The sequence below is a fragment of the Strix uralensis genome, chromosome 1 (genome assembly GCF_047716275.1).
Source record: "Strix uralensis isolate ZFMK-TIS-50842 chromosome 1, bStrUra1, whole genome shotgun sequence".
NCBI classification, from domain to species: Eukaryota; Metazoa; Chordata; class Aves; order Strigiformes; family Strigidae; genus Strix; species Strix uralensis.
Window position 1 is genome coordinate 72,302,180 of NC_133972.1, and position 144,179 is coordinate 72,446,358.

The 144,179-nt window shown below is 40.4% G+C and overlaps 2 protein-coding genes across 4 annotated transcripts; one reads left to right on the top strand and one right to left on the bottom strand.

Annotated features, from left to right (window-relative positions):
- The first annotated feature begins 1,802 nt into the window (after window positions 1-1,802).
- Window positions 1,803-72,756, top strand: DCDC2 (doublecortin domain containing 2). Of its 2 annotated transcripts, XM_074870747.1 has the most exons (11): window positions 1,803-2,192; window positions 6,830-6,881; window positions 20,192-20,206; window positions 26,257-26,333; window positions 26,459-26,590; window positions 31,152-31,298; window positions 32,370-32,424; window positions 35,028-35,229; window positions 55,374-55,474; window positions 68,185-68,547; window positions 69,680-72,756. In XM_074870747.1, exons 1-11 carry the CDS (start codon window positions 1,900-1,902, stop codon window positions 69,785-69,787), a joined length of 1,545 nt encoding a protein of 514 aa, XP_074726848.1. In that variant the 5' UTR covers window positions 1,803-1,899; the 3' UTR covers window positions 69,788-72,756. The 2 variants fall into 2 exon arrangements, with proteins under 2 accessions (XP_074726848.1, XP_074726853.1); XM_074870752.1 differs by lacking the exon at window positions 20,192-20,206.
- Window positions 72,757-83,352: 10,596 nt separating this feature from the next.
- Window positions 83,353-91,479, bottom strand: NRSN1 (neurensin 1). 2 transcript variants are annotated; one of them, XM_074870764.1, is made up of 3 exons: window positions 91,192-91,479; window positions 85,950-86,147; window positions 83,353-84,926 (listed from the first exon to the last, which is right to left on the bottom strand). In XM_074870764.1, exons 2-3 carry the CDS (start codon window positions 86,136-86,138, stop codon window positions 84,528-84,530), a joined length of 588 nt encoding a protein of 195 aa, XP_074726865.1. In that variant the 5' UTR covers window positions 86,139-86,147; window positions 91,192-91,479; the 3' UTR covers window positions 83,353-84,527. The 2 variants fall into 2 exon arrangements, with proteins under 2 accessions (XP_074726865.1, XP_074726875.1); XM_074870774.1 differs by lacking the exon at window positions 91,192-91,479 and adding an exon at window positions 90,416-90,713.
- Window positions 91,480-144,179: the final 52,700 nt, after the last annotated feature.

The following is a 144,179-nucleotide window of genomic DNA, read 5'->3' on the forward strand; positions in this document are numbered from 1 at the left end:
CAGGAATGCAAATAACTAAATAAACTTACCCAAATACTGGGAGACTGCAGTTTAGTTTTGTGTTACTAGCAAGTTTTGCCCATTCAGATGGTAGGATGGAGGAAAAGTACCCAAACAGTGTCCCTAACATTTACATATTATCTCAAAAAGACATTAAGAGGGCATCATGTTAGTAGGCACAGTGAAAATAATTTAAAAAAAAAATCAATATATGCAATTAATTTGTGTAGTCCAAGAGCCTCATTTCAACCCTACTGATAATTTTTTTCCTTGCAATATCACAGTCCAGCTTTGTTTCTGAATTGCAGCAAACGTAAACAGCAAATGGAATCGGCAACCTGGAGCAAAGCTTTCAGGTACGATTTTTAATAACTGACAAGACGGAAGGTAAGCAAAGAATAAATAATGGTAGGTATGATTTTTCAGTGGTTCATTTGCTTCATAGATGGACCATCCTGCACATACAAGTGGTAATCGTTAGATGTTAATAATGAACCAAAGGCAGAATCAGGCACCAAGTAACTAAATCTGCAGTGGAGAAAGCATGTATCAGAATCAGCAAAGGAATACCGAAAAGAAGCCAGGGCAGAGCCTGAAGCACTCATGTAGAAATTGCCTTTCGGTGGCGGCTGTGGCTTGCCCTTGCCTCCACGCTGGGCCAGCTGCCCAGCGTTTTCGTGACCTTCATCTGGAAGGTCTAGTAGAAGTCTGGTTTATTCTTGAAAGGGAGAAACCCGACCCCTTTAGGAAGAAATCCCGAGAAGAGCTGGCCAGATGTGCTTGAAATAGGTGTGTTCCAGCCACCCTTCTCCTCCGCCCGCCGCGGGCAGGCCCCACGCCGCGGCCCGCCACCGCCGCAAACTCCGGCCCTTCGCGGCGGGGCCAGAGCCCTCGGGGCACGGACTGGCGGGCGGTTAATCCCGTACTCACCGACACCCGCGTGAAGGGCGGCCCCTCCGCGGGGGACCGTCACCGGCGAGAAACGCCCGCCGCCCGCCTGGCCCGAGGCGGCCATGTCACGGCAGCTCCGCCTCCCCCTGCCCTCCCCCGGTCCGGCCCGGCACGGCACGGCCCGGCCGCCCCTGCTCGCTGTGGGAGCGCTGCGCCGGCCCAACGTTTCGCGCCCGCCCGCCCCTCGGGGCAGCTCGGCCGGCCGGCCCTTGCCCTGTGGCGGGGAGCCTCGGAAGAGGAGGCAGAGCGGGGACATCGCTGCCTCGCTCGGGTGCGGGGCCCTCAGCCCGGTTCCCTCTGCCCCCGCGTCCCCCTCCCTGCCTCCGGGCACGACGCCTCCTCGTCCTCCTTCCCCCGGCCGTCGCCTGGGGAACAATCCGGCCGGGTTTTGTGCCGGTCCCTGCCCCTGGCGTGGCCGGTGACTCTGGGCCTGGCCTGCCCGGGCAGGGGGGAGCCCGAGCACACGCGGGATGAAGTTTCCCGAGGAAACCGGGCCGGCAGCGGCAAAAGCCGCCTTCCGCAGTGGCAAAGCCGGAGGATAGAGACCGCGGGAGGCCACGGGTCTCCCGCAGTCCCTCTGCCTGCCCTGTCGGCTCTACTTCCACGTAGTGCGGGTCTTTCCCTGGGTTAGCGTCAACCGCGTCAACCTCCCCCGGCGCCGGGCAGCAGCAAGAGCCGGTTGCCTGGGAGGAGCCGCTCTTGAAAGGCCGAGCAGAGCTGTGCCGCAAGCCCCGGGGGGGGCTGTAATCCCTCCCCGCCGCGCCGGGCTCCCTCCCCCGCCACCCTCCGCGGAGGTGGGCCCTGGCGCCTGGGCCCCGGCGCGGGTGTGGGCGCTTCACCCCCGCCAGCGAGTTGTCAGGGCGGAGGTGAGAGGGGTGCTGAGGCGGGATCCCTCTCCTGAGGGAACAGGTGCCGGCACCGCGTCGGGCTGGTCCGAAGCCACCCAGCATGACTAGTCCTGGCACGAAGGGGTCGTGGCTCTCGCAGCCGGCGGTGAAGAGCGTGCTGGTGTATCGCAACGGGGACCCTTTCTTCCCGGGGCGCCGTATTGTCGTCAATGAGAAGAAAGTGTCCAACTTCGAGGTGTTCCTGAAAGAGGTGACAGGCAGGGTGAAGGCACCCTTTGGAGCCGTTCGTAACATCTATACCCCCCGGGGTGGGCATCGTGTCCGGCAGCTGGAGGAGCTTCAGAGTGGAGAGCAGTATGTGGCTGGTGGCAGGGAAGCCTTCAAGAAACTCAAGTGAGTGGCTAAAAAGTAACACAAGATTTATATGGAACTTGACTATCAGCATTTGGCGTTTGGCACTGTGGCAATACTTCAGAGCCCCCCCCCCCCCCCCCCCCCTTTTATTAGGCATTGCAGAAAGAGGACTTAAAGGCCGTAACCCAAGGCAAAAAGAAGCTTTAGAGGTGAGCCACAGAAAGGCTGCTGTTACCATCAGTCACCTAGTGCCATCTCCTCAACATGATGGTAGAAAAGGAGAAACAGCCCTTTAAGCCAAAGGACACGCGGGGCGAGCGTCAGTATTCATGCTAGTGGTAACAGGGAGAAAGCTGTAGAAAGGTGGGAGTGTTGACAGTCCTGCTGTGAAGTTGATGAGCCTTGGAATTTAATTCCCAACACTTCCTTTCTTGCTTAATTTTAAAAAGTCTAAAATACTCTACCCAGCTGTCCACCTCTCCATCACTTCTGTTCATTTTGGGTAGGTGTACAGCCTTTTTATTACCAGAATAGCTGAGTCTCTCCTGTTGTTTAAATGATGCTGACTGCTTTCTTTTCCCTGCCTGGACACCAATAATTAAGCTGACAGTTTCTCTGTTTTCTAGTGAGTGACTGGGAGAATATCTTGGAGGAGATCTGGGCTTTTAGGTGTGTCTCCTTAGTGGCTCTGCATGTGCCACTCCAAGTAATGGTTCTTAATTCTGGCAGTGAATTCCATCTCAATTGTCTGATTATATGTTTTGTTCAGTCTTTGTGGGCATTTCCCCTTACAGTTGAATTAAAAAAAAAATCTCAAAATTAACAGTTCCTTTCTGGAGGTGGTTGGGAATTTAGATGCCAAACTACCAGCTTTACAGGACCTTGCTCATCTTGGTTTTGTAGAGTTGAGGACACTATGTTTTTCAGGAGAGTTCATTATGTTTCAGGACAAAACTCTCTGTGTAATGAACGGGATCTGTATGAGCACTCACTGTTTTTGTCACTGGCTGCTTCTGAATGTTTATTGAAGCTTCTTGTGCTTCAGTGCAAAGCTAGAGAGAAAGATGAATGATGGGCTAAATATAAGCCCCTTTCCCTGTGTACTCTTTTCCATGTCAAATGCAGTGCTCAAGTCTCAAGAAAGATCTACTGTGTCTTTTTGGCATTAAATCCTGTGATTCTGTGGATGGCTTAAAGTTGTTTGTTGTCAGCCCATCATGTTTCACCTCCCTAAATGTGTTTTATGTTCGACAGACAGGCTAAAACTAAGTGAAGTGTTTGGCATTAGCATGCACTGTGTGGAGAACTGGGCACTCTGGATTTATTTTGGGTCAGAAAAAGCATTTCTTTTTGTCGTTTTATGGTCAGAGTTTTATGGTGAGAGCTTTTCAGACTTCTATAGTTGCAACAAGTATTTAAGATCAGTGAAGAGAATAAGAAAAGCTAACCTAAAGGACTTGGTACAAGCAGACTGTTTTATATATCCCTTGATGTATGCCATAGTCCTGTGCGGTGGGGAGGATAAAGGGAATGACTTGAGATCTTTTCCATTTCTGTGTTCAAAGTTGAAGTCCTTCACTATTAGTATTTATGTATATAGTGTTGTAAATGTTAGCAGTGCTTTTACAAGCATTATTTAAGACAGGCTGCAGGGCTTAATGGTGATCCTGTTCTTAACTGGATTGTAGACAGAATGATAATTAGGGAGACATCTTAGCCAGAAAAGTCAAAGGAGAGGAGGGGTCAGTTGAAAGGGACAGTTTTCTGAAAGAAATTGAAGGAATTAAAGAAAAGAGCATATGTTTGTGTGTGTGTCACAGGCAAACATAAAGCAGTTGCAGCTGTGGGAGACCAAAGCATCTGCCCTAAAGGATCCGAGTCTGATCTGATCTGATAGCAGCAAGAAGTTTGTACATTTTTAAAGATTTTTTTGCAGTGATGCTTGTTGAACGCATTCATTGCTGTGATAAACTATGCAGGGCTGAACTGTGAAATGGAGGCTTGTGGCACTGATGTGTGGGAGCATAACGGAAAGGAGAATATCCAAGGAGAAGCAGAAGCTGAAAGTGTCATTGCTCCACTTCAAGCAGGGCATTTGTTTCTTCTCAGGTGCCTTGTACTGAGAACTGAATCTTTTCCTTTCTTGTCTGCAGTGACTAGTAGACTAAATTGCACTCACCTTTAGCATGTGATCCTCTGTCCTTCCAAGCCCTGAATCTTAACATCTTGAGATAGATACCTCTGAGGGTGTATAGTTAATATAAACTGCTTGTATGTTTATTTTTTTAAATAATCAGCATTTAAAAATTCTGCTTTTAGAAAAATATGTAGAAATTTTCTTCAAAGGAAGAATTATTAGCCAATATTGGGAATTTTAAAAATATATGACAAGTTTCCCAGCTTGTTCAGTCATTTACAGGTGTGCTAAGTGAATACATGCTTTTTTTAGTGTATATGCAGTGAGGTGTGTTGGTATATTGTAGTTGTTGCAGTGGTGAGTGAGAATGCGTGCTCAAGCCTGCACACCTGTGGAGTTCTTACCTGACTCTCAGCTTCCTGAAAGAAAATTGTCTATGCTGGAGCTGGTTTTGATTTTTAGGTTTTTTTCAGCGTGCTACTCTACCCTCCTCCTTCCTTTGACCAATTGCTTGCATCTGTGTTCATTAATTAACGGTAAATTGTCCTCTCTCCAGAGGTGTCTCTTTAAACAACACTAGTTTCATCACTGGCTTGGACAGTCATTGAGTGGAAGTATTTCTGCTTTCTTAGCAAGTGGGAATACTTTTGTAAAAGTTTTAGTCTGGAATCTTTTTGAGTTCCATTATTGCACTTTGGGATAGCCTTTGGCCCTATATAGACCTTTTCAGATTTGTAGATCCCTGAAATTTGACATATGAATGCCCAGACCTCTGCATAGTGAATTTAAGCCTTTGACTATATATTCGCTTTTCTTTGTCGCTTTTCTTAGTTCTCCTCGAAGTAATTCACAGATGCACAGAAAACAAGAACCACAGTCAGCAGCTGTTGTTATAGGCTGTTGGAACTATTTTGTCTGAGGCATTTATTTCTTTTCAGTCTTGTAGGCTTTAAGACTTCTTTTTTTTTTTGGTCCCAAGAGAACTCTTTCCTTTTTACATGGAGAAACTTGCAACAGCTGTTTTTGTTTGTTTTTAAACATGAGGCTTGGACACTTTGTTTCTAAACATTGTCCTACATTGCTACCTTTACCTTTTCCAAAGCACTGGAGTGCACTTTCAAGCATAGCCTGGAAGCCTTGTTGTGTCTTACTGTCCCCGCACACTGAAGCCTTGAAATCCTTGTGACCCTTCTGTGGTACCTTGATAAACAATTGCCATTCCTTCAAAGAATGAACAATGCTTTTTCTTTCTCTTTTTTCCTCCTGTCTGGCTTCTACACCTTCATTCAGGTGCCATGAATTCTCAACTTTGGCCAGGCAGGAAAGTTTCCTCTGGCAACAGATCTTATCCCAGTCATTAACTCCAGAGCACAACATTACTGGAGGCCTGTAGATGCACTGTGAGTTCTGAGGTCTTTGGTGAGCCTGCATGGATGCTTGCCATCAAATATACCTGATGTTCTCAGGTAGGGTCTTCTAGTCTTAAAAGCCTGGTAAAGTGCCTGTGGTTTCCCACTGTAAGTGAGGATAGGGAGAACCTGTAACAAACGTCCATCACCTGATGTTGGGTTAGATGCTCCTGGTGTAGAATAGATGCCCCAGCCATTTTTGTTCTCATGTTTAGCTGTTGGCAGAACGTGCTGAAAGGTGCTGCTGTACTGAGTTATAACTGCCCATGAAGGTGTCTCTTCCTATAGCGCTGAGAACTAGAAACATCTTGCAGTGCTGGCAGCTACTGAGAGCTGCATTCATGAGAAGAGCTGCTCTCATGGCTCTCAGAGTGCTGGCAAGGGAAAGGAGTTAGCGAAGTCTGGGTACCTGGATGGTTGCCTGTTTGCTAGTCTATGGGTTACTCATGCTTGAAGGCTTATTTAATTCACTTTCTTTGGAAAGGCAACAAACAGCTAATCCATCACCGTGTGTTTTAACTGACACTTTTGTGTTAATGCAGTATTTTTGTGGGAATATGTACTCTGATGGAGAGCAGTATTGTTCAAATAGATGTATTTTGTTTTCTTGTCCAGCTGAGGCTTGCATTTTGTTTATTCAGAAAATAATTGTGACGATGCTATTGGTTCATCACAACCACGAGAAACCAGGTTATACAGTGATCAGGTGTGTCCACGTCCTGTTGAAACAAGTGGTGTAGATTGTTTAGCTGATGCCCTGGGTTAAACTTGGGTATGGAGGAACACTTTAAATCTATCAGAAACTTACTGTGAGAAATTAAGAGTCAAGATGATGTTGAAAACTCTGATAAGTTTATGTTCTGCTGAGATTTATTGATCCACCTCACAGTAGTATGTGAGCTTCTTTCTGACTTGAAGGTAGATGGTTGGTTCTCCCTTGTCTTTTGTATTAGCTCCCAGGGCTAGCTTGCAGATTTATATTAACACTCCTTCATTAAAATCTTGAATTAGTTACTTTTTAATGTTATTCTGAAGCATGATAAATTTTAAAAGCTTCACATGTGAAAAAAGTGTAGAAATATTTGTATAAGGTGCTTCTGTAAATAATCAAAACTGTTTTCCTTCCACAGCTATTTGGACATCGGAGAAACAAAGAAAAAACCTGCTGAAGTCAATAATGAGGTAGGGTGTCTGAAATATTTCAGCAAACCTGCAGTTAATGTTAGTGCCATGCCCACATTTATGCCTGATTTTTTTATATATGTTTGTCACGTTTAATAATAGTACAATTATCTACCATTGTGAACATATTATTCTAGTGATTATTACTCTTATTGCTCTGAGCATGATGCACTGATTGCCTTCTACTCAGCTTTCTGAATTGCCACATCCAGTTAAAAACTTTCAGTAAAGAAAATCTCCTGCTGTCTTCATTGGATCTGATCATAAACCTAAGGGATACTTTTTCATGCAGAAAAAGATGGTGGTAATGAGAATTTTGGGAGTTTTGGACCAGCAACTTTCCTTCAAAACTTCGTATTTTCTCTGGAGAAGGGACATTTTTGTTTGAAAAAATCACACTTAGTTGAAATGCTTTTCCCAGTCACTGCCAGTGTCAGTTGTAAACTTCTAACTAGTTCTAGTCCATAATTCTCCAAGCTCACCTGTTTCTCTTAAACAGTGCTACACTATAGCCTGAGGAGATAACTGCAGGCTTCAAAAAAACCACTGTATGTGGATTTTGTGAGATGCATGACTCCGCATTATTTTTACTGTTCTATCGTGTATGGAGATAGCAATGATTCCTGACAACCATTTGAATTCCAGCTTCTGCCTGACAAGAAGCATCAGTTCACTTGTTTTTCAATTTCTTTTGCTTTGTGCTCTCATGCCACGTTTCCAGCAATTTAATGGCTTGTGTAGCAGGTGTCTTCAGGCAGTAGGACACCTTGTACTAAAAGACCCTCAAAATTGAGGCTTTAGTGTCCTAATGACATTTACTGTGATACTCGGATACTTCTTATTCAGCGTCTATGAAATATGACACCTGCATTTTATAATTGATCCTAACTGTGTAACCCATATTTTTTTCTTTGAAATGGGCACAATCAACAGGAAGATCAAATTCAAGTCAGAGATCTGGTATACTACAAGTTGGATTTTTTCCTGGTTTGTTTATTTATGCAATTGACCAGAACATTGTGGAGATAGTTTTGTTGTTTTTGTGTAGCCATTCATGTCTCCCTGATGTTTGGGTCTTTTTTACAAAGGAAAGAGAACAATTTTTAAAAATAGGAAAAGTTAATTAAACACTGATGAGGCAGCAGGTTTGTACTCTGTTGCTGACGTGTGTATTGAACTGAGCAACACACCTTCACATATGCACCATCTAAGCTTTCCCATTATTCATAAATTCCACTTTTGACCTCCAGCATTTTCTTATTCCAGTCGCAAGTCTCCTCTGGTTAAGTTCTGTGAATCTTGCTGAAACTAGTTACTTGCAGGGTGCACAGGCAGAGAATCAAGTAATTCATCTCACTTTTAATTGTGATCTAAGTAAGAGGTTATAACTGGGGGTGGGGGGGGGGGTGTGTGGGGTGTAAAATGTTTGTACAGTAGCAGTATTGCACTTACCTGAACCTTCAACACATAAAACATAGTTCTGAACCAAAAAACCCACCTTTGAATGTATGACCAGTCTTTACTATTTTTTCTGAGTATCTGAATGTGTGGATAGCACCATATTTTATGCTAAAACAGTATCTGGGTGAAAAATAAAATTATTCTTACATATCCAGGACAAGAAAAAGAACTTGAGGAAATTGCTTTTACTTATCTCAGAAAATGTGGTGGTTTGCGTTCACTATTATGTGTGACTCCCATTAATAGTGTGCGGAGTGACTAATTCCATGTGTCCTTTGCTGAGAAGGTAGTTGTCTTCATGGAAGACTCTTAACCAAATCTCCTGATACTGCCAGTTATCAGGACAACCACAGGCTTGCTACTTTAAGGCTAGTTTTAAGGCTTATTACTTTGCTGCAGATCCTTAGAATCACAGAAACACAGAATCATCAAGGTTGGAAAAGACCTTGAAGATCATCTAGTCCAACCATTAACCTAACACTGACAATTCTCAACTACATCATGTCCCTAAGCGCTATGTCAACCAAAGAAGATTCTTGATATAATAGAAATTCTGTGCAGTTGGAGAAGTAGTTGTAGGAGTTGCGTTTTTTTTACTTACAGTTGCACGTTTGGTAAGAGAGGCTTCTATTATTTCTTCTGGAATCAGTGCTTATTGTATATTATCTTAACTCTTTCAGCCATCTCTCAGGGCTTTGAAGTAAACCAGTGTAAACCATCCATTATCTCAGCTTTCTTTCTTCCTATTTGACTTATGTTTGCAATCTCCACAGTCTCTGTGGAGAGCTTAACTCCCCATGTTGAGTTTAACTTTATGTGATTGATTTATGTGGGGAAAGGAGTCATAAAAATGAGATGAAACCCAGTAATAGTCTACAGATTTTTATCTGGGCTTATGAATAACACAATTGTTTTCATGTCCTAGTCATTTAATCCTAGGAATGAACTTTCAGGGGGCTAGTAACGTAAGTTTTAGTGCCTGAATATATTTACGTTAAAACCATGTGAGGAAGCAAGTTTTCACTTTTTTTCATGCATTCACTTAGAGATCAAAAATCTAGATGTGTTTTAGGACCAGAAGGGGCAGCAGTACTCTCTTTGATTCTGCATCAGCAAACAAAATAATCATGTTTTTCCATGGAACCTTGTAGCAGTCTTTGATGCTAGCCCATAGAGGTATTTTGCTTTCATAAGGCATTATTTTAATTGAATTTCAGAAATTCAGTTCTCCCTGTTTGTTTCATTAGAAGAAGAAGAAAAAAAATCAGTGTATGTGTGAATGACCAACATTGCTAAAGAAAGAAATTTATGGCTCAGTCCTGCAAGCACATCAAGGTGTAATTTGTGAACCATCTCAATGACGTCAGTAGGAAGGTTACCATGGAGTTATGCATGTACAGAGAAATTTGTGGGTCAGGTCTGAGTTTCTAGTGTTCTGGTAGGCTGGAGGGGGGCAGGAGAAAAGAAATGAATAAAATTATTTGGTTGATTATTTGGCTCAGTGCAGCTTTGTGGGCTCCTTGCAGATCCAGAACCAGTGTGCTAGGTGTTGAATAAAAAGCTCACTGATGGCCTCATAGGCAACTCCAGGCTAACATTAGGATGTGTTTTCAGACTGATCTTTGTCAGGACAATTCCTACTCTCTTTGTGCTGGTGCTGAAGTATTAAGCTGCTCTTCTTCATTAGCTCCACTTCCTTGCTTCCGTCCCTCCTTGCTTCCGTCCCTCCTTGCTTCCGTCCCTCCTTGCTTCCGTCCCTCCTTGCTTCCGTCCCTCCTTGCTTCCGTCCCTCCTTGCTTCCGTCCCTCCTTGCTTCCGTCCCTCCTTGCTTCCCTCCCTCCTTGCTTCCCTCCTTGCTTCCCTCCTTGCTTCCCTCCTTGCTTCCCTTGCTTCCCTTCCTTCTTCTCGCCCCCAAATCCCCAAATGTTTTTAGAACACAGTATAATTTGTCAGGGCTCCCACATTAATGCTCTGGACACCAGCGCGTTCTCATGACCTCAGCAGTGCTGCTGTTAGCCGGAGCCTGGAGACAGCAAAGACTGTTCTTCAAGTGTGCTCCTGGGGATTGCCTCCCACCTTTCTCACCTGGCAGCTGGTCTTGCTCCTACCATGACCTTGAGGGTGGGCAATCACAGCAATAAATGGCCTTGTGCCACAGTACTCCTGAGTGCTGGTGATGTGTTCAGAATTGGTGCAGGATTTTTTTGTTGCCCATGGAAGGAGATAGTCTTGGAGTTATTAGAGCTGGCTTGCCCTAGCCCAGATTTTGGAAGCACAATGGTGCTGGTCTGGTGGCAATGACAGTTTTTCTGTGCCTGCATAGTGCCAGATATCAAAGATCTGAAAGCTAAAAAGGTAACACAGAAACAGTGTTTGAGAAATTCGTGTTCAGTGATTAAGGATGATATCATCATGCTTAGGTACAAGGGTATCAATTCTGGTTGTATGAAGAACATTTAATTTGGCGTTTCCTACCTGATGCGTGTTTCCCGGTGCAGGTTTTTCTCCAGTAAAACAATTACAAATGTCTATTTCCAATTCTGGTTAGTGAGGAAGGAGGCAAAAGGAAGAAAACTTTATGCAGCAGCTGCATATTGTATATTTGTATGCAGCTGTAGGTTTTCTTTTGTGTTAGTTAAACTGCCAAATGTTTGACATCTGGTTTTGGGAGTACTTTAATGCTGTTCTTTGAAGGCAGCATCTCAATTAGTTTAAATTTACATATAACTAGAAAATGTGTGTCAAAGTAGAAAGAAACAAGAAAAAATTCATGTTCAAGATATGGTGTAAATATGGTGACCTACATTCAGACAGAAGAATAGATGGGAACTATAAAGCATTAATTTCTTACTAAAATCTCTTCATACTTTTCTCATGGAGTGACAAGATAAAATAAGTAGCCCATCAGAAATAGGTTTATCTTCTAATCTGTGAATCTGATTTTGTAAGGAAGGTGTTCTGGGACAGGGAGGACAGGGAGGGGAAAAAAAAAAAAAAATTATGGGAAGTTCTCCATCTCATGGATTCTGAGAACTCACCTAATGAAATAGTTTAGTGTCCATTCTTGTAAGGCGCTGCGATTTAACATTTAGGAATGGGTTCTGTCCCTGACAAGAGCAGTATTAATTCTCTCTGTTATGCCCTAGTTCAGTTTTAGCTGGAGCTTCTCAAATACCATGGTCCTGTTGTCCTGTAAGGTGCACCTTGCCTTGCCTGACACGTTTGGACCTAACAAGGGTTTACAGCTAGTAAACGCCTGTGTTCTCTGTGTGTCCTCCACAACTGACAACAGGAGCTCTGGGGAAGCTTTGATCAAGGAGATCTTAATGTAGATGTGTTGTTACAACACAGCAATGACCCAACTCTGTAATGTGTAATTCATTAAGCACTATCCATCTATTTAATGTGACAAGTGGAACATGCAAATAGATGTGATGGTCTGTAAGATGGGTCAGTGTTGAAATAGTTAGTGAGGAAACATTTTTTTCTATCTAAACAGATAGATTTATAGATGAGGGTCTATACCACCAAATACCTTATAATATCAGTAGCTGATTTCACCGTAGGCTGTCTTTGGTGAAAGATGGATGAGATGGAAAGAGTGTATTACATGTCCCCCATCAGTAGTGTCAGCATCCAAAAACATGTAAGCAGAGCAACACAAGAAAGCTTATATTTCTACATTTGTCAAATGTACCAACTGCACATAGGAGTTTAATTTTGAGGGCTTTTCTTTTAAAAATAAGCACTGTTTTAAAAATAGTTGAAGTATGGCAGTAATAATAATGCTCTTAAAATCTTGCAAGATAACTGTAGTCTGGGTCTGTGAGGCCTAACCGTCAATCGGAGTTGGGTCTTTTAAAAAGCCCTTAGTTGTTCTATTACTGATTACAAATCAGGTTTCAAGGTGGTCTTCAATTAAATAATCTCATTATCTGTTAATATTTCTGAGATCAATGATATATTTCTTTAATCCAGTGTCTGGTTTCTTAACATCTAGCTGTTTACCTGCCTAAGGCCTTCAAACAACTGAAATAAAAGGGGCAAATGTTCATCTGTTGGAAAACAGCTATATTTTTTCACCAATCTACCCCAGAAGTGGACTTGAATTTATAGCCCTGTTCTTCTGGGTGAAGTATTGTGCATAGACCAGTGTCAGTATATGATGATGAATGAGGAAGGGCCACTCTGATATCTTATTGCAGGATGATATAATTTATGACAGAAGTGCATGAAAATGATACTGAACATTTATTAAATGTTTCTAAGCAGCAGGAGTTCATTAGTGTCATGTGTGATGTCTGCAGTTCAGTGATCATTGACTTCGGTAGACTCCGAGCCATGCCCATGGCAGGGAAGAAGGGATGCTGTTGGTTATGCAAAAATACCAGTGGTAATTGTGGTACTTTAACAGCCCCTGGATTTCAAGGATAGTTAGATGCCTTGATACCATTTTTGCTTTTGGAAATCTTCCTCAGGCTGTTGTACTTATGCATGTGATGAAGTTCAAGAGAAAACTGCTAACTGCAGAAGAAAGGAAGGAGTTTATAATGCGAAAGGTCTGCAAGATCCTTTTCACTTCCGAACATCAGTCTGCAATTTGTTTATTTTCACATTAACATCCAGTTTCAGTTCCCTGGTTTCTGAGATAATCTTGATGTGGTAACATTTGAGCAATTATCAAGCACATCCTCACAAGTTATCCCCTGCTGAGTGCTGCTAGAGCAATGGGATTTTAAAGCCACATCTCTGTCTCTTTTCACTTCACCTGCTGTTGTTTGTACTGGGCACTTCCTTGCCTGTTTGTACTTTGCTCTCCTTTAGTCATAGCAGCAGCGCAGCAGTTTAGGAAAAGCCCCTTAGTTCTCATGTTGCTGTAACACCAGATCGGTGTGTCACTCAGCTGATTTTCACAGTGCCGCAAATTCACTTGACTAGGAGTGTGCGTGATGATCGAAAGGGTGAGCTATGGGGCATGAAGAGGGAGAAAGAAAAGACCAAATCAGAGCTAAAGGCAGTGAGCAGCAGTGGTGAAGAGAGAGAGACTACCTGCATGAGCAAATTTGTATCTGACTCAAGCATTTTACTGACATGGCAATACTCTTTCCTTTCTGTTTTGCTGTTTATCCCAGCAGATGAGTGATGACGTATCTCTTGCACTGTAGCATTGTGGTAGTTGTTCTGCATGGAAGGCTGGAGCAAGTTTTGTAAGGAAAAACCTGATTTTTCAATTCTTGTTTGATGGGCTCTGCTACAAGCTAATCCCCTAGAATTGTCACACCCCATTTTAGTTTAGACTTTTTGGCGAGAGAGCAGGGGTGGAGAGTAAGTTCAGATTTCTGCCTTCTCCCTCTTTCAGCCAGGGACAGCAGCAAGGCACTTGTCCCAGAAGCATGGGAAAATTGTGTGTCAGTCTCAGCAGATCACAGCCAGGCTCTTGGCTGTTTTAAATCCTCTAGCAGAGCCCTCATGCTGTAATAATATATCTCAAACTTTTTACAGTTATGTTACCGGTAGGGAAAGTAGTAAAAAGATTTCATCCTGACCCAAGCTAAAGCTTTGATACAAGCTGTTCCTTAGGTATGTTTCCATCCACCACTTCTTCTGGCAAGTGAGCTTCTTGTTTTGCAAGAGAGATCCCTTTTGTGCTGAAGGTAATCTGCAAGTAATTACAAATACATTTTAAATTATGTGCTTGAGGAATCTAACAATTAATCTCTTGAGGAAATATGGACCAACAGAGTTGCCATTTGTTTATTATAAGCTTTGTTGTTTGTAAAAGGAACTGAATGTTATTGTCCAACTATAATGTGTAAAGTATGGACATCTAGGCACTATCTCTGATCTAGGTCGTCTCCTCCTGTGCACTCAAAATGATGCATTTTACTTGTTTTTGGGGCTGAGTAAGCTGCTGACAAATTAACTGAACTTTTGTATTTGCACATCCTGTAGGCAACAATCTTTTTAAAATTCTCTTTGTTCCACAAAGATGTGTTCAGCTGAAACTTCCTTTCTTCTTCAACTTCTTATGACCAACCATTTTTTGAACACACTGAAGTAAACTGACTTTGCAATGTGTTGTTGTAAAAGCAAAGAACTGCAGGCACCTAAGAAAAGCAGATGTATTTTGGTATTGAAGAACCAGTCTCTTGCAACCAAAATAAAAAAGGAAGCTTATAGTGTCTGTATGAAACAGCATCTATTATCAAAAGTTTATAGTAAGCCTGCATTAAGCTGCTGTACTGACCATATAGATTTACCCTTGGTTGATAGCAGACAGATTTTCTTAGGTAGTAAAAACATTGAGGTTTTTTTGTCTGCACTTCACTTTTTCTCCTGGGCTTCTAGGCCAAGGTGATTGTGTGGCGAGCTCTAACACAAGTATTTTTTCTGCTGCTCAAGATTCATTGTAATTTGCATTCCGCTTGGATTTTCATACTGACTTGTATTCTAGAAAAGCATTTATAAAGTTAATTAAGAAAACTCTACTTATATGTCTTACTCTACATAAGGCACATCAAGAGTTAGTTCTATACTATAGAGAGATAAGGATGATGTAGACTCCTTTCCTTAGGTTCACCACTGTTTTCTATGATGTTTAAGCAATGAAAATTTCCTGGTCCACAATTTTATAACAATTGTCTACTTACGGTGTGTTTATAACATTATTACCCATTGACTGGGAACTAATGTAGGGCAGTCAGTATGAAAACAGAGATTGTAAGAGCTGGTTGGTTGTAGGCCAAGTGTGTGGCTGGTTGAGGAAGGGTAACTTTACCCAATTCATTGAGTGGTGGGTTCATTCTGGAGTGCTGTCATTTAGCATTGCAACTGACTGAGTACGGCTCTTGGACTGTCAGATTCTGTGATGCATGTCGGGGTCCTGGTGTGAGGGATGCACTAGGGACTCTCTGCCCACCACCCACCAGCTCTTGTCCTACCTTTCCAGTGCCAGGTTCTTCCCATGTTCAGTCTGGGTACCCTTATGCAGTTCTGTTGCCTCACATGTAGTAGTTGTGCCCTGGTCACATTTTTCCAGTGATCCATCGCTTTTTTTCACTGTTTTACATAAACATATTTTATTGTTCCATAGCTCTATTTCAATTGTAGCTGCTTCTTTTATCAGATGGTTTAGGTGTGGTCATATTTGGAGGAGTATTTGTAGAATGGAATAATCAATATTTTTACTAATGATTCTTCAGAGGATTAGTAAAGATTCCTCAAAGCTTTCCTACATGTATGACCTGAATATTTGTATCTGCATGCAACCCCAGAACATCTCTCTTTAGTGAAAACACTTGATAATTACAAGGATTTGAATGAGTGTTTGAACATTTTGAAACTTTTAAATTTCTTTTCCGATCCAGTGCCTGTCAGTCTTCACATTGGGCACACACTGGATGACACAGACATGTGCTAGGACATGGAGCAGAGAGCATTTGCTTGCTAGGGAACTTCACAGAGCGTGTCTGTTCCTGTGATGAAGCGTGACTACAGAATGAAACTGTGACTGGCAGAAGGTACCTTCTACTGGTGATCTCCAGCTGCAGCACATCAGTTTAGCACCACTCCTGCTGCAGGGTCCTGTGGGCCAGACATAGTTAATGGGCAGATCACAGTCTAGGTCAGTTGGCCACTGCATCTTGGTGAGATCCTGGGCCAGGAAAGGTTCCCTACTTGTCCAGTGCTGACAGAAGAGGAGGGCACCATGACAGCGGGATGTGAGGTGGAAAATACGATGTTTGAAACTTAGTAGATCTGAACTCACCATCAGAATTTTCAAAAAAAGCATCTGAGATGTTGCTATAAAAGTATTTTGAGGAGCTGCCATTTCTCTGTTTTCCTCTGTTCCTCCATATTTTAAAATTCAATTCTTTTAGTATCATTTATGGCAATTGTTCTTCTACATCCTTTAAGTACATCTTTGTTGCTAGACAGTGGAATCACCACTCATCTGTTGCCAGTGGTATGATTGGATTAGTTTGTAAAAATTGAATTGTGGAAGTTTATAATGTTGTCTTGAGTTTACAAATTATGTTGGAATATTTATGCTGGATATACCTTGTCCCTAACATACTTGCATATTTTTCCAAGTACATCCTCATGAAAAATCCCAGTATTTATAATTATTGTTTATTTCAAACCTAGCATTTATCAGATATGACAAATAATGTTCATGTCTAATCATAAGAAAGAACTTGTCATTTTTCAGTGAGTGGACTCTTGATTCATTTTAACTTCGAACTGTCAATTAGCAATGGTTCATTGATATTTTCTCTGTTCAGGAGATAGTTTTGTAAGGGTAAGAGAGGGCCTGAACAGATATTAGAAATGATCCCAGCATGTGCAAATTACAGCTATTTGATGTCAAAACAACCTATCTTCACAGGATATTTTTTCCTAATTCTTTCCTAGGAATTAGAAAGAAACAAACATGATTTGTGCTACCGAATTACTATACACAAAATACTTGTATATCTGGAAATGAATTATGTATAAAGGTCCACTTCATACTCCTGTGCCAATATGCAAAACTAAACCCTCTTGCTACTCCATATGTGAGCAGTTTGATTTCTTCTGCTGGTGTCACAGACTAAGGAACTAATTAGGAATTCTACTGTAGGTGTAGATTAGAGAATAAGACTATCAAAATACAAAGATTAAAAAAGGGTGATACACATCTTTAATCCCCTGAGCAACATCTTGAAGAGTTAAATTTTAAATGTCATTGTTTGGTATTTAGTATCCTGGTAACATAATTAGCACAACAAGACATACTAAACAGAACTCTACGTGTTCATAATCTAATGCCAGGAGGAATCAGAGAAGAGCTGACCAGACATCCAGTTAAAACATAAGCTGTGTCCTTTTTTCTAATTGGCCTATGAATTAATAAAATTTCTCTTTATATAGTTCTGTATACCTGGATTGTGCAGTTCTGAGTATTTTGATTAACAGCTTGCTTACAGATGGATTTTGTAAATTTTGGAGCTGCAGAAAGACTTGTAGACACTTTGGTTCGTGCCACTGGAGAATTTCATGGTCTGTATTGAAACTTGTAAGTCAGTCTCTTCCTTGATTAACATATCTGCCTTGTTCTGTAGGGGAACTGCTCTTTCTAGTCTGTGAGGAGGCTGGGAGGAAGGGAAGAGGTGCCAGTACTGAAGCTTTTAATGAGGCATGTTAGTCTCATTAAAAACTTGTTGCTACATACTAAATTGACTTACTGGAAACATTAACAACTTTTACCTTTGATTAAAAATGATGAAAAAAAAAAAATTTTTGGTGGTTGCTTTTTGATCTTCAGCTGTCACAGGTTCAGGTCCTACTGATCAACCATGAAGGTCAGAGACTTCCTTTTGGTTTAAATGAGTCTAAGGAATTTGGGGAAAATAGACAAATCATGAGAGGCAAAAATGGTCAAAACTGACAGTATTATGTCAGTGACAGAAATGTGTATCAGGATCTATTTTGCTTGAATAAAATTTGCATTATTGATGCCATTATTGTGTGTGTTGTAAGCAGTGTAGGGCATAGCATCATGCAACTTGGAGAAGAAATAGGAGCTATTTTGGGGATCCAGAAGCAACATGAGTGTGATCTATTTCACAGCACTTCACAGGCTAAGTGCCTGGACAGTTAAGGCCATGCCATTGTCTGATTTATCCCAGCTGAAGATCTCGCCCTAGTCCAATGGCCCAAAACTCTGACAGATCCTGAGTGAAACATTCTTCTTTCCAGGGCTTATCTAGATGTGGTGAGACTTACCCCCAAATGCACAGGGGATATGAACTCCATTTCACTTACCATAGATGAAAAGGAGGGTGATTTGCCTTGGAGGTGAACAGAGTGGCTTTAAATAGTTTGTGAATTTTGTAGGAGCTTTGTGGTCTAGAAGGCTCCCTGAATCAGTACATGACTGTTCGTTCTGGCATAGTTCATTTCCGATTCATCTATGATTCATGTGGGATGAGAAGTTTGCGTACTGCTGTGGTGTTGTGACCTATTTAGGTAAGCTTGGAAATTCAGTTAACAGCAGTTTGAGTGGTGCTTTGTATCCACACCAGTAGAAGGGCTAGTAGTCTCTTGCTCAAAGCTGTTTGTACTACCTGCTATACCATCTAACAATGCAAAGTAGCCAGGGAAATGTAGATTATCCAGGTTAATTACTGTGTAGGATAATTGAAATGGTTTTGTACTGACCAAATACCTCAGTGAGTTTGACTCTCCATCTTTCATCAAAGCATATAAAAATGCACATTTTAAAAAAAGTTGTGTTTCTATGAAGTAGATAAGATGTTTCCTGTGCTGTAATAGCTTTAGAAAACTTATCGTTCTGATTTGCTTTTGATCACTGAACCTTGAACATTCCTTGCTTTCACATCACAGGGGGTGGTGATGATGTGTATAAATGGGGTTTTGGTTCTTTTGACCCCAGTTCTACCCTAGGGGAATGCAAATATTTGTTCTCAATTTTCCTGGGCACACTGATTAACAAATAGGCCATTGTAACAAACTGGCAAAGCCATGGCTCATTGCATTAGCTGATAAATTTGGAATGTGACATTGTGTTGAAATATTTAAACACAAATATTGTGTTGAAATATTAAAACTTCAAAAGCTTAGTTATAAAGAGATGTGAGTAATGAGTGTGATGTTCATAGCACGCAAGACCATATTAATACAGCAGTAAGAAAGACCAGCTCTTAAACCTGTATAAATCAAACCAGCACAGAGCATCTGGTTCAGGGAGGTTACGTTTTTTGACTGTTGTTTTGCTGCTGTCCAGTATGGCTTTATAAATACGTGTAAACCTGTAAATCTTGCAGTTGTTCAGTTGCCCCCTTTCATGGGGGACGCTTCTGGTAAGAAAAGGAAATAAATCAGATAGTCAGACCATTTCTTAGCTATAGATAACTAGCCTGTGTCTTCATGGCAGCCTGTGAAAGTGCTGCCAGACCTCTGTATTTAGCATGTCTCTATTTAATATACATTGGAGGGAAAACAAAAGCTAAGAATGGCATGTTTTCATTTGAAACTATTCTCAAGTGCTTAGAAGTCACCTTTTTAGAAACAAAATATGCAGCATGGTATGTTCAGAGGGCAATTAAAGTGCTATTTAATGAACTGTATTATTTTCTGATATACAAGGATTGATTCTCCGAAGTGTCATGTGCCTCTTGCAAGTCTGAAGTAGCCAACAGAGGTTGGGTAGTTTTCTGCGTTTGTCTCACTTTCCAGTCCATGTTTGAATAATAAGTGTGAAAAGTATAATGTAGCATTCACAGAAGCAAAAATTTTATGCATGAGGATCAGCAAATAGGTTCACACCGATACGCATCATTTTGCTACATTTTCATTGTAGGGATTATGTCTTTTACCGTTCACTGGTTAACACATTTCTGAAGAAAGAATTGAAAACCATTCTTTTTTATTTGTGTATTTCAAACCAACATGTGGGTTGCTCAGAGTCCTTGTGTGAATAGCCATTCTTGATGAGGGTTTCCCTGTAATGCCGTATCTGTAATGTTCTCTTCCCACTCTAACACTTCCTTGAATTAGAAGCATTGCATGTCCAAGCCCATCTGTAGTGTTCTAAAAAGGAGCAACATGTTTTCAGTTGATCTTCGGCCTTTCGTGTGGTCAGCTGAACATAAACATAATAGGAATTTTTGTATGAAAATTATATTAAATTGTCGTATATATATGCACACACACATGTATACACATGTGGATATGTACACACTAATTCAAAATGGTTTTCTTACAAAAACTATGTACATGTAATAGTATACCTGAGATAATGGTTTGGCTGCTGATCATTTTGTTTTGTTTTCTTTTGCCAACAGTCTACAGTGGAAGATGTAAGTACCTAAGGTAGATTATGCAATGTGTTTTATGTGTTTGCCAAGTGTTTTGTCTGTGTTTTGTTAGATTTTATGAACATTTAGTATCTTTTTTAGTATAAGGGAAAAATATATAAAATGTTGTTATAAAGCAGCTGTGAGGGTGTGGATTTTTTTACCTGGTTTCAGTTAGATTCTGATCTGCATCTTGGCTTTGTATTTTCAAAGGGATGTTAGGAGGCACTTGGCTGGAGCTAACATTCAGCAACACAAATTGAAGCACAGTGAATTATGACTGAAGATGAAAGCTGGGCTCTGAGACTCTCTGTAGAATGTATTCTGAAATTTGAGTGTTTACAGAGATCTCAAATACTGCAGATTGATCCCAGCTCCCAGAACCTAGGGTGTGTTGAGCTTAGCTGCTTTGTTTTTCCCAGACTCTACAAGGTGCGTTGCAAAGTTATTTCACAGGTGGTAATGCCTCTCTGAAGCAAGAAAGATTCACACTGCTGTTGGTGTAAGAGGCACTGTGGGAAATAACAAATTCTTTGTAGAATAGAAAGGTAAAAATTATGGTGGTTTTGAATGTCTGTGATCCCATGGTGTATTTCCAGCAGTGTTTAGCTCTTGTTGCCTTGCAAATTCTCATCTGATTGATTGCCTTTAGCTTACTTAAAGTTCCCTATGTGTTTCAACTGATATAATGCTTTCTTCTTCCTCCCCTAAATGCTTTGTGTTGCTGCTGTATGTATACCTCAGATGAGTATCTCATCACAAATTATGAAATGTTGACAACATTTGTCAGTAGGATATGGAAGCTGCCCATGAATGGGTCTTTTTAAGCAAACTGAAAATGTACAAAATTTGATGATAAAATCATAATGGGGCCAGACCACCAATTAATGTAAATCTGCTTACAATTGCTGACGTAAATGGGAAAGTGCTGATCTACATCAGCTGAGAATGTGGCTGGTGAAATGAAAAGAAAATAAAGGGTTTAGGGGGCTAGTGATGCTGGTCTCTTAATGTAAGCACAAACTTTCACCCAAGACCACATAGTTGTTAATATGTAACTGCAGTGCCAGAGGGGTCAGGCTATTCAAGACACTGCAACACTGTGGTACCTCCTACAAACAAAATAGGAACAAAACCATGTATTCTTTAATTAAATCCTGGATCGGTCTTCTGCTGGGGTGGTTTGGCATAACTCTATACTTCAGAGGAACTAGATCGATTTACAGTGACTGAGCACTTGGTCTTTTATTAATGTGTACTTCTGTGTACTGAGATGATGTGGCTTGCTTTTCATAACCATAAATAGTTTAACATTGGTCAGACAGAAGTTCTAAACTCTGTGAGGTAGTAACTTGAAGACTGTGCCAAAAAAAAATTAACAGGACAGTCAGGTTAATTAGAAGAATGGTGTATAGGGTGAGGTTTTTTTGTTTGGTTTGTTGTTTTCTTTTTTTTTTTTTTTTTTAAAATCACAGTGCAGTATAGATCTAGCCATACTGTTTTTTAAAAAGGTGGCTTCAGAGCAGTCTAGGGTTGCTCATGTTGAGTTTTTGTGCTGTTTTACTTCGAGAGCTTGATATACTATGCTGTAGCCAGAACATACATTGGGCATCTGTAAGAGTTATCTATTGTGCATTGTGGAATACTTAATTATACTATATTGTAGTTGCTCACATGTCTGCATCCTTGCCAGCTTCAAAATTAAAGGTGTTGTACACAGCTCATTTGCAGCACCCCTGTGCAGGCACTCCCCTCTGTTTGTTTTTCTTTTTAAATTTTCTTATAATTTATATATTTATTTTCTCCTTTCCTCTCTCTCATTTGCAGTGTCAGAGCATCCCTGTGTCCTGGATGAATATAGAGTTTATCTTTCTTTTGGCCCCTGAAGCAGATCAGGTGTAAAATGTGCCTTCAGGAGGCAAGCAGTCCCAAAGACACTAGTTATCCCTCCTCTTTCAGACAAACAACAATAGCCTAAGCATCTGCCTAAGAGCATGTGGATCCCAAGAAAAGATGCAGTGTGCTTGCCCTTGCTGTTCATGTTGGGTGTGGCCAAAGATTATTCAAAGAATTCTGTACCACCATGGTCCAGCACCTGCTTAATTTAGTTTGGGCTACTCTGTTCCAAGCTCCCAGAAACTGAGGTCTTGTCAATGCACTAAATACTTATGAGTGTTTTAATAGTGTCATAGTCATCTTAGTGTTTCCATGCACTGACTTTTGTGGTATTATGTTAGCAAATGTAATATTGCACTAAGGTATTCTTTACACCTTTTAATATAGGAGGTACATTTGATTTAAACACATTTAGCAAAACAACGCAAGATTGTATTTTGTTCTCGTTTAGGCCATGTTTAGGTAGAAAAGACAAATATTAAGTCTCTGCCCAGGCTGGTCGCATCTTACAGTACCCTGCAGTTTGCTTGTTTCAGAACAGGGCTGACTTGTTAGGCCACAGAAGGCTGCCAGAAATGTTAATAACTCTTTGAGAGAGTAATCCAAAAGCCAGACTTGCAAGCTGATGCCACAGTATCTATTATTGGCAGAAATACAATCCTTTGAATAATAAATGAGCTCTTAACATCTGTCAGGTTGCTTGTTTTCTCAGGGGCCCAGTGATTGGGCTGCATGCAATAACATGATGGGCCTTCTGAGGAGCCTACATCAAAATTAATGGTTTCATGAGTTTGCAGGAGCACCTAAATAATTGGGCACACCTGGGACTATCCTAAAGGGCTCCTTTATGCTTAGCAAATGCTTTCTAACTAGTTCCATGTTGTGGTTTAACCCCAGCTGGCAACTAAGAACCATGCAACCACTCGCTCACTCCTCACCTGCACCTGGTGGGATGGGGAGAAGAATGGGAAAAAAAAGTAAACCTTGTGGGTTGAGATAAGAACAGTTTAATAATTGAAATAAAATATAATAATAAAATTAATAATAGTAATAATAATTGTAATGAAAAGGAAGATAAGAAAAACGGAGAGAAATAAAACCCAAGACAGACAATTGATGCACAGTGCAATTGCTCACCACCTGCTGACCGATGCCCAGCCAGTCCCTGAGCAGCGATCAGCACCTGCCAGCCAGCTCCCCCCAGTTTATATCCTGAGCGTGATGCGCTACGGCCTGGAATATTCCTTTGGCTAGTTCGGGTCAGCTGTCCTGGCCATGCTCCCTCCCAGCTTCTTGTGCACCTGCTCACTGGCAGAGCATGGGAAACTGAAAAATCCTTGACTTAGCACAAGCACTACTTAGCAACAACTAAAACATCAGTGTGTTATCAACATTATTATAAATCCAAAATACAGCACTGTGCCAGCTACTAGGAAAAAAAATAACTCTGTCCCAGCTGAAACCAGGACATTCCAGTAAAGTGTGGATCACTGAAACCTGAATGTTGCAGACTGGATCAGAGAACTTAGTTTGATAGACTGTTTGGAGTGTGTGAGAGCTTAAGCATAGGTATCAACAGCGTAAGTGAGCATCGGGAATGGATGAGGAATCAACTTTTAGAAAAAGCAATACAAAGCTTTACTAGTTATATATTGAATACTTTATCGGGGATTAGCCTGGCAACCTAGCAGCTATGCAGAAAGGTGCAAGGGCAGCCAAAGTTAAGTCATTCCTGCTTTGGATGCAACCTGTGTTTAGAGCCTAAATAGTAGGACCTGATGCTTTGGAAGTAACTCAGTATTGCCTCAGCCTTCAGTAGCATACTCTTTAGAAAAGTTACCTTATTTTTTCTGTAATCTGAAGCTCTCTATTAGATTGCTTAGGTTGGGCAAATAGCCCTTAATGGCTGATGGCAGCAATAGAAATATTTTCAGATGTTGCAGTTTAAGGTGTGTTTTCTTTTTCTTCCTAGAGACTCATTAAATTTTCATCTCAAATTCTGGTGACATAAACTACCAGTTATGCTCTGAAAAATGTGCTTTAAATGTTTCTGCAAGAATGGCTGAGCTCCTAAATTATTTGGCAGTCTCCAAAAATTTCTTTGCCTCCCCTAATGAGCTGTTATGATAACAACCCTTTACTCTCTTTCCAAGCCTGTAGTAGTAGGTGTGAATCTTCCACCTGATTCAAGGCAGGCTGGAATTAATAGCAAGTCTGTGAATTGCAATTACCTTAGGCATTAAGGCATAGCTTATATACAGTCTAGTACAAAATTTCTCATTGTATGAAGCCAAGACAAACATGTAACTACAAAATAGATTTTAGGAGTAGATACGTTCCCTAGTAAGTTGCTTGTGTAAAGGGAAGATCTCCAGCCATTCTAGAACCCTGCTTCCTAGTCTGGTCCACAAGCACTGCTGACACAACATGGCAGTAACACCTTTCTTGCTGTGTCTGCTCTTGTAGAAGTCTCTGGCCAAAGTATCCCTTTGCACTGAGCTTCAGATCACCATGCCCCTACTGCTGCTGATTGCTTCTGTTTAGTCACTTTGCTGTGCAAAGGCTAATTCTGCCTTCCACCACCCATGATCAGTGTAGGCTTTCATGTCTTCTGAGTCTCTCTGAAAATGAAAGATTGGGAGGGCTACACTGCTCACTAGCACCTTTGAGAAAGACGAGAAGCTGAAGTGAGTTGAATTCAGAATAGATATGCTTCTTTTTTACCAGCTATTGACAACAGATTTTATTCAACAGATTTACCTGTTGCTGTCTTTCACTTGAAGGCTTGTACATCAAGGAATACCAGTTTTGGTCTTGTTTTCTTGATTGCTTTTTCCCTGAGAGAGCTATCTTAGCTCCAGAATTTATGTACTTGGTGTGGAGTTTGCTGTGTGAGGTTCTTTGAGTTATGTGGGAAGTCAGATTTGATTATTTTAATAATAATTTTTATCCAGTTTGTAATATCTAGAGGTTGAGCACCTCTCTTGCTTTTTTCAATATATACAAGAGAAAGATCTGGAAAGGAGTCCTGCCAGTACTATATGAATTTGTGTGAAAATCCAAGCAAAGACTTAAAGCACTGGACCCCAGACAATTTTCCATAAATTAAATGGGAAGTATTGGTTAAGTTAGCACAGAATGCTATAAAGCTGCAACATGTCACATCATTAGACTGTTTTACATAGTGACTGGAACATTGCCTGTTTCAATAAACTTTGTACATCTATTTGAAAGCATGTCTCTGTGCATGCTGCCTATTTAATCCTTTAAGCTTTTTTGGTCTTTTTTAGAAATGTAGCCAACTTGTTAAGACATGTACTATGTCTTTTGAATGTTTGCTTAGGTTTGACACCTTATTTTGAGGATTAAAAAATTTTTCCTAATAATTTTGAAGTTTGGGTTTATCTCTTTTTTTTTTAATTTTTTTTTTTAATTTTGAAAAAGTGTTTATAAATGCAATAGGGAATCCTAGCTAGGTGTATTGCATAACTTTCTGTTCAGTATAATGGCAGTAACGCTGAGCCACCTGATTGATCTCAATGTCTGTTCAAAAATGTACAGGGAATAATGCTGGGAGTTAAGTAGCCTGTTTTATTCTGAGAGCTAAAAAATCTACAGTTCACCTCACCTGTAAGTCATTGCCCTAAAATGAGCGTAGTATTCAGCAGCCTTTATAAATCACTGATGGATCTGGATGTAAAGACCTCTGTAAGAGCAAAAGTACTTATTACATAATAACAGAGAGACCTAGAGATGGCATTTACTGTTAAAAAGAGAAGATGGTTTAATTGCCTGGGCCATGGTTATGAGCAGCAAAGACTATGAAAGCAAGAACAGCATTTGGGAGTGTTGCTTTGGGTCTCTAGGAGCAACAGCTGAGAAGTCACCAAAGATGTCCATACCATTCTGACCTCTCAGTGGAAACCATATGTTGTGCCACGCTGCGCTGTGGTATACTATGCTGTGGTTGTTATTCAACATGTTTATAAACCTGCAGCAGTAATTATGTATGCTCTGTAGGAGGTGAAGCTGGAATGAAATAAAATGCATGTTTTAAAGAAGAAATTCTTTCTGCAGATACGCTGCCCCCCTTGCTGGTGGTGGTCAGGGCAAATTCTTTCCCAGTGTATAATTTCTAATTCTTTTTGTACTTGTAGATCAAGCCAGTTACTCACAGTAGAATCACTGTGTCAGCACGGTTTCGAAAACCATTCCAGGAGCCCTACACTATTTTGTAAGTAGAATTTTCAGTTAGTGAACTGCCATTTCAGGGCGGGGTGTAGGGTGGTGGTATCTTAACTGCAGATGAGTTTTGCTCAAAATGCTCCTCCAGATTGGTTTTTCTTTGCTTTATTTCAGCCTGATTGCTAATGGAGACCTTATTAGCCCCGTAGTGCGCCTTCTCATTCCCAGGAAAACACTGAATCACTGGGATCATATTCTCGAAATGGTCACAGGAAAAGTTACCCTCAGAAGTGGAGCTGTTCACAGGTATCACGATGCTGAATATTTGCAAGATACATTTGATATGTGTAGATATGTTTTTAAAACTCCATAGGTAGATATAATGGATCATTCCTCCTTCATGGGAAATTGCTCTGTAAGGAAATTAAAATACATCAAAAAGCCACAAAATGGAAATACTTTGACTCCAAGGAACCTTCAGGTTTCATTTCAACTGCTATTTAAAAAAAGAAAAAATCTCAATTTGTTTCAACTGTTAGTTCTTGATTAAATAGTTAGCAGGCATGTAATAATACAGTAATAATGCAATATATTTAGCATTAATAAATAAGTTACATGTCTGAATAAAATAAATGGGCACAGTAAAGTTGGTGAAGACGTTTGGAATGTGCAATGATAGATGTAATCCATGTTACCTTTTAATTTGGATAATTCTTTAAATTCATTGGGGCAAACAATTTCAAGGAAATTATTATAGATTATTTGGTTTTTGAAGACCTGTGCTATGACTAGGATGTGCTTTATACTCAGCCAGCTCTGCCTCCTAGTAAGAGCCAAGGCCAAAGTTGTAGTTGGGGGTTTGCCAATTCCAGTATCTCAGCTGGTCTGAGTTGTGGTATCCCAGGAATAGGAGGTGACCTCTTGGATAGGTAAGTTTCAGTCCCTTTAAGGCTTTTACAACGTAAAATAAGCTCTCTAAAATAGGATTTGGTAGTTGTTGCAAGTTTTAGAGCAAAATGATATATGCAGTTTCCATGAGAAACGTTGCAGTGTAAGTGGGCTGCCAAGGTGTGTATGGGCAAATTACTGACATTCCAGTGTTGCCCCATGCAGAGCACATTACAGAAATCCATTCGTCAGATGGGAAGGGGCCTTTTGTGGAAAATCATTCTTCACAGCTTACGCAATGGCTGAGGCTAAGCTTGCAAAATCTTTCTGAAATCAGTGAAGATAAGGTAGTCTTTCAGTGCTGATTGCTTTCTCAGATCTGATACAGATGATTAAAGATTAAGGTAATGCTATCTGTCGACTATTAGCTCTCATCTAATTTTTTATCTTGGCCCTGCTTTTCTTTGCTCCTATTATCTGGCTACTTAGCACTTTTACTTGCAGAAATGTAAACCCACACACATGTTGCAGCTTTCTGGATCTGATTCTCAGCTAGTGTAACTCAGAAGTGAGCAAAGTGACAGCCGTTTCTGACATACCAATTCTTTCTGCTCTCAGTTTAGCAATTTAAAAACCTTTCACATTTTATTCTCATTACTTGGTGTCACTCCTTGCTGAAACTGAATGACGTACATGAAAGCACAAATTGTTCTGTACATAGCTAGGATTGCTTTTGAGAAGTTCCCTTCAGTGCTCAGTTTTAATCCTTTAAAAAATAAGGTAGTGTACATGACATTTTGAATGATTTAATGTTTTCCTTTTTCTGGTTTTCTATTAACCCAGTTTTCATTTTCTTTTCCTTAAAATGCTAGGAATACATATTAAATATGTTAGTAAAGTGATCATTGTTCTTTAATAAGTTACACATTAATTGCTGGAGTTTACTGAAACTATGTTAGCATTAGGGGAGGTCCTGTAAGACCACTGATGCTGGGAAGATATAATTTCTCTTTAAAGAAGGATAAGTGGAATTACAAGAACCTGCATTATGCATATGGCAGTTATTCTTTTCCATGTTATTAAAAGACATACAAAGCTATCAAGTCTTACGCAGTTTCACATATGGCTTTTAAAAAAAAATTCTTGATGATCCCCATCAGAATAGGGATGTAAGTAAGAAATATGAGAGAGGAGACAATGAAAAAGTAGCTTTTCTGCTTGCCAGATTGTGCAAGGGGATGGGGTACAGCAAGCTGATGGGCAGGTGCCTGGTGCATCGACAACTGGGAATTTGGGGATATTGGTTCCACAGATTCTGTCTTTGCTGTCTCCTTTGTCAGCCTGTATGCTTGCTTTGTTTTGGCTGCTACTTTTTGGCTTGGATTCAGAGGGAAAACGGAGGTCCACTAACATCCCCCAGGACAAGCCCTAGGTCATTCCCCAGTGACCACAAGTGACTCCAAGGACATGTTTGTTGCGTAATACCAGCCAGAGAGAACCCAGCTGGTCTGTGAATGGTTGTGGCCAGGTGGGTGGGTAGAAGGCTTAAGAAATAAGCATCGCAAAACTTGTGTGATGCTTGTTAAGTCAATAGTTATTTTTGTTTGAAGTTCCATTTTTTGAAAATGCATTTCTAATTTCACTTTCACCTTCAGTGACTGGTTATATTTGATTCACTTATTGTGATTATTATTTTCAGGGTGAAAAATACAACTAGAGGTTGCCATATAATCCATAACTTTTTTTAGGAGCTATATTAAGCAACCAACTTTTGTGCATTAAATATAACATTAAAACACAAGCAAAGTGAAAGGTTAGGAACAAAAACCCACAGTCGTTTTTGTATTTACCCCTATATACCTGCAGCACCATCTAAATCTATAAAACAGTTCTTTAACTGTGGTACACTGATCTGCAGCTTTTTCCCCCCGAGTTCCTCAAAGCAAAATGTAATCTAGCAAAACACAGTGAGAATAATTCAGAAATAGACTTCTTGCTGAGTTTTAGATTGCTTGTTTTATTTTCATTGTGTGTAATTGATGCTGTCTACATGGTAGTGAAACATAAATTGCTCTTTGAATTGCTGACATGCCTGTGAAATGTTTGCACTAAAAAGTAAATATGAGTAATACAAAGGGGGTGCTTCAGAGTTAGCATACCTCTTCTCAAAGAAGCAGCTATGTGATCACGATTTTTAATTTTTGTAATTTCACCTTTGAGAACTTTCAGTGTTTGCACATAGAAAACCAAGGTACTTCTATATGGCAGGAGGCACCTAGAAAATCAAGGTACTTTCATGAGAGGAATTATAAGAAAGATGTGGACACATTGGAGCTAGCACAGCAAAGGGCCACAAAGATTAAAGGCTTGAAGATATCTGTCATGTGAAGAGGGCTGGGAGAGCTGGGACTCTGCAGCCTGGGGAAGAGAAAGCTCAGGGGGATCTTGTTAATGTGTATAAATACCTGGTGGGAGCAAGTGAAGTTGGAGCCAGGCTCTTTTCAGTGGTGCCCAGTGACAGGGCAAGAGGCAATGAGCACAGACTGAAATACAGGAAATCCCACTTGAACAGAAGAAAAAAAAAAAAATTTACTGTAAGGGTCATCAAACACTGGAACAGGTTGCTCAGAACAGTTGTGGAGTCTCCATCCTTGCAGTTATTCAAAACACACCTGGACACAGCCCTGAGCAACCTAGTCTAGTTGCTTTTGCTCTGCATGGGGTGGTTGGACTGAGCAGTCTCCAGAAATTGTGTCCAACCTCAGCTATTGTGTGATTTCTGGTTCTATAAGCTACATCTTTTTTTTTCTATGTTTATTCAAGGTTGTGCCCACCATGTAGCTTTTTCTCCATTAAACTGAAAATTTTTGACCTTCATAAGTCAGGGGTGTTCTCAAGGCAGACTCTTGATATTCTTCCTAAAAGGTGTATATATAATTTTATATCTCCTTGCATTGTGTTGAAATTTAGGAATAATGCATATAGCAGCTTCTGCAGAAGGCTTCTAGAAAGACAATTAAGATAGCCATTCAACATTCCTGCATTTAAGATTTAAATGCAAAACTGTCAATGTTGACTTTTTAATGCTGAGTTTTGGTATATGCTTCACAGGAAAAAGCTTATTTATTATTGAATGTTTCCTCCTTCCTCGTTGTTTTGAGCATCTCTAAATAAAATCACAAACTCGACAATGAAGTAATTGAGATAGCGTAGAAGTAATGTGCTAACTGCCACCCTCCTATCCCTGCAGTCCCTAATGCATTTCTTCCTTCTCAGTAAAGCATACAAACAGAAATTACTGTGTTAAAAACCTACCTGGTGTAATAGACATATTAATTATTGGTATTGTGGGTGCCTAAGATACACAGCTTCTTGTTTTTCCTGCTACTCCCAGCCTTACCCCACCAGGTACAGCCATGTGCCAACCTTCCGATCTACATGTTATAACAATACTTCTATTATGATTCTATTATTCTATTAAGATGATAATATGCAATATTATCATGTTGGTCTGTGTTAGGTGGACAGGTACTGGGTTTTCAGTTGTGAGGCCACGAATGCCCTGTTCTCAGGTTACTGCATAGTGCCCAGAGCACAGAGGGGAGGTGTAAATTGGTATAAAGATCAGGAACTCATGGAATAGATCCCCCCCTTCAGGGGAAAGGCATTAAGGACCTTCTAAGTACAAAATAATTTATTTCATATTAGAAATTATGAGAATATTTTATCTGTCATAGCACTTCATACTTGGTTAGTTTTATGTAAGCTGTGATTTAGGTAATTATTTTTGCTCTGTCTTTTCTTGTCTTTTTTTTTTTTTTATGTAGCAACTGATCACTGTATGGCATCCACTGTACTTCATTGGGTTTCATATCTGGAAATTCAACATGATTTAGCAGGTTTAGATTAATGTAGCTTTCAGTGATCTTAATACACCTAATTTAACATTTATTATATTAAGCATTTTCATATTTTTCAGACTTTATACTTTAGATGGAAAACTTGTTCAGAATGGGTCAGACTTGGAGAATGGGCAAATTTATGTTGCAGTGGGTAGAGAAAAGTTTAAAAAGTTGCCATATGGTGATCTGCTGTTTAGCAAATCTACAATGAGAAGGCCACAGGGGTAAGTTCTATAGTTGTGTGATACACTTCTTACGTGCTTGTGTGTGTCAATTTTTTTTCAAAGTACCACCACTAAAGTGCAAAATCATCATTCCAAAAATGGGGGAGGGAGGGAGGGATGGGTTAGTATGGATGCAAAACTTTATTGACAACTTCCGAGGAAGTTGAGATAGCAAAAACAAAAGAGAAAATGGAAATTCAGAAGACTATTTCATCTCACAAACATGCCGTTTATCATCTATGACAAAATTAATGTCAGAGAAAGGGCTATTTTGACTTGGCTTAATTTGTTTTTTGCCTGGAATACAAATGTGTACAGCTGAATGAGATTAGATGAAGCCGCAGCAGTTGAGATCTACCTTGCTTGGTAGTGTTTTGCAGAATATGTATTCCCTTAAGAATGCTTTATGTTTGGGTCTATTTTTTGTAGGCTGGAATTATCACATAATAGATTCCTAAACTGGGTGTCTGTAAGGAGAAAACTGAGCTGTTAGGATCTTTGGAAAACATGGAAATTGGGAGCCATTTCATTGAAATAAATGGAAAGAAATGGAAATTTGTCCAGCAAATTGGGTAATTTAGAGAATTTGTCCCATATTCTGCATATAAACTGGGGTGTAGTTTATTTTTTTTTTTTTTAATGAGCAGGTGTAGAATAACTTGAAAGTATTTTGGGAAACAGCATTTGCAACAAGTGAATTTAAGGGCAGAGAAAAACTATGTTAATCAACTGATGTATGCAGAGTTTTGTTGAAATTGCTGGAAGTTTTCATTCTAATAGTTGTAAGGATCTTTCACTTAGTAATTCACTGAATACTGCTCTGCAAATTTTCGGCATGTAAAGTATGCATTGTGGGGAAATGTAATGCATCTGTTTCAATAAGTTAATGATTATGCATTTAAGTATAGTCCTGTGAACAGAAATGAGTGATTCTTAGTAAAAATGCACAATGAATAAAACAACTAACGCTGTTGCTATAGCTGACTTGGTGTTATCTGACTTGGTTATAGATACATAGTGTCTATGATAATGACAGTGTACACAATTCTAAGATATGGCTTATTTCTGCAGTTCCAAAGCCTCTGTACTACCTCCGATTGTGGGCTCTCGAAAGTCTAAAGGCAGTGTAAGTATCAAATGCCATGACAAAGTTTGTTTCTAATTTTGCTTAATTCCAGCAAATGGAAAGTCCCTGTCCTTTGGGTTTTAATTAAATCTGAACAGAAAAAAATCCACAGCCACCTGGTGGTATGCTTATTAAAGCTTGATGAATCTGTAGCTGTTTGCAGTGTCAATTAGATGAAACCTGAGAAAATATTATTGCAATAATGACTGCTTTATTTTTTATAAAACCTTCCATAGCAAAGGTCAACTGCTGCCTTGAGGTCTTTCCCAGAAACCTTGTCATCTATCTTTGTGTATTTATTTATTTATTCAAATTGTACACCTAAAGGAAAAACACAGAACCTTTTACAAAATGTCTTGCAGAAAATGGTGTTTCTGCATGCTGAGTCTGAATAAGGCCCTAAACCTGTTTCCTATCTGATGTGTCGCTTAGGGATATGGTGTAGTTGGGATCTGTCAGTGCTAGGTTAACAGTTGGACTAGATGATCTTCAAGGTCCTTTCCAACCTAGGTGATTCTGTGTTTTGTCTTAGCTAACCATTAAATACAGACCTTGAGCCTCCACTGCTTCGTATCCTGTATAGCTATTTCTATGTGTACAAAATGATTTAAAAGAGTGCCAAATCAGAATATAAGTATCTGTTTGTACCAATTCTGTACAAGACAGCAGAGAGTCAAACTCAGTCCGTTATAATTGTGGTAGTTGATCATGACCATTCACTGTTTACAAAACAAAAAAACCCTGGAGCCACTAAACAAAAAAAGCAATAAAATACACAAGTGTCTGTTCCATTCTGTCGAAATTTAGTAGAAGATAAAACCTCAGTATAGAACATATTTTCAAGTGGTATTTGTTTTTGCAATTCTAGCATTTGTAAAAATAACTCATTTACAGTTTTAACTTCTCGCCTCTTTTACTACTACTTAAAAACATGTACAGAAAATTATTTGATATTCACTTTTATTCCATTGGGATTGGAACACACACTGATAACAAGTGTCAAAACTTAAGGAGGCAGAAATATGTACTACTGCTCTTAAATATCTAATGCAACACTTTAACTGGTATAAATCATGCAGTTGTTTGCTTCAATTTGATATCTACACTTTTTTACTATTATTGCTTGGCAGTAACAGTCTCCTGTTTGAATTAGAAGAGACTGAAATATTGCTGTGCTCTCATTTATTTTTATAGAGAAAGGATAAGTGGTAGATTTGATGGTATTGGTAAATAAATGGTAGATTAGATGGTAAAAGCTAGATGTATTTAAGTAAGATATCTTAAACAGAACTGATTTCTACTGATTATGTGAAAACTAGAAGAATCAGATAAAAATGTAATAATGTATGCAGAATTTTTTTGAGATATGGGATTTTGTTCAGGACTTATTTTTCTGAAAGATTTTAATTTTATATAGTATTACCTTTTAACTTTAGCAGTGAGGTGAAAAGAATTGTTCATGATCATTGCAGAATGAAAGGCCTTTCTGGTGGGCAAGTTCTAAAATGGCATGAATTGTTCATGCAGCTACACTAAGCAAAACTGTGAAGTAGAGTATATTCATCTTTGGTGATTCAGCTAAGCCTGTGATAAGGTGAACTGTGATAAGTTCCAGATACTGATAAGGTTTTCTGCCCTATCTGCTTGAGTATTTTGTTGTTATATGGAGTGTTTTTACACAGCTGGGTTAGGAAGAAACTACAAGTGCTGTTAGACTGGGTAAAGGAGGGGACTGACAGCCTCTAACAAGCAACAACGATGAAGGTGTTCAGTTGGTAAAGTCTTTACACAGCCTAGAACCATATAAGCAGCACCTTAAAGATCTGCTATGTACAGTTCAGGTTTTTATGATGTTGATTATGAACAGATTTAGACTGAAGAAAAATGTATATAAATAATAAAATCTCTGGCTAGTACACCCAGGATCATACATACATCAGAGCTGTAAAAATAAGGACCAGGTTTCTGGTTCTGTTTCTAAATACACCGTAGAGTGAGCAGAGGAACTGGCTGATGTCCCTGGAGGTGATTCAGAGGTGATGTGTGGGCAGACCACTTTCTTAGTATCCTCCTGGTAGTCAGAGTTACTGCCACATGAAGACTGTCATCCTCTTCTAGCTGCTTTTGACCTTAGATTAATGTCCATATCTCATTTACACAGGCAATAAATTATTCACAAGTTATATATGTTACATCTTATGACTTTCCACACATATGCATAGATGAGATATAGCTATGTATCATATGCGTGCATGTAGAGATTCACCTAGCTATTCTTTTCATCATATAGAGCATTATTTCCTTATAATAAATGTGTTATTTTCTTCTGGGAATTGTTGAGCAGCATTTAATCAGTTGGATTATATAGTAAATTGATGAGATAGTTACAGTTTTCTGGATAGTTTAAGATATCACTTAACTGTACTGATTATAAATTAATATGCTTCTTTAACAGCTGATACCAATCCTTAGTATTAAAAGGCTGAAATAATGAAATAAAAAAAAAACATGTAATTTTTATTATTGATAAACTGTAAAATAATAAAAAAATAAAATGATTTTAAAAACCCTGTAATTTTTATCATTGATCCACTTGTTTTCAGGGAAATGATCGGCAATCTAAATCTACTGTTGGATCCAGTGACACAGGAGAAAACAGTTCCTCACCTCAGCTTCTGAAAAGGAAAGACAAAAAAAGCCAGAATTCAGAGGATTCTGTGTCTAGACGACACTTTTCTAACAACTCTACAAAAGTAAAACAGACAATAAGAGTAACAGCTTCCACAGGAGTCCTTCAAGATAATGGTCAGTACTGAGATAAACACTATTGTAGCATAGTGGCTTTTGATCTTCAGTTAAAAAGTGAAATAGTGAAATAATATGCTTGTGTAGTTCTTGGATTGTCCATTTACTCTGGCTAACTGAATTTACAAAAGTTCTGCCTAGGAAATGTACCTATGCATAACTGCTACATTCCTGGCTTCATTTACATACCACAGGAGGCTGTATATGATTTTTAGTATACCTTGGAAGTTAAACTAATATGGTCCTATTTTATGTTTTTGATAAAAGCATAATAGAAAACATATTTTGAACATTTTCCCACTGTTCTTCCCTGCAAAAAAGTGAAGAAAAGGAGCTGGTCTGCTCAAAGGATACCTTGCTGTCCCTGAGGATCCCTGGTTAGCTGCCTGGTTCTGTATAACAAAATGACTAGACCTTGGGGGAATAACACAAACATAAACTCCAGTTAGCTGATAGCTGCTGAGACTAATCATACAGCAGAGCTGCTGGAGGCACTTTCAGAATTTCTCCCCCACTGTGCTGTGGCAGCAATTTAGAAATTTAGTTGTAAACATCCTCTTTGAGGATGTTTTTCTATCTTATGGTGTGATACTCCCTCTCCCCCCTCATTTTTTTTAATGGCTAGAAGACTGTCCCCTCACTACAGGTATTGCTGCCATGCTGGAATGGCTATTTTTCCTCATTAGTAATAGTTCCAAAAGTCATTAATACAGGTCAATTAATATCTGCCAGGAGAAATAAATTATACTTTTCATAGCATTTGACATTTCTTCTCACTGCTGTTTAAGTGTTAATAATTAAGTGTGCAGTAACAAATTGTGATCTAAAACTTCAGTGTATGTCATCCAACAGCATAGTTTTGTACCTCTGGCTAGAATCATGAGCTGTAAATTTACTTTGAGTCAGCAGCAGGTTTGTAAATTTGTGTTTTAAAAGATCAATGACATATAATCTTTTGTAATATAATTGTCTTTTCAGGACTTAGCTTGTTGAATTTCAGGTTTATTTTAGTGTCGATTCAAATACCATTCTTTCCTTTTTCTGGTAAATGAACATAATTTTAGCCAACTCTCTTTTGGTCAAGTTTTTTTTCTTACTGAAGAACAACGATTATATTATAATGAAAGTGACTGGAAACATTTGTCCTTTATAACACATGAAATGACTGAATATATTCTTCTCCTTGAAATCATCATGGTGCACCCCCACTTTTCACAGACTGAGTGGTGCATGCTAAAAACATGAGGGAGCGACTACCAGAGCTGACCTCTCAGAAGGGCCCTTGCATGCTTGGCTTACCATTTTTGAAGGCTCAGAATGATATAAGATGCAAAGAATGCAGGGAAGGGCTTTTACATTTAGGTGGTTGTCCACCCTGGATATCTTCAATCGTTGATACGTATGGTTTGTTGATTTTGTTTTTGAAACAGATGCATTGAATTCTGTTGGGAAATGCTGGTACAGAATTCTTTATACAGAGCTCAAAATCCACATGTTCTGATTTACTCTCCTGTTCAGAGTACTGAGCTGCTCTGCACCTCTACTTATGACTAGACAGGTCTCAGTCAGACCTTTTACATTAAGAACAGCCAAGCCATGTAACTTTTTCTGATAGGTATAGTGCCATTATACTGATTTTCTATATGCTATTTTTTCTGGCCTGAGAATTTTTGTCAGTAAAGTTTCTACAGATGTTTCCTGGAAGCAAACGGACCCCTCTTGCCAAGGTGAGAGAAATTTGTGCTTTGCTTTTGACGGCCTTGCATTAAGTTATTGGAGGTTTCCGATTGCTTTCTTTCATTTCCCAGTGGAGGGGAGAGTATTAGAAGTAGCAATAGTTTCTTTGTCCTTTCAGCAGGCAGTGACTCAGAGACAAATCTTACTTTGGTAGATAGCAGACAAATATAGGGATATATTTACTTCTCCATATTTAGCATTATTGCTGCTCACCTGCTGACAGAAATGGTTGGAAATCAAGAAGGGATTGCTTGTGTCTAACTTCAGCTTTTCCATGCTTTGTGAGTCTTGAGTAAGTAGGAAAAGCTGTTCAAGGCAGCCAGTTCTGTGGTTTGAGCTAAAGGGTATGTTGGGAGAAGCTCTCTGTTCTTTCTGTGCTCCTCTATTTATCCTCCATGTATGAAGAAGACCTACTAGAAGAAGCGGGAATGGGCGGTTTGATGTGTGTGCTGTTCTGCAAGTCTAGATAGACCTAGCTGGTCATGCAGCCAGTTGCTGAGGGAGATGAAGTCTCTAGGTTAAATTCAGACAACAGTATGGGATGAGAAATCCAGAGCCGTCTAATCCCTGCTCTCAGTGGATCTCTGTTCATAAGGAGACGTATACTAAGCCAGTGAGAACTGTCTTCTTTTGCCAAGCACAAAAAGCAAACCATCTCATGTTCCTATAAGTCTTTAGGCCAACCACAGTGACAAAGGCAGACTTGTGAGCATCTACAGACTTATCTTTCCCCAGTTAAATTCCCTAGTATTTGTTCAGCCAGATCAAGTGAAAAATATTCCAGGAAGAAGCTGCCTTAAGCTTTGCATCACAAGTCTTTAAAGTGATTTTCAGCACTGCTTATATTTTGACAAGAGGTGCATCCTTATTATTACTTTATTCTAGTTCAGCTTAAACATCCATTTTCTTTCCCTTTAGTCATTTTGTCTAGGAATTTGTAAGGAAGTGCTTCACGTCCCTTAAAATCCACAGAGATTTTTTTTTTTTGGTTGTAGATTTTTTTCCCCTCTCTGGAAGAGGTACAGCTGTGCTAGCTGCAATGGTTTTTGTCATAGTAGACAAGCACTATATCTGAACCACGTTCTGAAATAGGTGTGTTTCATTATAAGAGAGGGTAATTCAGCCTCCGTACCTGGTTTATTTTCTGAATTGTGTGAGGTCAAACAGGCTGGTAAAGGTATCCAACTTTTTGACCAGAGTTGATGCTGTTGGCAAAATATCTGAGGTTTCTTTTGACCCACTGAGGCAAGTGCCATGTGTCACCATTTAAAGAGAAGGAGAAATGTCCTTCTGGAAGCATCTGAGGTGCAGTGTTGGAAAGGAGGCGGAGCAGGACTATGAAAGGGTGCTAATAGCTGTTGCTGCTTCTACTGCAGGAAGCAGGCAAGGCATTCATATCAAATGATACGTTTTTTCATAATCACCCTGTTAACCCAGTTTAACCTGAAGACTCCACACTGCTTGCAGTTTCTTTTTGTTTTGTTCTGAAGCATGGTAGATTGGGTAATTTACTCAATATAGTGGCAAAATCCAAAAATTCACAATGTTTAATCCAGTGATGACTGTATACCAGAAATTTTTAATGTGCTATTGTTATGAATGTGGCACAAAATATAGGAAATTATTTCATACTGAAATAATTAATGTTCCAGAAAAAAATTCATGTATTTCATCATTAAAATTAAGTACTAAAATGCACCTATAAGATTGTTAGTGGTACCTCACACCACTCAATTACTTTGAAATTGAGTGCTTCAATGTACTTAGTATACATTTCCCTAGGAGGCAATAATGCCTTTCAGAGAGATAGGAAATGTCTAGATTTATAGCTACAATTGTTTAAATTTACCCTGATCTTTGAGAATCTCTGGAGACGGCATTTAGTTTCTAAAATATTTTTTTTAAGTTATTAGTGTGATGGTAGTTTTACAGCTGGAACTATTCTTGAGCAATATACTAATAGTAGGTTGTGTGTTACTCAGATAATAACTTTGCTAGGTTTTATGCATGTAGACAGATATTTTATTTTATTTGTTTTCTATTGAATCCTACAAATGTAAAAGAGGAGTTAACACACCATGCCATGTTTGGTAACCGAAGCCTGTCACTGTATGTTCCTTTTCTGTTCTTTCCCATGTAAATGAACAGCAGGCTTCTCTCTGGAGACTCAAAAGCACTAAGAAATAAACATCTCCATGTGGGATGTGAAATCTTAAATTGCTCTTGCACTTTTTTGCCCATATTTGTCTGCTTGTGAGAGACTATGGCACTTGCAGGCAAAATCTGGGGAAGGAGGACAACTCTTGAAAAATCAGAGCAAAGGTCTTTTCACTCAGGTGTGACCCAGTGTGGGAGTTCCACTGTAGTCAGAACTTGGGTAGCTTGTAGTGAAGTAGTTCAAAGAAAATATACTATACTGATCCCAAAGGGTCATCTTCTATGCAGTTCTCTCCTGAGCATTTTTTCTGGTCACAGCTCAAGATGGAGTGACCTGAAGCACAGGCCAGGCAGGCTGTAGGAGCTGTGAGCTGTTAGCGTGGAGTGCTGCAACTTCAGTATCCTCCTGCCCAGGCAGCCCTCCGTGTCAAAGACTGCCCTTACAGAAAGCCAGTTGGACTGTAAAAATAGAGGGTTACAGAGGTCAGCATTACACCATATTTCTGTCCTTTATTATTTGAAGGGACTGAACTGCTGTTTGATTTGTGATGAGGTTAAACTTACTGCCAAAGGCATATTATTTTGTGACTTGATAGCCTGTTTTGCTATCAAGTTTGTTTCTTTATTTCTCATTAGCTGAATATTTTTCACCCGTGAGACTATCTGTTGAGTTAAATATAGCACAGGAGCTTGATTAAGTATTTCCACCAAATTATCTATCTGCAGGTGGGAAGTGGAAGTTCTTAGCTGGTTGATGTACATTTTGGAACAGAGGTAGATAGCGGAGTAGTCCCCTTCAAAACCTTTCCCTAGAGACCCTCATCAGTCAAATCAGCTTTATGAGCCCACTGACTACAACTCTTGTTAGTGGGGGATCTGAGAAACAAGTAGATGTGTGAAGTAAGCAAAGCCTGAAACATTCTGCCCTTGTCAGCATTGGCATTGTTTTTATGGTGCATCATAGGAGAGTCACCTGGCTCAGTTTTGACCTGTTCAGCCCCTTCTCTACCAGAAAGAAAGCTCACAGTGAGGAAGTCTCACTACAATGTTTCCTTGCTAATGAAAGAACCAAACTAGTTTGCCTCTTTCAAGCAGACCATGTTGTGGCTGACTTCTCTGCCTGCTTCTTTTGACATACTAAGGTGATCTTTAGCATGCCAATGAAGCAGGAAAGAAAAAATATTAGAAATATGCAAACACTGAAAGTATTGTCATACCCAGATGACCTATTGTATCTATATCCTACAGCTTGTTGTTCATGGCTCAGTAGGCTGCTTGGGTTTAATCTGCCTGTCCATCTCTTGTTCCCAGGGAGTACATCTGAATGTACTTACCACCTTCTTGAAATAAGAACAGGAAATGTGAGGACCATCATTTGCAGTGTTCTTTGGAAAACATGTGTTCTGGGATGTCAGCTGGGGCACCAGATTCACCAGGTGGCCTGTCTGGTGCTATTTCCAACTTTCTGTATGTCAAGCAACAGTGTTGTCATTGTTCTTGTCTAAGTGTTCCCAAACATAGCTGCTACTGAAGTTGGATTTCAGCCTGCTGTTGTAAACTTCATTTCTGCACTTTGCAGAAATCAGTATTCTGAGCGGGTGGGTCTTCAAGCAAATCTGTACTCTAAGCTCACTTCTTGTACCTGTGCCCTGCAGTGGTCATGGTACTGCTGCAGGGAAAGCTTTCTCACCCAAGCCAGAATGTCTTTGACAACCTTTGTTCTGATTAACTCCATGGAGAACTCCTACTAGAGAAGATGTGCTGCAGGAGAAGTTCCCAACTCCGTTTCTACTTGTCCTTTTTTATCCTTAGGGGACATCTTGTAGGGAGTCACTGCTGTCTGCTATGCTTTCCATACTGTTGAGGTGGTGCTGATGCACCAGAGGCAGAGGCTTCCTTCTTGCTGATGACTGAGCCAGTTGACTTTCAGCAGCTTTCTAGTTTGTACTGTAGGCTGCTGTGACACTTTCATACCTGTGTCATTGCTGATTGCTCATCTGTGAAGCTGATGCTGTTAATAGTGTATGTATACACTTTTTAAAAGAAAATTTGTGAATATCTTTTGTGAATAATCTTTTTTGGAGCCTTTCAGATTCTCTTGGTATTGTAGGTTTCATTAAGCATCAGGGGAGCAATAAGCAGAGAGCATCTAACTTCTTTCTAAGGAAATAAACCTGTTTCTGAGGAAATAGTTATTTGTTTTTTCCCATTGCTATAATTGGTTGTAAAGTGCTGAATAAAAGGGTGCTCAGCAAGATTTACTGATGAAGGACGCATTGTATATTCATAGTTTGTAAAAAAAGTCAAAGTTTCTATGTGGAAAGCTAAGTGACCATCTAGATGATGCGATATCAAGTGAATGTTGGTAAAGCAAAAGCAATGCAGAATGGTAGGTAAATGGTGAACTGAAATACTTTACAGGGTGCTACTTTAGTGATAAATATTTGGAAAAACATTGATTAAACCAGTTTTGTGAAAATCTCTTCTGATGCTACAGCAGAGGTCATTAAAGAGTCAGTAAGACGTTGCAATAGGTAAAAGAATAGTGAATATCCCATGGTATATAAAATCAATACTTTGAGCTTATCTGTGATTCTTTGAAGTTGCATCTCAGGAAGGGCATTGTAGACTTAGCAAAACCTCATGGAAAGAAAAAAATGGTTAGGGATATGAAAAAATACACATGAAACAAAAGAACCTGGGATTTTTGTTGCATCAGAAGGGAAGTCTTTTTATTTAAAAATACTAGGTTGGATAAGAATAATACCCAGCATTATGATAGATATTCCTAACAAACTGTGGATGTGATGTAAAAATTCACATATCAAATTCTAAACCAGTTGCTAATTAGAAGGAGTATTTCAAATCAAAGCATAGATTAGCCATTATCCGGCTACTGTTGGGTTTTGTTTTCTTTTTTTTTGTTTGTTGGTTTGTTTTTTTTCTCCCCTAAAGCATCCTGTGCTGACATTGTCAGACATAGGGTACTGATGTGGATGAACCACAGATCTGATCTGGTATAACAGTTTCTATGGTGCTACATTCTGTTTCTTAGAAAATCAGACCTTTCTTTTAAATAGTCGTCAGTGGAGGTTTAAAACTGGCTAAAAACATATAGTGGTTAGAGCATGCATTTTTATTTTTGCATGAACAGTGTTACAGTTTGCACATGGCACAGATGAGAATGAATTGTCTTTTCTTCCTTTCCCCTCCATCCTTCTAGCTCTGTGAAATGAGGCTTTTAGTGTCTGACATATAAAAACTTTCTGTTTCCATATGAATGCAGTGATAGTCTGGTTTCCCACAGAAAGATTTTCTTAATGTCTTTTCAAATCTTTGATGCTGTTTTATCGTTACAGTGGCTGGTAAGTATTCTTATGAAGGATAAAATCATAGGAAACCACTTTAAGGAAATCTGGCAATAAATTAGAATGACTGACATTAAGTGTACCATGCATTTAGTAATGAAGAATGCTGGTAAATCAATAAGCTTTTTAAGGCAGAGTAGAGATGTGAAGTAGAAAATACTGTTTTTCTTACCTCTTGATTTGTTTCAGGTCAATTATTTAAATAGTGTTAGTCTCTATAATTTTTGCTGCTAGAGTCTTAATATGCTGCTGTCTGAATATATTAATGAGTATAGGTTTTATAAATTTTGGTTAATCTGGGCACAAATGTGGATGTATTTATAAGACACATCCTTCTAAATTTCAAAATAATTTGTGTCAATTTCTTCTGCAAGTGTATCTAAAGAGGTGGATGATACTGTGATGTAAGTCAGTGCATCAAGATCTCTATTCCTCTGTTTGTCTCACTTTATTTGACTTGAGTTTTGAATTAATCCTTGAGTCCCACAGCATGGCTTTCTTCTGTTAACTCATGGCTCAGATAAAGGTTTTGTAACTATCGTCAGGTCTGAATTTTGAGATCCTGGTGGTGAAGGGTGCTCTGTATGAAAGCTTCTTGAAGAAGAGGTGTGGAATTCTGCAGAAGATGGCATGGAGTCTGAAGTCGAGATGAACCACTATCAAAATAGCCAAATTTCAGAATGTGCTTAAGTGTGTATTTATCTTTTTTTCACCAAGTCGCACTAACATGCATGCTTAACCTTTTTAAGCATACAGTCTAGATTTTATTTCTTTTACTGAGACTCTGGCACCTGCTTGCTTAAAAGTAAAAATGCATGTTCCTGAAGAGACCCAATCCATCAGTCACATACTCACTTGTGTCTTTGTTAAGCTCACTCATGTACTTAAATTTAAGCATGGACATGTGGATTTGGAAGCTCAAGGCTTTACACATATCTACTGTGAAGAAGGAGCTATTATCCTAAACCTAAATATAAATCACCACACAAATCATTGGGAAAGCATAGGATTTTGTTCATTGCTGTTATTTAATATTTAATGACAGTTTTCACACACATGGTGTTCTAAGTATCATCATTAAACAATGTGGATAAAACAGTTCATATTTCATATGACACAATTTAGTCTCTGTTGGAAGAATAGAGCTAAAAGCTAATGATAAAACCTCAGAGAATTATGTAATTCCTAACTATAGGAATTATTAGTGGCTGATACTTCACAGTGACATATCTGAACCAAAAAAGTGAAGAGGCTGCATTACCTGTATAAGTCATCTCTATAAAGCAACTTCATAGCTTGAAAAGTTTTCTTTAGACTTTATTCAAGTCATAATTCATAGCTTTGTAGCTTTCTTGTGAAGTGTATTATAGCTCCAAGTTATTATGTGAGTGTGAAATAAAACTTTTTTCCTAATACAAAGTTATTCTTTTGAACATATCTATTAAATATATGTCCTGATGCTCTTTAAAAAGTTCTTGTGTGTACTTACTTTTGATGGTTGATTTATGGGCTATGGCTTTTTAAAGCAAAAGTAGTTTGCTATTCAATTCCAGGGTACTTTATATTAAAATAATAGAAGCGTGACAAGAACTCAACAGAGCAAGGAATATTGTATCTTTGCATTTTAAGTATTCATTGCAAGTTAATGTGAATGCTGTGCTACATCTGTGGAACAAGAATCTTTAATTCAGTTAAAAGGAAGGAAAACCAACAGGCAAACTCTGGATAAATTTTGTTAAGAATTAAAGAACCAGTTTAATTTTTAACAAAAAAACTTAATTGAAGTTAATGTTCAAAGATACTGAGCCTCTGGGTTTTAGAATACAGATAAGTGACCATGGCACCCAGACATGCTGTGTGTATATTTGTACTTATCCTGTGCTTATATGCTTTATTTACAAGCGTGCTGAGGACCCATTGTTCTCCCCTTTGGTAGTGAAAGGAGCTTATACTACTGGGACACTGTGTTAGGATCCAGAGGGCCGAGGAGGATACATGCCCTTTTCTAAGGGTACTGTTTTTCTTCACCTCTTGTTTCCAGTACTTCTTCTTATAGTGAAAACCTGCATTAACATCCAGTCCAACTTGAAAGGGCAGAATATAGGCTGTTGTTCTGTGTATTAGTGCAAGCTCTTCCCCTTCTTCTAATGTGTATGCTTTTAGTGCTCTGAAATGTCTCCCTGTCAATAGGATCTCTCCCTTACTCTGTCCTGGTTTGTCACCTTGTGAGATGGACTCCTGCAGCAGTTGTGTGACTAGTGGGACTGAAGTGGATGATGAAAGTGCCTTAAAAGCTGGTAATGGCGGTGGTTTATTTTTTATCAAGGCCATTCTGTTTCACCTGGAGATGACTGTATGAGATCAGTTTCCCTCTTAGGCAGGCAACTGGTACTATACAGTTGATTAGCTTAATATTTCAGCTAGATTCAGTTAGTGGAAAGGAACATTGAAGCTTTCTCCCCAGCTTGCTTGTGCCTTTTGAAGACTGCTTCAAATAGATGTTCGAGGCACAGAAATTGAGAGGGAAATGTGCAATTGGTGCTTTCATTCTCTTCCTACCTTTGCCCACAAATGCCAAGCTGTAAGCTCTGTCCTCGTGGGGTGAAGAGGAAAAGTAAGAGCAGGCAGGAGCACACCAAACTTATCAGCACATCCATTGTCTGTCTGCATTACTGGCTGTTAGCCAAAGTGCTGCTCAGGCTAATAGCATTCAAAGTCTACACAGCAAAAACTAAAAGAGGATTATTTGCAAAGACTCCAACTGTAGTGTACTTGGCCTCACCCTTGCCTTGCCCATTAAGAGGGCATGAACAGAAATTCAGAAAAGGCTGTTTGTTTAGAGACACTGTTTGTTTCAGTCTGTTTCCCCATAGCAACAAGAAAGATGCAGTAAATCCTAAAGGTTTCTTGTCTGTGGTACATTTTCAAATCCCAGCTGCTGCTGGAAACCTGTTGAGGCCAAGATACATCTTGCCTACCTCCCACTGTATGAGGGTTAGAGGATTAATTCAAGCTGGGCTTCTAGGCTCCAACCGCCAAGGAGAGACAAATGTGTCTGGAGATGCCCATTCTCTCCGTTGACAGTGAAATTAGAAATCTAGCTTAGACCAAATGCTGATGTATTGGATGTATCATGTATGTAATTCCTGCCTTGAATTATGACATTTCTTATTTTGAAATGGAGATGTATTTTTGATAGAGAGCTAGAAGACAACTCCAGAAACACAGTGATAATGATTGCTCCCAAGTACTGTTTTAATCAGTATAGCTCTGCTGTCTACTCTGAAGGCTCATTGCAGTTCCTCAGCTGTCTTTGCAGGTTTATTCAAAAAAACTCAATCCAAAGCCTTTGAATTTGAAGGAATAAGGGAAGCACTTATCACCATCTTACAATTTTTATTTTATTTTTTCCTGATGGACGGTGAAAAAGACTCTTGGCATTTTAGTTGGCTGCATTTAGCTGTCACTGATGTGGGATTAATTTATTTTAATCTGAAACCAATAAATTGCACGGTGAGTTTGCACATGCATATTTTGGAGTGTATGGAAATAGATAAAAAGAAAATATTCATAGTAGAAAATGCATCCCATATTCTTTGCTGTCCTTTTCCCTGCCAATTTAGCAGTTATGTGGAATCTTCTCTCTTTTGAGTGCCAGACCATTTGAAAGTGATTGTTTCCTGGGATTTAGCATCTGAAGAATTATGCTCATAGTGTATTTAAAGCTTAACCTAATCTTCCAACAGAGTTTAGTTGGGCTAGCCATGTATTTACTCTGAATGTTTTTTTTTAATACACTGAGAATTTCAGCAGCATGCCATTCATATTACAGCTGATCCATGTCATAATCCTCTCAAATCAAGATGATTAAAGAATTTCTTAGTGTTGAAAGCTCTTTGTGCAAGATTTAAATTCACCACTTCTTAGAGCAAATCCAGTAGACTGTGAGCTGGTGCTTTGGTTTCTGTAACCTACAAGGCATGCTATTAATGTTGTGATTGGACTCTAATTGTACCGGTAGAAATTTAAATAATATTGGATATATTATATGTAACAGTAATTGCAACTGGAAATGTGAGGTTTAAAAAGTAGACCAGTGCAGCTAGTTCAGCAGAATTTGGACTTATGAAAATTACACTGAAGGCACATTTAATTATCAGCATCTTGGTTTAAGATTTTAAAAAACCCAACCCAAACCAAACCTACTTATTTTTTGGTTTGCACCACATTCTATAAAGAGTGTACTGTCAGAAGTTGAACAAGAAAATAGCAAATTCAGAAGCATAGTAGAAAATTCTTGTAAGGGTGCACCCTCACTTTAAAGTCTATTCTATTCGAATACAGTTTAATTGTGGTCGCGTGGCTCGCAAAGTAACTCCCCACCCAAACAATAAAACAAGTTCTAGAGATAATAGAATGCGAAGTTTGATTTCTCACTGTGATTTGGAAAAGCACTATACTGGAGACAGGCTGAGCCACTCCACAGTGTTTCAGATCTAGTTTTGAGTATTATGAGGTCTTAAAAGGTAGCAATCATTTCAATTTCCTGCTTTTGCTCTTTGCTAAAAAAAGGAAGAAAAAGGCCAACCCTTAAATAAAGGGAAACCTGCACAGACACATATGGCAGCCACTCCTGCTATTATGCTCTGAATTTCTTTCAATAAACTTGACAAAGAATATAGACCTGGACTGCTGAATATCAGCTGTGAATTGTGAGCTAAAACTCTTGTTGTCTGTGTTTTTCTGCTGATGGCTTTTAGGATTAAAACTTAAAACATAGACCATATCACCATGTTGTCAGAGCAGGCAGAAACTGTGCTGAAGAAAGAATGATCATCTTGTTTCTTATTTGCAGAGATTTTACAGGACCTGTAGGTTTATTCCTCCCATAATAGGAGATAAAATGACAATCTATATCAAGAAATGAGAACCCTTGTTGCTGTTAGGGTGTATTGTTACAGTGCTGAATCTTTGTAGCCAGAATATACTGACGCAAATGGGGAACTAAGGTGATGGTAGACCTTGCAAGGGTCTTTCTTCGAGCACGTGGTGAGTTTCTTTGGGGTTGTTTTTAGTAAAATGAATACATTGCAAAACATAAAATGGGCAAATAGTACTTGGCAGCAGAAAAGCCATTTGTGTACCTTGCTGCAGGATGGAGTGTAGGTGTACTGATGCAAGGTTGGAATGACTGGACTGGGACAGACGTTTCAGGGCTTTTGCGTTTGCTTTGTTACAGTTTAGCCCTTAAGACCCAGCTGTACCCAAGAGAAGGCTGAGTTTTGGAACAGGCATGGAATTAAAAAAGATGTGGCTGAGCAGGAGCTACTTTATTAATTTCGAAAAGCAAATGGTCTTAATGATCTGTCATTTAAATAGAGGAATAAATTAGATGCTTAGAAACATGGAGAATAAATGAGGTGAATGACCAAACCAGGGAGAAGGAAGAAAAAACCTTGTATTATGACAACACAGTCCTTTCTTTTTGTAGCTGTTTATGTATAAAGATGACAGAGCTATTGCAGCTGACCAAGGCAGTTTTTCCTTTCCTCCAGCATTGCCACATTTCCTATCAGTAAAGGAGACTGCTGCATACAAGGTCAACCTCTAGAAGCACCTTTTGTGGTTTCTGTTGAGGTAGTCAGATGTCAGCAATCCATAATGGTGTGAAATCTTATTAGAAATTCAGTATTTTCTGAAGAGAGGAACTAATTGCTTAGAAGCTTGAGGCTGCAATAGTACCAGGTGAAGAAAAATACATATTTTTTAATATTCCTAAGAGTTTCATTTGTATATTGCTGCCAGTTTCTTTTTAATTCCATTACTTTTTGATGACAGAAGTCACAGGCACACACACACATGCAAACTATCACCAAGGTAGTCGTTTTTTTGTTGGAAATGGGCCTTGTACAACAGTGATACTTTGAAATTAAAACAAAACAAAACAAAACAAAGAAAATTATGTTGTAGACAGGCATAAACGCACATATCCTCCCTATTCCTCATAGCAATCTATTCAATTTAATGAGCCACAGATTTTTTTACATTTTGTTTTTAATTTGACTTAACGTTTTTATGAGGCAGCCTCTGTGGTAAGTCACATTAATTTTTTTTTATAGTCACATTAACTTCCTTGCTTACATACAGAGTTTGTAGTTAGTAAATGCCTCTGACTTCCATAAAATATTCAGGGCAGGCTTTTATTACAATGATTTTTTTTATCCCTACTGCTAAACATCAATCAGTTTCACATTTGAAATGCATTAATGACTGTATAATGTTGTAATTTGTGCTACAATAAATGTTTTACAGTTAATGCTGGTTAGGAAAGGAGCTTATATAAGAGCCATTAATTGCTATGCTTAATTATTTAAAATATATAGATTTGTTATGAGCTAGTTCAATGTATAACTCAACTACTATTTAATAAAGTCATATAGCTTTTTCTTGTTTATCAAAGTGTACAAAAGGATTCCAGCTGAAATACTGAGTGGCATCAGACAGAAAATGACTTTTGCACTTTAGCCGAGGTTTGCTCAGTTATACATGCACCAATTCATTGCTTCTTTCTGTACCTACTGAACTGAGTGACTGCATAATACACTGAACATCTGTGTATTGAGACAACTGGTAACATGTGTCAGGTGAAATGTTGTTAGTCAAAATGTTTTGGACATTTATAAATTTGATGTTGCTGATAATTAATCTGTTCTGTACCTATGAGTAGACCAGCCAGAAGTATAAAATAGCTAGAAAATTTCCCTGAATGGTCAGTGGACTCCCTTTCACATAAATGAATTCTCAGGGGCTGCAAAGCCAGCATAGCTGACATGGATAAGGGGACAGGACAGAGTAGGTAACTCTGAAGATGAAGATCTGTGGCTATTAAGAGCCATTATGCAAGAAGCATAATTTACAGCAGTCTTAACATTGTAAATTGTATTGGTTTTATTTTTCCATTTGCAACAAAGTCATAGAGCTGAAAAAATACTGTAGGAATACAGTACCACCTTTTCTCATCTTTGTTGAAACCAGCTGAGGACCAAGCCACTTACTTTAAGAAATAGACCTTGGCCAAGTACAAAATCAGAAACTCCACACCCTATTTATCAGTCATTATCCTTTCTAAGGTTCTGAACCAAACCTGGCCACTGTGCTTTTCTCCAGCCCATGGACTCTGGACCTGATTTCCAAAGAGCTAAGCCTTCTGAGAACATCGTCCTTCATGTCATTTCACTACCTTTTTCTGCTGAAAATGTTCTCTTGTTCTTACTATTTGTGTGGCTCCATTTCTGCTAGCTGTAGAGATTAGCCATAAAATAGGTGCCAGTGTTTCAGCAGCTATGTCATTTGACTTTGCTTAGAGCAGGTTGAGTTGGTTCACCGCTTTTTTGAGACACTAGCTACCTCTCTTCAGTAGAGCTGTTATCAGTCTCCAAGCATTCCATTTCCTGGTAACCCTCAACAAGGCTTTGGGGAATTCAGAGCTTGAAGCAGTCTGGATCCTCTTGAGATTTCATCAGTCTTTCTCTCTGTGGGATTACAGACAAGAGGTGAGAGTATAACTCTTGAACAAGCTTCATAGGAAAGCACTTGTGGTTGCAGTTTTCATTCATCCCTTCAGCCTGAAGCCAAAAATGCTGTAAGAATTCTTTCCCCAGACTGTAGAGCCTCTATCCAGAGTCTTACTAAATATTGTTTGTTTTAGGAACAAATAAGAAATCAAGAAGAAATACTTGCCTGACAACAATGAGCATTTTTTCATTGCTGCTTTTTGCTGCACCCTTGCACAAACAAGTATATGTGGGAACATCTGAACATAGAAATCAATTGCAGATCGGTACTAGTAAAACAACATTCCTCTTTTCAGGCTTTCCTGAAGGAAGATTCCTTTAAGAAGCTTCAATTGGCATGGGTACCTGATGGCTTGTTCTTTCCTCCCCTCTCATTCTTTCAAGCTTCTACTATTCCACCACCCGTAACCCATTTTTCCGCCTTCCTCCCAGTGTGCTGGACTCCATTTCTTCCCTTATTTTTCACCTGTGTTTCCTCATCTTTCTATTTGCTCTTGTACAGTTCCTTGTTCCACACATTCATTCTAACATTACTGTGCCCTCATCATCTCCCTTTGTGTCCATATCCTCCAGCCTCTGCATATCCTCTCTCTCCAGTTGGCTGCTCCTTTTGAATGCCTTTTCCCTCTTGTGATCTGTTCTTTGCCCTTCTGTGGGTTCTTCCTTCCCCTTCTTGGCTGAATTACTGAACGTGACCCTCCTTTGAAATAATCAGAAATAACAGGAGATGTTTGTTTGAGTTACCTCACTTCTCTCTGTATAGGGTATAAAAAACAGTGGTGATTTTTAGCCCAAGACAGTCTGTTTTCACACAGTGACTGGCAAAACCCAAAAAATTCCAGTCTCTTCTGGTTGTCTGGACACTATGGAAAACTATCCTCACAGAAGATCAGGAGACTCTCGATAATATTTTACTTGGCCTGTTGACAGAAGCAGCACTTACTGTAGCAGGGAGAACTGAGAACCCAGCTGAAATAAATCCTCTGATTTATACTTGTCAGCAAAGCTGTAGGGAGACATTTGGGAGCTCAAAGTACCCTTGAGTCCTTTGCTGCCATCATATTCTCAACTTGGAGCAAATGGGTTGAGTATGCCACAGCTTGACTGTAGGCTTGTACCTACCTTCCTTTCTTATCCCCTTTTAGAGCATTTCTGCCCCAGTGTTGCCATGACCCTGGCTGTGGCCAATTCTCAATTAGTTTGAGGCACATAAAGTCAGAACTAGCTCTTGTATGAGGAGCATGTTTAATCTACAATATTTTATGAACCATTTGGGGAAGGCATGAATGTTCCATCTAATGGAAGTGCTGGGAATTCTCTTTTCAGTAAGATACACTACTTATTTCTAACTTCGGTAGAGATTGCAATATAAACCCATAACAATATAGAATGAAGACTTGCAAAAATGGTTTCTCGTGTAATTTATAGCATTTTCTAAAATGTCTTCTTGTTTTTTCCTCCCTTAGAGACATATGTAGAAACTGACTAATGATTCAGACACAGAGATGTGAAATATTGCATCAATAAGATTTTTTTGGTGCTTTTTTTTCCTAAACCAAAAAGCATTTCTGAAATATTACCTATAAAATATAAGGCAAAATTACCCAGCCTAACACATTTGCCTGGGAGGTGCTGAGTAACTCACAGCAGTGGTAATAGTGATTAATGTGGTCTGCAAACTCTTACTGACAAGATCTTGACACAGAATCACATAAACAAGTAGTATGTTGGCCTTTCACTCAGCTGCACTTCTCCAGATATTTCAAAATTCACATGCAAAAAGTGTAAATACTTCTGGCTGAAGTAAAGTAGCAACACTAATGATGTTTACATTTTAAGCTAATTTCTTAATGCTCCATTTAATCAAGGTATTTTTTTCATAAATTATTTTACAATTTTTATATTTCTTTTCACTTTTGGTACCAAAAGACAAGAGTACATGTCGTAATGTAAGACTAATTTCATTCCTTGCCATTTTCTTTGGAATTTTTTATTTGTTCAAGTGTTACAACTTCCCCATTTTTCAGTTAGTGTTATTTTTTTCTTCACCTGTTTTGGCACATTTCAGATCTAAGTGTTTTTCTTCCTTCTCTGACTATTAATGGTACATGTGTTTTGGACATTTATCTTCCATACTCTCATGTTTGTGCAGAGGTAAATAATTCATTTCCCTTTTGTTGTCAATTTTCTTATTTCTTTAAATAATTTTTTCTTTTCCTTTTCTGATAACAAATCTTTTCTGCCATCCTTTCAGAAACCAACTAATGATCTTCTGCGTTGTATGCATTTGAAATATGCTATTCTTTAACTACTTGTTTTCTTCAAAGAATATAGCTGTTCTGAAGATGGGATAATTTCCCATTTGGTCTGAAAACACTGTCTTCAAAGGGTTTTTTGTGATTCTGTGGTTGCTATTCTTTCCCATTGCAGCCTGCCATCTAGATTTGGCATCTTCCATTCTGTGGAAGAGCAGGAATGCTATTTCACTTCGAGTGCTTTCTGTGCAAGACAAGGAACAGTGGTATCCTTGAGAGATGCTGGAAGGTTGTGCAGAGCTCTTTTCAACTAATCTCTTTTCATTTATGACCATCTTTCTGGTCAGACACCTGTTAGAAAGTACTTGAAGGAAATCCCATGGGGATTTCAGTTTTTGCTTACTGAAATCCCTCTGTTACTAGCTTTTTGGGGTACACTGTTTCAAATGGGAAAGTTCATTGCATGACCCGGGTAGAAACTTATTGCCTTCCTCCCTCGCCCTCACTCCCTCCTGGTTTAATGATTAAGGTTTTTGACAATGCTGCATGTCTGTCTCCTTGTGCTGGGTTATTCAGCATAGCTCTGAGGCTGATCTACTCTTCTAAGCAGAGGTGCTTTAAATTGAGAATCTTCAACTCCTGAAATTAATTTTGTGGATTTGACCTCCAGAGCCAACACATGTTCATCTCCCTTGTGAGAATTACCTCTGCACCAAAATCCTTTTACCTCTAGAGGCCAGACAATCCCCATTTTGGTTGAAAGGCTTGGGGATCTTGAAGACAAAGGTGTTATTTACAGAGTCTTAAATGGAATGATGGTGATATTAAATGCAGTTCTCTTAGACACTGATTTGACTTTTCATAGTTCAGTGAGCCAAGGAATCTAAGGCAAGGTGCTTAAGGGAAGGCCTTGAATTAGGAGAATCATCACAGTGGCTTTCAAGGAACACATTACATTTTCCTCTCAGAATACTGTGGTATTCTATATCTCAATCAAATGTCTATGATGAGAGGCAACCATAATAATATCAGGTAAGAGAAACAGAACCTTGTGTCCCTCAGAAAACTCAGAAAAATAGGAAATGTGAAGTGCACTGATAATTTGGAAAAGTAGAAGTAGTACCCATTCAACTGCATTTTGTTGCTTCTCTCAACCACTCCATGTTTTTATTGCTGAATTTTTAAAAAAAAAAACCCTGTCTTGGCAAAGGGGGTCTGTAATGAGATATGTACACGTAGATTATCCAAGATTTACCATACTGCCAGCAAATACTGGATGTCCTTATTTGGTTTCAGTGGAACATACTACGATAGATGCATTATATTTAATAATCCACATTAAAAAGGGAATTAGGACAAGAAAATTATTATTTCCATGCCAAGTATGAAGATGGGACCTATTTCAAGATGTGTGAGATGTTTAGGGTAAGAATCCAACCAAAGATGCTAAGAACCCTGTGGTATTTCCAACACTGGTAATTTCAGTGGCCAAGTAGTATATATCTTTTGGTGGGGTGGGGAGGTTCCAGCGGGACTGATGTTCAGGTACTCAAACTGCTATGTCCATGAGAAAAATCCATGAGTCCATGAGACTGCATCTCCTAAGATGCAGCCAGCTGTACCACTCCAGAATATCACTGTGATGTTCCATAGACTTCCCCATTTCTGCCTCTCCATTTCAAACTGTGAGAATGGCTTTCGTTTCTGGTGCTCTGGTCAGTGGTGTGTCAGTAGACATCTGAGGCCATCTGGATGAGCTGGCACCTCCCCTTCAGTTAGACATTTGTAGTCATATGGTATGTCTCAGAATTTTGTACCCAGCGTAAGCTCTTTCCTTGGCTCTCACAGTGATGAGAAAGTAACTGGAAAACTAACCTCCAGAGTAGTCAATGCTGACTTTTTATGCAAGTGGACTCCGGATTTCTCAAAGTCTTGGATTTTTATCAATTATTTTTCCTTCTTCTCAATGTTTCTGTGAATAGTTCAGTGCTACACTAGGGCTGTTTGTTTAACAGTGTCCAGCAATGTAGATCAGTTTTGCATGGTCAGTTGATATTATCAAATTCACATCCTTTTATGAAGAATTAAGAGGCAGTCCAAACCAGCACAAATATTTTTTCCTCTTTCTTATTCTGGTTACTTATTATGTTGGGTATGAACACATCAGCATAGGATCATCTGTCTTTCCTTGATAGATGGAGAGAGAAAGGGAGAAGATTTTGAGTAACCTGTGCTTTTAATTTCTGTGCTGTTTTCAGTTTGGAGGGAAGGAAGAGGAATGTGTGTCACTTGGAAATTGTTTTCTGTATGTACCTGTCTTTACTTTCCTAGTTAGATGATACTGAAAGACCTGTGTTAGAAACTTTGAAGACCCTTAGTTTTTACTTATACTTGGGGTAAAATATACTCAAACTAAATGGTGTAAAATCTTTGCAAAATTGAATATCACTGTAACCATTAACCTTGTTAGCTAGGAGCATGTGCTTTTTTAATGTGGATGGGGAGTTTCAGCTATAATTATACTTGCATGTGCCCAGGAGTGGGGAGTAGCATTAATCCCAACTGTTTCTATTACTCTTTTACTTCCGTCCTGAATCACCATGTTTGTCGGTGATTCAGAGCCTGAGATTTCTGTTAGATGTGTGTTATAATGCTAATTACTAGAGGGTACTATCATTGACTGTAGAAATAGAAGTAATTTGTTGTTATTGTAAGGTATTAAGTTCAGATTCACTCCTGACCTTTGACAGAAGTGAAGGAACTTCAGATCCAGGGCTTTGTTCAGTCTCTGTTCTGTCTCCCTCTCCCTCTCTTCCTTTCCCTTTCCCTTCCTCAAATGGTGTAGCATGTAAGTATTTGTTATTAAAAAGAAAAGGAAAACAAATTGACAATAATGGAAGACTGAAAACTTCATTAAAAGAACTGTATAGGGCATGGTGGGTCAGCTCAGAAACCAGCTCTCAGAAACAAAATTGAATGCAGTTCAGTCATTGTGCCACACAGTGTCACAATTGGACTTCACTTCCTTCCACTCTGTATCTTTCCCATTGCAGGTGAAGATATTTACAAAGCCACAGAAGAGGGGTCTGAAATGTGGGGGGCAGCTGAAGTGCAGGAAGATGAAGATACTTGTGTAGAAGTTCCACTGGACCAGGTATTGATCGAGCTTTAAGTAAATGGCTTTTTTTTAGGATCACAAGTTGTGTGGGTTTTTTTCCCCGATTTCTTTCAAGTGTAGAGCATAATTCTGTGGGGATGATTGTAACAGCTCAACGATATGGCTTCTTTTACGGGAGCTTTAGCAAATATTCCTTTCTCTGTTAATGTGTCAAATATCAGTTACATTTTCATCAGCTTCAGAACTACTCTGAGAGCTTGTATAGGGCCTTAGAGAATCACTACTTCCTACTGTCACAACCTACCAAATAGATCCACCTGGATCTCAGTCCCTTTATACTGGTGGAGCAGTGTGAAGGAGCTATGGCATAGAATCAAGGTCAGAATTCCTGAAGGCCTGAACCACAAACAGGCATGGATTTATCTGATTTTTATTAAAGCTGCCAGCACTTTCTTCTGTTGGAACAACGTGGTACTTAGTTGGCCAACTTTTTAATTGTAAGACTTATGTGCAATAAATAGTTCTTGATAACAAAACATAAGATTATATCTCCTTTGTTTTACTTTGATTTGTTTTTAAAAGAAACTTATGTGAACTGAAATAATACAGGAAGTAGGTAAGTTAAAGTTTATTCCAATGAAGTGGAGAATAGAACTGTTTAAATTATTTGCTGAAAAATTACCCTTTTTTTTCTACTAGTGAATTGCTCACAAGACAGTCCTCTTTTTCATCTTACTTGTTTGTAGGAATTTGCCAACTTGTTCACGTTTGTGTCCAGTCAACAAGATGTTGCATTATGCTTTTTGTATCTGTTGATAATGGCTTGGGGCCAGACACCTAGGCCACAAGGTAATATTTCTGATCCATGCTGCAGTGTAAGGAATCTCAGTTTGCCCAATAGATTTCTCAGGCTAACAATCATCCCAACAACATAATGGATTCTTGGGCATTTTTCTGACTTTCTGGTGGTCGGCTCAGTGCTGAGGAACAGTTGTTAATGTGAGATTGTAAACAAATGGGAGGGAGTGAGTTTACCCAAGGCAACATGATGGAGCACAAACAATCCAAGAGATTTCTGGAGTGTGTTGGAGACAATTTTTTGATATAGGTAGTGGGATGCATGATTAGGAGAGGCATTCTGCTGGATTTGCTACTCATGAATAAAGAGAAATTGGTTGGGGATGTGATAGTGGCAGTCTTAGTTGCAGTGGCCATGAGATGATAGGGTTTAAGACTCTAAAGAAAGTGGGGATGGCAAATAACAAAAATCCTGGAATTCAGGAGAGTGGACTTTGGCTTGTTTGGGATACTGGCAGGCAGGATCCTGTGCGAGGCTGCCCTGAAGTACAGAGGAACACAGAAGATCTGGTTGATCTTCAAGGGCATCTTCCTCAAAGCACAAGAACTACCCCCATGTGCAAGAAAACAAGCAGGCATAGCAGGAGGCCGATTTGAATAGAGGACTCTTGACCTCATACTAAAGGAGGTAGAGTGTGGTAAGTAGAAGAAGGGATGGATTGCTGAGGAGCAGTACAGAGACATTGCCTGGGTGTGCAGGGTTGGAATTGGGAAAGCCAAAACTTGTTGAGAAATGGAAATGATACATGTGATTGGGAGTAACTAATATGAATTTACTATGGGCAAATCATACTTAACCAACCTCTTTGCCTCAGAGATGAAATAACTGGCTCTGTGGATGAAGGGATAGCAGTTATTGTCATTTGTCTTGCTTTCAGCTTAGACTTCTGTATTTGTGGGAGAAATTGTAAGAAGTGTGGTAGATATGGGGTGGAAGATATCCTTAAGAAAGTTAGGGACTGGATGTGTGGGCTACAAGGTAGACGAAAAACTGTCTGGATCAGTGGGACTTAAAAGGTCAGTTGGTTGAAATTTAACCTGCACCTCTTTACAAATGGTGGTCCTCATGGTTTGATACTGGGTCTGATACTTTTTAACGTGTTCACTGGTAAAATGGACAATGGCATGGGATGCAGCCTTATCCAGGCTCAGTAGTAAAGCCAAGCTGTCATTATCAACTGGTATGCAGGACTGCCTTTCAGAGCAATCTCAACAGCTTGAAGAAATGGACTGACTCAAGCTTCATGAAGTTCAACAAAGAGAAATATGAAGTTGGGTGCCAGGAACACAGTAACTGTGTCTTGGTACAGTCTTGGCACAGGTAGGCTAGGGAGCAACTTCAGGAAGGGCCATGCAGCTCTTGTGGCTAGCAAGTTGATGATGAGTTGGCGATGCTCCCTTTTGGTGATGAGCTTGGCTGTGCAGACTGGGCTAGTAAAAGCACAGCCAGCACATCAAGGGAAATTATTATCTACCTTGACTTGGCACCTCTGAGGTTGCATCTAGAATATTTTGTCCAAGAGAGATATTTACAAACAGGAGTGAGTCCAGCACAGCAACACAATAAAAGGTTTAGGGGGCTAGAGCTTATGACACGAGGAGAAGCTTAGGGAACTGGGTTTGTTTCAAGAGAAGGCAGATCAAACTGTTCTCTTCAGCTACAGATAGAGTAACAGAGAAGATGGAGCCAGGCTTTTCCCTGTGTTGCAAAAGGATGAGGGAATGGTCAAAAGTAGCTGCAATGAAAATTCTGATTGGATGTAAGAAAAATGTTTTCAACAGTGAGAACTCTAAGCACCTTCCTGTCCAGAGACGGTGGGGAATCTTTGTCTTTGGTGATATTTAAACCAGACAGGGCCTCAGACAACTTATTTTTACTTTGGAGTTAGTGCAGCAGAGCACTGGCCTAGATGATCTCTAGAGCAGTAGTCTTCAAAGTGGAGTGTACACAGCCCAGGGGGTGTGCAGGGCAATCCATTGGCGTGCAGGAAGAAAATGTTATAACTTCAGTAGTACACATATATAATTTATAAATAAATAAACAAACATATACTGGGGATTTGTGCTCAAAAAGTTCTTAGTGATAGGGGTGTGCAATCAAAGCAGTTTGGAGACCACTTACCTACAGGTCTCTTCTAACATAACTTTTCTGTGATTCTGTATTTGTCCGTTTTTGATTATTTCAGTCCTATAATCAACTTTTTTTAGGAAACTTTTTTTTTGTGCTTACTATTTAGGTGGCTGATCTTTTTTCAATTTACTTTTATTAGGTAAAAGAATACTAGACATATATACATTTTGCTTGTGTTCTGCTTTTAAAAAATGCCTGAGGGGAAGAGAGAAGTTTTATGACCTTATACTTTGTATATCATTTTCTGCCTGCATTACTAATCTGTATGTTAACAAAAGCCACATATGAAGTTGCTGCTGTAGCCATTTTGAAGAATGGTGTCATACCATCTGGAAAAAAATCTGGATCTCTCCATTTTATTTTAGGTGACTGTTTCTAAGAAGCTTCATGCTTAGTGATTTATTCACTATAATGGGAAGGAGTGTCGCTCAGCTATTTTACAGACATTGTTCTTGAAGACACATGAATGAGGCGATTGAAAGAGGCAAGAGCATGACTGTCCTGGTCCCTGATATAAAGAATGCTACAGCTGTGTCTTTTCACAGCAAATACCTGCCCCAGCCTCAGAGACTTATGTGCTAAACACCATTGGGCTCATCAGCCCTGTTAATTGCAATTGTCCTCCTGAGGTGCTGTGATAATTAGGATGTGTTGGGTTGTACTGATAGTACTGACATTGGGGAAGAACATGCTGCCTGTCGTCTTAATCTTATGACATCCCGAAGTGTATCCTGCCCTGGTCTTGACAGTGTAATAATCAAACTGAGAAATTATTAGTCTGTTTATTGGCCTCTGAAGGTGTGTAAAGAATTCCCCTGGGTAACATAAAGCATTTGACAGTGTAAATTGGGTTGTCAGGTCTTAGTTTTTAGGTTGACTGCAATTCATATGAAATCCAAGAGCCCTGGAGATGGCTGCCTTACTTCTCCACTGAGATCCTACAGCACAGCCAACAGCTCTGCCCATTCTGTTGTGTGCCTCACCAGTTTGCCTCAGCCAGAGGATAGTGACCATCACTAGAGAGGGGAAATAGTTAACTCTCCACTAACATTTCTGTACTTGTCAGTGGTAGCTGTGGTTGTTGATACAGTTGCCAGTGAGCATGGGATGTACTTGCAATGCTAGGAACTTGCTTGATATCTCTTAAGCTCATGTACCAAGGCCCATTCATTGTCCCCAGATGGAAATATTTTCCAGTTGCTACCAATTTATTTTGCTACCTGGACAAGGAACTGGAAGCAGATGTGTTTGAGGGGGAAAAGAATTTAAAAAAATCAGTCATGCAGACTATTAGTAATCTGATTTTCATATTTTCAGAAAAGTCAAACAAAGCACCAAAATTTATTGCAACTCAAGCCATAGTTTATTTTTCATTTTAAAACTTCATATACAGTTTCCTAGGTAATCTGGCAAGAAGCCAGGTCCTTCTGAGTAGCACTTAGTACTTTTTATTCCCAGATAACTAAGGTTACTCAAACCTTGGAAGCATTTAATATTGTACATGTTCAGGTTCTTATTAATGACCATTTTACATTGGTTTAAATTCTGTGATGTAAAGCTTTATAGCTTTTTCTTATCTGAACTGCAGTTCCTGTTATTTCTAGAAATATGGAAAAGGACAGCCAGCCAGGGCTTGACTATCTTGCATAATGCATAAATATTTACATGCCAGCTTTCACTAGAATGCTGACACTTCTGATATGCTATCATTTCTATCAGTCATATAAATGAGGTGCTGAAGATAGAACTTAGTCTTTTTTCTTTTTATGCACCTTCCCTGTTTTGCCATTTGAAGTACACAGTTGAACAAATGCCAGATTAGCCATTAACTAAACTTAGTGTAATGCTGGCTAGACACCCGCTTATGTACTATTCTGTAAAATGCTGTCTGCCAGCTGAGAACACATTAAAAGAAAAGGATTTGCTTTACTCCAGACTAGCTGACAGTTGTAATTGAACATCAAGGAGGAAGAATCAGTGTTTTGCCTAAAACCAAACCAGACCCTTCTGTTCTATATTCTGTACTGAGACTTCAGCTTCCAAATACAAAAGTTTCTTCTTTTGACATGCAGACTTACTCCAGGTTGGTTGTTTACATCACTGCGTCAACATCTGTGGGAACTGATGAGAATTGTGCAAAGAGCAATGGAACAAGGTGGTTTTATTGCAGTTCTTGGCAGGGAGGCAGCAAAACAGAAGTTTCTTACCTGAGATGGTAATTAAGTGTGTTGAGTTTGCTGATAATAATATAAATATATTCAAAGTAACTCTTTCTGAGATAGAAAATTTTCTAACTTGTAAAGCTTTCAGAACAAACGTACTACTTTTTGTTTCATTTGATATAAGTTGTCAAATACAAAAGCAGCAGTTGGTAGTAATAGTATTGAAATAACACTGCAAGTTTGCATTGGTTTATCCATTTCCAAAAGCATGGTTGTTCTTCTCACACGCTGAGCCGCTGGGAGGTGGGGTGAGTGTGAGAGTTATGAGATATGAAGTTGTCCAGTGCATGATGCCTGCAAGGAATTCAGGCACGTTGTTGTGCCAGCCTGCTTTGCTGTGGTACATACGATACTGGCTATTAAGATGTAAGTGATGTAGAATGAATCTGTTGGTTTTTTTTTTCCCCTCCAGATTCATCATCCACATCTCCCTTTCTCTTTCTGTGTTTATTTGTAAAAGTCATTGGATTATAAATTTGTCTAACGGGCACTGATTTGGATTTTTTTTGTAGATGTTCACACTCTTGGTTCTTTCACTAGCCATTTGCTTTCTATTATTACAGACATGTCCACTGATTAATGCAGTCCTGGTGCCGCTCATTATTCCCCATTTCCTGGACTGTGATGTGACGTGAGATTGTGTAGCTCCCCTAGGTACTCTCTCTGTAGCTAGAGTGTATCATCAGTAGCAGAAAATTTGCACCTTTCATTTGCAGTTTCCATTATGGAGTATACATTTTGCTTTAGAGACCCAAGATTCACCTCAGTGAACAGAATAAAATATTTATCTTCCCTATTGCTGAAGGCAAAATGTTAAAGTTTACATTGATTCAACATTAAAACAGGCTGACTGCTCAAAGAGACATTCCTTAATTAAAAAGGCTAGAACTTTATGTGGAGGAAACATTTTTCACTACATCAGTAAGAATTTCAAAGTGGCATTTGGAAAGAATAAATGCAGAACTTTTTATGCTCAAAATTTGCTACAAATGATGCAGCTGTAATTTAAGCCTTCTGGATTTTGAGTACTGACAAGCCAGCAGATAAGATTTATCCCTGCATGTTCTTTCAGCTCCACTGATTTACACTTAATTGTTTGTCTGTGTGAGATAGGGAAGCTTACTCTGGTTAGTTCCTCGCAACTCAGAATGAGAAGAGAGATCTTCCCTTGGTTTCTGCATTGGATGACTGATTTCTGAAGCTCTAGCAGCAAGGTCTGATCTTTTCTTTAAAGGCCTGTGTGGCCAACTGTTGGAGAGCCTTCACTTCTTTCAAGTGAAGCCTGCAAATGCAGTTCTGTTGTAAAACTAGTGTTGATACCACTTTGAAAAAAGTTTCCTCTTTGTGTGCCCTGTCTTGAAAAAATCTAGCAATCCTAGAGCAGACAATTTCTCAAATTGCTTAACTTTTAGGGCATTTTTCATTCACTGTAGAAGAATCTGTTTCTGGAAAAAAAAACCCACTATATTTTTACAACCTCAGTAGGGCTTCTTTTTAAATGCTTATCAGTCTTCTCATTGTCTACAGGGATGCTCAACAGATCGTACTGTATTGTAGGGTGTGAAGTTTAGGCAAATTTTAATGTACACATGGAAAATGTTATGGAAAAAGTAGACACAATTGTCAGTGAAATGGAGAAAAATATTGTTGACTTAGGTATATCTTAGAAAAGTGAAGATCTGATCAGATGTTGTCTTCTCTGCCATGTCTGTCTTGTGATTAAGGAATTGTGCACACTTTCGGTTACCTCACAATGAAATTGAGGAATGGAGTTTGAAAAGCTTTTTTTTCTACACTTCAAGTTACATAGTTTCCATTCATTCCAATTAGACTCTAGGTCCCATGATCTTATGAAAAATTAGACCCTGTGGCTGCATTTGTTGTTAAAAAAAAAAAGTAAAAAATGCATCCAACTCATAAAAAGGTTGGAGTTTAAATGTTGTGGGGATAAAGACTTTTTTGCCTTCAGGAACAACAGCGCATTTATTATGTGGAAAGTGTAAGACTGATGAACCCTTAACTATTAATTTGCTTGTTTTTAAGAGCCTGGGTTTTGTAAATTATATGGAAGAGAAGAGGGCTGCTGTCACTTAGCAACCCTGTCTGGTTCAGGAACAAAATGTTTTGCTGTTGGAATCTGCAGTGCTGCTACAAAGCATTCCTGACTGGGTAGGAGCAGGGGCAGCTCTGTTCTGGAGAGGTTTGGTGCAATCAAAGTTAAGTGTTCCTGATGCTGCATTTGTGAGATGTATTCATGCCGGTATTTGTGATCATTAAGATTTTTGTTGTCTACTTCATTGTTTGTCTGTTGTGACCATTAGCCAAGTAAACATTTCCAAATGGCTTCAATAAAGCAAAATTATGTTTTACATTAATGGTGCAAAATAATTTCCTCCTTAAATGATTTGTGATACCGCACTTTTCAATATTCTGGTATCAGTCATGTACAAACCTTATGAGAGGTTACATTAGCATCCCTAGAGGAAAAGAAGCCAAATGCTTCAATGTCTGAAGATTTCCTGACTTATTGCTTTTGAATGATGATGGCATTTGGTAATGTAGTTCTTAATGAATGATAGCATGATGAGTGTAATTAGAATACATCTTTCTTTTTTAAACACTCTGTTTTTGCTGAGATTAAAAATACCATCAAGCAATCATACTTCTTGAATGCAAAATGAAATTCACTGTTCCTCATCAACCTGCTAGCAAGTCAGGAGGTTTCCAGAAGGCAAGCTGGGTCCATATTTCTAGTGTGAAGTTGAAAATGACTTCACTTGTTGTATGTGCCTTTGGTTGAATATGCCTTTCAATATACATATACAGTTCTTCTGTCAGTGAGTGGTTTTATTGCTAGTCCATGACAAGCAAAGAATTGTGCTCACATTGATGAAGGTGTGGTTTGAAAACTAGTTATTTTAACTACTCTACTTTCAACTGGGAAACTGCAAAAGCATCATCTTCACTTAAAAGATGCAGGCAGCAATACAAGAAAGAAGGTTACTTCCTATTTTCTTGCAGCCATAAAAAAGGCAAAATTACAAACCTTACTATGAGTAGTTATGACTATAGGAGGAATGAGGATAATCCATCACAGTCACCAGAAAAGTCCTCTGTCCTAGAAGTCGCTTCCTTGTCTGGGTAGATTACCTTGTGCTGATTTTGGCTGAGATAGGGTTCATTTTCTTCACAGTGGCTAGTATGGGGCTCTATTTTGGATTTGTGCTGGAAACTCTGTTCATAACACAGGGATGTTTTAGTTACTGCTGAGCAGCGCTTAAATAGAGTCAAGGCCTTTTCTGCTTCTCACCCCACCCCACTGGCGAGGAGGCTGGGGGTGCACAAGAAGTTGGGAGGGGACACAGCTGGGACAGCTGACCCCAACTGACCAAAGGGATATCCTGTAACATATGGTGTCATGCTCAGCATATAAAGCTGGGGGGAAGAAGAAGGAAGGGGGGACATTCAGATTGATGGCATTTGTCTTCCCAAGTAACTGTTACGTGTGATGGAGCTCTGCTGTCCTGGAGATGGCTGAACACCTGCCTGCCAATGGGAAGTGGTGAATGAATCCCTTGTTTTGCTTTGCTGGTGTACACAGCTTTTGCTTTACCTATTAAATTGTCTTAATCTCAACCCCTGAGTTTTCTCACTTTTACTCTTCCAATTCTCTTCTCCATCCCAACTGGGGGGAGTGAGCAAGTGGCTGTGTGGGGTTTAGTTGCTGGCTGGGGTTAAACTATGACAACCTCAAGGAATAAGAATGTAATCACCCCTTGCTTCTCCAGTCCTGAATTTATTGCTGTCAGGTTCAAGTTGTGCTGTTGTTTTTTGTGATGTGGACACAGGGCTAAAGTAACACAGGAATACTTATTCTGTACTTCATGGCAGCATATTTAGTTACCCTGGGCTACAACTGACTGGTGTTTCAAACTTGAATTTTTGAAGAGCCCCTTGTTCTCTGTTATGATCTTAGAATCTCTCATGTCAACACATTGATATTGATATTTGGTGCTCATGTTCATTTAGTTGCGTTACAAAGCGGTGATAGACCTCAGTCACTCAGGCCTGGAGATGTAGCTGGTTCTCTGGATTTGAGATGCCCTGAGCTTTTACAAGAATCCCAAATTTGACTTCCTGTGAGTCAACACACTGGCTGAAAGAACAATCTCTGACTTCAGCTTCAAGGAGGACAGCAGAGTCCCATATCTGTCTTGGCTATCCAGGCAATGTATTCCATATAGGAAGCTCTTACTGGGAGTATACTGGTTATTTAAAAGATGACTGATGAAAAGCTAAAAACTAAGATGTGAAATGTCACCACTTTTCCCAAGTATACACGATCATTGCTGACTTCTAGAAATGTCTTATAATTTCAGTGAGGACATGTAGGTCTCAACCAACATACCTGTTTTGCTTTCAGTATGCCCATCCTGATTTATTCTGACTGAGAGAACACAGTTTGCAGTAACTATGATGTATACATAATAGGCATTTTGTACAGTTGTAGGCAGAGAGATGACTGGAGTGTATCGAATTCAGTGAAAAGGTTCCCAGTGACTCCAGGGGACTTTGAATTATACCCTGACCCAGCAAGCACTTTAATGTAGGCTTTAGCTCACTCTTTCAGGTTCACTGAAATCGCTGGAACTGTTCAAGAAGGTAAAATTAAGCATGTACAGCATTTACAGGCTTTGGACCATAAAAAACTCTGGTTTTCTCCCTTTTTCTGTTTTCCTTTCTGCATGTATATGTGCACATAAACATTCTCTTTTCCTAAATATGAAAAATCTAACTTTTGCTAAGTATATCTCTTGTTAGTGAAGGTGTACTTAAAATAATGCTAATTTATGCATAGCTAGTAGAGCAATAAGATCTCAGTAGAAAGTATCACACTTTTTATGTAAAGAGCAATGCATGATTTGGTAGGTGATTTTGGCCTTCAGTTCCCTCCCTACAGTCCTGTCTTAGGTCTGCTGTGCATTTTGAAATGCATCATCTGAGGTCATATTCACATTTCAAAGCCGATCTATGACTCTGCATGCAGTGGGAACCATACTGCATTTTAGATTACCTTGCGGAAGGTCTTTTCCTCTGGATCAATGTTGATTTTTAACTTGTTTGAAATGTCCATTCTAATGTAGTGTGGCTTGAAAGGAGATTAAATGAAGAACACATTTTACTTTCCAATTATTAACTGTAAACCTGACTTTTTATTTTTGTCTGTAGTAGTAATAACCATTGCAGTAATATGCTCAGCTATCTTGAAATTTTCAGTTACTATAAAAACATTATACTTGCACTGATGGGATTTGTTTCACTGATCTTGTTTTGTACTATCATTTTTCAGGCAATTTAGCTTGACTGGTCAAGTTAAATTAGTTGAAATTTGAATGTTACTTCATGCCAGTTCCCTGTGAGTTTCCAGTGAGTTTCTGGGTACAGTTCAGTAACATGTTTATCTTCTACTTTACTCAGTTTTAACTCTTAAAAAATTTGCATCCACACCTATTTTAGACAGATAAGGTCTAATGCATCTAGATAGTGTAGCACCTTAGGAATATACTGCCCCTTAAATGTCCATTGTGCTTCTATGCCAAAGACTGCTTCCACAGCAATGAAACTAGCAAAACCATATGCATTAGGATACATATTTTTACACACTTTCTTCTAAGTAAAGTCTACACACCTTCTTCTGCAGTCCAAATGAGACATCATACTAAAGCAGTTCAGGCAAGGGCAGATACTCTCTTCTGATTGTACCCACTATCAGGCAGTAACAAGTTAACTGAGAAAGCCTGGGTTTACTTTTCTTCTTTTGTTACCCTCTCTTCATTTGGTGTTTGTAATGTCATAGCAAGCAGGTGTCATTAAGCAAAACCAAACCTGCTTACTTTTAGCTAGCAGTGTCTGGTGCGTTTATTTTGTCCCACCCTCCCCTGTTTCTGGTCAGAATCCAAAATTGCTTATTTCCTTAGCAGACTGAAAACAAATTAGTAGTCACATGTGTAAGCCTAGCAGGTAGCTTCTGGAAGTTTATGGATCTACAGATTCTTTGCTGTCTTTGTGTGCTGGAGGTTACCAAAGTTGGCTCAAGTTTGCTTTGGATGGTGCCTTCTTTGAAGGTGTCTGTAAAGACTTGGCTTGTTTATTTTTTATTTTAGTGGTAATAAGGCCAGTTTGATGATACCAGATCAAAGTGAGTCAGGAAGACTTGGATAAAAAACACACAGAGACTACTGTACTTCAAAAATTACTTATGGAGCCATTATTTATCTGGTCAGGTAACCATGTAATATTTCTAGTAATTTGCCATTCTATGGATTATTACAATGCGATAACTTGTCCTTTTTGAAGCTGCAGTATTGTGCACTGGCATAATAAAGTTGTCTTATGTTGCTACTTAGATATCAAAACAAAAGCAAGGTGTTTCATCAAGAGGCTTCAATCAGTTGTTGGTATTGCTGAACTGGCTTTTACTAGTATGTTGAAGGTGATGAGAGAATTCTTTTGAAATGTTAGTATTAGTGGGGGAAAGAGATTTTTAGAAGATAAAAATCACAGATAGCTGACTGCATAAAGGAGCTGCTAATGATACTAACATTCCAAACACTTTTGATTAAGAGACAATCTGTGGCTCAGCTTGTTTGCTTTAGATTTAGTCTGATGAGGCTGTGTGGGAGCTGGACACCCTGTCACTCCTGTGGGTTTTTTTCCCCCTTTATTTTCATTCAGCCCTTAGCACAAGTACATAAGTCATCTTGGCAGCAGGGTGAATAGTCAGGTGAATCTTCAAAGCTGAAACTGGAAGACAAATGATGAAAACTACATAGTATGTGCATCAGTCTTCCAGGTTGTCATGAAATGATGCTGCTAGCAGCTTTATCTACAGTGAGCTTCTGCTCAATCTTCTTCAATATGGGAGAAGATCCTGTTCCTCCTGTCTGCTAGTCTGACTCTGTGTAGGAAAAACAAATCCTAACCATGCCATCCTACACAGGGCTCTTTGGGAAGGGGAATGATGTTATGGAAGTGACCAGTAGGTCTACCTCATCTCTCTTGCTACTTTTCTGTGGATGCAAAGAAGACAGGACTGATTGGCATGACATGGGCTTGTCCATAGGTAAAATGCTTCTTGGGGAACAGTTTGTGGGCTAGTGATGTATGATATTTTATTGCAACAGGATTTTCTAAATAAATACGTATTAAATGCTAGAATGTCAGAGCACCTGGAATAGCTGGAACAAAATGGCTGTTGCTGTATTAATTAAGTCTAGCTCGTTCCAGTTTTTTTGAGGATGGTCAAATGGATTAACCCAGTGTAATACTAACACATTTTTTATGTAGAATAAGAGTGCATTATGGGGTGATAGTACAGGAACATCATTTTCTGTCCATGTAGACAAACCTCAAATTAGCATACTTACTCCCCAGTAATGATGTAATTGTGATTTTGATGTTTGTCACGTTTCAGAATTGCACAGAGCATTCTGATTAAAAATGCCTCATAATGCTGCTGCTTTTCCTTTCACCAGAGGCCAGCAGAAACTGTAGATGAAGAAGAAAATGCAGAAGAGGAAAATGACAGGGGGGAGGAGGCATATAAAGGAGAGGAAGAATATCCAGAAGTGAATGGAGAGGAAAGTGGGGAAACTGTTAAAGAAAGAAGTGAACTGTTAAAAAAAGAAGTGGAAGAATACAAGAAGAAATTAAATGAGAATTATGAAGATGAAACAGAAGAAACAGAGAATATTGACCAAGCAGAGGAAGAGGAACCTATCCATTTAAATGGCAAGAAAAATGAAGAAAATGGTGAGGGAATGGAGCACTTGAACTACCAAGGTGATCTTCATCCTGAAGAAGAAATAAAAGAAGAGGATTCTGACAGTCAGAACCAGGTGAGTGTTTATTCTTTCAGTTTGTTCTTAAGTTATTGTTCCTCATTCATCTTAGCCTTAGGCTTCTCAAATAGTCTCTAACTAGCTATTTCTGGTAAGGTCCTGAGAGCATTTATGAGAACTTCAGTTTTTGGAAAAGCTGCTTTCTGTCTGTCTAGATTAGTTATATCAGTAATTACATTATATGCCCTCCAACTGAGAAAGCAGATGTTTCTCACTATTTGATGAATCTGCATCTCCTGCTTTCCTGAGTATGCTGAATTTTGAGAAAAAGTAATCTTGCAATTTCCAGAAAAGCATAATCATTCATAAAGGGCTCTTGCCATTGTTTTGTGGAAGTTTCATCTCCTTTTCTTAGAAATTGAAAAAAACAGTGGAGATTAACAAGATCCTCAAAGCAAGGGGCTTTAGTCAGTTTAAAAGCAAATATCCTATTAATTTAGGAGACACAGTAACATGCTGTTGGCTTAGATGGAGGCATGCAGCCCAGAAGGATAAATTGGACTACCCTGACTGGCAAATGAGCTGACCAGTGAACAGAATGTGGGAAATGAAGTGTTTTGTTTGATGGGGAGAATCCAGATCTGGGAAGAGTGTGATTCTTGAGCAACAGAAGCAGAACAACTTGCTGCATATTCCCTGCCTATAGGCTGCTGAAAAACAAATTCTTCCTCTGCTTCTTGTGACACTGGGAATGGTTTCTTGCAACTGGGCTTTCTTCTGTTTCTGTAGGACACACAGAAACATTTTTCAATTAGGAGAGCTGAGTAATGTGACATTTTCTTGGGCCCTGAATTTATTCTGTACTTGATATATTGGGGCTTTTTGTTTGTTTTTCGAAAAGCTGGTTGTTTATGGAAGTGGAGGAAGTGAGTGAGCATTCACTTTAATTGGACATCTGGGTAACTGGATGTTTGATGAAAGAACTGGGGGGAACCTCTAATTTGAGTACTTTCTCCTTTGGAAGGTATATAAGTATAAGGTAAATATAAATGTGATCACTCTTGGAAAACATTTTTTCACATTAAGAATAATTTGTGGAAATTTTAGTATGAAGTGCTAACACTTTATTGAAATGAATTGAAATCTTTGTTACTCCATGAAGTTAACGGCACCTGTCCTTTTTCTCTAGGTTGATTCCCATCTTGAAAAAACATCCACAAATCCAAGGGTGACAATCACCAGCCCACAGGAAAGTGAAAAAAATGACCAGAGCAATGACTATGCTGCAGTTGCGTAGATAGAAAAATATATAATGAGCAGAAAATGAAAGATTATAATACTTTAAATATAAAGCATGTTGTATTTTGTGATTGATAACTTATAATGGGAAGATAGGTTGAGTACCCACATATTGAGTCTTGAGGTGATAATGCTGTGTGGACTGATATAGAAAAGAAACATTAACAGTTACTAGAAGGACACAGAATTATTTTTACAAGGTGAGGTTTTCCAATAGAATTTGAGGGGGTAAATACAAGAGTACTGTATAGAAGTATTAGAAATAAATTAACTATTCTGTTGTATAAGATGGTTAGCAGTAATAGAATGACACTGTTCCAGAAAAAGGAAAAAAAAAACCCTCCCAAATTTAATGTCAAAACTTCATTGCGAATTTATTCAGAGAAGAGGAACAACTTTTGACTTTTAATGAGGACATATGTAGCTTTTCCTTTAAAATTACACATGATATATATGATTTCCAGGCATAACATTAAGATATAATGAGAATACATTCCTCACTTAATGGACTTACGCCCACAAAAACTGGTGTACTATAATGAGGTGTCAGGCCTAATGTTACTAAATAGTGGATTAATTAGAATTGTTAGTTTTTAAATTTGCAGATAGCATTATTTAGCACTGTAAATGTACGTAGACAGCCTACAATACTGCAGCCTGTTCCCATTTACAGCAAGATGTTTTGCTGATTGTCCTGCTCTGATTCACTAAAAGTGAATTGTTACCATAGGGAAAAAAAAATAAAGGAAGAGTATGTAGCAGATTGGTTGCAAAAGTTGAGTTTGGGTGGATTTGTAATTCAGTCCATGTGAAATTTAATTTATTAATAAAAAAACAATAGGCCTGGATTCAGACTGAAATTGCTATGAAACCATTGCTGTCAATGGAGCCATTTTAATATGAAACATGTTAGGATGAGCCCACCAGTTTTCTGTAAAAGCAAAAATTGCTGCATTTATGAGTCCTTTACATAGCCTTAATGGTTGGAAGTGTGTCATCATCTTTTTGAGCAAGATGGCTCCTGATAGGCTGTGGCTTAATTTGCCTTAGTAAATAAGGCATTGATCCACAGTATTAGTTCTCTTAATGACACCAGTTCCATTGCTCTTATCGTTTCTCTGTTAGTAATGGGAATAATTTGTAGTTCGTAGAAATACAGTCCTGAGAATAATTTCATCAATTATACAAAAGAAATAGTGAGGTTCCTTATTGTTAGTGCTGGTAAATTATTACTATGAGAAACTAAATGTCATTTTTGTTGATTTCATGCCATTAAGAAAAAAATTACATTTATGAACAAATTGAACTTGAAGCACTGTTTGAGGAATGTGAAGAACCACTTGTCATGACTGAAACTCATACAAACATCTACACTTTTACTACTAACTATTAAATATATTTTTCCAATGGAATAGAAATACGAAGAGATTCTTCAGCATGTTTCTGAGTTACTTACATTGGCAATGTAAGTATAAAAACCGTAATGTTAAAAACCATATGAACAGGGTTAGAATAGTTTGCCCTGTGGCATCTCTGAATTGTCTATGATTCATGTGTCCTTTGCTGAACTGTCTGACAAAGATCTAAGGGAATATTACATTTGCGATCAGTTCAAAATAAGCTCCTAATGTGGCCAAGCTCTTAAACAAGTATGTATGCTTCTTCTATTTGATATAGCAATGAAGCCCATGCTCAAATATTTTGATTTCACTGGGATTTAAGAAGACATTTGAAGTTAAGCAGAAGTAAAAATCAGCCAATCCTCGCCCCCAAAAAATCCCAACAAACCCAGAATGAATAAAATAACTATACGTGCTAGCGAGGAAAATTGGCACACAGAAATCCTCTAGGTAACTTTATAGTTAATCCTGCACTGGAATAATACATTCAGTAGCATTAAAAGCCCTCAAACAATACCTAACCAGTCAGAGAAGGCAGCTCTGTCTCCTCAGGGAACTTACAGGCTGAACCTGCTGTGCAAAGCTGACCAAGGAAAATGGCTAATGCTGCGTCTTTACTCACTTAAGAGCTGAATATCTCATATGCTTACCAGTAAGCATGGATTTAAATGTGTTGCTGAATCAAGACAAATGACAGTAATCTTGTATTGACATTACTATGAATGGGCTCGTTGCTAGAAGTTAATGGTGTACCAAATAGAGGACTCTACTTGCAGATTAAGACTTGAACAACCTCTGAGATGTTCTTCATCCTCACAAGTTTGAAGTTAAATTGACACCCCAAAAAACTTGATGGAGAGAATTTGGAGAACGTTTGCCTCAAAATGTTGTACCTGGAAACCATATTTAGAAGAAACTGAGGGATTTGTATGGTGATACCTTTCTTCCTTCGGTTTCTATTTATAGCTTCTGTCTGCCAACAGTTTCTGTAATTTCTTCCCTTTCCCCCAAATGCTCAGTGTCTTCCATGCTTAAAAGACTTACAGATGTCAATAATAGTAATTTAAAATCTTAAACTAAATTCTAGGGAAGCATAATATGATCATTTTCTTTCATGGGAGCATGAAATCCCTATAAGTGTTATCCAGACTTTAAAATGTTTTCTTGTAAGAAAGACAGGATATTTCTTCAGAAGAGCAAATCAGACTTTTTGGAAACGGAGATATAATCATTTTATCATTCACCTCACAGCACTGACAACATGAATTTTGTATCAGGTTCTTTTATATAGAGAAATTAGTTTATGCATAACAAATAGTTCTGATGTTAAAGTAGAAATTAAACAAGAAGCATACAGGTGGTCTTGCTAATAGTTTTTCCATCTGGATTTGTTGTGTGTGGTGGCTTAACCCAGTTTTACATGAGAAATACCTTATTTTGGTAAACTTATATAATGTTATTTTATTAAGCTTCTATGCAACAGTTCTGAGGGTTTTTTTTAAGACTTGTTTTCTTGGTTTTATTTTTAAAAATAATTTGCTATTAAAGAGAATTAGTATACATATATTCCTGTGTCTTGTCTCACATGAAGGCCTGTTTGATGTTAAGTCTATCTTTGTGTGACTGGCTTTATCAAACTGGTGATTTTGCAGCTGATAGGATTCTCCCATAACTAGAAATTAAAAAAAAAAAAAAAAATCAGATTTGGTAGTTCTGGTATTACAACTGTGAAAGAAAATTTGCTGACAATTTAGCTGTTACATAGTTATAAATCTAAATTATAAATCTAAGAATAACAGCAAAGTTAAACTGGCCATGGGTTTTTAATGTCATTGTTCAGGTTAGGACTGTATTATCAGTATGTATATACTGTTCACCTGATATTCAGAATAACATGAGTTTTATCTGTTCACTGGCAATACTTGAGAAAGTTACCAAAACTTTTAGATATCTCCCTGCTGAAATTCCTAATTTCAGTGAAGTATTAAAGCATATGCTTAAATACTTTAGTACTGCAGTTTTGTTAAATTTTATCTAATGCTTTGGTACTTTGACATATCAGAGCCAAAATAAAGTTAGTTTCCAGAAAGAAAAAGGTGAAAATAAGGAAAATATAATCTCCGCCCAGTCTCATCTAAGGCAAAGTGAAATAAACCCGCGTGCAGAAGAAAAAAAGAGTAAGTGTAAATATTCTGATTACTTGAAAATATGGGAAAAGGATTGTTGCTTGGGTATTTTGATTGATTATCCCAAAGGTATCTTACATCTATTATCTAGTGGTTATTTTAAGTACAAAATTAAGTATCTTGAGGAAGGGTGTATTTATTAAGCAGTAGCAGTCAGAATGATTTAATGGAATGCAGCTCAAGGATGTATTGTTTTGGGTGGCTGATAGCCTTCAATCTAAGTTTTGATCAAAAGAAATGCTTTAGGCATGGCAATAGACAGTGAAGCTGTCTGCTATCTTTAGATTATTGTGCATGTGCATATTTGTATGCATTAACTCACAGACACATGTATGAACACTGTAACTGAACGCATTTGCCCTGTGTTCACACATACTGCACACATAAATAATGTGCATATATAATAATTTAATCTTGTGATATTGTTAGTGATGGGAAAAAATACTATTGGTTGTAGCTGAAATTTGCTATAATTATACAAGAAAATGTAGCTAAGTCTAGTAGTAACAAACCTCATAAAAAGGGTGACATGTTTTTAAGTTATGTGTATACTTGGGTGCTTTGCTGAGCCAAGCTCAGAATGCTTGAATCCCTGAAGTAAAATGGAAATAGCAGCCTAAAACCGACTGAGAGCTATGTGGGTCGTAGGCAAGTGGACAGGATTTGTAAAATTCAAGAAAGAAAGTACAAGTCTTTACTACAACACATGATACCAAAACTTTCAAAGGTCTTTAGTACTAGCTACAGCGCAGGGAACATCTGATTTAAACAAATGGGTATTTTGAAACAGTAGGCAGACTTCCAACAACCTATGCAGTTACTAGGAATGCCTTTAAATGTTCATATTTTTCTTGCAGTCACCTACAGCTATGATGATACTTAGCTCTAATATTTGCTATTTTTTAAATGAAACCCTAATTCAGTTATACTTTTCCCTTGTCCTCAGTGGGACCAAAATTTAATTCATAATACAGTTTTTTTTAGTTGAGAGCTTCTACTCTCTAATCCTAAAACTGTTTCAAAATCTCTTGTTTAGTTTAAACTAGAATGAATCTAATTCCCTATAAAATGATTCACAGTTCTGTATATCAAGAACATGTAGATTCATGATTATGATTAATAGATTTCCAAAGTCACGGGTTTTATGCATACTATTTATCCTGTGAACTCTCTGATTAGTGTCTGTGCATTTCAATGTAAAAACCGATGTCAGGTCTCTCTTCTATAAGAATTATTTACCTGTATGCTCACTCTCATATTCTGGACCCCAGCCTTTGTGCTGGCACTGATATGCGTGTGCAGCAGATGAACTCAAGCTCCTAATCCAAGGTCCCTCTGTAGAATCATTTTCAAAGGCAGTTACTTTTCCATACTCCAAATAAAACATGGAAAAGTTGTGTCCAAGGCTAAATTCCTCTCCTGAACACCCAAGTTACAGCCACAACACTGGTGATTTCCAGGAGAGTGGTGCTGCCTTGTTCCAGGCTTCCAGGTGTGCAAAAAAGCACCAGCCAGGTCTTCAAACCACCACATTTCACACATCTGGCTGTGGTGGTTATACTGGCTATGGTTCTCTAGGCTCTCTAGGTTGTGACTGGAGAAAAATTGCCCTCCAGAGGATGATACAAAATATCTGAGATCCTGGCCGAGTCACCCTTCATGGAAGAGGCAGCTTAAGAATGAGGCTAAAATTGGATGATGTGGAAGGATAATGCCCACTTGGAATCCACTTCAAAATCCTTCCTCTTCCTCTCCTACTTTGAAGGAGCTGACTTTCACAGGAAAGAGAAACTTTGGCAGGAGCTTGCAAAAGGCAATAACAACATGGAATCTTGAAGCATAAATAATGTAATACCAAAGCACTGTTGACCCTGTAACAACTTCCAGTGGTGTTGGATGAATGGTGGGCTGTGTCCAAAATGTCATTCCCTCTTCAGCATGGTCTGATTTCCTCCCATCTGTTCAAAGAGGAAGAAAAGGAACAGTAAGAGTTATTCCGCAGCTGCCCTTGCCACAAAGTTGGGCACTTTTTTTTTTTTAAACAAGCATGAAATAAAGCATAGCTTGCAAAGCTGGTATGTAAATCAAAACCTGTGCTCTGAAATGGTAGGATGCTTTTGTTAACAAAAGGCATGTATCTACAGAGTTGTGTGCTTTTCTTCATTGTGGCACTTGTCTGGTTTAGGGTTTCTTCTCCTTCATCCTGTTCCCAGAGGAACACTGGGAGTGTGAGGCCCCCTGTGGGGAAAAGTTAGGCGTGGAATGGGAGATAATGGGATGGTAGCAGCTCAAATAAAGGGGAAGGTGCCAAAACACAGAGGAGAGCCCTAGCACCACAAGCCCAAAATTTTCTTCAGTCAGTGGATTGGCCTTTGGGTGTCAGGGCTGCGGAGGCTGTGGTGGTATGAGGATCATCCTCTGGCAGGCTGCCGGCAGGAAGAGAGGCAGAGTCAACATGGCTGTTACAGATCAAATTGATGCTTGCATTGTAAACTGACAATGAGAGTGACTTTTGCCCCTAAGTCTATAACACCTCAAGTCTCACCATTCAGAGCAAAATCACATTTTCCCCATAGTGGGAGACTGCGTCGACATGTTGAACAAAAGGTTTTATAAGAAGAGTCTAAGGGAAACTACATTTGTGAAGGCTGACTGCATTGCTTTCAAGTCTTACCAGTTTAGTGCCATTCCTTCTCTTTTCTTTCTCATCCTATCCGTATCAGAAACAAACAAACAAAAAAAAACAGTTTGGATTTTCAGCTTTCAGATGTGAAAACATTTGAGTTTCCTCCTCCTTCAAAAACTGTACAGCTCTGCAGAATGAAAAAGCATTGCTGGAAGTGCATATTCCAGACCCAACGCATCATCTGGTAGGATAGATCCTGTCAAAATGCTGGAAAAAACTAAGATTACATCACTTATTTTTAAGCAAGTTTTTTTTTTGTCTTTAAAAAGACATCATTCTTAAAGAAATCAGTCATTAAGAAAACCACTCCCCACCCCCTTTTCCCCTGTAGCCAAGCAAGACTCGCCCATACTGTGAGTATGCCTGCTGCATGCTGGTGACCGATCCAGCTGCTTCCCCAGTCAAACCTGTGATGTGGAGACTCTGGCTCTCAGGGGTGTGGGGTCAGATTTGGCTCTGGCAGCGTGGACAGTAGCGCTGGCTGCAGTCTGCCCTGCTTTTCTGCCTTCCCTTCTGGGGGAGAAGCAGCCTCCTTCATTCTCTCTGCAGGCTTCAACCCTGCCATAGCCGTACCTCTTGTGGAGCTGTGCTGGCTGTGTCCCTTACCCCCACTTTCACTTACCTTCCCAGTGCAGGTGAATTGTGTGAGTGAGGCTCAGACCCACTGTGAGTCACAGCTACAACCCAAGAACTGCAGCTGCTTGGGAGGAGATAAACTGGTGGGAGTCTCTGGGACTCCTGCTTGAGAGGCTGGGAACAACCAGCCCTTGGGGGCATAAGTATCCCAGCCTTCAGCTGAAGCAGTTTTGTGGAAGAACCAGTTGAATGTTGTAGAAGCAAGGAGCTGGGAATTAGGAGATCACAAAACCAATGCTTGAGGTAGGAGGGAAGGGCTATTTTATTAGCAAGTACTTAGGGGGTGGGTACCATCCCTTTGCCTTTGTGCTTACGTGGGTGAGTGGATTCTCCTGCTCTTGAGGGAAGAAAATTTCTTCAGACCTCAGTAGTATGTAGATTTTTCTGCTTGTCTTAGTTAGGAAGGACTTCTGATTTGACTAGAGATTTGACTGATTTAAACTCCTCTGCCTCAGTGATAAAATGGTGGTATCAGAGATGAGCAGTCATGCTGCCACTGCGCTTCAGATACCCAGCTCAGTACCCTTATACCTTTCCCTGGCAGAGCCTTCTCAAGTGTGAGTTTCTGTGGGCAAACTGAAGCAGAGGTTTTTTTGCATAAAAGGTGTGGGGGTTTTTTTGGGAGTGGTGTGTAGTTCATCTCAAGGCCTTAATACTGGTGTCAGGCTTTTTTCACTTACTAACACCCATCCACGCTCAGATGTACTGCTGCAGCCCCATGGCAGGGAGAGCCACAGCGCTGCAAAGGGCCCCTGAGCTTGGCTGCTGGGGGGTGGGCAGGTACCTGGCTGGTGTGTGAGGGAAGGGGATCGTGGGTGCTCACTGACCTCGCAGTGTTTGCCGCTGCTTTCAGACAAATGCCTGCTTCTCTGGAAGCCTGTTGTTTCCACCAGGAAATGAAAAGGAGACTACACATAATGCTTCCTCATCCGGGCTCCCGTACCGAAAGGAGTGATGCATGTGTCAGGCGCTCAGCAGCACGTGCAACCATGGGTATTCTGCTCCATCCACCCATGGCTCATTTCCTTGGCATGTGGAGCTCCCAGCACCTCTGCCCCCATTACTGTTCACCCCTGCTTACAAGCATCGAGCCTGTGCTGTATTAATTCCCTTACATGTGGTATGCAGATTGTAGTCTTTAACTCCTCTGGTTTCTTCTCTTTGCTCTGTGTGTGTGTGTGCCTGAACGCAGGTGTGACACGTGCAGGGGACACAGCCAGCGGCCTCCTTGCAAAGCAGATCTAGAGATACTTTGGTGTATGCTTTAGGTTTCTTCTACACCAAGATCTGTGTGATCCACAGCTGGGTGTTTTGAAGGTGAAGACTCAGTGGCCTGGTCTACACTGCTCTTGGAGAGTAGTTTGGGAACTGCCTGCTGGGTTGTTTGCAGACAACCTGGATGAATAGACTTGACAGCATACCAGGCAGCTAGGGGCCAGAGCCTTCTCAGCATGGATGCCATGAATGTATCTTCAGAGAGACAATGATCTGGCTATCGGCTCTGAAGCTACTTTTGAGCTGGGGCCTTCAGTTTATGCTATTGGTTCGGACAGGTGAATTTCTGCGTGATCTGGAGGATGCTTTCCTGTCATACCGTAGGTCAAGTGTGCGTCGTGTCTGGAGAAAGAGCAGTTTGGCTCAGAGGACAATGCTGGGGCACTCCTCAGAGGGCAGTCCCCACTGCTGGAGGGATGGTGGTAGGGCAAGGGACCCAGAGAATGCTCTGTGTCAGGGCAAAGATTTGATGGCAACTTATGTAGACATATGGTTAACCACAAGACATGTTTAAACCAACTAACTCAAGCTATCACTTTCCACAGTTACATGATGGCCTGGAGGTCAGCATGAGCTAGTTGCAGTCCATTGTTTTGTGATTTTGAGCTACATAGGGGCTAGTTATATGTGCTGCAATCATCTCCCTTTAATGGGTGTTCAGCCCGAGCGACCAAGCTCCTACCACAGCCCATGTCATAGTACTCTAAGAGGTGGTGAAATCTTACCCTAGGGAAATGTGAGACCTTGTCTCTCAGGGCAAGTGAAAGTTCATGTGGTTCCTATGGTGGTTTTGGAAAAATGCTGGAGCTGCCCCAGCCCTCAGAGCTGAGCTACAGGACAGAGCTAAAAGGAGCTGGCACTGTCTCCTGTGACTATCCTGGGTCTCCGTGACAGCCTCTCCTCTGCTTTACACTGATGGCGTGCCTTGCTCTGGGCCATCTTAGACACCTCTGCTTTGCAAGGGGAGATGCAGATGAGCCCACTTGGTTGTGGCTTTACAAAGCAGTGAGCCAGAGCCCCAGCCAGCCTGTATGTGATGGATACTGGGGGACTCTCTGATACACACTCGTTGGAGATATTGGCAGTCTTTGAAGTGATGGTTTTTTGTCTTGGCACAAACTTACTCCAGTTTCAGGAGAAATGCCTTTGCAAGGGGTCACGTGAGAGCTGAACCCAGTCTGAGCAAGAGCTATCAGAAGAGATTTCTTTATCATAGTATATTAAAGACAAAAATGTGTCCTCACACTGGGGACAATGCACTTATCCAACAATAAGGTCCTTGTGCTGTCTAGCCATCTGTGGTGGACAGAATATTGGTGTTAAAAGTTGGTTTGACTTTTCAGAATGTCTACTTCTGTGAAGATTTTAGCCATTGTATTTATGTTGTTCTGGTCACAGGTTTTAGACATGTAGCGATTTTTTCTGTGCTTTTCATATTCACTGTCTCTTCTGATATTCATTGACAGATGACCAATATTGATGCTTGAAATGCCGTGTTTCACCAGCATTCCCTGGGGATTCCTTCCCGCTGCCTCTCTCCCCCTTCATCCTCCTCCTGCATATGCTGCAGACTTGCTTCCCCCATGCCACCGTTTCAGGCAGACGTGCTTTGCACCCCCTCCAAGATATGCCTGGGGCCGGGGTCCCTCTCGCCTCACCCCTCCTGCTGTCTCAAAAATAGATGTGGAAGGAAATGTCAGGGCTTGAGGTTTCTGGAGGAGGCAGGGAGAGAAAGGGCACCAGATGCTGAAGTCGTTAGGTGAGCAGACGCAGGGAAATAATGACATTCCAGAAAGGCCTCTTGCGTGCTGAAAAATGCGTCCTCCTACCCTCAGACTGGTCGGTGCCTTTAGCTGGGCAACAGCCTGAAGCTGTGAGTCTTGAGGCTGAAATTGCTGGAGCAGCGTATCTAGTACATTGTTAAATTGACTAGCTTATCAGCAGTGTTTAAAAATGATCTCCCATCTTTATTTGCAAAAGCCCATGAATGGTAAATTATGGAAAAAGTGGCCTTCAAAAACCAGCTGGACATGATTAGGTAAAACAATAAAAGAAGTTACTCAATGCTGTCTCTTCTGTCTGCAGAGCTGTTAAAAGTATGTGCCTGACCTATTGTTAATATGCAGAGATTATTTTCATACCAATCGCTCCGTAAATTATCTGACAGCAAACCTGAGCTTTGCCCTGCTTAATGTATATAAAGCGAAGTGATGCAGGAAACGCACACTGTGTGGTCTGCCATGCGTCCAGAAAAGAGCTGAAGAAAAATCAGGGTATGGATGGATTTTTTGCCCAGAGATCAGAAGGCTCCAGAAGGAGCATGCATGGTCCCTAAATATCGGAAACAGGAGGAGACTACATGGGTCTCCCCATTTGCATTGTTGTTCCTCGGGGACAAACTGTGCCATGGGGCTGACCTGGCAAAACTCAAATATCATTTCTGTAAGTGGTGTGTGGGCATTTACCCCAAATGACTGGTGCAGGATAATGCTCTGTAGAGATGCTGCTTCTCTCAGCTGTGGAAGTGGTAGGATGAGGAGGGAGGGAGGCAGGCTGTGCCTCCAAAGCCTGCTCAGAGAGCATCTTATTGTCTCACCACCTCTGACATGCAGTGAGCTGAGAGGGCAGCCTGCTGTGTAATGGCAGGAGGACCCGTCAGTGCTGAATGAGCTGAAGTGCTAATTCCTTTATTTTACCAAAATTGTTGTTCTGTTATTAGCCGTTTGATAGAAAGCTGCTGGCAAAGTGCATCTAACTAAGGTTCTTGCAGTCTTTTGCTGTCTCCCTTGGATTTCACGTCCTTGGGGGCTGAACAGCCTCCCCAGTGTGCAGGTTCTGTTTGCTGCTCTCCCCCTGCCAAACCTCTCTCTCTGCTGGCTGCTGGTCAGGACGCTGCAGCCTCCCCACTCTCCTGCTGCTGCCGCTGCTGCTTCTGCGAAGAGCTGTTTGCTTGCACTTGCGCATGATTAAAAAATCTCATACTTGGAAATGGCAGGCTGAGGCTGTAGCAGAAACTGAGAATTAAATCTGCTTACAGGCAGCTCGGGAGGAGAGGACGTTTCTGCGTCTCTGCCTTTGCCTGTGATTTACTGTGCACTGGGAACAAATGGAAAATAAAGGGGTCAAGACAGCCTGGAGGGGGGAGGATAGAACAGATGCTAAAGAGAAGCATTTTCTGCTCAGTGTGGTAGGGGAAGCAGACCTAACCTTCAGGAGAACATGTATTAACCAAAATGAAGTCAGTGACTACCAGTCAGACTGAAAAATGTGATTTCTTTCACCACAATTGCAGAGAAAATGGTGTTGGGCTAAGAAGGGTTGCATTGTAATTTTAAGCCAAATGAGGCTAGAAGAGGGCAAAGAAATAAGGTGAGCATGAAGAAACTGAAAGAAGCCGCTTCAGTGGGGAGGTCAGAGGGTTGGAAAAAGAAGAGCTTGGCTGCTTAAGCCATATTTTATTTGCACTAGGGTGTCCATTAATGTGCCCTTTGGAGACATGATGGAAGCCAGTGCCAGGAGGAGAAGTCCCAGGCAGTCCTGGAGCAGAGCATGTGCTGCAGTTTGGCGGGGATGGGGAAAGGATATATGGTAGGAAAATGATATGTGCGGGGACAGATTGCCCTCAGCCTCACTGGAAAGTTCCCGGTGAGCTTGGCTGCCCCTCACTGGTCCCCAGCTGGAGGCCATATCACAGGCATTTTCCACGAGAACAGCAAAAAGCACATCTCCACTGCTCTTTTGCTGTTGCTTCAGTTCCTGCACCAAAGGATGAAGGTTTTAAACATTACAAGGAAATGGATCTTGAAAATGTTTCTAACATGTCTTAACCTTTCCAGTATGTGGCTTCTTAATAGTAACAGAGTGATTTTCTGCTCAGTAGTTCTACAAAAGCCTTGTGTGGCATTGATTCTCTGCTGTGAAGGATTGCAGTCTCTGGAGGTCTCAATTCTGGAAAAGCTCTAAGCAAGTGAAACAAGGGTTTAATGAAATGAAATGTGTGTGGCAACCTTAGCCGTGACAGCGTTACCAGCTTTGCTGCTGCTGCTAAATCCCAAACGCATTTCCTATCCCAGCAAGCTTCAGTACTATCCTCGAGGGTTTTTCTTTTTCCCTGACACCCAGGTAATGCCAGGCATGACGCATTCTCTCTCCTACTGTCAAAGCATGTTCAGTTCTGTGGGAGCAATGTGTGATGTGACCAAGCGCCTGGTGCTTGTATCTGTTGGGTCAGTTGTCCTCTGGACAAAAATTTAGTAACACTTGCATGTGTGTATCTACACGTGGGGTGTGTTTTAAGGAGAACTTTATACCCATGGAGCTACTTTGGGTAAACAAGCCCAACCTGTGCTTTTCCAGCTGGATTTTTAGTCAAACTTCCAGTACAGTGTTAACAAAATGTAGGTGGAGAGAAGGGACTCGGTAATAGGTACAGAAGCCCTCACTCTTATCTCCTTCAGTGAACTTCGCTGTAAAACTTGAAATGTCACATTTCCTCCATGCACAATTTTTAATTAAAAACTCTCAATTGAAAAGGTCAGGACAGCTTGACTTTCTGCTGCCCACACACTGATAGCCTGACAGCAGTGAAAGCCAATGGCAGGAAACAAAATTCCTCCCAACCTGAAAAGAAAGCACTGAGGACCCTCTCTACCTGGACTAATGAACAAACAGCGGTGGTGACAGCCTGTCTGCATGTCCCAGTCCTGCTATGTGCCTTGTGAGTAACTGCTACCCATCACCCCAGTTCTTCCTGGCTTGCTTTATAAATAATACAGAGCTCATCACCTTACCAGCCTTCTCATCTTTTCCTCTTTAGCACTCCTTCATCTGCTTCTCCGCCAAGATTACAATCTTATTTTTAAGCATCGGGTGCAATGTGCTTTTGCATTTCTAATATACATGCGCCAATGAATTGTCAGATGCACCAAAACCTACTTTGTTTCATTCTCTGCAATCACATGCACATGATAAGCTTTTGATTGTCCATCTTTCCAGTGCTAATGTTTGGACACTGCAATCACATTGCTAAGACAGGCACTTTTTTTCCAGAAGAAAATTTTACTTCTGATGCTGTTGTCAGCCACGATAATTATTGCAGATTCAGCTGAAACTTCCAAACACGTATGTTCTGGTTTATTTAAACTGTGGAAGTATGAACTGAGCCACAGACCACAAAATGTTTTATCAGCAAGGGAAAGAGCACAGCTGTTACCATGTACCTGTCGTTAGTGTGCTGGAATCTTTTTGACTTCCTCACCTATGAAAGCTGAAAACACAGACGGCATTAAGAGACCGCTGAATTTCAACTGCTGATTCCTCCTTTCAAACAGAAATATTATAGAGAAACCTGTTTGACTAGAAGGAGACTTCTCACAAAATCTGTGGTTGGCTCACGCCTAGAATTTTATTCAATCCATTCAAAAAATAGACAGAACTATTAGGTGGCACATATTGTCAGAGAGTACAAATGTCACATCTTTCTTCATACAGCTTAATTTAAATCCATAGACTAAGACAGTGAAATAATTGCCCTGGGTGGGAAAATAATTAAGGGTCTTCCATGAAAGGACAAGTCTTCAGGTAAGCATTTACACAAATGTATCTGCTTAAGCATAACTTTTTCTATCCTCTATAAAAATATAAACAGCATTTCAAAATGTCTTTAGATAAGTATGTTAAGGTCATCTAGCATGGCATTAATGTACTGACAGAATATGGGGCCTGGGCATGTCAAACTGCCTTTAGTTATCCATACCCAGCCAAAACTAAAACATTTTGTGTAAGCTTCAAACATAATACAACATAATGAAAGAAACAATATCAAACCAAAGATACACAAGTATGATGTCCCTCCTCCCATGTGAATTCCTGATCTTTATTTTTATTGTTTGTTAATATGACAATGACTAAGACAAAAGTGGCAGTTTTGCACAGGTTAACTGTAACTCAGGATCAAGTGTAACTTGCCTTTCCCAGAAAGTAACATTGCTAGGAAGTGACATGTGCCAGGATCAAATTAAGGGCACTCACTGTCAGGTATGTTTTACCTGTGCAGTATTACTTTGATACAGACTGTAGCATGTGACAGGAGGACAAGTGCAAATTACAAGGGCAGAATCTTGGCTTCCCAGACAGCAGAACCAGGTGATAAGACTAAATAGTATTTTAAAGACAAGAACAAAATTAAACAAAAAGCCAACTCCTCTAAACTTTAAATAGTGGGATGTAGAGTGTTCCTGGTACAGCTGTCATAAATGCACCCTATGTTTTCCAGGGATGCAATCTGATAAGCTAAACACCTAATCATTGTTGCAAGGACTTATTGGTTCAACACAGATTAAAATGTTTGAATACACTGAATATATTGGTCACAGGTCTAATCACATAATTTCCCTTTTCCCAATCCTAAATTTGTATTGGAGCAGCTTCCCCATCAGCTGTGTGTTTGTATAGCAGAGCACTCGATGTTGTAATTGACTAGCACGTATGCCAACAACAGCTGATATTTTCCAGTTAAAGTGATCTACAAGTGAGAAACAAAACCTAAGGAAAGGGTCAGGTTTCAGATAAAGGTTGGACATTTTGAACTTTGGACAAAGTGACAGGTATCTTTGATTCTCCTGGTGCTGGCGCTTTTGTGACTGGGTTTGCGTGGGCTTTTATATCAGCTATCCTCTCTTTAAATCTTTGCTGGAGGTACTTTTCTTCTTTGGAGTAACTTTTAGCAAAAGCAGACATCAGCAGACATGCTGCCACGGTGGACCCTCCAACACAAAACAAGATTGCTCCTACCAGCTTGCATATATCAAGGGACCCATTAAACTGAATGGCACGGGTATCCACCACAACAAAATCATCTTTCCCAAGAGCTTCAATTTTCGGTGGCACAAGAAAACCCACTACAAGAACCGTTACACCTATCAGCATAAAAGCCATCCCGGAGATGAGTCCGACCTGGAAAACAAAGAAAGAAACAAAAAACCCAATTAATATGCCTTTCTAGTTTCCAGTTGGTAGATAGTCCTAGGAGGTATTTAGCTTTCACAGTGTCTTGCAGGTACAGGTCTCTCTTCTAGAAGGCTGGTATTTTTCTTTTAGGTCTTATGTGGCCCTACTAGAACTAGATTATATGGAGAAATTGCGTTTTTACAACTCGTCTAATTCAGTATTGACATTTCTGGAAACAATGGAATATGCATCTATACATCTAAATAGCATTTCACTTCCAAAGGTCCTATCACAGAGAGGATCACAGTTTAACCTCAGTGTTGTGTGACTGACTATTTCTTTAACTTCAGGTGGTGGTTAGCACCAAGAGTTCAGTCCCTGCTGATAGTCTGTGTCATATCTACCTCTTGCTTTTACTGAAATGTCATTCCTTTGCAGGGATTAGAAGGAAATTGCTATTGCTGTGAACAGATCACAGAATATTTCTAGCAAATTTCAAGTATAAGTGCAAACTTTGGTTCACACAGAACGGCCCTACCATCAGAGCAGAGGGGTTGGATCAGATGGCCTCACGGGCCCCTTCCAACCTCCGTGTTCTCCAGTTCTGTCGAGTTCCCTGACCTTAATGGAGATCTTGCCATTTTCTTGATCCCTAGGTTACACAGTCCCAGAGTTACTGCTGTTAACCTACCAGTTCTATTCCAATAATCTGTCAGGACTATTGTGGGTGCAAAGCAGAGGTAAACTACACTTTCAAGCTATGGGTGGGGTTTCCCAGACAAGACTTTGATGTTTCAGTGACATGGCTCCTTGTGACAGAGAAACTAGAGGATCCAAAGGCCCCAGAACTCCCTTGGAAGCTAATGTATCTTGGTAAGAGCTCTCTGCTTTTTGACAGATGGTTATTCATTCATCTCAGGGAAAACTGAGCAACAGAAGGCCTTTCTGGATGCATACCCAAAAACCCTTAGTTACATGGGCAAGTTTTGAAATGGGTTTCTCTTTCCAGCAAACAGCAATGGGTAATACCTTCCAGAATGCAGAGCTCCACCTGCTAGGCGATCTCTGGATCTGAAAATCATCCTCATACTCCCAAATTGAAGCTGTGCAGTCCTCATAAAACTGATGCAGGTAGGACCGAACTCCGTAGCGTTGGTACCCTCCCTCGGTGCTGCCCTGCGCATGCTTGGACCCGCAGATGTCAGCATAGGAGCTCATCCTTCCTACCTGCAGTGAGAGGTTTCATGCAAAGCAGATAGTTATTGATGTGGCAGGAGAGCAAAGCTGCCTACAAACTCGCTGGATGACATGAAGAAAAGCAACCCAGGAGAGATCTTTCCTTCACTTTTTTCCCCACCGAGATATGAGCCTGGTAGAGCTGCATGCGGTGACTCAGCTCAAGCGAACCCAAGGCACTCAGCGTCTTGGCGCAGCGCAGCCTAAAGGTGCTGCAGGGAACACTTCCTCCCCTGTGCAGGGTGCCCACTCCCCATCTTTCGCACTACTATGCCACTGCGTTTCCGTGGAGATTGAAAAAAGCAGAATATATCAGGTAACAAGCTAGCATCCCTCAGGGGCTCATGTTGCCTGTCATCCAGACTGCTTCTATCAGTTAACTAGAATTTGCAACCTTAGGAACTTTCCAAACTGCCGGGTAAGGGTTTTTTAATGTTTTTGCCTGAGCTTTTGAAGGGCAGGACTAAGTATTGATGTAACATTCATAGCGATGAGAAACAGAGGCAAAATAAGTCCTAGACAGATTGAAACTGTAGATATCCTATATTTCAATATGGATAATCAAAAATGAAAAAGATGGAATACCATAACAGCACCAATCTGCTCACTGAAGAGAGTGAAATGGAAATACTAAACTTGTGGCAAACCACTGCTCCCCTGGAAAAGTCAATGCCCAAGTTCCTACTGACTTTTAATAAAATCAGAATTTTTGTCTGCTATGAAAACTACCAACAATGTTCTCTGTTCTTTCCACTTCATGGAAGTTCTAACACACAAAATTTGTACTTAACTATGCAGGTCCCAGGCGTGAACTTGCTTGCACAGGTGCAATGCTACTGAATTCATTAAAGTAATACTAGCCCCTAAAAAACTTGAGCAACAGGTCAATGTTACTTAAGCTGACTGACTTCTCTTTTAAAGAAGTTTAAAAAGTCTTAGTCCAAAGGGAACTGTTAATGAGTACTTGCATCTGAATGTCACAGATCAATTTATATCAGCTTCAAGGAGTTCATCTGATTGTCACAGCAATTGGGAAGGAGGGAAGGAGGGGTTGATATGCTCATGGCAGCTAGGACTTCCCAATTTTGCAGCCCTACAGCCCTTTGCCCTTCAGGAATGGGTGATCTTGGTGGGTATGAAATATGTAAGTATGCAAGAACAAATACTGCTTAACTTACATTAAGCAGAAGCCAGAAAGTATCGATGGGGAATGGCAACAACCTGAATGAAGCTTTTGACTGGGTCTGAAATCACCACTGGTATACAGTGATCTTCCAGCTTTTTGAAATCTGGTTGCATTCCTGGCTCAGGGATAAAGAGGAGTTTGCTTTTTCCTCTTTATAAAACCCAGTAATCTTGTTCTTTATTTTGTACATCTAATGTATTTAGTTTGGGATTGCATGATCTCAACATCTTATAATTGCAAATATCTCTTTTGCGACCCATGATGAGGTTTCAAGGCTCTCACAGAAGTCATGACCGAGTGGAGGAGGCAGCCTGTATGATGCTGGGGGCCCTCACAAGGGCCAGAGCTTCCTCCAGGAGGCGGGGGGGGACAGTGCTGGTGGCTGAGCTTTACAGAGCAGCAGGGCGAGCACCAGGAATAGCTTCTGGCAGGGGCCCCTTCTTTGAACCCAGAACTGCCTGTGCATTCCCTGTAGGTTTCCCTTTTCCTGCTCAGCCACCATAAAGTGTTAGGAAATCAAAGAAGTGCTCTCTGACTCTGTGATGGGCTTGCTCTCTGCTGATGGTACAACATCAGTGCCCTCTGGAGTGTGCTCAAGGTGTTGGCCTTCCCAGGCAAGGTAGAGAAACAGGCAGGGTGGACAGGGACCTTGAGACAGCAGGAAACTCCTGGGCAGCAGCGGCTGCTGTCTCAAGGTGAGCAGAAAGAGCCTGGTAACTCAGCCACCCCCTGTCAAGTTGTATGTCACCAATACTGACGTTTCCCACTACAGTTAATATATTGAAAAAAATGTTTCTGGTGCTCTTTTACAATGCTATGAGCTTTTGAACACCATTACTTTTTGACGTACCAAAAAAAGACAGTGGCATGGATATAAGTACATAATCTGAACTCTTGTGGGGAAACGCTGAAAGTTATTCTGCTTTTGGAGCTTGTTTGTTCTTTTGCAAACGAGCTCTTTTTGTTTCCCTTGGGAGTCTCTCCTCCTGCTGTTTATTCCCTACTTGAAAAGAGAGGAAAAGAAGTCCTCTTTTCTCACTGCCACCATTTCCTCAACAGCTAGCTGCCATCTTCCACAGGACAAGAACTGAAGAGCTCTCATAAAACCAGAGTTCTGCCCACCTCATAAAAATACCTCAGGGTGAAAGGAGAGGATGAAGCAATGACATGGTTTACCATAGCTGCCCCAGCTCTCACACACAGGGTCACACAGCCTCTACCTCACACACAAGAACAGTTTATGTCCATATCCCTCACTATGTCTTTTGGTTATGAGTAAGCAAGCACTCCACCTCCCACATCAGAAAGAGAAGACAGTAAAGAGGCCAACCAAAGCTCTGTGGAGACTCATCCTCTCGGCTCCTTACTTAGATCTTTATTCTCACATCAACCCTACTCCCTTAAATAAATTATGCTTAACTCCTTGCCAACTTAAGCCACTCAGGTAAGCATATTTAGCATCATATAATGAGCAGAAAGGGAAGTATTTTTCCCAGGTGTAAGTGACCCTATAAGGTCAACACAGGGAAGGACCAGACCCAACAGGACCAGAGAATGTGGGCTGTCAAAGCTTGCTTGCATTACTCCAGCTGCCACCAGGAGACAATTTTAGAGCTGCTTGGTTTCTCCAGAATTCAGAAAGCGGATGAAGTACATTGCTGAATCTGAACCAGCAACTGTAGTTACTGCAATTAATTTAAGAAAATTCAATGTAATGTGACAGAAAGCCATATAAACGCTACCTTGCAATTCACTGCACTGTCTGTAGGTTTAGTCAAGAGAAAGGAGGGTGTAGTGTTTCTAACAGCTTGATGAAGAATTGCCTGTAAGAACCACACAGTCTGGAATCACTTAATATTACACATAGATTCTTTTCTTCAGCAATCTAAAATGCTAATAGGTGGTTTTGGTCAGGCATATGAACAAAATGATAAATAAGAGCTCAGAGGTGGAACAGAAAGCAAAAGAATGAGTTGTGACACCATCAAGTAGCATGACCTTTTAAAATGGAAGGAAAAAAAGCCAGCATCATTAATTCTTTTCGAGCACTGCATAATATTAGTCTTACTGAACATTTTCTTTATACTCAGCCTCTTCCACTTATAAGTGATCTCCTGTCTTTTGCAGAATATCTTGTGCCTTAGAGAGAAGAAGGCTTCCCAGCCCTATATGACTCATGGAAGCAGCCTGCTAACTTGGCCTAAGATGGTCTCTTTCCTCAGCTGCAATGTAAACATAATGTTGTTGTTCTTGCTACTTACAGATGGGGCAGAGGAACTGAAACAGTCAGAGTATGGTGGGAGAAAAGTGTTCTCCATAAATAAGAAGGAAACGCGTGTCACAGCATCAATTTACACTAGATGAATAAATACTGCAGTAGTTATGATCGCTTGAGTGTTGATGTGTATTTGCATGTCTCACCTTCGTGGCTGAGAAATTAAATGCTGAGATGTTGGGAAACTTTTGCTAAAAAGAGTCACTGTTACCCAGATCTGTGTTACGCATGAGCTTAGAACACGCATCCAGGCCGCAGGAAGTGGTTTAATCATTAAAAGTTTTTCAGTGCCTAAACCCGAGGTGCCAGGGAACACGTGGGATGTATGATCACAGCTTCAGAGCACACCACTGCGTAGTAGCAATCCATCCCCTAGCAACTTTTGTTTCCATGGCAAAAGCCGTCCTGTTTACTTTGAGCTTTACTATTCTCCACTGAGCTGGGGAGATGTGACTGGATTGGTGAACAGGCAGATTAAAAGACGAGGAAGCTCCAAGAAAAATTACCCAATACATTTTCCAACTACTTTGCTTTCTTATTGGAAGGGTTAGATACATTTAAAAAAAATGTAACCGGCGTCTGAAAGGCAGGACGAAGTAAGTACGACGTGCCATTGCTCCGTGACACCACACGGCCACCCAACGTAAGCCACGAATGCCGATGGGTTGGCACAAGTGAAGCCCCCCTCTCCCCTCTCCGGATTTACACCTTTGGCCCTTCTGTCCAGAGGGCCGCGTTTCCAGCCTTCACCTACTGGAAGCGAGACCCCTGTGAGCAGTGAATACCGGACGAAATAACCTGTCCTTGACAGCAGCCTCCGCGATGGCCTTTTCGATGCCTCGGCGACCTGCCCCGCCGCTGTCCCGCACCTTCGCAGGCCGGAGCCCGGGTCAAACCCTGCTCGGGTCCCGGCTCCTTGCCGGGGCGGCTCCTGCGCCCCCGCCCTGCACGGGGGAGCGAGCAGGGCCCCCTCCGGCGCGGGGCGGGGGGGGCCCAGGCCGGGGCCTCCCCTCCCGGGGGCGGCGGCCCCGCCCGCTTGCCAGCCGCCAGGTCGCGGCCCCTCGGGCCATCGGCGGCGCAGGCCGGAGCGGGATGCCCCCGCCGGCCGGGCAGGACGCTCTCGACCGCCCGTTTCCCGGGCGAAGCGGAAGAACTCCGCGGCGCCCGCACCCCGGCAGAGGGCTCGGCCCCTGCCACCGCCCGGCGGCCCGCCCGCCCCTCCCGGCCCGGCCCGGTCCGGCCGCCCCACGTACCGGGGCTCCGCGGGCAGAGCGAGCCCGGCCCGGCCGCCCCCCGCCCCGCGGCGCCCCCTAGCGCAGCGCGGCGGCGCAGCCCCCTCCCGCCACCGGCGGGGCAGCTCCTGCCCCGGGAGGGCCGCCCCACCCCGCCCCGCCCTGCCCCAGCGGGCGAAGCGCGGGGGCCCCGCCGCACCCCCCGCCGGTGCCCCACCGCCGCCTCCCCCGCGGGGAGCTCCGCGCCGAACGCCCCCCGTGAGGGCGCCGACGGTCACCGGAGCCTCCCCCGCCGAACTGCCGAGCCCAAGTTTGCCGAGAGGCCCGGGGCGGCGGGGTTACCTGTCCCTCCCGCCGCTCCCCTCGGCCAGCTGAGCAACCGCAGCGGCGCTAGCTGCGGCTCTCCCGCCCCGGTCCCATCTCCGCTCTGCGCCGCGCCGGCCCCAGACACCACGTATTATGTACGGCCCGGAGCGCCGCTCGCTCCCGCTCCGTGCCTGCGCACTGAGCCGCCGCCGCCGGGCGCGGAGGGGCGCCGGGCCGCGCTCGCCCCCGCCCGCGTGTAGGTCCCCGGAGCGGCGGATCGGGCGCCGGCGGGGGGGGGACGGGACACACACGCCGGTCTGGGCTCCCCCCGGCAGCCGCTCTGCCGTGAGGAGGGTCCCTCCGGCCGCGGCCCCGGCGGGGGGCCGGCTCCCGGGCCGGGCAGGCCCGCGGGGGCACGGAGCGGCTGCCCACGCCCACGTGCCCACCAAGGCCGGCGGGGTGTCCTCCCGGGGCGGCGGGGACAGGAGGGGCCTTGGGCCGGGTCCCTAACCGCCACCCCCACCCTCTCCCCTTTTAATCCGCATTGAAAAATGCAGAGTCAATGCCCTGTTACGTGTCCAGTCGAGTGGACAGACATCACAAAACCTGATGCAGGAGCTACGAAGAATAAGGCGCTGAGATCGGGGGGCTGGGGAAATAAATCTGTCAGCAGGAGACCCAGCTGGACTATTAAGAAGAACAGAGTGAGACTGAGAGTCAAGCATTAGTGTTTGGGTCTGCCCTGATAACAACAGGTTGGTTGTTCAGTGGGAAAACATTCCAAGTAAGCAAGTTTGGGAAATTAAGGAAGCTAGCGAGGGAAGAGTTAGCAGACAAGGCACTGAGAGCTGGAGATGCTAAAATGTGTCCCACAAAGAGGCAATATGTAATTCCGCCAAAGAAATAATGAGAACGTAAAGGGCAAGAACACTAAAGAGTCATTTCAATGTTCTGTACTGAAATGCACACAAAACCAGAGTATCGTTGCATGCAGAAAAAATGGAAGTGCATTAAAGCAAAATGGGGTAGTATTAGCCAAAGGAAAAACAAGGTCTTTTTAAAATGCTTAAATTACTATAGTACCTGAAGAAGAAGGTGAGATTAATGGTGGTTTCATTAATAGCCACGCCCAAGCTGCTTTGAAAAAACCCTGCATTTGACAACAACAGTAAGTTTGGGTAATTGCAGGCTATGGATCATAAAAATAGCTATTAAAAAAGAGCAAGTAAGGGGTTACATTTGGAGGAAGAAATACTGGTTTCAGTGGATTTCATCCTGTCCTTCCAAAGCTGTTACACCTTTCTTGTTTCAAGTAACAAGTAATGCCAAAAGTGGTTCCCCTGACCTGAGCAGAGCTACTTTCACAGCAGCATGCTATTCTGTGAGTAGTGTTGGCATACCCCAGCTCAAGGCAACTAACAAAGCAATAAACTGACAATTATTTGTGAAAAAAACAGGAAAAATACAGTGAAGTGATAAATGAGTGAAAAGCAGGATGGACTACCAGTCTTAAAAGTGATTTCCTGATTGATTGTCCTGTAAGACTAACACCAGATTTACATGTGGTATCACAGTTAGGACTGAACGCTGCTTTATCCCACACCAGGAAGATGTCTTCTATAGAAAAAGCAATTAATCTTCATGAGCTGTCCTCTATTCACAAAACTAGTTTCTTTTGATTACTTACCTACTGACAAAATGAATAAATAAAAGGAATACGAAATACCTGTGTTGGCCCAGTACTATTTTGTTTCCTGACACAGAAGTGATGTGCTCAGTGAACCAAGACAAATGAGTATTGTGGCAATGGGGACATTTACAGTAAAGCTAAAAATGATCTGTGAACTCCAAATTAACAACTCTGAAAGTTTAACCATTGATAGTCTCACAAGTCGCTTTTAGTGCACTTTTAGTGCATGAGGAAAACTGTAAACTCAGTCAGAGATCTGTTCTTGAAGTATAGCTGAGCTTGGCTATGAGAGATGTGAAACAGAAGAGTGTAAATGCCCTGTTTAGCCTTGAAATCAGCAACATCAATGCAAAGATGGTTTAGAATACAGGAACCTATAGGTCATGGTGTGACTCAGGATGTGAGCTGCTGTTATATGAAGGAACAGTTCTCAGTTCTCAGCTTTCACAAAATTTAGACTGTATTTATCCTAAAGGCTTCAGCTGGGAGTGGCATGGAGAGCAACCTCAAGCCGTAGATGTTGTTAACTTGATTTTTTTTCCCCTGTGGAGAGGAAACCCAAGCCTAGTGCTTTCCTTATCTTCCACCTGCTGTGCTAAAGGTCTGTGTTGGACAATAGTGAGCATGCTGAGGAAAAAATCCTGTATTGTCAAGAACTTCTGTAGGTGGTGGTGTTGGTTGCCATAGAGTTTACAGGCTTCTCTCTTAGTGAGAAGTGATTATATCAGCCAGTTTGGTGAACGCAGCTTAGTTAGCTTCTGGGAGTCTGTGCTGAATAGGAGAAATTACAGCCTCTGGAAAAACATGTTTCTCTTGAAGCAAAATGCAGCAATTGGTATGAGACTCATGTTCACTGACTTGCAGATGTCTGTCCCTATTTGCTTAATGGTGATGGCCAGCTTCCAGAGGCTCTTCGTGTTTCACGTGTTGCAGAAAGCCATGGCCTGAATAGTTCTGCTGTAGTGATGTTATTGACACCGTTGCCTGTCCTTCCCTTCCTAGCGCCTGGCTCACCTTCACCTGGAGATCAAGGCCCATAACACTCCCACTTCCTGGAAAACCTTCAGTTGACATGGAACCACAAGGAACAGCTCAAGCATGTAAAGGTGATCCACACTTTAAAGGGCAGCAGAAGAGAGATGGGAGAGCTCCTTCCACTGCAGAAGTGGCTGAAGGGGGCCATGAGGAGCAGGAGTTAATACCCTGCTTCTGGTTTCAAGTCTCCTCCAGGAACTGTTGCTGCCATTCAGGTAGTGCCTCTAAGTGGGCAGAAATACTGGGAAGAAATGGGGCAAAAAGGCAGAGTTCAGTTCAGGTCTGTCGTGCTTTCCTGGTGCCCTTTCTGCTGCCACTTTGGCAGTTCAGAATGACTAGAGGAGGCTGTGAGGGGAAAGGTGGCTGTTTCTTATCCCCTCCCATGTGATGTTCAGAGCTGATGTTCCTCTTAGGATGCCCAGTATCCACTCTGTTTTCTGACAGCAGAACCTGAAGGACAAATCCATAGCTGTCACGAGTGCAGAGTCAACATGCTAGCTTAAAAGACATGAATACTTTTGCAAACATGTTGAGGTCTTGCCTACCTTTCTCCTGCCTGAAATGAGATCAGTCCTCTTCCAGCTACTTTTGAAGAGATATCTGGTGAGACAGGCTGGCTCTGGGGGAGGCAGCCATTGCCGTTCACTTTGCATACTGGCTTGAATCAAGTAGTCAGAGAGGGTATATTATAAAGAGTATTTTATTTTTCAAAACTTCTGATGCAGAGGGTGGTTTATGAATGGAAGGAGTGTTTTTTTCAGACTCTAGAGAGATGCTGCCAGCTGCTCCATTCCTGTTTTATCGAAGGTGATTTGCCTGTTGATATTGTCTAGAAATCTGTACTTGGCTACTTGTCAAATATTGCTGTATTTCCCAGTGCTTTCTTCAGAATGTTTTAGCTAGCAAAAATGATTAATTGTGATAATTTGTCATATTCTGCCACCACCATCTTTGTATATAGATTTGTCCTTGTCCCCTGAGCCAGAAATACAGTGGATGCTTTCTTGACAATCAAAATCATGAATCTAGGTGCTTTTTTTCTATCTTAACCTGAAAGTATGTGGGCTAGAAATTGTTAGTTCTCTTTTTCATTCTTGTTGGTGCTGGTGAATTTGAATATTACAATACCAGGGAATATCTGGGAACTCCTAATCCAAACCACATATAGACACGTGCTTGAAGATGTGGCAACAACAGGGAGTTTGTATGAGGCAGTGAACATTTGCCTGTGAGGGGATACTGGACAAAGAGGGATAGGCAGGAGGAATTAGAAGTATTCCAGTGACCCATCTTCACTCAGAGGCTACCTCCATTCATCATGTTTGTGTTTCCAGAGTTCAGTAAGACACTTGCTTGCTCTTAGGCCCAGTTGTTTCCAAATAAGCTTTGCAGATGCAGTGTGTCTGCAGGGTTTAGAGACAAAAAGCCTTCATTTAGATCCAAATGACATGGCAAAATGTCAAAACGACCATTTTCTAGAAGTATCAAGCATTGGACAGCAAATGTGTACAGCAGTATTTTATTTGCAGCAGCTACTACTACCGCTAGACGGCTGTGTTGTTTTAAAATACACTGCCTATGAAGATCAGTGCCTAGGAGTTTGGGTAAATTTATAAAATTTGGTTTCTCAAGGGAAGTGTAATTCAAAGTCAAGGGCAGGTGGGGGGAAACTATTAAGAATCAATCTAAGAAACTCAGTTTTCTTGAGAGGAGACGTGGTGTAAGTGCTGAGCGCCCCTGTCAAGAGCAGACTTCCAAGAGTGCTCAGCTCCCAGTGGGACAGCCAGCAGGGAGCCGAGTTTCTGGGTGTGCTGAGCTGTGGCTGCCATGTGCGTGAGTTACTGTGCTTGAGTGGGTTAGGCCATGTCAGATGAATTTCTCTCCCTGCTGTATTCCTGCCTCCTGTGCCTGTGAGGGAAAATGTGTGAACCAAAGTGCCTTTCGGTAATTCTTGCCTGCCTGTGCTTTCTGTTCCCATAGATGAGGTTGCTAAATATGCTCCACATGCCACGTGCCAAGTTCTTCTGTGTTTTGGGGCCCAAGTGGAAATGGAAGCATCTGAAAACTTGACCGCTACTGTGAATGCTGAGGGTCATGAGGGTAACATTAATAACTGCTTTCAAATGCCCTGGAGTCTTAACATTTTATCTGGCCGATCATATCCCAGAAGTTATTATAGTGCTTCCTATCAGCTTTTGATAGACTAGATGGCTTTTATAAAGCAGCCATTGTAAGTTTAGAATGCAATTACTCTGCTTGGTCTCTCATATACCTTTATGTATAATCGGAATGTTAACAACATGGCAGAGTGAAGGTAGTACAGAAATACGGTGTAATCAATGTTAACGGAGTTTTAAAAGTCATATTTTGATTATAAGGCCAAGGATGGGAAGGATCACACCATGATGTTATTACCCATGTATACTGGCAGTGTCTGTGAGTGGCTGTTATCAGGCAGGAATCACATTGTCTAGAGGATGCTATACAAACCTCTGCAAAGGCATCTTCTGGTTCAAGGAGTCACTTGTTTTTGTTGTCTGAAACAGTGTAATACACTGTATTTGTAATATAATTAGCCACTATATCAAGTGCCAATTGCTAGGCTGTCACTGATTGTCTGTTAATCTGTATTTCTTCAGAAAACACTTCTGGATTTTGACGATGAAAGTCTCTCTCCAAACAATTACTTCCCTGAGAGTGGTAGGAAGGATTAGATGAATGCTGTCTCAGCTTTTGCAACCAACTAGATATTTACTTTCAAGAGAACCTGTATCCAATTGCAACCCAAAGACAGTGCCTGTGTTGCTATGAGGCTCTCCAGAAATTTTAACCTCTATTTAGAAGGCAAAACCCCAAACTGAGGTGAGCACGCACTGATTGTTCAGATGATTTATAGATGTTATGACAAAATAAATGTGTCAAATCTGTCCAGGGTGTTTGAATAGAGACACAAGGGAAACATTATCTTCTTTTTAGCCAGTCTAGTAAGAATTCGGTTCTACCTTTGACCCTGATGCACTTTTGAAGGGCATGGGACCAGTGGGATTACAGGCAGGTACTCTTGAGAGAGCAGAACACAGTCTATTATTTCTGAACTAAAAAATGATTGAAGTTCTGTGGCGACATTGTCCACCTTAATTAATTGATGATGTTCAAAAGTAAATAGGCAGCAATCATAGGCAGCTCAGTTTCATTCTCATGGACACCTGAGAGTGAGAAGGGTAACCACGCGCTCTTTGATGTATGAACCAGCAAGGTTCCAGTGTGAATATCATCCTTTTCACATTATTCTTGGACTTGCATGTGGGACATGTAAAACATTGCTGCCTTTGTGAAGACATCACAAGGACAAATTGGTTGATGTAAATCTGCTTGTGCCTATAGAGTTTTAAAACCCTTTTGATTTCTATAACCATATTTCACTGGGAGTGTGGTGCTCTGTGCTTGGTAGAGCTAATTCAGCAGAGGAGCTTTTCTAAAGTTGTTTTTTGCATTGCCACCAAAAAAATGCATTGTTTTTGTTGCTCCCCAAGGATGAATTACCTGCTTTTATCTTCACTAATGTTGTTTTGCTTACAAAGAGAGCATAATAATCACTCATTTATTTGAACAGAGTAGAATAACAGTTGTGTGCAGACTTCACGAGGAAACAGCACACGTGTTCCATAACAAAATCTGTTTCACTGTCTCCTTCCTGCTGTTTGCTTGCTTGGTGTTATAGGCTATTATATGCTAGCTGCCTAAGGGTTGAAAGAAGAGTAATTCCTTTGAAATCAGGGATCAGTGAAGAGTACTGGGCAGTCCTGTGTCCCTCTAGCCACCTGTGTCTGATGGTTGCCAGTTGCAGGTGCATGTGGAACAGGGCAATGACATCAGGTTCTCTAAGCTTTTAGCCTCTGACAGCATGCAGCCTAGGGACTTATGGACTAGAGGAAGTCATAGCCACCTCTTGGTGTTTAATGGCCATTAATGAGCCTTCCCTTGTGAACTTAGGAGTCCCACTGCTTTTTGAATCCACTTTTGCTTTTGGCCACTGCTGCAGTGTGTTGTGGTCTTAATTCACTGTGAAGGGGAATCACATTCCAGGTTTCTCTGCAGAATGAATTTTTAAATGGAAATTAAGTCACTTTTTCATTCTATGCCCTTGTTTATTAGCATGCTCAGGACAGCTGCTTGCTCCAGGTGTTTTGTGCAGAAAAAAATTGAAGACTAAGGCCCATATCTTCAAATCTCCTTTGGGATCTACTTATTCCGGCAATAGTATCTCATTGAGGAGAGCTAAGCCCTTTGAAACCAATGAGATGTAGTTGCCTAAATAATATATTTGAGTGCTTTTTTTTTTTTTTCTCCTGAGGAAATTAACACATGTAATTTTTTTACCACTTCATACTCTACAGTGCATAAATGTCCCAGTCATTATTTGCTTGATGATAAGATGATCATGATGTCACTGATGTGGTTTGGTGGGTATTGACATAGCTTGGAACTTTCACTGGATCACCAGCTACGCCTTTTTAGTTAGCTAGCTTTAGGGGTTTTGAATGTAATCCGAATGCTCTACAGCTAGAAGGTGGAAAAACTAGCATCTTCCGTTCATGTTTGATATACCTGGCATTCAAAGAAAATTCTCTAATTCTCTTTGCTTATGTTATCAATTTCAAGGCTGAAAGATACCATTATACTTTTCTATTCAACATCTCTCATAACCAAGGGCAATATTACTGTTCTTCAACTTTTGGAATTATTTTTATCTATTACATAAATGAACACATAATTTTATTTTGACAGATTGTAAATTCACTGGAAAAAAAGAGTTTCTGGAAAAGGAAATATTTTTTCATTTGGTTCAGTGGAGAAAACAAAAAATGGAAGGAGAAAGGAAAGATTTTGAAAAAACATTTTGATAAAGCACTATTCAAAATTAAATAGTTCAAGTGACATCCGAAATGTCAAAATATTTCTATTTTGAAACTTAATCCTTTGAGTCTTCCATTTAAAATAGTGTTTTGGTTTTGTTCAAAAAATGGACCAAGACAGAGAGAGAAAACACGAGGCAAAGAAATAGAGTAGTCCCAAAATGAAACAAAGCATCTCATTCTGTGTCAGTCCAAAATAAATGTTTGTGTTTTGCAATGAAACCAACCACCTTTTGTTTCTCCAGCTATAGTAGGGGTAATGACTTTCTTGGTTACTTATTCCAGTGGTTAAATGGTCTTGCTGTTGTAAAGGTGCACCTTGGTCATAATCTGTTTAATGACATTGAGCTAGACTATGGCTTTTATAGGGGAGGCTTTTTAGTTGATTTATAGCATTTTCATTGCTGTAATCAGCACTGTGGCTATTGTAGTAGAGGCAATTTCTGGTGGTTAATGACTGTAATCTAAGAGAAAATAAGGTATTGTGATAAAGGGGTTCAAAAGTAATGCAGTGCTAATGCAGGCTAGAAATGAGGAACATTATTCTAACTGTAAGGCTAACTAATTGTTTTAACATTTTGTCTAGGAGTTTGCTAGATTCTTCTTTGTTCTATATCTTAATCAAGGTTGGCAGTCATTTTGGAAGATGCCTCAGTCCACAAGAAATAACAGGCTTAATTCAGAAGATGTCAGAATTCATATAGCCTGAACTATGCAGAAGATGAGAAGGCACTTTTGTGCTTTTCAGTATTACCTTAAAAGAGAGTAACACCTCTTATTACCTACTGGGCAATAGTGTAGCTCCATTGAAGTCAGTGGCAAAATTCTCCATAATGTCAATAGAGTTCACATTTCACCATTGACACAGCAGTAAGTGCTTCCTTAATTTAGGTAGCTGTGTGGAATAGAACCGGAGGCTTTCTTTGTCTGAACTTTAATTGTATGGGTGGGGATGATAAAAGTGTTTTGCCAAGATGTTTGACCTCCTGCCTGACTGTTATAGCAATGGCATCCAAATGCAATTTCAATGCAGTTATGTGGAAGAATAATCTTGTAGCACTCAGTCTCGGAATCCTTCAAGCCTTAGGCCAGGGACATTTTCAAATGCCTCTAGTACCTACTCTACTGAGGCAGCATACCATAAAGCATTTAGAATTACTACACAGAGAGAAAGTGGTGTGAGGAGACCTTCCAGACTTTCTTTGGCAGAGAGGTTAGGTAGTTTCTTCAGACCTTTTGTGTTATCCAGAAGAGCATTTTGGTGGTTGTGGTTTTTTTGTTACTTTTTGTTTTTTTAAACTGAGTTTATGCTAGATAATGAATTAGGATTTCAAAATAAGACTATTTTGTTTCTTCATGATAAATCAGAAAGGAGGAATTGCCTCCACAGAAAACCCAATTAAAACCTGCTGCCACGATGGCTCAAGGGCCTCTGGAATGCATGATTAACACTCTTGTACCCTTTGACTTCCAGTTAATAGGTATTTAATCTATTACCCTATTTAAGCCCAGTTTCAGGAGTGCATTATAATGAATTTCACTCACATGTGTTGCCTGGGCTACTAGGGGAGGAGAAGCTCAGCTTTTTTCCTGGTAAAGTTAATAGAAAGGCTGTAGACCTGCGAAGTGGTGAGTGTGAGACTGTTGGTACCAGCTCTTTCCATTCTTTAGTGGTGTAATGGCTACTAATTAGTTTCTCAAGCTTTGGCTTAAATCCCATGTTGCAAAATAAAAGTTAAGTTACTTTTGAGAACAAGCTTTGTCCCTGCTCAAGCTTCTACACTGAGTTTGTCCACTTGACAATAGCACCCCTTGAGAGATAATGCTTGCATTGTAAGTTGACCATTATGTACATATGCTTAACTCTGAATAAATATTTCTTCAGAAATGCCAGAGCAGGGAACTGAGTCTTGTCAGCATCTTTAATGTTTACTGCTGCCTCCATCTGCTGCTGCTATGTTTTCCTCTCTTGAGATCCAGTTTGTTTTGACTCTTATTCCCCTTGCATGTTAATTACATTCATGCTGTGCTCTTATTGATGAGGAAAAAGTTGATATAGAAAGGCCAGCAAGGAAGTTGCTCTTTGTTATGTGTATCTGTTTGCTTTAGTAATGTGTGAGCATTCTTCTATTATACTTTTTGCATGTTTCTCTGTGACCCTGATCTTGGAAACTATGAGGTAAATTAGGAAAAAAACTGTATTGAAATCCATTAGTGCTAAGCTAAATTGGATTTTGCTATCAGTTACTGTGTAATTAGACCAGATATTTCTTAGGCTTCTGGTGTCTTCTGTCTCTGGAACATGTTACATGTTGGTTTGTATCTTTTACTTAGCAGGCCTTAAATGCATTTTGCAAGAGATACTGGAAGGGTGTGCTCTATAACTGTGGGGAAAAGAGAACCTGTTGTTCTTGGCTTTTGGTCTGATGACTGTTTTGATTGCTTCATTTATTAAGGGCACATTTTGAGGTAGTGGGTTCTCATACCCACTGCTCTTTCATCTGAGAACATCCTGAACCCTGGGTGGCACTGAGGTAATTAATGTACTTCCCAAGAAGGAAGATGTGTTGCCAACAATGCGTTCATACCTCACAGTAGACAATTAGCTCAACAAATAGCTACAAATAATGTACCTCAGTGACTTGGGAGTGCAAATGGGAAAAAGATGTGTCTATGCAGTCTTATTTCTTCAATCCTTCAAATTCAGTTCTTCACATCCTTCAAAAATCCATTGCATCCTTCTGCAGCACAATCATTTGACATATAAATATGCTCAGTGTCTGGTATATTTTGAATGAGATAAGACTGGAAATGAATAGAGAGGTAGTGATAAAAACAGGGCTAAGTGGTTTGATATACATGGATTTGGAGGCCTGAATCAACTTATGATTTGCTAAATTATCTGTTTGCCCTTGTATATTATAGTGATTTCTTGTTTGTACATTAGCAACTGTAGAGCTTTATGGAAAAGTGTAAACTTTATCCTGAAGGCATGAGAAACAATGGCCAAAATTGAAGGCTCAAATCCTTTTGAAATTTGTGGAAATATCTCAAGATATTTGTGTTCTTAGACCAGGCAATGAGTTAGGGAGTGGAATATGTCTGACAGCTTCTATGTTAGCTGAGGTGGTGGTTATTGTAGATGGTATGATTTATGTTCAGCATTATGTAGGCTTATTAAATTCTATTCCTAAAATCTAGTTCTCTTCTGCTTAGTACTGACACTGAATGTTATGGGAAACTTTGGTAAACCACACTTCTATTCAAATTTGTTGCTGTATTCCAGTGACATGCAGCAGTTTGCAAAGTATTTGCGGTGCACTTAGAAATGACGTTCGCTTTACACTGATTTACACAATTTACCTGATACTTATGTTCAAAAAGCAGTTTTACAATACATGTTTTGGGGTCTGGTGGTTGCATTTTGGTATTCATAAGAATATTCCCTTTCTTGGTATGCAGATACCTTGCAAGAGAAAACTGCCTACATTATATAACTCCTTACAAAAATTGCTCTTGGATATTAGTGAAGGTAATTTCATCTTTGTGTTTTTAATGAGAAATATGCAAGAATACAAGACAAGTTAGGAAGGTAATGATGTCTCAAACTCTGTAAGATATGATTTCTGGGCAAATGAAACAAAAAGAAAATATGATCCCAGAATCTTTGTTGCTAACTCTTACAAACATCATAATCTTTTCATGGACATGTCACCAGGGAGCACTCCAACAGTACTAATTTGCATCATATCCCTCTGAAGTAAATTGATGTAGCTCTGCTTGATGTTGGTAAAACTGTGATGAATTTCATGTTCTTGGAGCTGTGGGCATAAAGCCAGAAATTCTCTGAAATTTGAATCACATTGCAATATTCTTCATCTTGCAGAGAGGCTCGTGTTTTGAGGTGATTGGATTTTTTGAGTATTGTTTCAGAAAAAGGTGGCAAGCCAGAGACTGGCTGCTGGACTGCTATGGGATTGTTACGTCTCACAACACTGAAACACAGCCAACAGTTAGAACAGACCTGTAGTTTAACAAAATTTTCAGCACATGGTGTTGAAGCTGAGCAGTATATAAATAAATAAGTATCTTGTCTGGAGTGCCTGTCCAAGAAGCCTTTGCCAGGGTAAGATCAAAATGATCCGGAGAAGATGCTGTTAGTAAGAAACCTACCTAAAATCAGGTAGAGTGTGACAATACAGATAGCTGCCTATTTGGTCACTGTTTGTTCTTGTTCCAACTGGGTACTCCAAGCAGTCTTAACTGTGTCAGGAAGTTTCTCAGCTACCTGTTGTGAAAGTCATCTCCTCATCTCATATCAAGCAAAATAGTGTTTTCTTTTTCTCACTGTTGGAATACTTCAGGGATCCTTTAAGGAAGGATTGGCAATGGGTATTGCTGTTTGGCTGATGGGGCTCATCACAAGCAACGTATTGCTGTGATCTGTATGAAGGAGGAGGCCTGATCAAATCTTCTTGCTGTGTCCTCTGGCGTAAGGTGCTATATTTGGGAACTGCCTTTCCTATCTGCTGACTCATCCATGTCAAAAGTAAAAAGAATGTTAGGCTTTATTTAGACCAAGGAAACTGTTATAAATTTATAGTACTTGGCATCTGTTAGAAACAGAAGCAATTGTCTCTGCAATTCCCCATACTTATATAAGGTACATATCTATCAGTAAATAAAACGGGCCAGGTCCATTACTGTGGTCTTGAGGGCAACTTGGCCTGGCATGGTTTCTGTCTGTAGGGCTACATGCATGTCTGACCCCACTTTTCCCCACCACGCATGCTGCATATGAGAAGCATGCTCTGTGACCATGTCCTTGCATTGTCTGGGTGACACGAGCCAAAATGGGGTCAGGCAGCATGACAACAAGCAGTGTCACAGACAGTGCTCATACCTATGCCCTGGCTGTTTCACTAGTATAGATGTGGCCATGGGGGACAGTAACAAAATTTCAAGTTCATGCTCCAGAGTCATTTGTTCAGTGACATCCCCCTTCTGCTGCTCCTGTGTTCACATCCAGATCTTCTGTCTAAATCTGAAGGAACTTGACTTTCTCTCAGCTCTGAGCCTAGAAGAGCTTATCAATCAGCTGTGTCTGGAGAAAATAGCTCGCATGGTCAGAGTGTTTTGGAAGAAGCTTGAAGAGCTCCAACCCCAATTTGTGTTTGATGAAGTACTGGCTATATGTAGCCAGAGGATGATTTGTCACTTGAGGCCTTTGAATGTTTGACTTCTTTACCAGTTATACAGAGTGGGTCACCTTTCCTTCCTTAGGATACTTGCAAAGGGTTCCTGGTCTGACTTAGTAGAGCTGAGCACAACTCACTACATAAATTAATAAAATAATTAACTCCTCAATTGACTCACTTTTCAAAAGTCTATGCTTTAATATTTTCTTCCATGTCACCTGTGCTTGTTAAATTCACTGCTAATCAAGAAATAAATGGCTTAATTGCACCAAGATTCTGCCTGAATCCTGGAAGTATTGAAGTTGTAAATTATCTGGTCCAGGGTGCTGTGAAGTTATAATTGTATTTTAAGAGCTAACTGGATTACCACAGAGATGTTTTCCGTTAGGCATTATCACCTTCCTCAGGTAGTAAAGTCACAATGTGGCATCTTTCACTGCTTTCCTCCGTGTTTGGTCTTTGTTCTTAGATTCTGCATGCTTGAATTTTCAGTGATGTGGCCAAATACGTTTACAGGCATATCCATTTATAAATCTTATGACGTGCAATAAATGTGGGATTCTCTTGAAAACACATATACTGTGTTGTGCTAACTTTTCTTTCCCTAGACACATGAGGGGAGAGTATATAAACACTGTGGACTAGTGCCCCTCCTATACATGTTTTGTGGTGTTTAGACATTACTACAGATCTCACCTGGGCTAACATGGAAGATCCCATTTCCAATGGTTCAGGAGATACCTGCTGGAGAATCTGGGAGCTAAATACTGTAGTGTTTGTACATCAGGAGGAATGTGTAGCCATGGTCAGTTAGAACCTAGTTTCAGAGCCATGAAGCAGGTGCTAATGAGCCTTGGTAAGAACATGGAAACAGCCAGATAACCAGGGTTGAGTCTGGCTTGAGCACATCTGTATGAGTTGCAATCACATCTTTGGATTGCAATGGGGCATCTACCATTGAATAACTCTATTCTAAGCAGTGTTTTTAAGAGTGTTTTTCAAAAGGCTAAATCAAGTTCCTTCAAACAGACACATGTTCATTCCAGGGTGGTCAGAGTGAGCCAAAGCAAGTCTGGTACCATTAGTAGCTACCTCACAAGGACTATTAGAGGATGGGTGTCATCTTGGAGAACAGGGAAAGGGTAAGTCTAAGGCCTAATTTTTAAAATGGTTGAAGAAAGCTGAAGGGGAAATAGAACACCTGGAAAAGAGCTAACAGAGGCTACAAACATAATCATCAATATGATGCTCTTGCATGGGGGAGGTACTTCTAAAACAGGAAAAAAAAAAAAGTGCTTCTAAACAGGACAATTGTGTGCAAGGTCATATTCCTTTTGGCAATGTTGAGGCATTGCTGAATTCCTGTGTTTAGTCTTGAAATGTCCAGAAAGAGTGTGTTGGAGACTCAGAGGTAGTAAAACTAAAGCTTTCAGAAATCTGTGCTTCAAAGAAAGTATGCAGGAATTGTGCTCTCCTTAAAGTAACTGAAGTTGGGGTATAAGATTTCAAGACTGCTACAAAAATGGGAATAATCAGCTGTTTGCTAACACTGTGGATAACAAGACATACCACATAGCAAGAGTTTGTCTTGACTAATAGGGACTATTTTTTTTTTAACTGAATTCAGCTATACAGTTAAATATAGTTGTTCTTAAAACTGTTATTCCAAATAAATTCCTTAAGATAGACCACCTCTGTTTAGGTTTTATTCTATAATTAGTTCTGTCCTACTTTTTTTTATGACCAATTCCCGTAGGAGCCAATGGGAGAAAGGCGTACTTGAAAATCCCCTGAATTACATGCTGAGGTGCTGATCAGTGACAGTCCCTATGTGATAATAGGATTTAAATACTTAAAATACCCCTGAGAAATCTGAGTATGAGGCCTTTCAAGATTTTAAAGCAATGACTAAAGAGCCCTGAATTTGAGCATAAATTGTTGCTATGTTTTCTGAAAATGGAATTAATGAAGTGCTGAATATCTCAACAGGCTGCTCTAGTCCATTGAGATCCACCTCTGCCTCCTTGGACACTGTCCTTTCTGTGGTACAGGTGCCTAAATATGTTTGATCTGAGTTTTTCAGTCCCATGCACTAGCTAAAACTGATGCATGAACCATGGCAGGTATAAAAGTTAACATCCATTGGTTCTTACACCTCATAGGTGCCTTCTCAAAATAGTTTCTCAGGTGGTTCTCACAGCGGAAGTTAGCAGATCTGTCAAGCGTACTACAGCTCCTGTTCAAACTGGACTGGTTTTGAAAATACCTAGTTTGTTATAAGATGATCATCCTGCTCTGCTGGTTAGTCAGCTTTTAGAAACATCTCTCCTGCAGTGAGATCATGTCTCTGCTCACTGCAAAGATTTTCTTGAGTTGATTGATATTCAAGCATGTTAATATTTAAAGCTTGTGACCTTTGCTTCTCTTGTTTTTCCATTTGCCTCATTAACAGCTATAATCAACACCACCAATGCCCTCCTAATACCACATACCCTCTGTGTTTCAGTACATGCATACAACTTGCTCAGCACTTCTATGCAAAGCTATCTAACCCTCCTAGCCCTTCTGCATCAGAAGATTACTTATTTCCAAGATTTCCAATGGTTTGCAGTTCTGCAAACTGCTTGCTGTGGGGAGAAGGTCTGGGAGGAATCTGAAGCTAGTAAGGCTTCTGTCCCTTTTCTCAGATCTTCACATGTGAGATAGGTTGAACTTGATTCCTTCCTTTTGCTGATTTCTTACAAGTGCATATTCTGTTTGGGGAAAGGATATCTTCCAAATGTCTGCTCTTCCCATCACCCTGCAATGTCTTTCTTTGTGCATCTCCTTCCAGTGAGATTGGGTAGGCTTTGTGGTGCAGGAATGCAACACAGCTTTGCTGTGTAATGTGTGAGGCTTTTGGTGCTCACCGGACCTGGAGAGGATGGATGATGCTTTGAGACCACTCCATGACCTCTTGCACACTGGACTCCTGTGAAACAGGGAGTTGTACCTCACTTTGGTTCTTACCTGTGAGATGTCTAGAACAACATAAAATTAAATTTGGAAACAGCCTTGAACAAATCCACTGACAGAAGGCTGTATTTCACTAGTCCCCTCAAAATCCATGCTTGTTGGCCTGCTTTATAAGCAGTAAGCAACTGGCTTCCCACTTCTCAAACAGATGATAAAGGAAGGACAGGAATTTTATTAAGTGCAAGTGGATACAGAACTATGCCCTTTTCAAAATCTAAGGTTGACACCAGAAGCCTTGATCACTGTGAAGATGACTTTGAGACAAGTTTTAGAAGTGAAGTGAGAATGTAGTTTTCCTCAGCAAAGGAAATGTAAGGTGCTGCTTTTGTGGGCATGCAGGTGTTCTACAGCTAGGATGCCTTTGGGATTAAAGATGTCAAAAATCAAGTGATGGATGTTGCAGTGATGGTAGATTATACGGGTACTTCAGGTTAGAATGCTGTTCCAAAGGCCATGGAAATAATAGCTACAGCTTTGTCTGAACTGTTCTGGGATGGGATTTAAGCTTTCTTTCTCATACAGCAATATTCTCGCTTTCTGTAGGATAAACCATGCTGTCTTGGTCCATGGCAGTTTGCAGCACTGTTCAACTGCACTGTAAGAAGCGTGCACATCCTCCATCAAAGTAATTTGTGCTGGTAGCCTCTGTGTTCTTGGTGATTAATCAGTCTTATGTGTACCTGAGTCAGCCTCAACCCCTGACTATTTCTATCAAAGATGCTTTTAATGGAAAAGGTGTTAACAGGAAAGGTGTTAACTTGGAATTTTGAAAGTCAAAGGGACATGTGCTCCTGCTGTATTCACTAAAAAGAAAATTAAGGAAATAACTGAAATTATTCATGTGATAGCTGCTCCTTGGGTGGACAACTTTCTAAAATTAAAACAAATCCATGCAGCCTAAACATGATGAAAGGTCAAGTTGTAGGCTACATGTATATGTCAAGAACTTGTAATTTAGTTTAAGCCAAGTAATACATAAAATCTAAGTCCAGATAGTCAACAAGTACTACCTAGTTTGTGTTTGCCTATATATATATAAAAATCTATATAAAAATCATATATATATATATATAAATCATTTTAGGAGTTGTATTGAATTCCCAACTGCTTTTGAGGAGGAATGTCAAGGAGGAATCTTCCATAACCACTGAGTCTCAGTCCAAGGATGCTGTTTCTACAGAAACCTGGAGAGAAAAGTGCTTTTTCTGTATCTTTTTGGGATATTAAATCATTAGGATAACTTTCAATTTCATTGCTAGTTTTGAAAAATATAATCATAAGGTCTTCTTCCTCAAACCCTGCAATGACATTCTCAGTTTCCCTTTATTGCTGCTTTCTGTTCTTGGATATCGTAGAGTACAGAATTAATTTCTGTCTTCATGTTCTGGCTTTGTTACTTCCTTAGTGAAAATCTCTCTCATCTGTCTGGCTATGTTTTGTTCCTCAAAATCCTAAGAGACTAGTTTCTTAGAAAAGCATGAAAGTGAGATTTTAATTATATCATTTAAATTGTACTCATATATTAACCCCCCTTTAACTCCTAAAGAAATATCATGTTCTTTGAGTCTTTAGGCTATATTGGGCAAATTGCTGCAGTAACATCAAGCTGTGTGAAAAGGTTCAGCTCCATTACCCAGATAGTAGTTAGTGAAGTGCTAGAAAGTACAGACATACCACTTTTTGCAGCTCACTTGATATTACTGATTCTACAATTATTTCTAGGATGGTGGTGCCTAACTCATTGAGCATTTAGAGGAAACCAGTGCAGCTTATCTTAAGCTTGCGAGTTGAGGGGGTGGTATGGCTTGGACCCCTGTTTTCAGGCTCTGCTTGCTGTCCTCCCACAGTTGTAACTATGGTGAATGAAGTAGAAGTTGTAATTAGTCCCCCTTAATGAGATGGAGGCCATCAGGAATGACTTGGAGGAAAAGTACCTGAGAATACTGATTTTCCGACCAAGAACAATAGTCCTGTGATCTTACAGGAGTATAAAGGCTGACTGACTCTGTCACAGGACTAATAATACAAGTGAAACTACTGTTCGGCTATTGCAGTCCTCTCTGTCAGATCACTTTTGTGCTTTTATGTTGGTCTGGAAGGGAGCAGACCACCTTTCTGAAGTGGTGTGTTAGAGTTTTTCACACCCAAACTAGCAGCTCTATGTGTTGCAAAAAGCACAGGGAGAGAGTGAGTTTCTCTTTTGAAGTGAGACAAGATGCTGTGGATTGGTTAAATGGTGGCACCTCAGTTTTGGGACGGAAAGTCCCCCGATTCCCACAGCAGCCTGAGTGGGGACTTGCTGCTTCTCTCAACACCTCTTTAGATACTGTGATCCCCACTGTTGCATGTTCATTCGGTTCTGCCTGTGGACGTTTTTCTTGGCCCCATGAACCTGAGGGAGGGGTCAGGAGGCTGATGTGACAAAGTGCAGTTTGGAAGCTGGCAGTGCTACCCTAGCTTAGACAGGCTGAGTCTATAAGCCTCTTAACTGGATATGTGAGGGAAGGAATAGGCAGCTTTAGGAGTTCAGAGAGGGGCTTGGAAAGAAGTTAATATTCATTTGGAATGTTGAATGTGAAGGACCAAATCCCCCTCTAAAAGAAGTACTGCTGTTTGTCATATGGATATAGTTATATTGATGTAGGTAGATCCATACAGCCCTATGTGAGGATGCTCTGATGGGATGGTGCTGTCTTAGGTGTGTGTGCACGTGTGTAGCTGTTAAACTGCTATAGTACACCAGTTTAAATTCATACCTTGGATTATACAGAACACATTAGATGTTGCACATGTTGGGGAGTTGAAAATAAAGCCTTGTAATTATCAATGGTATTATCAATTACGGTAATCATCCCCTTGTTCTGGTAAGCAATCCTGTACACAGAAATGTTAAAATACAGCCATTAGCAAGTCTCCATCTTAGAAACTTTTGTGCAAGGCTTCGTGCATCCACAGGCTTATAGCCTGTAAATTGACAGGGTTTTGGAAAGGAGAGGCATTTTTATAGGTGACCAAGCATTCCAAGTAATAGCAGAAAGCATTCAGATGAATATATGTAACCTAAAGGTAAGGGCTGTTAAGCAGCAGCTGAGGATCTGAACTTGATTGTTAAATAAGAGATGTGAACCTCTGTGCTTTGAGGCATAAACTGTCTTAAATTGATTGAAAGAAAAGAAAAACTAAGTAGCTGAGCATCACATGGCATTCAGGCATGGACGTTCTTGTGCCTTTTTCTAAAGTGCATATAGATCTGGTCTTGATTTCCACACAGGTTTAGATGGACCACTTCTCTGCTGCATGTTGGAAGTTTCTCCGGCCCTGTGTGGAACCTCCTAACAGCATGCATATCTGTTTTATTGCATTCAACATCTTCCAGCCTAAATATAGTTTGATTGCTTTCCAAATAAGCCTGGGTCTGCTACTCATTCTGATTCACTATTCTAAACTTAATCATTTGATGTTCTCAGTAAACAGACATTCTGGAAGGCAATTGGTGCTTATTTTAAAAGAAGTCACTGCAGGATTCCAGGCTATCATCATTAATTCTCTGGGATATGGTCATGTCACCCCCCCATCAAAATCTCATAACAAAAGTTACTTAAAAACAAATCCAACCAACCCTCCCATACCCAAAACTCACATCCCTAATTGCTGAGAATTTTAAATATTCAGTGTGTGTCTTCAAAATGTTTCAATGTAAAACAGTTTCAGTGTTGCTTTCAGCATGAGGCAGACTGTGTGTTGAACATCTTTATCACAATAGCATCTCTGACAACATGGTGATTCAAATATTATTTGATGGCTCATGTGAAGGTATCTATTTAATTGAATTTATAGTCCTAGAATCTTTGAACATGCCATTAAGGTGCATCCATATGGTTATAAATGTAAAAAGGCCAGACAAGTGGTTCACTATGTTCACAAATTGCTCTGACTACCACAGTGTGTCAAGAATGTGCAAGAGTATCAGAAGTGCTGTTATGCTTTTTGCTTCTGTGGCACATCTTATTATATTTGTGATAAATGTTGGTAGGTTTCCATGGTTAGGGAACTGTTCATGGCCACTGTCTAGTCTTCTGCTATTTTGATGTATGTTACCATGGGCACTGATGGAAGGAAATTCATATCGAACAGAAAACAATCATGGAAAAAAGGCAGGAGGCAGAAAATGAGGGACAGCAATAACTGTATTAGGGGTTGGGATGGTCTTGTAACTGTGGGAGAGCTGTGAAGCTGTAATGGTGTCATATGGTACAGAAATATTCAGTGTATATATGCTGCAACTATGGAGGGTGGGAGGAAATAATGCTCCCAGCCCAAGAGCAAATCTATGGCTGTCATCCCAATAACCTAGGAGTCATGACTCTTAAGCTCACGGAGCCAGAATACACACCCCCCCGCCCCCGCTCCCCGCATCGTTCAATACAGAGTGAGTGTGTTTCTCTAATTCCCTCCTTTAGGAGCATGCTGCCTATATATATATCATCACATTTGTGTGCAGCATGGAGCATGTCATCTTGGAAGTACAACGCCACCCAGGCAGCTTCACTGATGTGAGCAGCTGTCTTGGCTGAGATGAGAACAGTGTATTTGATGAAGATGATTTAAAAAATCCACCCCACCCTTCCCCCCAAAAAACCCCTCCCAAAACAAAAAAAAAAAACCCCAAGCTTCTTGCATGTTCCTTTGATTCTGGTGCTGCTGTGCAGTGCTGATTTTTCCAATATAATGTAAATCTCGCATAGTTCTCCTAGTATTTGGGATATAAGATGTAGAAACCTTATAGCCATGAACCTTGGTGATTCCCTTAGGCACAACTGATCCTCATGTGACTGAGTGTATTGAGTGAATAGAGGCCGCTGACTAGGACTTCTGATGTGCTCATTTTCAAGGGTAGAAGTTCATATTACCAAGTTTAATTTCCAAACTGCCCCTGTCTTTCATAGCCAGCATCTCCTCTGCCTTCAGCTTTTACCCTGCTGTCATCTTTGTTTCCTGACTGAAAAGCAGACCACTCTTTTGCAACATGCCAGGAATGAGAGCTACTGTTAACATTTCCTTCTTGAGCACCTTTGAGTTGAGTTGCCGTGAAGAACATGAGCCATCCAGCAGAGAATGCTGGAAGCATCTGCCAGCGTGGGAGGTGTACATAAGGAAAAGCTGGCATGAGATTCAGAGGCTATATATTGGGAGGATTTTGAAAAGTATGTTTGTGTGGGGGAGAGGTGACAGATGACAATCCTCCTTGGGCACTTTCATTCTTCAACCACCTTCCTTTTGTTCATAATGAAGAATCCTGAGTGGTGTCCTCAGTGCTGTTTTCCTTTTGAGCAGCTTATAAACCTCCCTGTGTCAGAAAAATGGGCCTTTTTTGTTGTGACTACTTGAACACTTGACTGTCTTCTGGCTTTTCATAAGTGGGAGTTGACCTACTGCCAAAGGCCTGATGAAAGTTTGTGGGAAAAATGATTAAATGATTCACAGTGGTCTAAAAAGTAATCTTGTAAGACTCGAGTTGTAGTTTTTCAAGCTCTTTCTGGATATGTCATAAATATTTCCCTAGGTTATCAGTACTTCTCCTTCCCTAGAAAGGAAAGCAAGGAAACGTGAAAGTAAGAAAACAAATCATATGTCTCTCTGAATATCAAGAAAAAGTGTGTGTATACAGAGAAAAGACTATCTTTTTTACTTTATATTTACTATTCCCATCCTTAAAGTAAGTCTTAAGCATACCACATACATGAGCTTCCTTTCCCCCTGCTGCTCTCCTTCCTAAATTGAGCTTTCATTTGTCCATTGTAGGGAATCCCAAATCTGTTTATCATGTCGCTTGTGCCCTACCTGATTCCTTGTGGTACTTTGGTTTCTATGCAAATCCACGTAAGCCTTTATAATGAGGTTTTGCATCCATCTTGCACTTCTGTAATTTAATAAACAAGCCCAGGGACAATGGTGAATTGATTTCAGAAGCTTTAGTAATGATATAAAACTTCTGCTTTAAGAAATATTGTTTTAATCTGAAAATTTAAGATTTTAATGTGAAATCTCAGAACAACTTTAGCACCCTTCAGTGTAGTATCTTTTTGTTTATTTTTTTTCTCGACAAGAAATATTTGTGACATACTGCCCTTATTAAAATTTCCAATAGCAGGAGCTAGTCAGTGTGGACAAGTGCAATGCTTTCCTGATAAAATCAAGTCAATACTTCCTTTCACAGCTTTTCTCTAATTTATTTTAAGGAAAGAGGAAAGGGAGGGTGAGAGAAGATTCTCTTCTAGTTGGAAACTTTATAGTGGCATCTTAATAGGCCAAATGAGATCAAAATATCATTCATGTTTACTTTTCTTATCTGGCTTTTTGCAAGAAATAATAAGCTTTAGTACTCCTGTTAAACATGTAAGTATAGTTGTGTCTGTATGTTGGGGCAAAGAAGGCATTTTTTGCTACACTTCCATCTAAGGGCAATTGGGGAAAGTGAATAATTTTGCCTTGAGAGGTATGAAGTGCCACTGTAGCAAGCTTCATACTTGCTAGTGTAAGACAGTGTAGTTACTCTCAAGGTTATTTTCAGGCGAGCTAAACTTCTCATGTGAAGTTTCTCTTTGGTTTGCTGCTTTTACTTCATCTTTTCTTGCTTTATTGCTTCTTGATTTTCCTGCTATATGTACTCATCATCCATTGTATAAAAATGAATCTTGGGATCAAGTTGCAGTCCTTAATGGTCATAAAAATGTGTGGAAAAAGAAGAGAGCCCAGGCATATCTGAGTGCATGTGCAAGGAGTGAGAAAGTGACATTTTTATGATTCCTTTTCAGACCAAGACACTTTTATATCTACAGCTCAGGAAGAGCTCAGGCACTAAATCTTTCCCTTCACACCGGGAAATCATCAGGTGGAGAATGGAGGCCCAGTGCTCCATGTGGGCAAATGCACTGGGAGTCATGACCCCTCATTCCCTGTGACACTTGTTCAAATTAGCCTTTGCTACAGTAGAAGCAATACTATGGAAGGGGTGTGTGACAGGGCAAGAAAATAAAAGAGAAACTGAAGGGACATAAAACACTGTAGCTGAGAGCAAATGAATGTGGAGTGGGAAGAACTGGAGTTTGCATCGGGCGGGTCACTTATGACCACAGCAAAGAGAGGAAAACCTTCTTCAGGGGCAGCAGCAGGAGAAAAGGTAGGCTAGCTGATACTGTTTCTTTGCTGTCTGGGTCTTTCTGAATACCTCTTCAGCTTCTAAGGAATTCAGCAGCACCTCCAAAAGATACTCCCGGAGAGGGAGACTCCCTTCAATGCACAGGATGAAGGGACACTTCCCACAGCTGGAGGGAAGCTGGTGGTAACTGATGGTCAGATACAAGCCACCTACCTGTGGGGAACCTGGGGTGGTTCCTGCTGTGGCTGCCAGGTCAGGAAAGAAGGAAGATAACAGCAGGTGCCAGTGATGCCCCTTGTCCTGAAGAGGTGGGTATGGTAGGGAGTACGTTCACTGCAAATGAGTCCTTTGGTGCTGGCACCCACACAACTCTTCTGTTTTCTGTATGTTTTATGCTATTTGAACTAGCTGTGCCAGCTCTTTTACTCTTTATTTCGAGTGCTTCCATGGGCTAGATGGTTATCAGCTGATCTGTGATGGGTGGAGCCATCCCAACCTCTTGGGCCCTAGGCCATGGACATCTGGGAATCCTCTGTGATACTTCTGCTCTGCCCCATCACTTTTAGCAGTTCACCATATTTCCGCATTAAGGTTGGAGATTAGTTCTGGGGATTTGCAATTTATGGGAAGCAATAAAACTAAACATATTCTCTAAATTATATATGTTTTCAAACAAAGTAGGCTGCCTGGGGAGGGGGCTGCTCTGTCCTTCTTCCAGCTCGCACAAGTCCACTTTTCTCTCTGCTTGGGTGAGGCTCTGCGACTCACAATGAATGGAAAGACTTGCTAGGATGACTTTGGGGGGTGGGAAAAGTTTCATTGTATAAGCATATTGCTTCCTGTGAAGTTTTTGGAATCACCTTTTAATAGTAAGGGCCTCTAACAAGAGGAAAATGGAAGAACCTTCTCAAAGGATATGGTTTTAAGCTAATTTAGCTTTCACTTGGTTTGACCATTGAGAGGGAATTGTGCCAAGCCCCTCATGTGTGCCTTCCCTGTTAGGCAGGTCCAAAGCACTTCTGCAATGTATGGTGGCTCCCTCTTTGTCACCTGTGGTTCACCCTGGCCCCTGGATGTTGGGCAGTGTCCCAGAAAGTGATTGCCCAGAGTCTGTACAGACTTTCTGATTCTTGATTTCCCTATGCAGGCAAAATTGTAGAGTTTTGAAAACTACACTTCCAAAACTTAACCCAGACCACAGCTGCTTTGAAAGTGCTTTTTTTTTCTTATTTAAATGAGGCTTAAACTTTAACAACAAGAGGTGGGATTCACTGACCCAAGAAGTAGTTTCCAGACCTGTCTTGCTAGAGATGTTAAATTTCTTATGTGTTTTTTCTTGATTTGTTGTTATGAAGGACAAATGTGCTGGAATATTACTGAATCTTTACGTTGTGTTTGGTATTGTAATCACTGTAGTGATTAACTAGAAACATATATTCTGAATTTTTTTGTCTTTTTGGCTTTATAATGGCCATAGTTGTTTTGACTAGCAACGGATCACACATGTGGTCTGCCTCTGGGTCTGAGATTTTGTCACATTCAACATCACAGTGAACTGTACCTATAAAAGATGCTGTCTGAGCCTCTAGGAGAGGTGGTAAATGCTTAGCAAATGTGTAGAGGTGTTCTCTTAGTAGTGGAAATACAAGGAAACATGTTTTCTTTTGGTGGTTCTTATTTTTGTTAACTGATTCTGTAAGAGTAGAGCCATATGTTACCCATTTTCTGCCTCTTCTGAATTAATTAGAGCATAATGGTGTTTCCTGACTAATGAGGCAAACACTGTCATTTAGGTTCATATGTGGAAAGGTTTCTATCACCGTACAGATATTTACACAGTAGCAATAGCAGTTACTGCAGTGTGATCAATAGAAGAAGCTGGTATTAAGATCAACAATTATGCAGGGTGATAAACAGACCTAATTGAGCATTAGAGGTTTTGTAAACACAGACCCACTTAGCTGGCGGTGCATTTCTGTTGTTAGTGGAATGAGTTGTTTTGTTTGTGTGGGGTTTTTTTGTTTGTTTTTAATGAGAGATCTTAACGTGTGTGTGTCTACTACTTTGTGTCCAGGATCTTCTAAATACAGATGCTCTTCAGAGCAACTCTGATGTACAGACAGACTTAAGACCTGCTGGATTCAGAATGTGAGTTAAAGAGTTTGCAGAAGTATTCACTTTCTTTACTACTTGACTTTCCATCAGCTGTGAGCTTCTTGGAAAGGGATGCTGTCTTCTCACTTTATAGTCTGAGGTCAGCTGCAGCAGCCCTAGAGCTGTCAGCACAGGGCTGTTATTAATTGTGATAGACTAGTTGTATTTGGTTTGCAAAGGCCACACTGCAGAAACTCTGCTTCATGTTATGTTTAAGGGAGGCAGTGACGTGATGTATTTTCACTGGGAGGACCAGTGGTGTATTTTTGTTCTATTTTTCTTTTTGTTTTGTTGTTGTGTTTTGTTTTTGTTTGTTTTCCCCATGTGCCTTCGTGCCCCCCCCCCCCCCCCCCCCCCCCCTTCTGCCCAGGACAATAGTCCAAAATAATTTTGTCTTCTTTTGCTTTTAAATCAGCAAAATTTTTTTGTGCCTGTATGGCTGTACTTGAGGGGCAATGCACTAGTGCTTCTGTGCTGTGGGCCAGGAGATCTGCTAACGGCTTCCAGTTCCAAAGCATACTGTTGCATGAGCATCAGTCTGTACCTGTGTTAACACATCCTGATAGGTAAGGGTTATTTTCTCAACTTCCTGGCCCTTCTGGCTCAAAGTCTGACATGCAACTTGAAGAACATAATACATATACTAAAGGATTTATTTCCTGGGACAGGTTTTTGAGATATTATTTATTCTAATTAATTTACATTGTTATATACTCCTGGTTGCATGCATTTGTCCTGTGTTACGTCCCGCGCAGGTGAGGGAGACAAGTGACTCAGATTTGCAAATCCCCAACGGAGCGGACAATGGTGAGACAAGTCTTGAATTCCAAACGTTTATTAACTACCCACAATGTACTAATTGAACACACAATAATTGGCTAAGTATATAGCGAGTTGTGACAAGCAATACAGTATGCCTTGCATTTCTTAATGGTAGTGAAGGAAAAAGGGGAAAAAGGAAAGGAGGGAGATAGAGGGAATAGAGGAATAGGGGAATAAAAATCACTGGTCTGGGTTTCTGCATCAATCCTGCCAGCAAGGGTTCCCAGAGGCATCCGTCTTCTTCACTTCACTTCACTCTCTCAGGGCCCCCCCCCCTCCCCTTTCCCTCCCTCCCCCTTGATTTATACACACTTTCCTTGGGTCCATCCTCTAGGTCAACCCACATACCTACGTATCCCATGTATGGGGAGGGGTAAGGTGTTTCATGGGATGATGTAATTGGCATGATCATGTTAGTCTTCATTAGCATATTCAGGGTGTTAACTTTAATATGTATTTCGTGGATAATGAAGCGTAGGGCCCTTGGAATTTGGCCAGGTGCACCAGAGTAGAACTATCCTGTCTCCACAGGGCTCCTTCCTCCAGCTGCATCCTGTGTTATTCGGGCAGTCTTATCAGCTTCGACCTCCACACCATCCACTCCATGACTATAGTTTCATCTTGCAAGTGTTTGAGGCATTCTTTAGCTCAGAGGGCCTCAACTTTTACCTCTTTCTCAGGCTGTTTTTCTCAGTCCATATTTCTCGCAGGTCTGGTTTTTCATCTCTCACATCCTGCTTCTGGAAGAGTCTGTACTGATGAAAAGCCTAGCAGAGTTTTCCCCTTGTAGCAAAGGGTCTGGAGTGCTCACAGAAAGGCAGAGATGGGAGGAAAAAGAATTCAGAAGTGACTGCTGTGTTAACAGACATTGGCAAAAAGGGGCACTCTGTCTGTAAGCCTGGTTTGTGGTACTATGCCTCTGGACTGAAAATGGCCACAGTGAAGGCAAACCCCTTCATGAACAGGTATGGTGACTGGGGGGTCTCTGAGGCTGTGTCTGCACAGTACTGTGAGGTACAGTCACTTGTGCAAGACGTGTACTCTTGTGGCACCGTTGTGCTTGGTGTGCTGTTATGGCTGTGCTGCTCTGACCCTGGGGAACTCGTGTGCGTGACATTGGGTATCGGTGCTGGGAAGTGGATGTCTATACTATGTTGGAATATGTAGGTGTGTATATATGCTGTTGTCTGGATTTCATCATGACAGTGTTGGCAGGCACTGTTGCTTGTGTTCCCTTTACCTTCGGTGTCTCTCTTGCTGCATGTTTGTGTGTTATTGCTCTAAATACTTCATGTTTCTTTTCTGTCCTGTTCTGGGTTTTTTTTTTGCCTCAGTGGTTAATCCCTCACCCTGGATGACTGTTGCTGGTGTGTGCGTGTGGTGGGTGGCACAGAGCAGTTGTCTGCCTTGGTGCATAGCTCAGATTAAATAGGTGAGAAAGTAGGTTACAGCCACAGAGAGTGGGACTCTACAGATACACATGTCTGTATACGATGAGGTCATCTTATACCTGAGGAGCAAGTCTTATTCATGAGTTGTCTAAATGTTAGTTGATTGCTTGAGCTTTGATAGTGGAAGAACAACATTAGCTCTTTGTCTCTGCACGAGTAGAAGAAATCCAGTCACAAAACAGAAAATGAAGCTCACGGAGTTGGACAAAATATTAGGGCATAAGGCTTGTGGCTTGTAAGGAGATGCTGTTACTTTCAGCTGAATGAATGAATATACAGGAGAGCATCTGCAGCATCCCTAGGTATAGGACAAAGGGTGTCAGCATGACTTCCTCTTGACTGCCATTGGAGGCAAAGATTTGAACCTCATACCAATCTTCCCTAACAGTAGCTTATTGGATTGATTGTTTTCTTTCAGAATTCTTAAAGAAAAAAAACCCTCAAAAACTTAAAAAAAACCCCCACCACAAAACCCAACAAAGAAAAGGTGTTGGTGGGGAACATCATTGCCCATTCCTTGCAAAGAAGAAGCGTAACAAGCCCTGCTGTGGCAGAGGACCATTCTGCCATTTCTGTGCTAACCAACTTCCCAGGGAGCTGTGAGATGCTTCTCATTTTGTACCTGACATCCTTCATCAGGACATGTTGTATCCTAGAGTAATGACTGCATTTTACGCTCTCTGATTTATCACACTCCCTTAACCAACATGTTGTTTCAGCTGTCTGTTTTTATGGTGTGTCAGGCAGTACCCCTGCTTGCCTCATCCCAGTTGGGATGATAGCTTTTGACATCTGTCTTTCAGAAAAGGCAGAGGTCTTCATATATTGTCTTCTTTTCCCTCCTCTTGGCTTGTGTTCTTCACTGTTTATCACTATTTCAGATGTCTCTCTTCCATCTCCTCTTTAGCTGTTCTTTTCAGCTACCCTTTTAACATGTAAAAAGAGAATAAACCCATCTATATTACAGAAAGAAATGTTAAATTTAATATTGCTGACAGATGTGCTTGTGCTAGCTTTCTCCTCCAGCCTACCTCACCTGGTACCACCAAGCACCATTGTGTGACACTGCTTCCTAGGACAGACCCTGACCGTGTTCCCTGAATGTTTTGGTTAGAAAAAAATAATCTGTGGAGGAGAAGTATGCAAAGTGCTCCTGTGGGATAGTCACTTGGTGCTGTGTTTCTAGAGGTGCTGACACAGACCTTCTTTACAGAGAGTGAGAAATGTGCCATGGGGGCTATTGGCTGACTAAAGACCTTTTCACCTGACAGCAGTGAAAAGTACCTGGGCTTTGAGGTGCCATTTGGCTCAGATATATCAAATAAAAATATGGTCAGTGAGGGTGTCTATATCCCCTTCCGCTGCAAGAAATGGAAAGCAGCTTCCACAGAGGTCTTGTCCTTCCCTGCACCCCTTGGGAGATTAGGATTGTCAAATTGAACAGAAGACTCATAAACTAGTGGAGAATACAGTTAATTGGGAAGATTTATAGGCTTGTTAGCAGGAATGTTTCTTAATTTAAAATGTCAGTGCATTCCCTGAAGGGAGACATTACTTCTTGTTGAAGCCTTAATTGGAGTGGGCTAATTTTCAGTGCTGGGGCTAATAATAATAATAATAAAAAAATCCTTCAGTCTCAACCAGGAAGAGAGCTATTTAAATTTCACAAGCTGTAAAAGTGTCAGGAACACTGTTTTTAGCTTCCTCTCCTGAGGCCACAGAGGAGACTGAAAGGTGAACAGCAGCACTGGGCAGTAATAGGAAGGCTTTTTCCTCAAGCGTTTTGCCTAGAGCCGACTTGGAAATGTCATAACTTCCCCACCACCACCACCCCTTTCACTTAAACTGTAATACTAATGGTCTTGTACTGAAATTTCTTCAAATATGTGTATCTTGATAGGTTGCTGTTCTAACAGTCACAGGCTGGGTAAAATTGAGATATCTTCCTGGAAACGGAATCTTGTGCTTGTACAGAGAATAGGAACTAGGATTATTCAACTTTATTTTTAATGTTTTGAAATATCACCAAAGGTCAATGTCTGCAACCAGGTCATGCCAATGGAAATGCTCTATATGTGATTTTAATGTCCTGTATCTGTTTGGATGTTATAATGGACTCTTGTCCCATATTTCTTCCAATAAGCTTGTTGCATTCTCTGATTTCTGTTATTTTAGGCCCTTGTTCCTATCTGCTATATTAGGAAAGAGCAGCATTTGTCATGCCTAAATAGACGTATGATTCTGGAGTAGAGTCTGAAGTAGATGCATGGGTGCAACAGGAAAAAAAAAAAAGGAATAATTATTCTCTATTATGCGGAGATCTGCAACTGCAGAGATGATGCAAAAACCATCTAAAGTCTTTCTGATGCTTTGTACTGGGATAATGTGTAGGAAATACTTAGCCAGCAATGATGGTGTATAGAATTGCCCTCCTGATAGAAAGCAATATTAGGCTGCTCCGTGCTACTTGATCTTGAGTGGTGGGAACTGTTCTAGTGCAGAGCTTCCTGGTGAGCATGTTTAGGCTCTGTAGTCTACAGCTACCAGTGGAGGTTGAAACAGCTGTCTAAGGTTCCCAATATCAGGAAGATGAGAATCTGGAAACCATCCCTCCTATTGGGTTCACATTGACCCACTTCTTGAGTGGGCCAGTGTGAACCTCATGAGGTTCAACAAGGTCAAGTGCCAGGTCCTGCATATGGGTTGGGGCACTTGTCGGTATCAATACAGGCTGAGGGATGAATGGCTTGAGAGCAGCCCTGTGGAGAAGGACTTGGGGCTGTTGGTTGACAAGAAGCTCAACATGACCTGGTAACGTGCACTTGCAGCCCAGAAAACCAACTGTATCCTAGGCTGCACCAAAAGAAGTGTGACCAGCAGGTCAAGGGAGGTGATTCTCCCCCTCTACTCCACTCTCCTGAGACCCCACCTGGAGTACAGTGTCCAGCTGTGGAGTCGTCAGCACAGGAAAGGCATGGACCTGTTGGAATGTGTACAGAGGAGGGCCATGAAGATGATCAGAGGGGTGGGACACCTCTCCTGTGAGGAAAGACTGTGAGAGAGTTGGAGTTTGTCAGCCTGGAGAAGAGAAGGGGAAGAAAGATGGGGACAGACATTTTAGTAGGGCCTGTAACTTACAAGGGATAATGGTTTTAAACTGAAAGAGGGTAGATTCAGACTAGATATAAAGAAGAAATCTTTTTTACGCTGAGGGTGGTGAAACACTGGAACAGGTTGCCCAGAGAGGTGGTGAATGTCCCATCTGTGGAAACATTCAAGGTCAGGTTGGATGAGGCTCTAAGCAACCTGATCTAGTAGAAAATGTCCCTGTTCATTGCAGGGGGCTTGGACTAGATAACCTTTTAAAGGTCTGTTCCAACCCAAACCATTCCGTGATGATGATGATTCTTCTGTGATGCTATTAGGAAAAGGTTCTTCACTGAGAGGGTGGCCAGTCACTGGAACAGGCTCCCCAGAGAAGTGGTCAAGGCATCAAGCCTGTCAGAGTTCAAGGAGCATCTGGAGGATGCCCTGAGTCACATGGTTTAGTTTTAGGTAGTCCTGAAAGGAGCAAGGTTTGGACGCTGATCCTTATGGGTCCCTTTCAACTGAAGAGATTCTATGATTCTGTATGCTCAGGTGAAGTGTGTGCTTCCCTGTCGCTTTCAACTTTTTGGGTTTTTTGGTTTGGTTTTTTTTGTTGTTGTGTTGGGTTTTTTTTTGGATGTACCTTATGAGCTCTCTCCCTGGCTTGCCTCTATTCTCATTTCCCATGAGAACAGGGAGCCATAGGATATTGTTTCTCTTTCCATCCCCTAGGAACAAATTCTTCTTAATTGGCTAGGACTTCCTACTATCTCACCAGCCCCATATCTGGCACAGAAGGGCACTAGTTTCTGTAATTACTTGTGTCTTACTGCTTAATTAGTGTTACACAACTTCAGATAGCTCTGTGTGCATAAGAAGATCAGGTGGCAGAAGACTCTCAGCCATGTCATAAGCCTAAAGGTTCACTTTCTGGACCTTCCTGTAACTGCAGGTGCCAGGCAGAGTTAAATGTGCTCCAGTCCTGCCAGCAGCTGCTGCCTGCCCAGGAGGAGGGGCCCATGGGAGTTGTGGCAGGCAAGGATCACAAGGGATGCAAGGGAAAATCTTGGATGAGAGTAATGCAGAGGGTGGTGGTGTGAGATTTCCATGGCAACAAGGTGTCTGACTATGGGTCATCTATGACTCCAGTGCAGAAATAACTACTTGAGCCTTCTGTAAATAAATATGTGCCTGGAGCTTGATCCTTCACTGGTGTAAGTTCAGACTTATGTGGTTGCTTTTGATAAATGACTCATGCTGTGAACATACAGCTTATGGAAAATGAAAAAAATAATTTATAGTTCCCCAGTACTTTCTTATGTTTTTAGGAAATCTCACTCTCTTTAAATGAAATGTTTAGAGGGGTTTTTTAGTACAAACATAGGTTCTGGAAAATACAATTTATAACATGTAGGTTTGGATTATGAGGTCTGCCACATCTGTTATGAAAATCTTCCATAACTTACAGTTCATGAGAGCAAAGGTAGAAGCATCTTAAATCAAATGTCTTTGACTCAAAAATTCTTACTCTGGAGAGCATTCCCAAAGTCAATCCTATTTTGCATCATGTGTGATGCTTTTAAAAAAGCCTAGACTCCACTGCTTAGAATTAGAATGACTCTGTGTTTGAGTTAACGTCTGTGTTTGGAAATAAAGCTAGAAAAATGACTACAAAGTGATGCTGACAGTCAAACCATAAAGCTATAAGTTATCTGACAAAAAAAAATCGGAGGGAAGAAAAAGAAAAAAATCCTATCTAGTTCTCTTTTTTTCTTTGGTAAGACTCAAGGTAGTTTTTAACTAACTTGTGACACCATGCTTTTCATGTCACACAATATTATTTTCTAAGCTTTTCAGTGTCTTAAATAGTATCCATTAGCATCATACCTTTGGTTTCCTTGGCAACTGAGGCAATCAATTCAATGACAGTTTCAACAGCACAGAAAAGCACCAGCTTCCAGTTATGGACAGAAGTACAAAAAGCAGGTAAGCTGGAATCTATTTGTCTGCAGACCAGCTTTATTTCTTTCTGTGGTCCTTTCTATTTTATGAGTTCCAAGGTACAAATCTCTTCAAACTGCTCTGTGCTTGTATATCAGTGATGCTTGATGCTGACTCTAAAGGATCCTCAGATCCACTCAGCCCAGCTGTGAGGAGCTTGATATTTGAACTTTACAGCCTGGAAACCTTCTTCATTTTCATATTTTGGTTTGGATGTGTATATAAATATTTTTTTGAGTATTAATTAAAAACTTGCAACATCAAGGTGATGCCTTGATTTGTTCCAGTGGGCAGAAGGGGCCTGGTTGCTGTTGCTTCTGATGTTCCTTTCCAATACAAAGGGACAAGGTGCAGTTTGGGTTTTCTGTCACTCACAGCTTGCATGAAGAAGAAGAAATTCAGAAAGCCAATAGTAGTGGCTAATGTCCATAAGTTGTCCTGCAGTCTCTGCTTGTGAAGGAAGATGATCTGGCTGGGAGATATATTCTTTTCAGATGTCTATTTTATATATATATATATACACATATTTTCTAGAGGGGTTTCGTTAGACTACTGCTGAAGCTTCAGTCCAACTCTTGTAAGTATGCTTCTGTCTGCAAAAAGGCTTACTTCTCTTAATTTGTACTGCAATGTCCATACCAAAATACCATTAAGGAGGGCAGTAGTGATATATGGTGGTGAGTTATCAGAAAAGATCTATACTATTTACAGGAAAGGGCTTTTTTGCTTCATATGGTTTTTCTTCATTTCTTTAAAGACTGACAACTCGATGTACTCTGAAGAAATACAGAATATAAGATGAAAACATGACTGTCAGCTGCTACTCCTGAAGCATAGACAGAACCTTTCTTTTTGATGCTTATGTTCATTTAGATCCTTAAAAAAATAAATAAAACAATAAATTAAGGGCCTTATATCAAGCCTTTTGAAGTGAGTGCAGAAGGTCGCTCAGGTTCCTGTTGGGACTGAACCAAGCTAACCAGAGAACATGAAAATTCATTAAACAATAAATGCATTGCACACTTCCCTTAGTTCTGATGACCACTGCTGCAAAACTCCAACACTTTCTGTATTAGTTCTACCAATCTCTAAGCCCACGAGCATTGCAACCATGTAAGATTTCTTGCAGGTTTCTGGGTTCAGAGTTGAAAAAAATCAGGTTGACGAGTTGGGCTTGCTCACTGTCATGAGTGTTGGTAATAGTACTCTCATTCCTCTGAAGTATCAGGATGCTGTAGGATGAATCACAGGCTTTTTTGGGACTATGCTTTCCTCCGGATGCTTCATGATTCAGTTCCTATAGTTGCCATGAAGTAGCTGTGACAGAAGCTCAGACTGATGGCCATGGAGAACTTTAGTATTCCAATATAACTGAGGCCATAAACTTTTTAAAAAATGTAAAACTGTGTTCATTGTTTTGCTAATCTAAGTGTTGGAAGCTGTTCAACAGTCTGCCAGCACCATTACCTTAGTTCTAGAGGAAATCCAGTATGGCACTTGCCTGTCAGGATTTGTGTAAGCACGTAATCTCATTTGATCTGAGGTGGTGGAGGAGGAAAAACGTATGGTCTTCTAGGCCTTTTAGAGTTGTTTCTCAATACCTCATGTGAGTGGTGACATTTTTCAGTGCTTTTGGTTTCACCCTGGCATAAGGTAAAAGTATTCAGTGGGTATGCAGGTTTTTTCTTTTCACTCTCTCAGCATAACAGACCAACTGACTTGCATCTATTTGGATATATATAGCACATCTGTCATGATCAAGTCTCCCTCTTATGACTGTGTAAGCATTTTCTTCCCACACGCTTTCCCCCCTCCCCCCCAACTTTTTTTTACGCACCTTGATGGTTTTGGCAGAAATCAGCACAATGAATCCAAATATAGCCTCTTTGGTTTTCTCACTCCTTTCTACTGGTCATCACTGAGATGCACAGCAGTTACAGCGAATTGCATGTTATGGATTCAATGTTTGTATGCTCAATGAGCATGTTGCTAAATGCAATTGCAGACAGACTATAGAGAGCATGAGTGCTTGACTGGCAAATACAGGTGTTCCTCTACTAATTACCATGCCCGGAATCAGATCTTTGCATGTGCAAAATCTCAGGAGGCATTTGCAAATTTGGCACTTAAAAATGTTTTGTTTTACTCAACACCTGTACTGTTCACAAGAGGGGAGAGGAAAAAAACCATGCAATTTTGACACTAAACTAATTGGGCTATGAACACAGCCATTTTAGATATGTGGGATTATCTGGGAATTTGTTCAAGGACAAAATTCCTTATACTTGAAGGGGCCCAAACAATGTTTGGCTGAGAAAATTTGTGAAAGTTCTCTCAGGGAAACTGTCAAAACCCAATAATTCTTTTGAGATGAGATGTTCTTATCTCCATGTGCTTGAAATGAAGCATAGAAGCCACCCTTGACATTTCAGGTTTCTGCACTGTCCCTCTTCCATGGAGACAGCGAAATGCAATTTATAGGCACGCAGCACAATGCAACAAGGTGGTATTGACGAAACCAATTGTAATGTGCATTTTCACTTGATATACAGATACTGTAGTGATGGTACAATTCAGTGGTTGCTCCTAACAAATATCTAGGTATGAGTTAAAATGGGTCTTGACCTTCAATGCAATTCATACGCTCAATTAATACTTTTCAATTGTTAATACAAGTAGAGGGTGAAAGTGTGAGCAGCATAACAGCAAGTGACTCATTCACTATTAATCAAGTGACATGGGATTGTGTGTGTATATCTTTGTTAAAATAAAGGCTGCAGAAAAAACTTACAACCAAATTAATTGAGCTAATGTTTTTCATGCTGTTAAAGATGTGGTTCATGAATCAGCCATCACCATACTCATGACTTCTGATAATTAGGACAAACCACACATTATGGGTGTTCTGTTATGTTTAGATACCTAGTGACCTGGAAAAAAGAATTCAAAGGATTCAAGCAATAATGAAGTTAAAGGTCCTTTATGACAGGACAGAGAGGAGATTTTCAGAAATGGTTGTGGAAACAGTCAGGACAAGTTCAAATGTGATGACCCCAAGTCAAAAGCACTTTTGGAAAACCGGAGGGAAAAGTTCTGTTTGAGAATTGTTTGAGCTCTCTTCCATTTTCATCATTAATGCTTAAAAATACCTTCACTGTAGTAGCTTTGTATAATCTTTAATTAATTTTAATTAAATATTTATTATATAAACATTTACATATCACATAAAATTGGGACATATGCATTGAACTGGTGATATGAAGTGACTTATTTTCCCCCTTTCAGGTGGTTTCCCTGCAAGGAAATAGAGTGGAATAATCTTATACCACACAAATATCACTGAGAATATATTAAGTGTGCAAGGACTAGAAGAACACTAGCTAATCTTGCATGTGAAATCTTTACCCAGCAAGGACCAGAAGAATACTCGCTAATCTTGCATGTGAAATCTTTACCCAGCAAATTAATCTGCAAGTGTAGTTATATTTTCTATAAATAAAATGCTGAGTGAAAGCATCGTATTTGTGAAATACCTGCAGCATCAAGAGATGTAATTGGACTCTTAGAAGCAGAGGAATGTTGATATAAGGTTTCATGTCTTGTTCCACTCCACTAACCTTTGTAAGCCATTTTTTTTTTCTTAGGAACTATGTTAAATCTTAGGCATGATATGGCACTACTTGTGCCAACAACCTCAGTATAGATTTGCTGTTAAAACAACATCACCATAAGTGCTTTGAGTGGTCATCCTTATCATGAGAGGCTCTGTTAACTACCCTGTGAAATGAGCTTGTTGGAAGCAAACAGCCTGGAGTAGGGAATGAGTTAGTTGCCTGCCATCAGCCCTCCTTTGACAGTGTACTCAGATTCAGTTCTAGTCTGGCAAAGTGTGGTAGACATATATAGCTTGCTTGTCTAAAAGTGTTCACAGCCACTGTTTTTAGCAAACAGCTCTGCTGGGGAAGATGTGTCATTAGCAGAGCAATGATCCTGCAAACAGCTCTCTTCTTGTAAGGTTCTCTCATGCTGATCTCTAAAACGTTTTCATTTAAAAAAAAGTGGGATGGTTTTAAAAATAACAAGAAAGAAAAGCTTTTTTCATTTTAGGAAGTCATTACCTGGCAAAAATGGGAGTTACTGCATTCCTACTGTGAAGAGCCTTAAACCTATTCTGCTGCTAGGTGAATGAGCTGTACCCAGCTAGCAGCAAACACACCTTGTTGCTACTGTGCTCTCTGGGAGTGGCAGTCTTGCAGTCTGAGAGTCATTTGCTGGGGTGTTTCTGCTTTGGCTTTCATGGCTTGCTTCCTATTTGTCCTGTGCCTGGGTGAAGATTGTCATATACCACCCTGATGTGCTTGGGGAAGGAGCATCCTGTCATCTCTGCTGCATCCCTCCTCACTGTGCAGTGTGGTATCTGGCACTTTGATGAGCACAGAGAAAACAGAACCAGGACAGTCCCTTGTTTCGACTTGTATTGCTATCAGCCTGTCAAAGAGGGTTTCAAAATATCCTGTCAGTTAATCTCATTGAAACTACTGGTGAAGGTTCAACTAACTGTTCTTGCAGGTCTGTTAGTTCATTTCTGATTTGGAGACAGGTTAGTAGAAGTGGCAGTGGCAAACTGCCTTGCTATCGCTGCAAGAGAAAAGGTAAAATTGGTGGATAGCTTATATACTGCAAGCTAGGTAGTCTTCTGCTAAAGCAAAACCATGATACTTGAAATTAATATTTTGACCCTTAAAATCTGTGTCATATTCATAAGGTGTTTTCATTGCTATCCATCCACAACCTGCTTGGTATGCAGTTGATTATTCAGCACCTATTTGACAGGCAGGAACTGAGCAGGGAGGCTTTCCATATATAACATTGGTTAAAAAAAAATGAAATTGATGGAGCATTCAGGCTGCTAATACAATACTTAGTCATTGCAAGATTCATCAGTTTTGGTTTCTGAGACCGTGGTTTCCTATGCATAGTGCTAAATTTAACATTCAGCTTAGTTCATTTTCATTCACCTTCAGCCCCCACTGAAATTTTATTGCCCTCCTACAGGTTCATTTGACAGTATGAAACAGAAAAATAATCCATTTTCAGAGTAAGTATTTTAATTTTGGATTGCTAATAACTGTAGTGCATTCATGTCCTAGTGATGTGAAAGTACCTGTGGTCTCAGCAAGCCACAGAAACTCTTAGTGTTTTATGAGTTTATCAGAGTGCTAACCTGTAATTTCCACAGGAATTTCCTGCTCCTTTTTAGAATAGGATTTCAAAGAAAACAGGTATTCATTTTTAGAAACAAGCTTGGCAGTGATTAATGGGACTTTTTTTTTTTTTTTTTTGGGAGGGTGGGCAGAGGAGGCTGTCTGTCTCACTCTGGGTCCTAGACCGAGGAGAACTGCTGCAAGTCTGTTGTTGCTACCTTACAGCCAGCCTGAGAATGCAGTGCTCTTGCTCCAACTATGTTAGGGTTGAGTCATGCTGGTGAACGTCAGGGACATGGTTTGCAGAGTAACTTGAATGAGGCATTTTCTAACAGAGGTTCCTAACAGTCCTTTCTGAAATAAATAGAATGGCTTTTGGCTCTCAGAGCTGCAATTGGTGAGACAGTGTGGTTTAGATAATGTAATGATGGTTTTTACCTTTGTTTTCTACTACAAACTATTATCAGCATTGAAGTATTTTGTCAAGAAATACTTGACAAGTATCATGAACACTGTTTAATCTCCCTGCCCTCCCAAAGAAGCTTGTGTTTGTTGTGTCTGTAAAGACTGGCAATTGAATTGGCTGATGCACATAAATATTTTTTTGGTTGGCAGGAGAAACTTGCTTATTGACCATTCTTCAGTAACTTTTTCCCCACAGAAGCTGAGGTGTTTTGACTTGGAAACATTTTGTGAGGGTAACATACATTTTACAGAAGCAAGAATTCTTAGATACCTCTCAGCAATTGCCTTTTATAGTGTTTAATTAATTCTCTAACCTCAAGCCAATATAAAAGCATTTCTCAAGAGCATTAAACCTTGTAAAGTTGCAAACAATTGCATAAATGCACCCTTCGAATGATGACATCTGTTGCCATTTGTTTATACATGCCTGTACATTTCTAGCAACTGAGAGGCAAAGGTGTCCCCTGAGGGCCATATGACAACGCACTGTAAACGGGCATGTACAAACACGATGCACTGGCTGTGCGTTTCCTCTTGACATTAGGCCCAATGCCGGAGTATGAAGAATAAAGACACTTCTGCCAGGACAAAATCAGATTTTTTTTTTTTTTTGTAACAGATGTGGGAGATCATATGGACTCTTCTAACTTCTACTATTGTCTTGATAGATGATTTTATACCATTTCTGTAAAACCTAGTAAACTTGGTCCCAAAAGCTCTGATTCCAGTGAGCCACAAGTCTGAGTTACAGTTGACTTCCACAGAGTTCCTGTATGTAGTATCTCTATTTGTGCATTTTATATCAATTTTATAGCCAGGAAAGAAAAACAAGGAAGAACACAATGTGATAGTTGGTATAGGGACTGGCAGTCCCTTGATGCAGGGAGAGGCCAAACCATATCATGTTGGACAAAACAGTTTATTTTAATGAGAATCTCTTTCTCCACATAGAAGTTGAGTTTAATAGGACTGATCTCTTCTGCAAAGTACTTTAATATCTACTGATGAAAGAAACAGGATAACACAAAAGCTGTTATAAAACTTTAGAGTGAAATTATGCATCAAAGTATGTTTCATTTTCTTTACTTTTCTGAGTACGTAAGTTCTGCTGAGGCATAAGCATCTTTAAAGGAATAGATATGCTAGATCATTAATTACAAAATTAAATTTCGCTGTTCGAAACTTATTTTTCCATTAGTTCAAGCACCTAGGAAACACACAAAATGTATTCTTAAACAAATGAGTTCTTGGAAATTTTCATGTTGCATCCAAGAGACCTGTACTTTATTTCAGAAAGGAATAGCAAATTGCATCACCCCAGACTAAAAAGAGAAAAGAAACCTTTAATTGTTTGGGTTTTTTTTTCCCCATGATCTACAAAAGCGCCCTTAAATCTTCTTAAATAACATCTTGACTCTGTTTCAGAATAAACATGATCTAGACCTGTCAGTATATTTGGGGTTTTTTGTGTCGTGGTTTTTTTTTTTTTTTTAAGCATAGTAGGATTAAAGTAGACTAATTATGTTCTAATACACAGGAATTTGAATTTTAAGTAATACGTCACAGACGAGTGATATGAAAGGGATGTCATTCTGTTGCCATCGGAAGTCCTGGCTGACCTAAACCCTTATTTCTTTAGAGATGGTAGAAATGAAGTCTGCATTTAATGTTCATTGTGTGAATCGTATCTGTGAAATCATGTGCAGTTGCATGGTGTTTTAGCAAGTATAACTGCAAAGGAATGTAGTTAGAGTAGTTGGGAGTAAAGAATCTTGTCTACTAGAGCTGTTGGGGGGGGAAATCAGATGGAACATTTTTGTAAGCCTTTCATCATGGCTTTTATAAAGCCATAGCAAGCGTGACACACAATCACACCCAATTCAGATTGTTTAGTAGGAGCTCTGAACAAATGCAAACCTGAAATGTCTGCTTAAGAAACTAACAAATTCACCTGAAAGTGTTGCTTCTGTGTAACATTTAGACCCATTAGACTTAATTTAATTGTGTTGCAAATAAAGACATTCAAGTAGATTTTCTAATTGCTCCGATAGGATGTATGGTATGAAACATTCAGATATTCAAAGGAAGATAAGAACTTGGGGGGAGTGACACTGCCTGTGGGAAAGGCATCAAAATGGAAATCTACTGTGGGTGTGTTTCAGGGCTAATTAAAGTTTAATTCATGTTAATGTGGATGGATGACTTGGTTTACTTTTGTATATTAAAGCTGCACAAATGCTGACTTTGGCCTTATTGCAACATTTGGGTTTTGGGTAGTGTTGCTGATCCATTTTCCCTTGTCTAGATAACAATTATGCTAAGAATAAGTCTTAATCCATTTGCTAGAAAGGATTTGATCTACAAGTTAGATTTGGAAGATATGTAAATTCTGATCACCTTAATGACATCTCTTTAGCTTTGTTCAGTCTTGCTGCATGCCACCAGGCTCTATTTCAATACAGTATTTTAATATATAGCAGTTAAAACCCCTACCTCTGATAAATCAGGTCGAGAATATTGCCTCAGCTGACCACAGTGTGAACTGAACTATCACGCAGTGCCTGATAAAACTTCATAGTATGTTGGAAAGTTTTTCTTTGAGTTTTCATGTTATTACTTAAAGTGTTTGATTCACTTTCCTGCTAAGCACTGGTGATAATACAAGACTTTAAGCTAAGAAACTAGTCCAATTATTTTTGGGAGCATTCTGGGTCCATTATAAATAGAAGATATAAGATTGTTAGATTCATTATAGCATAATATCTTTTCCTGTCAGAAGCACTAGAAAACAATATAGTTCTGGCAGTGCACATTTTGCACTGAGAAACTGTCAGGCTATAGGAAAAGATTGTTTGGAAGATGGTACCTAATTTTAAAAAATGTAATATGTTTCCCCTAGGCACCGGTAGCAGTATCTTCATTATCAAGATTTTTTTTTTTCTTAACTATTTCAGTTCCCCTTTCCCTTCTCTACTTTGTTTTCTGAATATGCTTCTTTAGACAGAGTTCGCAGTCATAAACAAGTTGCTGTTTTTAAAATTATTTATACTATTCAGGTTTCCAAAAGTGATTCATTTTTTTGTCAAGACCCCAAATCTTTTCTCTGAGTCAGAGGGCTTGCATGTTGGATTTTTTTGTTGGTTGGTTGTTGTTGGTTTTTTTGGAGGGGGGGAGGAATTTCATTAAGCACTCTAAGATTCTCTCTTTCCCTGACTCATCTGAACGATGTTGTTCAATAAAATGGGATCTGGTTGTTCTATCTCATTTTGAATCATTAATTATAGGTAATTTGAGGACTAGTTGCCATAAACAGACTCCAAGATTTTCTAATTTATCTTTTTGGGTGGTATCTTTTTAAGTATGTTAGCCAACACTGGCTTCTATTAGATGTACCCAATTGTCTCAATTGTTTGGTCCCAGCCTAATCTGCAAGCAAGCATCATTACATTAATGAAAGTGTAATCAATTTTGATCACTAGTTCTATAGGATAACTAATAAGATATTCCCATGCCCATTCTGTAAATGGCAGCATAAAGGTAGTGGTTTATATAACCATTGGAAAGACCTTGAATAGGTAGATGATACCACTGGAAAAGGTGTATCTTGGCTTAAACCAGTTCTCTAAATGTTTAGTTTGGAATGTTATGACTCTTGTGTTTAGTTGTCTGGATTTTGGATGTCTTACTACAGTTCTTTAGGTGGAACTGGTAAATCCTTTCTATTCAAACATAAAATGTCTGTGTGGATTTTTTTAAAAGACAATTTCTTTTCCTTGTGATGGAGTTTTCCAAAGTTTTTACCTTTCCTAGCTAGGAGGGTGAAAATCTCATGGGCTGGGGTGCTACTCTTTTTATAATTATTTTTCAGTTCCTGTCATGGAACCATTAATTCTTCAAATGAAAAATTTCATGGAAGAAATTCGAATATAGCATTTTGTTTCCTGACTTTAATATTTTTGTGGTGGTTTGACCTTGGCTAAATGCCAGGTACCCACCAAGTTGCTCTATCACTTTCCCCCCTTCCCCCTTTTTCTCAACAGGGCAAAAAGGGGAAAGAAAATAAGATAGGAAAAAAAGCAACCCTTGTGGGTAAAACAAAAGCAGTTTTAATGTAAGCCAAGTGAAGCAAAGGTCCGCATGCGGAAGCAAAAACCAGATTTATTCTCTACTTCCCATTAACAGCTGATGTCGGGCCTTCTCAGGAAGCACGGCTCTGATACACATAGTGGTTGTCTCGGAGGACCAAGGGTGACCCCGCCCCCTCCCTCCTTTTTCCCAGCTTTATACTGAGCAGACGTCATATGGTATGGAATATCCCTTTGGTCAGTTCGGGTCAGCTGTCCTGGTTGTGTCCCCTCCCAAGATCTTGCCCACCCCGTCCCACTGGGGGGCGAAAATGTCAGAAAGAGCCTTGGTGCTGTGTAAGCACTACTCAGCAGTAGCCACAACACCAGTGTGCTATCAACACCCTGCCAGATCCCGACATAAAACACAACACCATGAGGGCTGCTATAGGGGAAAACCAATTCTGGCTCAGCCAGACCCAGTACAATTCTCTAACTCTAATGTTTAGATGTTTAAGTAGGAAATAAAGAAAAATGGGAAACCAGAGTTTGAGAACCAACCATGATAGTGCAAGATCATCTTTGGTACCTTATTTTGATTCCGTTGAGAATAATCTGTTTAGTTGTCAGCATCAGGCTGTCTGACCGGTCATTAAAGTAAAATTGGTACTGCTGTTAGGGCACCTCAGAGAGAGGCTAGCACAGTTGGGTGCTGGGCAGCTTGTGGTCTGCTTTTGTGACCTGAGCTAGAAATTTTGCTGCTTGTTATGCTGTGTCATATAGACATACCAACTTGCTCCCAGGGTACCCCTGAAGATGGGGTTTTGTGGTGTGACAAAGCCAATCCAGCATCTAACTGTAATACAGAGTGGTTTCTCTGGTTTGTTTACACCAAACTGACTGCAATGACTTTGCTAAACCAGTGAAAAGTTAGATTTCTATGTGTAAGGAGTATGTGCCATTTAGCTTCCAGTGTAGAAAGGAGATCATTAGGACACATGGCCAGGGATTGCAGATGGGAGAGCATGGCCCATTTTAGTGGGATTTTGCTACTAGAGTGTCTTAGGTAGAGGTAAAACTGCTCTTGAAAGGCTTAGCTCAGAGTGCTTCAACAAGATGTGAAAGTTGCATTTAACAGCTTGACTTCTTAACTTGGTGTTTCCTCCATCTTCTAATCTTAGCAGCTCCTACACATAGTGCTCTGAGAAGGTCATAAACTGAAGAACTGGCATTGGAGCTGAAAGGCAAGCTTTTTATTTTTGACAACATCAGTTTTAGCCTCATAGAATTCCTGCAATGAGGGCTGACTAGGGATGTGTGTATCCAGAATAGTATGATAAACTGCAGGCTATGGGACAATTAGATGACTGTCTTCCTCGTAGCCACCCTGGTCAGGCCAAGTTAAAATACACATGTGGATAATACTATTTTTCTGCAAATAATCAGGCCCATAACCTTGACTGATCTAGTAGATTGTCTGAAATTGTCAGATCTAATGTCACTTAAGACCAGCTCTATAATAGAAAAGGTTTGTTGGTAGACTTCTGTTAGCTTCTGTTAGGGTTCAGCCAGTAAAAATGTTTTTGTATGTAAAACTCCTATTGTTCTGCAAACAAAAGCATCTATTTGGACCATTTGGCAGACTTTGTTGATAAATCCTTCCTTCCTCTGTGTACTTCTTAACAGAAGAACCTTGTACTTAGACATGGTCTGAAATGCCATCTAGCTCCATTTCCTTCTAATAAGAGGTATGGTGCATCCTTAAAGTCCTGTGTCAGGGGGTCTGCTAGTTCTTTCTCCCCCCTCCAAGGATGCAAGTGAGATTTGTTAGTTCTTAACATTATTTACAGTATGGGGAGTAGAGGCCTCCCCCACCATTATAAGTAGCAGAGCTATGGTATTTGTGCTCACAAATGGAGAAGGGAACTCTGTTAGCTACAATGCCATGATCTGCAATTTTAGCATATCCCTGGGAGTGTCCCAGAAGCAATGCTACTGACTTTGTGGTCCTGAACTGGGAGCTTGCCTCTCTTGTTGGAACAGCTCCATTTGTTTTCTTCACCTGCATGAGAGCTCTAGGTGTGCAGAGAAAGTTGTGACTTGAGCTGTGCAAACTAGAGAAGGAACTTTTTCATGGAAAAGGGGGAGGGGGGGAGCACACACCCTCACCTCACCCCTCAAATTTTCCTTAAATTGTTTTCTCACTATCTTAGCCTGAGTGGAACAAAGGCTCTGGTTGCAGGAAGAACTGGGGATTTCTAAGCTTTTTATACCAGCTGAGCTCATGATGCTGTTTTAATAGTCTATCAGAGATGACTCAGCCAGCTCAGACTATGTAGAATCATCAATTATTTATTTTAAGTTTTGTGCATTGCTGGTCTGTGGAGATCATTAAGTCTGGATGAAAAATTGCTGTGGAAAGGTATGCTTTGCCTCTCTTGCAACATCATTAAAAATATTCAAATAAAGGTTGTAAACAAGGACATTTCCTCTAGAGCAATTGCAATCTGAGCATTTAAGGAACTATTCCTACTTTTAGTATTCTGTGCTCATTCTTCCTCTCTAATACTTACCTAGCCAAACAGCAATGCTTGCTGTCGCAGTTGAAAAGACCTAAATTCATCCACATGTAAATTTTTGCTTTGGGTATTATGGTGACTTGGTTTCCTTAATAATTCTTCCCTGCTGTTGCGCAAAATCATGTTACTCAGCTATGACTCACTGGTTTTCTGTTCACGTGTCATTTTGTAATTAGAAATGAGATCAAAGGGTGCATTCTCTCTACTGTTCTCTGGTCTAGGTACTATTATGACTTGCAATTTTTAAGGGGTGATGGGGGATTTCTTTTCTTCTATTTTGGTAGTGATTTTACAGTTATAGCCATGATGTGTTTGAGGAGAGTTTTGTAGAAGTACTACCCTTTTATTTAGCTAACTGATACAGTTAGAATAAACAGTACTCTGTCTTCTGGGTGCAATGAGTCCTTCTACAGGGTCCATGAAAGCAAAGAAGTTGATATTACTAGCTGCAGAGAACGTTCTTTTGCCAAAAAAATTCATGCAAGTCTAGCTCCCCTGAAGTGGGATCCGTATATGCAGGGAAGTGTGTGTAATACCTTTCCCTGTGTTCTTTATCTGCAGCTCTTTTTCTATATACTTTCACTTTTAACAGAGCATCTCTTATGTAAAATAGGTGGAAGTTTAATCCTACTCTGAGAAAATGGGGAGCATTCTGCCCAAATGATGATACCCAGTCTGTGTCAGATCTTGGCATTACAGTTAGCTCTTCAGAAACATAGTCTAGTGTCTGTCACAGGACTGTTTTTACATTATTTCTTGTATCTCTGTCAAATATTTTAGTCTGTCATCTGTTAATAAGACTGATACCATAGCAGGCAAAAATACAACAGTACCCAAAAATGCTTCTCTATGTTTCAGGATGGCACACAGTCTAAGGCTAAGCTTCAGTATTATTACCCTGTGGAACAAAAGGCAAATAAATTTAAAAATTCCTAACTCGGGGTATCTGGCTTATTTTTTGCTGTATTCAAGATGACTAGTAGGTAACTCAGCCATCAGGCAATATTTTCTTAGTTTTGTCACTGCATTTGTGACCAAATTCAGTTCCCATTATGTAGCAGTAAAATGATATTTTGCATATGCTGCCTGTGGGTGTTTGTAGAAAAGAAACTGTCTAGAGGATTTTATAGTCCCCTGAGAGAGATGTCTAAATAGTGGTGTGTGACTGATGGATTTGAAATATTGAAGATATCTGAACTGTAAATTGGTAACGTTAATGCCTTTGAGCAATTTCACATGTACTTCACAGTCTGCTCCTAAGGGGAGAAGGCTCCACACTCTCCTGCAAGTTCACAACTTTGGTCAGGCTTTGCCAGGGATGCTCCTCCGTATCCTGCTAGGTTAGTGAATACTATAATACTTATCTCTCTGAGTTTTGACACTAGGAGCTTGACTTCCCAAATTTGATGTTGGTTTAATGCTGGGAGGCTTTTTCACACAGAGTAGATCTCACTGTTTCCACACCCCTGTGTCTGTCCCCCTGTCTGCCCCCCACCCCAAACTTATGCTAGTGAACCTAAAAGCAATTCACATTTGGGAGAAGCTGAAAAACAGTAATCAAAACTGATGTTCCCAAAATTAATGGAGTGACTTGGGAAAGTTAGGAAAATATTGTCAAGATAGAGGAGCTATTTACTTTCTATATGTGTGCTTTTTTCCCCAAGCCTGCACAGTGACAAAAGCTCATCAAAATGTGCATAATCAAGTACTTCCAATGAATCACCAAATGCCATGAAATGTCATAGCAAAAAATTGTTCCTGGGACACTAGCTGAAAACATTCTGCCTGCTGATTTCCACTGCTAGGCATGTCTCAAGATAGAAACACGGAAAATGGACTCCCACCTTGTGGGACACTTGCTTTCTCTCTCTTAAATCTACCAAAGCATCACTGTCTACCATGGAAAAAGGTTGTGCTGTCAAAGGGTTGTTGGTTCTTTTACTCTGCATCACTGACCATCTGGGAAGGTGGAGAAAGATCCTAGAACTGGTCCTCTTAAACTGATTTCATTGTAGGGACAAGTTGGCCATTAATACTTCTGTGCTGATGTAAGCTGATTGTCTTATGCTCATGGTACAGATGAGTAAGTTGTTGCTGAAAAGTCAGACAAGGATCACTTATTAGCAAACAGTATAATGAAATACTACTGCAGTGACTTAGGAAGAGCTACCTGTCATTGCTTGCCATAATGATCCTAATGTCATATTTAAAATCAGTGTTCCTTCTGTAAAGTTTATCATGTGTGTGATTTCAAGGACTCTCCATTTAAGTCATGTGTGGCTTGCTTACATCTCAGACTTACCCTATTGCACAATTCATGATTTGATTTTCTTTTACAAGAAGCACAGAACCTCAGCCCTTTCTCTGCGGGTGATTTTCTCTAATGCTGTTGACTGTTCCCAGTCTAAAGTCTTCCCAGTCTGCTGCTACTGAGCACCTTTATGGAGGCAGCTGCTTTGTGCATGTGTATACACATGCTCTTTCTCTTGCTCTCATTTCATTGCTAACTGTGTTGCAGGACTGCTACAGGGCAGCTTGCTCCTTTAATTACCTCTGTTTGCTAGCCAGGCCCAGGAGTTGTGTCTTAGCTGGAGAGAAGATCAGAGAGGCTGCCTCCTAGAGAGTGAGAAGACTGGCAGAGGTTATAGGGTCTCCTCGAGGCCCTCAGAGTGTGGAAGCCGAGCAGGTCTCCATCAGTATGTTGACAGACATAGCGATAAGGATGGTGGCTTTGAAGGCTCACTCTTGCGGGGCTTGGGAGCCTTTTGCACTAGTTGTGTTTGAGAGTGCACATGTAACCTAGCCAGAAGGTCAAGGATCAGGAGCATTGAGGAAGAAGCCAGAGGGTGATGGTGGCGTCCTATTGGTCCGGCATGTGCAAAAATGACATATTTCATGTGCCTTTGCTACTGGAATTCTTCATCTTGTTTTCTTTGTTCTTTTGTGTTTGTACCTGTCCTCAGAGACCTAGGTATTTGTGCAGCAGCATGTTTGCCATGATCTCCAGTGTTGTCAAGCTTTTCACAGCAATATGTATTTAAAGGGTATGGTTTTCCATCAGTGCTGTAGTGTGGCACCAAAACAGGGCTGTGAAGGGAGAGTGCAAAGCAGCAGAGTGACATTTTTCATTTTCATCATCTTTGACAGCTGCTTCATACTGAGAGCAACTAAGAGTATCAGCGAGGGTATTTCTACCTGAATCCAAATGTGGCAGCTGTTTTGGAAGAAATTGTGTCACAGTTGCTTTTCTCTTCCTGTCTCGGAGGATCAGTAAACAAGTGATACTACATTCGAGGGAGGATGAAGGTAACTTGTATCTTTCTAAATTTGACACCCTTATAAAAGTAAAGCAACACCTATGTGTTCAAAGAAACTAAAACCAACCCCCACATCTCTCTGAAATCTGGGACATAGGTATAAATGCCCAGTTAAATGGTTTTGCCTTCAACCAGTGTCCAAATCTCCCTGTATCTGTGCCCTTTCCGCTCATTAGCGTGCCTGATACTTCCTGTCTGAGTGTACGGCAGCAGATGTCGTCAGAGGAGCTGGCTGGGCAGCCTGGAGCCTGGTAGAGAGCGGTTGTGTTTTATCTTCTCTGCATTGCCTCTTGCTTCAGCTGCTGCAGCATTTCAAAAGGGCAGACTTAATGAGCTGTAAGGGGGCCAATATTCAGACAAATCCTGAGAATGTGTTTTGATTCATTCAAGAGCTGAAGGTAGCTGAAAACTCTTTTTCTTTCCTAAAATCCAGGGTATTTCTTTATTGTCATACACTGCCTTTAATAGCATAGTATATGTAAACGCCTTTCAGTATTGCACAAAGGAAAACGGTTAACAAGGATTATATCTTTCTGATGACTTGAAACGAATATTAGGCTTTAAAGTAAAATCTGTTTTTCCTTCCCTCAGAGTGGGTATCAAAACAAGCAAACACCCAGGCACAAAACAGTCAATTTCCCATTATAAACAACTTGGAAATTAAGTACTTTCCTGAGGCTTACAAGCTCAAAGTAAATTCAATTATGCCAAGTATTTTTCCCATGTAATGTTCAAAAGTACAATTAACTGCCCTCACCAAAACCTAGTAGGAAAATGAACTCTCACCTTTTGTTTTCGCTTTCCTGCTCCATCCTCCGTTACGATTTCTTGCTTATTTCTCTGAAGTGCTGAGGGTGTCTTTTTTTCCTCCTCTCAGTGGGTCAAATCCATAGAGAAATGAGGAAAAATGAACCTAAGTTTCTCTGAAATTATTCTCATATTTTTTTCCCTGGCTTGACTTCTCTTCAAACCTGGTCAGCCCCAGAAGTGCTTTTGCTCCTCCTCTGTGAGTGGACCCAGTTGTTTCTGGATATATGTGTCCAAGCCCTGTTCACAGAGCCAATGTTTTTGGTTTTGTGTGGTGTTTTTTCATTTGGGGGTGGGTGGGTGTTTGGTTTGGTTTGTTTTTTGTTGCGTTTTTTTTTTCTTTCTCTTGGGTGGTGGGTAGTATACCTTCACTTCTAGTAGTGATAGTCAAAGTAGAAGATGCCTCCTGCAATCTGAATGTCACCACAGTGACCTTCACTTGTTTTCCTCTTCTTGCTCAAGTTTTTCCTTGCTTCTGTTTTTTTTTTTTTTTTTTTGTTTAACCTACTGGCCTTTTTTGGTGCTGCTGCAGTCAGAAACTTTTGATAATCTGAGTGAGCCTTTCTTTTTTTGCTCTTTCACGTACTTAACATTATGTAGATTAAACAGAAAGCTGCAAACTTCTATCTTAATATACTTATAAGCTTCAAAATTAGTGCAGGCTATTTAGAAACATAAAAAATGAAGCACCTAGAATATGGAATCATATGATGTATTGAAGTCAGCTTGTGCATGCTGTCCAATTGGCAAGCTGCTGTCTTTTGTCTCTAAGCAGTTGTTGCCTTCTAAGGGATTATTAGTAATGTAAATGCTGACACTTGCTGCTCTTATTCCACATGACTATGTATTATTCTACTTTTGCTTTGTGAGTGTCCTGGTTTAGCCAGGATAGGGTCAAGTTTCCCCAGCAGTGGGGGGGAAGCTCTAGCCGGGTTATTCATATATCATGCTGACGTCACATCCTGGCGCGAGCGCGGGAAGAATCGGTGATCGCGTGGGTTGGCGCAGCCGGTTCTCTCACTGTTGTATCGGTATATACTTTGCTCTGTTCATTGTTATCACTATTATTGTTATTGTTGTTGTTTGCTGCGTTGCTGTTGTACTGCTGTATTAAACCTCTCCTTATCTCAGTCTCGGGGCTTTGTATTTCACTCCCTTTGTGGGGGAGGGGCAGCGGCCGCGTGGTCTCAGACCCCGGCAGGGGCTAAACCATCACAGCAAGCTCTACTAGAGAGAGGCTGGCATGTGTGAACATAGAAATTGTGTTAAAGGTTCAGATTATGTTATTTCTGATAATGGCTGATGCCTTAGTGGAATTAAAAGCAGTCAGTTATGAGATAAAAGTGATCTGAATTTTTTCTAGATTTTTTCAGAAGTTGGCTTATGCCCTGGATAATATGAACTTTTCTATCTCTTTTTCCTATTGAATGTAGTTTTATGTATTCTCATTGGGAATAGATGGTTATATAACTTCTCTGAAATCTTCTATCTCTTGACTTCATTGATATATTTTATCACCAGTTTTCACGAACAACTTACACAACTTTCCACCTTGAAAAGATCAGGGTTATGCAATCGTTATATTTCAGTAAGCCATCCTTCACGCTTGCTTGAGTCCTCATAATGCCAGTTTTCTTGTACATTATCATGTCTGTTTTCTCTCCATATTTAGTAAGCCATATTAATTTTTCTCCTTTATATGTTTGTGGAGCATGTGGTTTTCAGTTGTTGAACTCTGAAGAGAAACTGTATAGAAACAACTTCAACTGCAAGGGTAACCAATGTGTTTCTAGACAGTTGCCAGGCCAGGCACAAGATGTTGCACTCACCTTTAGTCAGTAGCTTAATGTGTGTCCTGCCAATGTCTCAATCTGTCTATACCCAAATAACACAAGCATTTTTAATGCATATTTATATATCAGTCCTTCGGGAGGAGAGCTTTAAACCTGTTATCTTGGTTAACTAAGAAGTGTATGTGTTATATGGGTCCTGTGGAAGGGTGACTTGACTCTTGAACGCTGAAGGAAAAATTGATACACCACAATAGGTGGGTCCCAAATTGACATCTCTAGGGTTAAATCCCAATAAATAATGCTGAATTAATGTATTTGGGTTTGCAAACTGTCTCAGGCAGTCCATTCTCCAACTGGTGGCAATCCTGTATGGAAATGTAAGCCTACCTTCAATCTGCTGTAAGAGCAAAGGGTTGAAGATGCTGTGTAGAATTTAGCTGAGCTACACTGACTGTTTTCAGAGCTGATAATATCTCAAAGGAAGAATCGTTGAACAGTGTATCTATGACAGAGTGTATTAACATGCAGCTAAAAAAATAGGAGTTGTGGAGAGTGAGGGATGCATCCCTCAGTTCTAATGTCTTCTCAGATTTGCAGTTACCTCTACTATGGGGATGGTCTTTGCTTCATAATAAAGCAGTACGCCAGAAATAAATGTAGTGTTTCCTTATGGACCATAACAGGTTATAGTTAGTGTCTTCAGCTGGAGTATTTTCAGGTACAGTGAGAGACTCTGTATTCCCTCTTCGTATATTTAAAACAGCAAAATTCACAGTGGATATCTGTCAAGATCCTAATCTATATTTATTTAAAGATCAGAAACCCTTGCAACTTCCTCTACCAAGGATTTCAGAACACTAATTAACTGCAAGTTATGGTTTTCAAATAAATGTTTACAGATAAATCGTTGGATGGTTTTACCTTGTGCCATTGGAGGTAACGTGGTTGTCCGCACCTCTTAGTTTCTGTACTAGTGCCATCTGGCGATTAAATGTTGTTATGGAGCCCTTCCTTCTGCAGCTGGAAGGATGCAGGATGGGTTTGGATAATGACTCTGAATTCGAGCATCAGGAGAAGCTCCTTATGAGGGCACCTTGGATCTTTGCAGAGGGATCAACCTCATCATCAACTTCTGGTAACGTTCTGAGATGGACGCTTTAGAGAGGTTATTCATCTACGGTGAATTAATTTTTAATGCTGGAATGATTAGCTGAACTCCTGAACTACTACAGTTTATAATCTGTCAGATCTGAATAAGTTGCTTTTAAGGTAATTTGGGATGAGGCAGTAATATGGTTTTGGAATCAGTGGTCATCACCTTGAATTTCAGCTTGTTGCTGTTGGGGAGCAGGTTCAAAGCGTGGACTCCTTGCTGTACATTTGCAGTATGTTTTTGCTGTAGGAGACAGCTCTCTAAGCCCTTTCAGACTCTTCTTACTAGACTCACCAGTTAATAATGAACTGCCCCTTTAGTCAATATCACATATGTGTTTTGCTCACTAGCTCTTTGCTAAGGTCATTTTAGAGTGTCTAAGGACAACCAGATTTTTAAAGAAGAGGTCTTCCCAGAACATGGTCCAGAAATGTTTTGAAATTCTTTTAAAATAGGAGACTAAGAAAATATCAAGTTTCCCAGCATATAAACTGAAATATTATGTTCTTATTTTTTCTAAGTACCTGTTGCATAAAATAGTGCTCTGTCATCATGTTACAATGATAACTTGGCTCAGAGCACTTCAGCATGCCCAGTAAATCTATTTCCTCATTGTTATTCCTCCTGTATTGTACTCCATTAATTACATAAAGGTTAGGGGAATAAGAGAAGGAGGTACCTGGTAAAGGGTGAGTCTAGCAGAAAGTGAAGAGAGTTAGAAATACAGTAAGAGTGAAAACAGTAGCTTTTGCCTTCATCTTCAGATCTGGGGTTTCAAGGATCTGTGTGAGCTGGCAAACTGTTTGCCATAACACTCACAAAACAGTGCCAGTGGTCAGTTGTTATGCTCTTGGCACCTGAAATTTCACCTTCAAATTTGCAAAGAGAAGTCAGCCTTAGGCTACATTTTACCTGCTTTGGGTCTGGGGTTGGAGCTGTGTACAAAACCAAACCAGTCTGTTCTCGTGGTGTAACTGAAATCCCAGGGGCTTTGCTGGACAGCTGAAGCTGTGAGACTGGAGTTTGTTCTGACTGTTTTGTTAATCCCTTTTTTTTTTTTTTCCCCTTCAGGGGAAATAAATGGACTTTGACACTTCCAGGAAAATAAAATATA

What these genes read in the sequence shown, in the direction of transcription:
- DCDC2 (XM_074870747.1), top strand. Translation starts at nt 1,900, where the DNA reads ATGACTAGTCCTGGCACGAAGGGGTCGTGGCTCTCGCAGCCGGCGGTG. An exon ending in CAGGAGCCCTACACTATTTT is followed by an intron (nt 26,334 to 26,458) that starts GTAAGTAGAATT and finishes GCTTTATTTCAG; the next exon opens with CCTGATTGCTAATGGAGACC. An exon ending in AGGAGTCCTTCAAGATAATG is followed by an intron (nt 35,230 to 55,373) that starts GTCAGTACTGAG and finishes TTCCCATTGCAG; the next exon opens with GTGAAGATATTTACAAAGCC.
- NRSN1 (XM_074870764.1), bottom strand. Translation starts at nt 86,138, where the DNA reads ATGAGCTCCTATGCTGACATCTGCGGGTCCAAGCATGCGCAGGGCAGC. An exon ending in GGAGCTCTGCATTCTGGAAG is followed by an intron (nt 84,927 to 85,949) that starts GTATTACCCATT and finishes TTTGTTTTCCAG; the next exon opens with GTCGGACTCATCTCCGGGAT.